At 33.9% G+C, this 144,179-nt stretch overlaps 4 protein-coding genes and 2 non-coding genes across 14 annotated transcripts; 4 read left to right on the forward strand and 2 right to left on the reverse strand.

The window, feature by feature from the left end:
- Positions 1-35,151: 35,151 nt before the first annotated feature.
- LOC128040751 (small nucleolar RNA R71) lies at positions 35,152-35,258 on the forward strand. Its single transcript, XR_008195557.1, has one exon. It is a non-coding gene; the product is annotated as a small nucleolar RNA R71 (small nucleolar RNA).
- Positions 35,259-52,176: 16,918 nt separating this feature from the next.
- LOC128040878 (small nucleolar RNA R71) lies at positions 52,177-52,283 on the forward strand. The gene has a single exon (XR_008195684.1). It is a non-coding gene; the product is annotated as a small nucleolar RNA R71 (small nucleolar RNA).
- Positions 52,284-67,499: 15,216 nt separating this feature from the next.
- Positions 67,500-68,501, forward strand: LOC105780750 (peter Pan-like protein; the record flags this gene model as incomplete). Its single annotated transcript, XM_052629238.1, is given in 9 exon segments — positions 67,500-67,601; positions 67,695-67,710; positions 67,713-67,781; positions 67,784-67,840; positions 67,843-67,873; positions 67,972-68,064; positions 68,066-68,130; positions 68,133-68,163; positions 68,355-68,501. Coding segments are annotated over 9 exon segments (576 nt in total), but the record flags the coding sequence as incomplete, so codon positions are not given.
- Positions 68,502-69,428: 927 nt separating this feature from the next.
- LOC105780470 (CDP-diacylglycerol--glycerol-3-phosphate 3-phosphatidyltransferase 2) lies at positions 69,429-72,948 on the forward strand. 2 transcript variants are annotated; one of them, XM_052629541.1, is made up of 7 exons: positions 69,429-69,959; positions 70,412-70,509; positions 70,625-70,675; positions 70,970-71,083; positions 71,166-71,222; positions 72,277-72,352; positions 72,433-72,948. In XM_052629541.1, the coding sequence occupies exons 1-6, from the start codon at positions 69,521-69,523 to the stop codon at positions 72,322-72,324; spliced, it is 807 nt and encodes a 268-aa protein (XP_052485501.1). In that variant the 5' UTR covers positions 69,429-69,520; the 3' UTR covers positions 72,325-72,352; positions 72,433-72,948. The 2 variants fall into 2 exon arrangements, with proteins under 2 accessions (XP_052485501.1, XP_012460284.1); XM_012604830.2 differs by having other exon boundaries at positions 69,430-69,959; positions 72,267-72,352.
- A 12,764-nt stretch (positions 72,949-85,712) lies between these two features.
- On the reverse strand, positions 85,713-89,971 carry LOC105780400 (probable protein phosphatase 2C 38). Of its 3 annotated transcripts, XM_012604709.2 has the most exons (6): positions 88,976-88,996; positions 88,436-88,503; positions 87,434-87,886; positions 86,802-87,169; positions 86,187-86,423; positions 85,713-86,115 (listed from the first exon to the last, which is right to left on the reverse strand). In XM_012604709.2, exons 3-6 carry the CDS (start codon positions 87,756-87,758, stop codon positions 85,933-85,935), a joined length of 1,113 nt encoding a protein of 370 aa, XP_012460163.1. In that variant the 5' UTR covers positions 87,759-87,886; positions 88,436-88,503; positions 88,976-88,996; the 3' UTR covers positions 85,713-85,932. The 3 variants fall into 3 exon arrangements, with proteins under 3 accessions (XP_012460163.1, XP_052485504.1, XP_012460162.1); XM_052629544.1 differs by lacking the exons at positions 88,436-88,503; positions 88,976-88,996 and adding an exon at positions 89,851-89,971; XM_012604708.2 differs by lacking the exons at positions 88,436-88,503; positions 88,976-88,996 and adding an exon at positions 88,144-88,425.
- On the reverse strand, positions 89,596-95,307 carry LOC105780398 (uncharacterized). Of its 6 annotated transcripts, none has more exons than XM_012604699.2 (6): positions 95,199-95,296; positions 94,245-94,296; positions 93,261-93,639; positions 91,279-93,163; positions 90,757-90,963; positions 89,596-90,076 (listed from the first exon to the last, which is right to left on the reverse strand). In XM_012604699.2, exons 3-6 carry the CDS (start codon positions 93,554-93,556, stop codon positions 89,756-89,758), a joined length of 2,709 nt encoding a protein of 902 aa, XP_012460153.2. In that variant the 5' UTR covers positions 93,557-93,639; positions 94,245-94,296; positions 95,199-95,296; the 3' UTR covers positions 89,596-89,755. The 6 variants fall into 6 exon arrangements, with proteins under 6 accessions (XP_012460153.2, XP_012460160.2, XP_052485502.1 ...); XM_012604706.2 differs by having other exon boundaries at positions 90,757-90,960; positions 94,224-94,296; XM_052629542.1 differs by having other exon boundaries at positions 89,596-89,983; positions 94,224-94,296.
- Between the last annotated feature and the right edge of the window lie 48,872 nt (positions 95,308-144,179).

The following is a 144,179-nucleotide window of genomic DNA, read 5'->3' on the forward strand; positions in this document are numbered from 1 at the left end:
GACTCAATACAATGAGAGGTCTGAATCCCCATCATAATACATATGAGGGGAAGCACACCATATTAGCTCCTTTCCCTCTCCTGGTTGGAATAGAAAGTTTTTTTTCTATTTGAAATAAACTTCTACAATTCAACAAGGGTTCTACATTCTCTCCCTATAAATAGATGGCACCGATAGAGCTATTAACATAACTTGGAGAGATTGTTACTCTACCGAAAAATAGAGAGAATTTATTTTCATTTATTAAATATATTTTCCAGAACAACGATTCTGATGGTTTCTATTAAAGTATAGAGAATTTATCGTTTTCACACCAAAGATAAAAGAAAACTTTTTTCTAGTTATGTGTTTTGATTCAACTAATTCGAGCTTACGCTCGAAACAATTTGTGGTACAAGAATAACGAAGAAGATCATTTGGTTGAAAGTCAAAAAACGTCAAGGATCTACTTATCTGAAAACATATGTATGATTTCAATTCAAGGTTTATTGCAATAAATATCACAAATCGGGTCGAATTTAAAAAATTTAATTTTCCGCTATGCAAGAAAACCTTTTTTAAAGCGTATTCATAAGGCTTTTGGGTTGCTAAATATCACAAATCGGGTCATCTATAAGGCTTTTGGGTTGCTAAATACACATCCCACACACTCAAATATCCCATTAGTCATTCTCATTGCCTAAGTTGGCCTTACAGGTCATCGAGATACTAAAAAGTGCATAAAAACACTTATTTTGCAAATAATTAAATTTAAACTATGAAAGCTGAAAATGTGATAATTAAATATACAACGGCCAAAAAACATGCTCCTTAAGTGCTAAAATGAAAAAAAACATGCAAGGAAATGTACTTAAGCAAGCTTGGTACACAAGATCATATTAGAATATCGACACTAGGAAGATTTGCTTAAACACATAAGTCTATTTAGAAAATTAAACAATTTATAATTATTTATACTCAAACAAATTAGTTCCAAATGGTACAAAGTAAACAAGTTAAAGAGAATTAAACATATAGTTTCATTAAAATGTACATACGAATATAGCATTTATAATTGAAGAATACAATCAGTTTGAAGTTTTCTTACTCAACTTATTTTCATACATACTTTGGACTCTAATACAATATTTATAAGTATAAGCACTTACGAGTTTTTTTTTGCCAATATGAGAGATTTTCTCAATTTCTCATATTTTTATTTCAGTGTGAACACTCAACACTCTCTTGGCTCTTATCACGTTCTATGTTTTTATCACACTCACAATGCTTTTAACCCTCACAATGCTTTTGTTCCCACAATTCGTTTTAATTTAAGCATATGCTTGTGAAGATTATACTGATTATATTGCACCGTTTCAATAAACATGGACTTATTTACTGAGTATTTTTAATTCAAACATCCTATAATTCAACAAACATAAATACCTATTTGTATCTACCTTTATCACTTGGTACATTTAACTCTTTTTCTTATTCACAGTTTAACAAATTGAACTAATCGGTCTAAAAATAAACAACCTAAATTATTTATTTTCAAGTTAAATTTATAGTTTAAAAATCAACCTATGTACATGCTCCTAACCAATCACTTATATTTCTACAAGCTCAAGCAAATAGAAAACACACAATAGAATAAATTTTAACTAATAAAAATATATAAAAACTAATAAAATAAAATAACATAAAATTTTAAAAATTTTCCTATGTCACCCTTATACTATGTTCGACACATTGTCCCTAATGTGCAATAAAAAGATAAAGGAATCAGATTACTTGGTTTGGCGTGTAAAGTCCTCAAAATATTTTGGTTGATCTCCTCCTTGCTGGTTTAGATGCAAAATGTAGTACCGTCCAAAGTGTGAAGTTCCTATATAGAATTAGCACACATTTTTTTATAAAATTAAATTCTAATAGAAGAAAAAAATAATTAAAAATCTATCATAAATTTATTTTTTACTCCCTCAAAGGTTAGCAAAGTTGTCATCCTTAAAATCTTCGATGTGGTTGCCCTCATCTGAATTGACTATCTGCTCCTTTCCCCTAACAGTAGATTGTTTGGCTTGAGCATGTCGAGTGGTGTCGGATGGGGCTTTCAAAAACGGAGGTGGTTGTGGGCACCAAAACGAATCTATGCCGAATTACTCTGTTAGATGGCTTATTACCGTCCCGTATTCATAGTTGCACACAGTGTTGTATAAGAGGTATGCTTCTATACTTGAGTCGTTGCCAAAGTCAATGTCGTTGTCCTTCATTGTACCCTCAGTGGTATGAATTAGGGTTCTTCCATTGACTTTGGCAGCCCCCGGTCTCCCATGTATTCCTAGTTTGCCTCCACCTACTCTTTTCTCTGCTCTACTCAGTCGGTGCATTGATTACAGAACTGTTCATAAATGACATCATTTAATATGCCTTTTGGTGGGAAAATTGGTTCTTCTTGGTCAATCTCCACTCTAGCCCTCCCGTACATCCTTGTAATTAAGTGCGGGTACGAAAGTCCTCGTGTGTGCTCTCCGACACATTATCTCATATTGTAGAGGATCTGGTCCCCCACATTAATCTGTCGCCCTACAAATAGCATACAAAAGGAGAGCACGATCACATGTAACTTCTGTGACGTGCTGTGCAAGAAAATATTTTGCACAGATAAAATATATCCACATTTTTGCTTTCGAGGTCATTATTGATTGCAGGAATTGCAATGGTTCCCAGGTTACTGACTTTTGGACCCAATGGCCTTGACCTTCGATTAAGAAATTAATAATCTCCTTATAATCCACCTCCTCCTCATTTAAATCTTAATAAAAATCAAGGGTATAACATGATTTTTAATGAATAAAATTAATCGTGATTGGAGAGGCATCTACGTACACACCTTTCATAAAGACCTTATTGTCTTGGGCTTCAAGAAAATTTGCGTAAAATTCCTGAATGATCGAGATGACGACCGATTTTAGAGGTTTTTAGAATAAGGTATTCCACTGTAACCAGTCGACCCTCGTGATTATAGGGTTTTGGGATAATTACATGGCAAAATTGAAGCCATGTTTTAGAACTAGTGGTTTATTAAAGTTGCAAAATCGTTTGGCCACTTTGTTGGAGATGAATTGTCTCCTCGAGTCATTTGGAACATTGTGTTCTGCAGATTATCAGGATGCCGTATGCTTTTGAGACAACATTTTAACCAATTTCGGTATAAATTCAACAGCCACATATCTTAACGGATCACAAAAGCTTGAAGTATTTTTCACAGAAAGATCTGAACTTAAGACAGCGTAGATGGCTTGAATTACTGAAAGATTATGATTTTATCATTGATTATCATTTGGGAAAGGCTAATGTCATTGCTGATGCATTGAGTAGAAAATCTCTGTTTGCTTTGTGAGATTTTAACACATAGTTGACATTGATTGATGATGGTTCAATTTTAGCTGAATTGAAAGCTAGATCGACGTTTTTGCAACAAATTTGTGAAGCTCAGAAAAGTGATGCTGAATTGATCGTTAAACAGGAACATGTTTGATCGACACTAGATTCAGACTTTCAAGTTGATTTAGACAAGAGCTTGTACTTCAGAAATAAGATTTGTGTTCCGAGAAATTCTAATCTCTTTCAGGAAATTTTACAGGAAGCTCACAGTAGTAGCTTATCGATTCATCCTTGTAGCAATAAAATGTACAGTGATTTGAAACAAGTGTACTAGTGGCCAAAAGTGAAACGAGAGATTTTGGAGTTCGTATCAAAATTTTTTATCTGTCAGTAAGTTAAAGCCGAGCATCAAGTACCTTTTGGTTTATTACAACATGTGATGATTGCAGAATGGAAATGGGAACATGTCACAATGGATTTTGTATCGAGATTGCCTCTATCTCTGAGAAAGAAAGATGGTCATTGTAGATCATTTGATGAAATCTATACATTTCATTCTAGTGCATACACATTATTCACTCGAGAGATTGGCAGAATTGTATATTTCTGAGATTGTTAAACTGCACGGTGTGACAGTTTCTATTATCTCTGGCAGGGATCCACAGTTTACATCTCGATTCTGGAGCAAGTTACATGAAGCTCTGGGTACTCCACTGCATTTCAGTACAGCATTACATCCATAGATCGATGGTCAGTCTGAGCGAGTAATTTAGTATGTTGTGTTATTGAGCTCGAAGGTAATTGGGAGAAATTTCTATCGTTAGTTGAATTTGTATACAATAACAGATATCAAGCGAGCATTGAAATGGTGTTCTACAAAGCTTTGTATGGTCGAAAATGTCGAACGCCGTTATATTGGACTGAGCTGAGCGAGAAAAAGTTATTCGGTGTTGATTTGATTCAAGAAACTGAAGAAAAGATCAAAATGATACGTGACAGTTTGAAAGCGACTTCTGATCGTTAGAAATCTTACTCAGATTTGAAAATAAAAGATGTAGAGTTTCAAGTTGGTAACAAGGTATTTCTAAAAGTATCGCCTTGGAAGAAAGTTCTGTGATTTGGTCGGAAAGGAAAGCTTAGTTCGCATTTTATTGGGTCATATAAGATCATTGAGAGGATTGGACCAGTAGCTTATCGGTTCGCCTTGCTGTCAGAGTTAGAAAATATTCATAATGTATTTCATGTATCGATGTGACAACGGTATTGATCAGATCCTTCACACGTGATATCACCTATAGATGTTGAGATTTAGCTCGATAAGACGTACAGTGAAGAACCGATCAGAATTTTAGCTTGAGAAGTTAAAGAATTGAGAAATAAACGTATAGCCTTAGTTAAAGTTCTCTGGAAACGTCATGGAATTGAAGAGGCTACTTGGGAATCGGAAGAGGCTATAATGTTTATGGGATTTTATTAAGGTCGTATTAAAATTTCTTTAAGAAATTTTAATGTTTAAATGGTTAATTAAATGAAAATGGCTAAATTGTAAAAAGGGTAAAAGTTGAGTTCTATTAGTTAAAAGGGTTAAATGGCCATGGAATCTTAAATTAAAGGACTTAAATGGTAAATAAACCATTTAATGAATTAGTGGATGTACATGGCATGGTTTTATTGAAATTTTGTTAGTTTTTAAAGGTTAAAACGGTAATTACGTTATTAAGGTTAAAACAAAGAAAAAAGAAAATAGGTATCATCTTTTATTTCCATAACCATAAATTGATTTTGAGGGAACAAAACCTCCATGGGTGAGTGCTTGGTTCGGCTAGCCTCTTTATAGTGCATGGTATGTGTTTTTCATCTCGTTTTTAATGATTTTTATGTTTTTGAGTTCATTATAACTTAATCTAGCTAACCCGGGGGTTAATCTGTAAATCTGTTAAAGGCTGAGGGTTATGCCATGAATTTTTTTGAGTAGGTTTTGACGTTAAATGATAGATTATGCATCTTGATTGAAATATGAACAAGTTTTGTAAAGTGATTTTTGATGAAATTGCATTTAGGGATTAATTTGTGAACATAGTAAAATTTAATGTTAAATTTATGAAATGATGGTTTAATTGAGTTGGTGGGAGACCCTAAAGAATTCGGTTAGCCTATAAGAGGGATTAAAATGATTAGGTCTCAAATTACGAGCTTAAGGACTAAATTGTAAAAATTTAAAATGTTAGGGGAAAATAGTAATTTTGTATAAATATGAAATGTGGATTAAATTGAATACTACAAGTATTATATGGATTGAAATTGTTTATTTAGATCAAGATAAACCATGTACGGACCTAGATCGAGACAAAGCAAAAGCTTTGGATTAGTTCGACCTAATTTCTACGCCCCTAGTCATCGAGGTAAGTTCGTATGAACGGTTATCATATTAATGCTATTTAAGTTGTATGTTTTTATTTTATTTATAATGTTAATTGAACAATGTATAAACAAATCAACATTACCGGTTGAACCTTAGAGATTCGTAGGATACAAATGACATGTCATTAGAGATTTCTGTTTTAGGTGCTAGTCTTGAATGTCCTACTGATAGTTGAGGTCTAGCATTTGTTACGGAATAGAGTTACATAACATTACCGTGAAAATGTAACTTTCAACATTCATTTCCAAACATTTCATTAACCATAGTATAATTCATTCATACACAAGTATATCATCCCTAATTCGAGCCCTTGTGGCCTTAGAAACACTTTAGAAACAATTCGGGACTAAATCAGAATCATTTAGAACTTTATGGAAAAAGATAGAAAATTTCATACTATAGGGGTCACACGGCTGAGACACACGCCTATGTCTCAGGCCTTGTGGACATTTGAAGTAGGGACACACGGCTATGTCTCAGCCTTTGTCCATGCCCATGTAACTCTCTGACTTGGGTCACACGGCCAAGCCACATGCTCGTGTGCTAGGCCTTGTGCTAGGTTGTGTAACTGCCTGACTTGCAACCATTTGAAACCTACAAGGGACACATGGTTGAGACAGACGCCAATGTCTTAGACCATGTGGATAAGAAATAGGCCAAATTCATGCCATCTATTTTACCAATTCAAGCACACACCTACTAGCAATTTTCATATACAATCAAACCTTAAAACATACCTAAAACATGCATAATAGAACCAACTCAAAAGATCATTTATCCTTTCAAACAATATGCCAAAAGGCACCTCATTCACAAATCATCCTAAACATAAACATATTTGTCCATGAATCAACCATACACAACTACCTATTTCCATACCAAGCCATATCACAATTGACCATATACCGAGTCACAATCAAACATACCAAATTGGTCATTCAAAATATACTTTCACTAGACTATTTCAACACCAACCATTTAAGCATCAAAATACCAAAAGTTCACCAACCATAATACCATATATATACATGCCAAACATAACAACTAGATCATTAATACAAGTCCACCTATACATGCTATTATAACCATGACCAAAATATCAAAATCTACCGATATATCCGTGGGATAGTGTGATAGGTATTCGGCGAGCTTCCAAACCGAACAAGCTTCCGGTTATCTATAAAATCATAGGAAAGAAAACTATGTAAGCATATAATGCTTAGCTAGTTCGTATAACATAAAACATAACTTACTATTTCATTACATAACATTAAAATTTTAACATGGTATAATCCAACCAATAGCTTGGCACAAGCCTAAGCACCAACAACAACACATGTTAGTATACTTGAACATAATTCATATGAATTTAACATAGATAACCATTACACTTGAACATAATTCAATTGGATTTATCATCTTCCATAACATAACATATTTTCCATGTATCTCACCTTGGTTCATATAAAAAACTTACCATTTCCTTTCCAATTCGTGCCCGTTGAACCGTTTAGAATATCATCGGACACGCGGGATAGCTCAAACGAAGTGTGCTAAACATATAATCCTAATTTTTCCTTTCCTTTTACATCATTGCCCACATGAGTTGTGAAATGGGCCTACTCACACGATATGTGGGTCAGAATGTAAGCTACACGATGCTGTTCACACGAGCTATGGAGTGTCCGCAACAAATGCAAGACCTCAACCATCGGTAGGACATTCAAGACCAGCACCCGAAATATGAAAACCCTAATGACATGTTATTTGTATCCTACGAATTCGTAAGGTTCAAACGGGGCTCGATAGTCATCGTAACATCGTTGGATTACATTAATTAATTACATAACAATCAACAATTTACATATAGCAAAAAATATAGCATTAAAAAATTACACAATTACACGAACTTACCTCAATAATAAAGGCGTAGAAACGGAGTCGACTAATCCGAAGCTTTATCTTTACCCTGATCTAAATCCATACAAGGTCTAACTTGATTTAAATAGATAAATTCAATCTATTATACTCATTCTATTCAATTCAGTCCAAAATTCATACATTTGCAACATTATGCTTTTGTCCCTATTATTTTGATTTCTTTACAAATTTGTCCTTAATCCTGTAAATTGAAATTCATGCAATTTCATCCACTTACTATGCTAGCCGAATTCAATATAACCCCATAGAAACTCATATAAATCATTATTTTAAAATTTCACCATGTATTTTACACATTCTACAAATAAATCCCTAATTGACATTTTCAACAAAAATCACTTTACAAAAGTTGTTTATTTATCAACAAAGATTCATTTTCTTCCATTAAACATCAATAATCACATGAATACATTCATATCAAAACCCTAAACCTTTAACATTTTTGCAAGTTAATCCCTGGGCTAGCTAGATAAAGCTACAACAACTTCAAAAACATAAAAATCATTAAAAACGGGATGAAATTGTACTTACATGCAATGAAAGAGTTAGCCGAATATCCAAGCTCCTTCAATGGAGTTTTCCTAAACTACTTTTGGTGCTGTTTTAAACTAAAGAAGATGATATCTTCAAATTAGCCCTATTAACCTTATTTATTAATTTTACCTTATTAACCTTTAGTTAAAATAATTAAAACATCAATTCTTTACCCATCTTTTTCCACTAATAATATTTTTGGTCTAATTACCAAATAAATCCCTTAATATTTAGTTTCATAGCTAATAGATGCCTTTAACTAATAGAACTATACTTTTTACCTTTTACGATTTAGTCCTTTTACCAAATTAAACATGCAAACCTTAAAATTTCTTAACAAAATTTTATAAGACCTTACTAATATACTGTAGACATGAAAATAATAAAATAAATATTTTCAAATCAGATTTGTGGTCCCGAAACCACTATTCTTATTTCACTAAAAATGGGTTGTTACAACTCGCTCCCTAAAGAAATACTTTTATATTGTGTCATTGCCAAAGGACTTTCACTAAAGATATACTTTTAGTTCTCAATTCCTTAACCTTTCGTGCTAAAATTTTGATCGGTTCTTCACTGTACGTCATATCAAGCTGAATATCGACATCAACAAGTGAGATAACATGTGAAGGGTCTGATATATACCATCGTAACATAGATACGTGATCCACATTATGGATCTTTTCTAACTCTAACCACAAAGTTAATTTGTAAGCTACTGGCTCGATTCTTTCAATGATCTCATACGACCCAATAAATCCTGGACTTAACTTTCCTTTACGACCAAATCGTAGAACTTTCTTCCAAGGCGAGACTTTCAGGAACACTTTATTACCGACTTAAAATTCAATGTCTTTTCATTTCAAATCTGTGTAATATTTCTATCGATTTGAAGCAGCTTTCAAACTGTCTCGAATCGCTTTAACCTTCTCTTCAGTTTCTCGTATCAAGTTAACCCCGTGAAGCTTTTTCTCACTAAGCTCAACCTAATACAATGGAGTTCGACACTTCCTACCATATAAAGCTTCGTACGGTGCCATTTTTATACTCGTTTGATAACTGTTGTTATACGTAAATTCAACTAACAGTAGAAATTTCTCCCAGTTGCCTTCGAACTCTAAAACACAACATCAAAGCATGTCTTTGAGTATCTGAATCACTTGCTTAGATTGACCATAGGTATGAGGATGAAACATGGTGCTAAAATGAAAATGAGTACCTAGAGCCTCATACAACTTGCTCTAGAATCATGATGTAAACCGGGGATCTCTATTACAAATAATAAAAACTGGTACCCCGTGCAACCTGACAATCTCAGCAACATATAACTCGGCTAATCTATTAAGAGAATAATCTGTGCGTACTGGGATAAAATGTGTGGACTTCGTCAGACGATCAATGATGACCCAAATTGCATCTTTCTTTCTTGGAGAAAAAGGCGGTCCCAATACAAAATCCATCGTGGCGTGCTCCCATTTCCACTCCGGAATCATCACTGGCTATAACAGACCAGAAGGTACCTGATGTTCAGCTTTAACTTTTTGAAACACTAAACATCTCGATACAAATTCAGAAATCTCTCATTTCATACCCGGCCACCAGAACATTTATTTCAAATGACCATACATCTTATTGCTACCAGGATTAATAGACAAGCTACTATTATGAGCTTTTTGCAAAATCTTCTAAATGAGATTTGAATTTCTCGGAATGCAAATTCTACCTTTAAAATGCAAACAATCATCAGAGCCAATCTAAAAATTTGAATCAGGAGTTGACTTTATCTAGTTCCGTTTAGCTAACAACGCGCTATTTTATTTCTGGACTTCATAAATCTATTGTAAAAACATCAGTCTAGGTTTCAATTCAGCAAAGATCGAACCATCATCAGACAACGCCAATCATGTATTCAACGCTCGCAAAGCAAACAGAGATTTTCTACTCAAAGCATCAGCAACTATAATAGCTTTTCCCGGATGATAATCAATGACCAACTTGTAGTCTTTCAATAGCTCGAGCCATCTATACTATCTCAAATTCAAATCTTTCTGCGACATTAAGCACTTCAAGCTTTTATGATCTGTAAAAATCTGACATTTTTTATCGTATAAATGGTGTCACCAAAATTTCAAAGCAAAAACAATCGCTGGAAGCTCTAAATCATACGTCAGATAATTATTTTTGTGCAATTTCAACTGTCTAGAAGTATATGCTATCACTTTGCCTTCCTGCATTAGAACATAGCCTAAACCATTTAAAGATGCATCACTATAAATCACTAATTCTTTACCTGACAATGGTCAAACTAACACCGGTGCCTCGGTTAACAATGCTTTTAATTGATTACTGCTTTGCTAACATTTCTCAGACCACTCGAACTTAACATCTTTCCCCAATAATCTCGTCAATGGTGGAGCAATCATCAAGAATCCCTTGACAAATCTTCTGTAATACCCAGCTAAACCCAGAAAACTTTTAACCTCAGATACATTTCTTAAAGGCTTCCAATCAACAACAGTTGAAATTTTGCTCGGATCAACTCTGATGCCCTCAGCTAATACAACATGTCCCAAAAATTTGACTTTCCGAAGTTAGAATTCACATTTTCTAAACTTAGCGAATAATTTCTTTTAACGCAAAGTTTGCAAAATTTTTTTTCAAATTCTCAAATGCTCGACATGCTCTATCTCATCTCGTGAATAAATCAAGATGTCATCAATGAATACCACGACGAATCTGTCTAAATACAGTCTGAAAATTCTATTCATTAAATCCATAAATACTACAGGTGCATTAGTCAAACCAAACGGCATCACAAGAAATTCATAATGTCCGTACATGGTTCCGAACATGCTTTTCAGCACATCGAGTCTTTAACTTGCAAATGATAATAACCCGAACAAAGATCAATTTTTGAAAACACTGTTAAACCTTTCAACTGATCTAACAGATTGTTAATGTGCGACAATGGATACCCGTTCTTGATCGTAACTTTGTAGAGCTATCAATAATCAATACATAATTGCATTGATACATACTTTTTCTTAACAAATAAAGTAGGTGCACCCCAAGGAGAAAAACTAGGTCGAGCAAAACCCCTATCTGTCAACTCTTGAAACTACACTTTTAATTCTTTCAACTCTGTAGGTGTCATTCTATAAAGGGCTATCGATATCAGAGATGTTCCCAACATTAACTCAAAGTGAACTTGACCTCTCGGATCGGCAGTAACCTAGGTAACTCTTCTGGAAACACATCTGGATACTCACATACCACTAGAACTGATTCTAGCTTCAACTCAGAAACTCTAGAATCAAATATATTGAAAAGATATGCATCACCACCTTTTCTAACATATCTTTGTGCTGACATATTTGAAATAACATTAGACATACTATCTAGTTTATCTGATTCAATCTGAAGCTTTTCACCGTTCTAACATTTTAAAACCATAAGCTTTTATCTATAGTTCACAACGACCTCATGCGGAGTCAACCAATCCATACCCAAAATTATGTCAAACTCATCAAATAGTAATAGCATCAAATCAGCTGAAAAGTTAAAACCTCAAATCATCAAAGGATAGTTTTTACAAACCTTATCAACTAACATGTATTGAATTAGGGGGTTCGTTACTTTAACCACAAATTCAGTGGACTCAACAGGAAATTTCGTACTTAACATTAAATTCATGCATACATACAAATGTGTTGATCTCGGATCAATTAAAGCACTAACATAGTATCAAAGATAGAAAATGTATCGGTGATAGCATCTGGTGTTGAAGCTTCCTCTCGTGCACGGACTGCGTAAGCTCTAGCTGGTGCTCATGCCTCAGATCTCACAGTTGATTCTTTTGTTCCACTATGGCTATTACCCATATCTCCAGGGTTCTGAGGTGGTCTACCTCTCACGATAGTGTTGCTCAGTCGAACAATCTGAGCCTTTTCTTTCTCTGACCTCTCCGGGCAATCTCTGGGACAATGCTCAAACGAACCACATATGAAACATGACCTGTCTTTCAATCTGCATTCACCGAAATGTCATCTAGTACATTTTTGGCATTTAGGCCTGTTGCCCTTGACACTACCCACACTCGCTACAGATGTAGCTTGAAGTTTCGAGCTCGAATGCTGTTTACCACGATCTTTTCCAGAATAACCTATCGAAGCTGATGTACGACTATGATACTCTTTGGATTTCTTCGAATGTAACGAGTATGACTTTTCCAAATGTCATTTTCCCGAATCACAAGCTTCAAAATTGGCTTTTCTCTTTTCTTTACTAAGCTCTTCAGCCTTGTGTGCTCTACCAACTAACACCACGAATTCTTTTAGTTCAAGAATCCCAACAAGTAGCTTTATATCTTCATTTAGTTTATCTTCAAATCGAGTGCATATTGCAACTTCTGCTGGTATGCATTCTTGAGCATATTTGCTAAGTTGTACAAATTTCCTCTCGTACTCAGATACAGACATCTGGCCCTCTTTCAGCTTAAGAAATTCTTTATGTTTCTTATCAAGAAACCTCTTACTCACGTGTTTCTTTCAAAACTCTGCCTGGAAAAATTCCCAATCAATTTGATCTCTCGGCACAACAGAAACTAGAGTGTTCCACCACTGATATGCTAAATCTTTCAATTAGGATAGAACACATTTCACGCACAACAGAAACTAGAGTGTTCCACCACTGATATGCTGAATCTTTCAATTAGGATAGAACACATTTCACGCATTCAATCGGCATACAAGATAATTCATCAAAAACCCTGATAGTATTTTCTAACCTGAACTCGACCCTCTCTGGATCATCTTTAGTTGTACCTCTAAAATCTTCAGCACTATATTTACGTATCTTATCAACTGGAGGCTTGCTTGCTCGTGTTGATTTCAAACCCTGAGTAACTACAGGAACATGTTGGGGAACAGGTGGGGGTGGGGGTCGTTGAGCTATCGAGTTCGTTAGTACAAACTCGGTAAACCATTCGTTCATCAGTTTGAAGAAGGCGTTCTTATCCTCTTCTCCCTGGCCCTCAAATATGGACCTAGTGCCACTCGATGTTGCCCCGTAGACGGAGGCTTATGCATTACTCTAAACTTTATCGGAGTTAGCTCAGTTGGATTACATTTCCATATAAAAGCGTAGTTCAAAACAGGTCAAGAGTTATCACACTATCACAGGTTATATAATGGCATGTATTTCTAGACTTGTACATGCTACGTTCAGTCTGAGAATTGACTAAACTCTGGCTCTGATACCACTAAATGTAACACTCCTAACCCGTATCCATCGTCAGAATAGAGTTACAGAGCATTACTGTGAAAACTTAACTTTAAACATTCATTTCCAAACATTTCATTAACCATAGTATAATTCATTCATACACATGCGCGTCCCTAATTCGAGCCCTCGAGGCCTTAGAAACACTTCAGAAATGATTCAGGAAAAAATCTGAATCATTTTAGAACTTTATGGACAAATATAGAAGATTATCCATTCAAACAATATGCCAAAAGGCACCTCATTAAAAAATTATCAAATCATCTTAAACATTAACATATTTGTCCATGAATCAACCATAAACAACTACCTATTTCCATACCAAGCCATATCACAATTGACCACATACCGAGTCACAATCAAACATACCAAATTGGTCATTCAAAATATACCTTCACTTGACCATTTCAACACCAACCATTTAAGTATCAAAATACCAAAAGTTCACCAACCTTAATACCACATATATACATGCCAAACATAACAACTAGATCATTAATACAAGTCCGCCTATACATGCCATTATAACCATGACCAAAATAGCAAAATCTACCGATATATTTGTGGGATAGTGTGATAGGTCTCCGACGAGCTTCCAAACCGAATGAGCTTCTGATTATCTTTAAAATCATAGGAAAGGAAATCACGTAAGTATATAATGCTTAGTAAGTTCGTATAACATAAAACATAACTTACTATTTCATTACATAATATTAAAATTTTAACATGGTATAATCCAACCAATAGCTTGGGACAAGCATAAGCACCACCAACAACACATGTTAGCATACTTGAACATAATTCATATGAACTTAACATAGATAACCATTACACTTGAACATAATTCAATTGGATCTATCATCTTCCATAACATAACATATTTTTCATGTATTATCACCATTTCAAGCTTTTTCATAATTACATATCTTGGTTCATATTGAACACTTACCATTTCCTTTCCAATTCATGCCTATTGTACCATTTAGAATATTATCGGATTCACGGGATAGCTCACACGAAGTGTGCTAAACATATAATCGTAATCTTTTCCTTTCTTTCACATTGTTGCTCATACGAGCTGTGAAATGGCCCTACTCACACGAGCTGTGGGTCAAAATGTAAGCATGATGTTGCTCACATGAGTTTGGAAGTATCCACAACAAATGCAGGACATCAGTCATCAATAGGATAGTCAAGACCAAAACCTGAAGCATGAAAACCTTAATTACTTGTCATTTGTATCCTACGAATTCCTAAGGGTCAAACGGATCTCAATAGTCATCGTAACATCGCTGGATTACATTAATTAATTACATAAAAATCAACAATTTAGATACAACCAAAAAGATAGCATTAAAACATTACACAATTACACGAACTTACCTCAATGATAAAGGCGTAGAAACAGAGTAGACTAATCCAAGCTTTATCTTTACCCCGGTCTAAATCCGTACAAGTTTTAACTTGATCTAAATAGATAAATTCATTCTATTCAATTCAGTCCAAAATTCATACATTTGCAAAATTATGCTTTTGCCCCTATAATTTTGATTTCTTTACAAATTAGTCCTTAAGCCCGTAAATTGAAATTCATGTAATTTCATCCAGTTAATATGCTATCTGAATTCAATATAATCCCATAGCAACTCATAAAAATCATTATTTTACCATTTAACCATGTAGTTTACACATTATACAAATAAATCCCTAATTGATATTTTCAACAAAAATCACTTTACAAAAATTGTTTATTTATCAACAAAGATTCATTTCCTTCCACTAAACATCAAAAATCACATGAATAAATTCATAGAAAAACCCTAAAACTTTAACATTTGTACAAATTAGTCCCTGGGCCAGCAAGGTTAAGCTGCAACGACTTCAAAAACATAAAAATCATTAAAAACGGGATGAAATAGTACTTACATGCAAGGAAAGAGTTAGTTGAATATCCAAGCTCCTTCAATGGAGTTTTCCTAACCTATTTTCGGTGGTGTTTCAAACTAAAGAAAATGATATCTTCAAATCAGCCTTTTTACCTTATTTATTTATTAATTTACCTTATTAGCCTTTTGTTAAAATAATTAAAACATCAATTCTTTACCCATACTTTTCCACTAAGAAATTTTTGGGCTAATTACCAAATAAATCCTCTTACTATTTAATGTCATATCTAATAGACACCTTTAACTAATAGAACTATACTTTTGCGACTTTTACGATTTAGTTCTTTTTACCAAATTAAACATACAAACGTTAAAATTTCTTAACGAATTTTATTACACGACCTTAATAATATATTTTAAACATGAAAATAATAATAAAATAAATATTTTCACATCAAATTTGTGGTCCTGAAACCACTTTTCTGATTTCACTGAAAACGAGTTGTTACATAAAAATTTACTTCTGTTTATCCCTACCTTGAGCCTAGCCCCATTACAACCCTATAAAAGACCTATTGATTTTGATAATTATGCCAACTACATTAGTGGAGAGGAATTGTTAAGTTCAACATACGAGGACTGTTAATTAAATCTTGTGATTGTTCTGTCGAATTGATAATGAAGCTTTTTTTGAATGGTGAATATTATGTATGAACTTGAAAAACACGCACTCTATGACTTAAGTTAGCATTTGTCCGCACTTAGTATAAAATTATGAAATAATATTTGCATGTGAGCAACTAGTCAACAAAATGAGTTTGTGAGCATAACTTTGTTGATGTATGCTTATGTGCAAAATTTTATTCTACTTAATGATTCTATTTAAACCTATTGCGAGATTGTCTTACCTAATTTTTTTGCTGCATTACTCAAGATGAGAAATGGATTAAGTTTGGGTTTTATAAACCCTTTTAACTATCAAATACTCGGGATTAATATTATTTTTAAGTAAAAAGGTGCCATAAACTACTAAAAAAACCTATAATATTATTTTATTATTTTATGTGACATATTCATTTTGATTTAATTCCTTGCAGTTGGACCAAAGAATCATGAATGGTTTATTTGTTAAATCCACATGTACACGAGCCTATTTTTCCCTCTACATGGATGGCAACGTCAAGCAAATTTGGCATATGATGAAATTAATTTGATCTAATAAAAATTGATGCAATTGATGAATAAGTCTGGAAAGCATTTGGGTCATCAACTCGTCCAAATAAGGGAGAATGAAGCCCAATTTGGCAAGGGCATTTGGGCAGCTCAAAATTCACTTTTGGGATATTTATTTGGAGGTCCTCACACTTGCAAAAGATTCAAAAATTAGCCCTCAATAATTACCCTTGAAACCGTCCACCACATTGCTTGATTCAAGCATGAATAAAGCAAACAACAACCACTCCCTTCCACAATATATGGTCGACCAATCATGAGAGAATATCATGGGATTCAAAATTATATTTTTAGGAAACCTATTAGCCATCCCTCTAGTATAAATAAACCCTTTCATTCCACTATTCAATAATCTCTCAATCATTCTTCATTTCATCCTTTAATACACATTCATCTATCCTCCCATTTCTCTCTAACTTTCATTCTTTTACACCCATCTCATTTCCTTATTTAGCTAAGTAATTCCTAGAGAAAAACTTTCTCATGGTCGACCACCTTGAGGAGCATTTTATGGAGGAGCAACTGTGAGAATTGGAGGAAGCTTCCACGATTAGTGATCACACTATCAAACAATTTTTTCTTCCTTTTTGCTCTTCTTTAGTTATTCATTATGTTTGCAAATTGCTTTGTTGTTTTTTCATTAATGATGATAGCTTAATTTTGTTTAACTAAAATGATTACTTTTATTTAATAAAGTTCATTGAGTTATGTTCATGATGTTCTTTGTCTCAATTGTTTTTCTAAGTAAAATGCATGTTTTTCTAAGTAAAAGATTTTGAAAACACTTAATTTTGGTTTCAAACTTATGAAAAGTTGAGTTGCCTTGGATTATTTTTCTGGAACACTATAAGCATGATAAAAATGAACTAACAGCTTGTTTGGTTTGGTGTATTGGCATAGCCAATACACCCCTAATCAGTGGGCCCCACCTAATCCGGGTGTAATACGTCGTTTGGTTTGATGTATTGGTAATACGTACCTAATCCATTACCTTCTTAATCGGTGAAAACCACCGATTTCTATTCCCCCCTCTTTGCCCAGATTAGCTACCGGTTGAGCATCACCTCCCTGATTTGCCCTCCCCCCATCCCCTTGTTTCTCTTCTGTTCCTTCATCCGATTTCCTTCCTTATTTCTTTGCTTTTGTTTTCTGCCGATTTCCTCCCAGTCCATTACGCCTCTTTGCTGCCGATTTGTTCCTTCCGTTTCCTTTCTTTTCTTTTTCGCTCTGCCACTCTTTCGATTGCCTTCTCAACCAGTCGACCTTCTTCTTCTCAACCAGTCTCCAGGTTACTACAACTGAAAGGTAAAGGAATGGAATCACTGTAATGAGTTTCAACTCTCTCTTTTCTTTTCTTTTCTTTTCTAACTCTCTTTTCCTCTCTGTAATTAGTTTCAATGGCTGCCTTGTAGTGTCTTTAGCTTAATTCTAGGTTAGCGATTGAATCATCATCCTTTGAGAAAGAAATCAACGGTGAAACCAAAAAAGCCGACGATATCCCCACTGTCACCATAGCCATCGCTGGTTCTATCGTCGACAACGCTTTCGATCTCTCGAGCTCGCCACTCGAGTAATGGAAAATCCTCTGCTTTCTCTTCACTCTTTCTACCCTATGTTACAAATTTTCATTTAATTTCTCCTTTTCTTTCGGTTGGAGAGTCAAATTGCTCGTTTGCTACTATTTTTCGGATCAATGAGTTTTTTAACCTAATTTCTTATTTGTTTAATGGTCTAATTATTGTTTTAGGCCATCTATTATCTTGAAATTTGAGATGTTGCCTCCAGTTGATGCTCCACATCATCTGCGTAAGCATGAGTGGGCTCCCTACCAGAAGGTAAAGTTTGGTCTTTGCCTTTTGTGATTGTTATAGGTTTCTTACTAGGTCTATAATTGTTAAAAGGTGAATTGTAGGAAGGATAGATGCGGACAGATAAATTGATATGCTTTTTAAATGTAAAGAGCTTGGATGTAATTTGTATGGGGAATTGATTGGAAACTGAGGTTACAGGATTTTATAAAGAAATGATAAGGTTAGGTTAGGTTCCAGATTGTTAGGAACTTGGGTGCAGTTTCTATGGGGAATCTTAGCAATCTATTGCCTACTAGAAGACATGCTTGATCAATGGTGAGCCTGAATTGAATCTTTGGTTGACTTCATTTGTTGCGATAACTTTATAGGTGTCACACTTGAGGAAAAACACACAAGCTCTGTGGGAACAGTGGTCGATGTAGGTTTAGATAAGGTATGTACATTCTTGTGCGAGTGTGACTCACTTTAACTTGTCATCAGATAATTTCTTTTCTTTTTAATCAAGCGGCAAATTTTAACCTTAATAGGCAAATTTTAATGATAGCTATCAACTTATTTGACCACATACTGGTCCTTAATGGCTATATTATCCTGAAAATCTTCTTGTTTGCCCCTTGAAGTTGTTAATGGCTTACGGTTATTGTCTTTTTTCTTTCGTACTTTTGGCTCAAACTTCTTTTTGAGCATATAAGTTATAAATGGAAAGAAATTAAGTCTGTTGATGAACATTTATTAATTCTTAGTTGCTAATTTCATGCTGTTCAATTATTGGCATTGCCATAATTTTTTTTATAGTATCAAGCACTAAAAAGATTTTCATATAAAGCTGGCAATGGGAAGGATCATATTTGCTCTGAATTATTTTCTTGTACAAAGTTGTAGTTTCCTATTTTGCATTCAGAAAGCTCAAACATGACTTAAAACTTATATATATATATATATATATTCTCTTGTTGATTAAATTTGTATACTAAGGAGTGTGATCTTGATATATTACTTATGAACCTGGTTTGGGCTATTTCATGGTTCTTTATGCGAGAATGTTGTGGTTGATCAAGCACTTGGGCCGGAAAAGAGTTACCGTTGCAATGGGAACTAACCAAAACTTGGATTATGGTAATAAAATTGTTCTTATACTATTTCATGTTTCATGTTTCATTGTCATGTAATTGTTTTTTCGAATTGTTTTTCGAATTTAGTGATTGCATTGATTGTTTTAATTCATAGGATCGATGATGGACATCATTCACTTCATTGTTTAGTTTCGGTATTGGTGCTCATGACATAGGCGAGTAAGTAGAGATTCCTTCTGCTGAAAACGAGGAACAAGTAAGCTTTTGATTTCTTCTGCTGAATGCTTGCTTTATATTGTAGTTGAACTAAGATCTTGAGGCGATCGCAACTTGTCAACAAATATGCCTTCCGGTTTTGGTGCTTTAGAGGAAACATGTGCTCTTGGCAATTTAGCCTTCTGAGAGGTAAATTACTTTTGATTCATTGTGATTTTTAGCAACCTTACCTCATGGCCTTCTATTTCTGATTTATCAATGCATCATATAAATCCAAAATTGGCGAGATTGCTTTTTCCTTAACTTGTGGAATGGACACATGAAGTTGGAGGTTATTTTCAATGGCAACTTTGGATGATTTGTTTTCCTGCTAGATTGGTGAGCTATTTTGTTTGAAGTGAAGAATCGGTTTCATGGAAGGCCAATTGGAGTTGAGAGGTGAAAGAGATATTGTATCGGCTTGAATTTCTTCTATTGAATGCTTGCTTTATATTTTTAGTTGATGTGAGATATTGAGGCAATACTTCCATTTAATTGTAATTGTTGTAAATTCAATCGAGTTCTTGATGATAATTCGATATGGTTATGTTTTTTTATTTTTAGAGTTCAATTCTTACTTATTAAATTTTATTAGTTATAATTATTTTAAATTTTATTAAATCATATATTTTAATTAAAATATATTTAATATTAATTATTTCAAATTATCTTTTATAGTATCATATAATATATTATGATTTAAGTAAATTCATATAAGAATATTAATTATTAAGAATTTTATTAAATTATATATTTTAAGTATAATATATTTAATAATAATTATGTTTAAATATGATTAAATTATTTATTATTCATATTAATAATCTTATCAAAATTTAAATAACAATAACAATAATAATTTACCAAAACAAATTTCGGTAATTATTAAGAATTTTATTAAATTATATATTTTAATTAAAATATGTTTAATAATAATTATGTTTAAATATGATTAAAATATTTATTATTGATAATAATAATCTTATTAAAATTTAAATAACAATAACAATAATCATTTACCAAAACAAATTTATGCTAAGGGTATTCCAGTCATTTTAGTTTTTTCCACTATGCTATTACACCTCTATTCCATTCAACCAAACACAATATTACTATTACGCCTCTATTCCATTACATTCAACCAAACAGTTGATTTGCTATTACACCTCTAATCCAATACACTTCTAATCCAATACACCTCTAATCCAATACAGCGAACCAAACGCACCCTAAGTTAAATAATGTAATTATTTTAGCTTATGCATGTTATTATTGTTAAAATCTTGTGAATTATGTTGTTAAATCCATCTCATCCATTTTAACCATTCATTTCATTTGCATTTAGGTTAACTTGCACTAGGGATCACTTTGCATCTAGTCATTTATTTTTTCCAACACTTAAAATTATTGTGTTTTTCTTAACAAATTGTTAATATTAATTTTGCAAATATTGATTAGCATATGCAGTCCTTGTGGAGACAATAACTCGTATACTTACTTATTACTTGATAATGATTATGTACACTTGCACAAACCATGCGTTACACATCTCCCCAACTGGACTTGATAGACAACATATTGGTCTTTTAGACTAAAGACAAATTTAGGTTCGTCTATTAATACAAGATGTCTTTCTATATTACGATCCGACCACGTGATATTGCTTAGTATTAGATAAACATTAGAAAACCAATGAACAACATTTGCTTCCATTTTGATTTACGTGCAAAAACTATTTGAGGATAATAATACAAAGTATTAATGTAATTCATGAATAAATTTATTAACCAATTTGTTTGAAAAATTACAAGTGTACTTAGATGAAAATATTACACTTAGGGTACCAGATCCAACAGTCTCTTACTTACCCTAGTGAAGTAGATGAGCCATATTACGCATTCTCATGCTCTACATGTCTTTCTCAAAACTCCTAGCTAGTAGAGTCTTAATGAATGGGCCGGCAAGGTTGTTTTCAGATGCAAACTTAATTACATCCACGATTTCGTCTGCAACTTCCTCCCTTATGATAGAAGGCTTTCGATCGATATGTTTCGTCCTTTTGTGGTTTCTCGTCTCCTTGTATTAGCTATTGTTGTAATGTTGTCACAATACAGTGTGATAGATTTTTCCATACAATGAACGACTTTGAGATCCATGAGGAACTTTCAAAGCCGAATTACTTCTTTAGTAGCTCATAAGCAGTCACATATTCGACCTCTATAGTGGATTCAGCAGTACAAGTGTTCTTTACACTTCTCCATACAATGGACTCACCACCTAGGACAAAAAACACATTTTGATGTCAATTTCCTTTAATTCTGACATGTTTGGAAGTCAAAATTAGTATACCCGATAGGAGTAAGGTCTCCTCTAAAATACACAAGCATATAATTCATCGTTCTCCATAAATAATTGAGTATATGCTTAACTGCTTACAAGTGCCTTGGTACTGGATTCGCCTGATATCGACTTACTAACCCCACTACAAAATAGATATCCAGGCGTGTGCATAACATAGCATACATAAGATTTCCTACTACCAAAACATAAGGAACCTTTCTCATGTTCTCTCTTTCTTCTGTTATCTTAGGACAGTCCTCTTAAGAGAGATGAAATCCTGGTATAGAGGGTTGATTTCACTTGTTCAAATTGGTCATTGCATAAAACTCTAATATCTTGTTTATGTATGAAGCTTGAGACAGTGTTATCTCTTTTGATCCCTTAAGATTCGAATTCCTAGAACAAAATTTGCTCTTCCCTTCATACTAAACTATCGGGTTAACCACAGTTGAATCGATGTTAATGTCCCTACATCATTTCCAATGAGTAGAATGTCATCGACATATACAATGAAAAAGATCATCTTTCCATCCCCTAAATGTTTATAAACACAAGGTTTATCTACATTTTGCTCAAATCCAAAAGTCTTGATCGCTTAATCGAATCTTTGATTCCATGAACAAGATGTTTGCTTAAGTCTATATATAGATCTAACTAGTTTGCAAACTTTATGCTAGTTTTGTAATGACCCGATAGTCAGGGGTGTCGAAAAGTGTATTTTTGGGACTCTGTTTCTTCAAACCGGACTCGTAAATAATTTTATTAAATATTTACGGAGTCATATTGGAGATGAATTAAATTTTGGATAAGTAACTTGTATGAATTAGCAGCTATTAAGGAATAGGGACTAAATCGCGTAAGGGTTAAAAGTTGGATTATAGATTTAAATAAATTAAAGGGACTAAAATAGTAAATATACATTTATTTTATTGAAGTGGAGAGCATTAATGATGAATATATATTTATATATGTTAACTTATTAAATATATGTTATAATAAATAAGATGAAAACTTAATGTATGTATAATAATAATAATAATAATAATAATAATAATAATAATAATAATAATAATAATAATAATAATAATAATAATAATATTAGATAAGGCTTTAAAACAAAAGCCAAAACCATTTTCTTTTATGTTTGACATGCAAAAATTAAAAGAAAGAAAAAGAAAGAAAGAATAAGAAGAGACCGACGATAACTTAGGGGGTTTTAACTTTTCAACTTCAATTAGTTAGTCAATTTAGTCCATTTTCTTGTAACTTTTATGTTTTTGGAATCACAGTACATAGAGCTACGACACATTTCATAATTTTAGTATTGTTTAATATTTTAGATATTGTCGTTGTTGAGTAGTTTAAGTATTAGGGATTAATTTGATAGATTTAAAAGTTAGAAGTGAAAAAAGACTAAATAGTGAAGTTAATTATTCATTTTGAGTAATAAGGACTAAATTGAGAAAAATTGAAATTAAAGGGTAAAATTTGAAAATAGGAAGCTAAATTTAGCTTGGAGTGAAATTAGTATAAAAATAGAGATTTATTGTGGAGATTAAAATTAGTTTTGGTTTGGGACTAAATTAAAAATTTAGCAAAATATAGTAGAAAAATTGAAATTCTTGTGAATTGAGTAGTATGTTATTAATTTATTTTATTTTATTCCGTAGAAAACGTCATTCCGAATCCTTGAGTAAGATGATTTGCTTTCTATAATCCATACTAAATTATAAATTATTGCATTTTATTTTGGTTGACCATGGTAAGTAATTGAGGTGAGATTTCTTGCTCAATTAGGTTGATTTGAATTAATTGAAAATCATGATGATTTGATTGTACATTTGAAAAATATATGTATTTTCATGAATGTTGAATTAAATATATGTATTAAGGAAATGAGGTTGCTATCAAATTGATATATGCTTATATGTGATAATGTACATATATGAACTTGAGACATTGGTTGTATTGAAAAGTGAAATAAAGCCCTATTAACTATTTCAGGCTAAGTTGGATATAGATGGCATGCCATAGGTTAGGAAAAGTTCAGCGATTTCTTCGACCTCGAGTAGATGAAGCATTGAGTGCCAATTTGCTTCGGTTTAACCAATGAGACACTAGATGCCAACTTATATAGCATTGGGTGAAGTTATTACTTCGAATTTATTCGATGAGGCACTAGGTGCCAAACTTGTGTATTGGTTGGATTCACGTATCCATCCGAGTCTGAGTCATCTTAATAAGGAAAATAAATGATAAAATTGATGTGTTCGATTTTGAAATGACATGGTTGAGAAATGGAAATGATATGTGAAATGTAATATGCAATGGTAGACTGATGTGAATATGGATTGAATTATGAGAAATGAAATCATGAATTGGAAGTAGAGATGAAATATGCCATTGAATGAATTGGTTTCTCATATGCCATAAGAAATATTATTGCTATGTACTAAAATTTGTGAACTCTATTGAATGTGAATAAAGAATAAGTAAGTTGGCATTATTGATTTGATACATATGTTTTATAACATTACTTATTGCATCTTTATATCTTATCTATTCATATCAAGTTTAAATTGTTCGGATTATAGAAATACCAATGAGTTATACTCAGCGTACGATTCTTATTTTCCGTGCATAGGCTAGGTACTTTTAGCTTATCGTCGACTCAGCATCCAACAATGAATCCCAAGCTCCAGTGTGGTGATGTTTAAATCTGTAATGACATGTACCTAGGCAGTCTTTTGGAATGATATTGTTTTGTTAATATGATAATGTTTTGAATTCCGTATGTAATGATCTTTATATGTGCATATGGTTGAGAGTGAAGCTATGTTTTGGTAGATTACTTAATTGATGTTTTGGTATATGTTAGATTTAGCTTTTAGCTAAATAGTTAGAACATTAGTCAATTTATATAATTTGGTATGAATGTGAATGAAATGGTTGATGCCTTCTTATGTGTTGGAAATATGAAATGTGGTACTAATGAGGGTACATTGGGTAGGCACCTAAGATGATTGTTTTAGCACATTTTGAGCATGTTTAATGGTATTTTGAATAGGTTAAATGGTTGGTAATTGAGTTGCTTAGTGTCCAAGTAAGTATGAAATGGTAAACTTTAAGTGCACATAGCCTGAGACATGGTCTATCACACGACCGTGTGACACACACGGGAAACCACACGGGCGTGTTCTTTGAGCGTGTTGTAAAACTATATAAGTGTAGTTTCCACACGGGTTGACACATGGCCTGCGACACAGTCGTGTGACCCAAGTCAGTGAGTTGCACAAGTAGAGACACGGGCTAGGACACAGCCGTGTGTCTCAAGTCAGTAAGTTACATGGGCTGGGACATGGCCGTGTGTCCCAACTTCGAAAGTCACACGGTCTGGGGTGTTTCACAAGGCCGCGTGTCCCCTATTTTTGGTATTTTTGAAATTTGCCCTAAACTTTTAGAATTGTTTCAAATTAGCCCCTATTTGTTCTTAGACAAATTTTACGGTCCCGTAAACTCGTATTAAGGACTGTATGGGTATTTTTTTACTCTAATTTTAAATGAAGTAACGAACCTAAATTAGGTTAAGTAGGTCATTCTACTAATATCACTGAAAGTAGATAGTCAGAGTATAGTCCAATACTCTAATGCTAATAATTGAAATTGTCTTGTTAGGTATCCAACTTCTAACTTTCAAGAGGGGATAAATAGTGATAAGATTGTAAACAGTGGAAGACCAAGTTTAGTATTGCATTGCATATCTCATCACTCAGTTGTTCAAAATAGTAATATGGAAAATATTAAATTAGCATGTTCTACTCTCTGTATAATATGAATGTTAATAGTCAGCTTGCGCCTTTGCTTATGTTGTAATTAAACGTTCTGATTGGTTAGTAATACCCGTGACCCTAATCTGAAGACGAAAGTGGGTTAGGGGTGTTACACATTTCCTTTAGCTATATATTCGGTGGGTTGCATCATGTAGATGTTTTCCTCAAGATAGTCATTCAAAAACGCTTTCTTGACATCCATTTGTCAGATCTTGTAATCTATATTCATCGCTAGGGATAGTAATATGTTGATTGACTTGAGCATTACAACAGAGAAAAGGTTTCTTCGTAATCAATGCCTTCTTTCTGAGTATAAGCTTTCGCTAAGATATTGGCTTTATAAGTTTCCACTTTTTCATCTGCATTTCTTTTTCCCTTGTAGATCCATTTCTTTACAAGTTGCCACACTGAATTGGAATACATAGAGTCCATCTCAGCTTTCATAGCTTTTTCCCAGAGCTTGGAATCAGCACTCTGTATAGCTTTTTCATATATGAGTGGATCATCATTTTCCTATTTGACAGACTCAGTGTTAAAAACACTTTCACCAAATTGGAAGAATTCAGGCTTACGAGAGAGCACCCTACAATGTTGATTGTCTACATGTCTACTATTAAGAGTTGGTTCTAGAACTATTTCGTTAGGGTTTTGTATATTTCCCGAAAATTCCTTAAGTACCTCTTTGCTCTGAGGTTTGAAGTTATTCATGTAACTTTCTTTAAGGAAAGTAGCTTGAGTTGACACTATAACAGTTTACTCTTTCGGGTTATAAAAAAATCACCCTTTATTCCCTTTAGAAATCCTAAAAAATGCACAATTATTTCCATGAGTCCAACTTCCTCGCATCTCTATCCAATACGTGGGCTGGGCATCCCCAAATCCTTAAATTTTTTAGGCTTGGCTTTCTGCCATTCCACAATTCGTATGGAGTTTTTGATGCTATCTTAGTTGGCATATCATTTAGAATATAGGAAATCCTTTGTACTGTATATCCCAAGAAAGAGATTGATAGCTTTGAATAACTTAACATCAAACTTACCATGTCTAACAACATTCGATTTCTTCTCTCTACCACGCTATTCTATTGTGGAGTACCTGAGGCGGTTAACTGGGATAGAATTTCATTCTGTAGAGGTACCCTAAGAATTCATCAAATAAACATTCCCCACCTTGCTCTAACTGAAGTGCCTTTATGGGTAAACCTAGTTGTTTCTCCACTTCGACACAAAACTCTTTGAATTTATCAAAGGTTTCACTCTTGTAATGCATTAGGTATACTTACCCATATCTAGAATAGTCATTAATAAATTTTACATAATACTCGTAACCATCTCTTGCACTAATTCTTATGGGGCCACATACATTAGTGTGCACAAGTTCTAGGGGTTTTTCGACCCTCGTTCCTTTTTCTTTAAAAGATCACTTAGTCATCTTACCTTCCAAGCAAGATGTCGTCTTTCACAAGATGTCATCATTTATTCGATATTTCAGTCTAAAGCAGTGTGTACATCTTAGGCTTGATAGAATAGAGATTATTTGACATCCATCCATTACAGGTAAGATTGTGATTTCTAGATATTAAAATTTCAATATTAAAACTCATGGTCAAGTTATCTTTATATAAACATACAACGAAAACTAAGTTTCTTTTGAAACTTGGTATATAGAAAACATCGTTTAAAATAATCTTCCTAAAATTATCAAAATAAATATGTGCTTCTCCCACTATTTCAACTACCACACTTGATTTGTTCCCAGTCCACAACGATAAGCTCTTATCTTTAAGATCTTTCGCCTCCTTGAACCCTTATAGAGAAACACAAACATGATTAGTGAATTTCAAATTAATGACCTAGAGGTCTATTAAATCCTCCACTAAACAAGCTTCTATCATCAAAAGTTTCATACCTTTGGCTTTAGTGGCCAAATATTTCTTTCACTCTTTACTGCAGAATAAGCATTTAGAATTAGATAAGTCATTAGGCTTTATGGTTCTCTTCCCTTCCACTTGTGGTGGCCTAGAGACCTTAGCCTTGCTTTTCTTAGTGTGTTTTCCCTTCCCTTTTAAGGAAGAAGCGATAGTTATGTTTGCTTTTACTCTTCAGATCAGTTAACCGCCATTCAATATCAACTCATAGGATTGTAGCTCCTTCATGACTTGTGTAAGCGTCAGGTTTTGTTGCCAAGGTTATATGCGACCTGAAAGCAAGAAAAATCCTTGGACAAGCTCTTGAACACTATCTCAATTTGAGTGTTTTGGTCCAAATTGACCTTATTGTTTGAAACCTCGGCAAAGTATCCCATAAGAGTAATCATATGGTCTTTGACCGAAGTGTCGAGCTTTTTCTAGGTATTCATCAAGCTAGTTATAGCAGATGTCGAGCCAAGGTAGCATGGCCTCCGAACATGTCTTCTTGATTATCCAAAATTGGTAGTCTTACAACTCTCCAGTTGCTTATATAGGGTGTTGGTCACGCTTACCAGCATATAACAACAAGCTTTCTCATTTACACCATAAACATAGCACAACCTAGCTCTGGTATCAATTGTTTAAAAAAATCTGGTTTGAAAATGATTTTCTTTCACAATGAAAAATTAAAATTTTGAAAACCAGTCTGGTTTGTGATATTTATAGCAAAAAACATTAACTGAATTCAGACTTGTGTTTTCAGCCTAGCGGACGTTTGATGTTTTTGGCTTTCAACGAAACGATTTTCTCTGCTATTCTCGTACCATGAACTACTTCAAGTGTGGGCTAGAACCAATTGAATCGAAACAGAAAACTAGAAAAAAATTTCACTTTAATTTAGGGTGAAAACGAAAATTCTCTCTTTTTAATAGAAATCGGTAGAATTATTTTTCCGAAAAAATATAGTAAATAGTTAAGAATAAATTCTCTCTATTTTTCAGCATAATAACAATCTCTCAAAGTTGTGTAAATAGCTCTACCGATTCCATCTATTAATAGGGAGAGAAGGTATAACCCTTCTAGAATTGTAAAGGTTTATTTCAAATGGAAAAGCAACTTCCTAGTCCAACTAGGAGAGGGAGAGGGGCTAATAGGGTGTGCTTCCCCTCATATGTATTATAATGGGGATTCGAGCCTCTTATTGTATTGGGCTCAATTATATATGCTTTCTCGACTTTTAACTCTACCCTTTATAATTTAATCCATCACATACATATTTTATATTTTCCAAAATAAACATTAATATTATATATTAAACAATTTTCTCATCCCTTTTTTATCCCTGGTAAAATTTTGATAAAATATGTTTAATATCTCACAACTCAACATGTTCAATATGAACGAATGGTTTATTTACAATTTCATGCTTCAAAGTAGCTCAAAAAAATAAAATCATTCTTTCGATCATTTTTAAGTAATCTATATAGAATTGCAAATGTATCATTTCCATTTCCATTTCCATTTCCATTTCTATTTTTGAAACCTACATTCATTTCCAAATTATTCCATTTCTCCAATTCGAGAAAAACCATAATAATTCCTGAATGTTTCCCATTTCTCTTTTCCTATTCATTCTATTCATTTCTATTCAAACACGCAATTCATTTCATATTTCAACGAGCTAGCGGAGGGACTGATTGGATATATATAATTAGGGCTCAAATGATTTATAATTAAGTTTCAGCTTTTTGCCTATTAATTGAAACAAGTAATAAAGTGACAAGTAAATGTCGAGTTATCATACCCACAGGGACTGTGAAAAGAATTATTTATGAATGCAATTAAAAACACTTTGGTGTAGAAAAATATTTTGATTTGAGGAGGTGATTAAAAACTAGAATTTTAAGTAAGTAAAAAAAATTTCCAATGCACGATTTCAAAAGATGATTTTAACCAAGATGACATAATTGTGCTAGATTAATTTCATTTCTTAACTTAGAATTATTAAACTCATGTTTATGTTGTTACGAATAAATTCATTGAAACTTATGAACATACTCACCTACCAAAATCCATTTATCTCTTGACTATATCTCTATGTCAATTCAACCGATTAAACAAATTTTAATAAGCAAATGTGTTAATACACATACATACTTATGAAATCAAAATAATCTCTTATACATATCTCTATGTCAATTCAAACAATTAATTCAATCTCATAAGCACATAAAATATCATGTGAGGTAACAATGTATTTCTACCTTGAAACAATTTAATCACAATAATCATGAAAGTTATGCAAGACTAATGTATCGTTAGATACCATTGCTAATTTAACCCTCACTACCTTAGATGATTACACATGCATCGATAAAGTATCATGTCAATTAATTAGAATTTCAATCCGTTTAAATAATTAATTCATTAGTTACCTTACAATTGTAATGCAAGAATAACTTAGTCATGGTTTTACTTAATCAAACATCTTACTGAGGCCTATAACAACACAAACAAAATTTTAATAAATTAAGTAGACGAAATGAAATAAACCTAACATGATTTTAATTTAAGCCATATTACTTAAAATAAACATATCAGCATCACAAATTTAATAGACATGTTCATCGTAACAACAACAAAATTAAAGGATAGGGAACAAGAATCAAATCCGGTGTTTCTCCGAGGCTTGACTAGTTTGTTCCACTCCTCCTTCTCCGCTGGGGTTTGAATGCAATTTGAATGAGTCTTCAAGGGCTATTTTGCAAGCCAAATAATCAGCCAAACAAGCTGATTGGGTCAGCATGTGAGACGGTTTTGGGCTGCCCAGTGCTCAGGTGGATCGGTTTTCTCGGTTCAGCTCAACTGGGACCCTTTTCATAATTAATTAACAATAATTTATTTAAACCAAATTAAATTGGATTAAAATTGAAATTAATTATATTATGAATTAATATTCATAATTTGGACCGTCTTAGGCTGAAAAATTAATTTGCCTTGATGCTTTAAAATTGCTTCTCGATTTTGTGCTTCTAGTAGTGTCTGCCAAGCTGTTTTTCGCCATTTGTGCAAATCTGTCAAAAATAATCAAAATTTGATATAAATTTAATTAAAATTCAACATGTTAATAATTTGAGTGCAATTTAATTATTTTATAATAATTATATATTTTTCAACAAGAATTTTATCGGAACTGCATGAATTTGAGCTAAAAAGGGCATGAAAAAATGTGTATATTTTCGTGTTTCCACACCCCCAAACTTAATTCATTGCTCATCCCGGGCAATACAAAAATTTGAAAAGAATTTCTCAGAAACACCTTTGAAAAATTCCTTCATAACAACATTCTTCCTAAAATTATGAATTTAGCATAAGTATGCTCAAAAACAAGAATTTTGACAATTATGCTACTTAAGTATACATATCATTCAAATTAATCTCAATAACTATTATGATAGCAAAAATCGACTAAATTCTTTCTCAATAAAAACATGTAAATCCCTACCAATTTGATTTTATTCCCTTATTTAAGATTAAGCTGCAATCATCAAGTTTAATTTATGCCTTCACATGTTGAACATAGCAATTTCTCTCCACTAATGTAGGTAGCACAGAAACTTGAATCAATAGGTCTTTTAAATAGGTTATAACATGGCTAGGCTAGGGGTAGGTAAAAGATAAATTTAGGCTAAAACCTCTAGACTTAGCTTGAATCGGACCTTTGAAATAATTACCTTCAATATACCAACTTATGTTGCTTCACATGCTCTTTTGTACATCTATATCTTTCGAGTACATATACTCTCTCTTTTTTCTCTTTTCTCTTTTTTTTTTTTGAAGAGCATTTTGTTGTATGTACTACAATTTTTAAGCATTTGATACTTCTTTCCTCTCCCCCGAACTTATTTCAAAGAATAGTCTAAATAGTACTGAGTCTAGTGTTTGGGACAATTTAAAGATAATTAAGAGAAAAGTGATGGCTAAATATTGCAAAGGTTCAAGTAAAATTAGGCCATATAGTCTCAAAGTTGGGTTTCAAGGGATAAAAATAATCAAGGTTGGCTTGAAAGGCTCAAACAGTCAAAACAAAAGTTGCCTAAATCATTTTCAACATTCCATGCTTCTTAAGATTTCACCTCAAGAAATTACTAAGTCAATTCTAGAGACTTAAACTTTCATGCATGCCTAGCTTTCCTAAGGAGCTAAAATTTTATGGTATGATTTACACACTTTATTAAGAGTACATTTGTGTTATACTTCAGCTAACAACAATTATTGGATTAATAGAACTTTATTCATATTGAAGTTTAGCATACTTAACAAAATTTTGAACAAAATATAACCTAATCATAATAAAAAGAAAAAATTATTCTAAGAGGAAATAATTTCAATTTGAAAAGAGGAGGTGAGTCAATTTGACTGCTTAAATTCCATTCTCTCTAAATCCAATCCTAGACATGTATATATCTATTGTCACACTTTATATTTTATACTTTGCAATTTTTCATTTTTATTTATGATTTCCACCTCTTGTTTTATTATGCAAAAAAAAAAAATCCTAATAGAACTTAATCCTAAAATATTAAATAACCTAGGAAAGGAAAGAAAATAAAGTAAAGATCCCTCCTTTTTATTTATTTGCAGATCCCTCAGAATTTAACTCATCTTTTTCCTTCCTCGGCATTAGAGTCCATGGTTCGAGTATAAAGTTTAGAATTCAGGCACAAAAACAAACGGGTTATGAAATATATATTTTAAATGCATCTCTGATTGATTCATCCCGTATTTTTGAGTATTTCTAGTAATCTTGTTGTTGCAACTTCATGTGTTGCAGCATAGCTATTATATCAAACTGTTCACTTCATGGAATGGTGCTAGATGAAGGGACTCTCGACGTCGAACTTAGAAAATCTATTAAGGGTGGTTTCAGTTTTGGGCAGGCGGGTGAGTAGCTGAGGGTAAGGTTTAAAGTTGGAAGGGGTGGCAGTTTTAAGGATAGTTTAGGTGCAATGGTTAGTGGCTTTGAATAAAGGTGTTTAGGGTGGTGATTTAGAGAGTTAAGGGTTGTGAATTTAAGAGTTAAGGGAGATGCAATATGGAGCTACTTGGGAGAGGCGATGGAGCAAGGTAAGGGCTATAGGGTTGTGCGGAAAAAGGGTTGAATATTTCCTTCCTAGTAGTGTCTTAAGCTCAATGGCAGCTCATTTTTGGATCCTAGGCTCCTGTACTAAAAGTAAACTAAAAAAAATTTAATGTTTCGGTTAAAAGTTGACTTTTTATTTAAAAAAACAAATACTTAAATTCTTCGGGCTACTTAGAAAAATATTTTTCAAAAGATTACATTAAATTAAACTTCAATGAAAGACTGGAGGGGTCACAAATGGTCTCGCTTAAGTCTCAATCTCCTAGAAAGAATTTTAATTAATGTAATGACCCCAAAAAATATTTATCTAAGTCTAGCATTTTATTCAAATGAGAAAAAAACTAAAAATATAAAATAACGATAAAGAAAGTGAAAAGAACTCCCTCCATTTTATTCAGGATCATCATTGACCATGGTGGTGTCGAATGATCATTTGTCATAACAACCATAACCATCTAGGCAGTAATCATATTCTTTCCCATCAAATTTGTCCAACATTTTATTAGGGAAAGAAAACCCATAATGATCTTTCCTGGTGGCTTTATTTAACTTCCTATAATTCCTACAAATCTTCCAACCTGTGACTCGAAAATCTACACTAATCCATCCGACACCCTTCTTGTGCTTTTCCAAAAAAAAAACAATTGCCTCTTCTTCTTGATCTTTGGTAAACTCAACTAAAATAATGATAGGTAAAGTTAAAGGCAGACCCAAATAGTCATATTTCAAATGTGGAGACAAAATCTTCAGTTCCAATTCAGTTGGCTCTTCAACCAATGACTTTGGTTGCGTATACTCCTAAGATGACAACTCTAATGATTCGAGTGGAACATTTTGAGCGAATTCCTTCGAATTAGCTTCTAACAAAGCCAAGCATTTCTCATCTTCTTCATCATTTGGTGAATCCTCCATTAGAATATGTTCTAACGGATTGTCTAAAGAATTAAGCTCCAATTCTGTAGAAGCTAGCGATTCCATCTTAGAAATAGTAGAGCAATCCTCAACTATATCTAGGGATTTAGCAGCATCAAAGTCATTAAAAGTCACCTCATCATCAAATATTTCTTTCAGCTGAGTCTCCTTTTGATGCTTCTAGAATCGTTGAGGATATAACAGTGGTGGAATCTTACCTTTAACTAGACAACTCTTTTATGGAAATATTTTTGCATCCGACAAAGGTGTTAGATAATCAGAATTAACTAGTTTATGGTTTACCTTATCAAGGATCACCGAATCTGACTTCTGTAAAATAGGAGTTTCAACACTCGATTGAAATTCCTCTTTGTCTTGAGCTGCAATAGGCTCATCCTGAACCTCAACCACTTTAGGCTCCAATGTCTTTCCATTTGGCAAAATGACTACTTTCCAATGTTCTTTGCCTAAAATTCTTGGATTTTCTGTCTCGCTCGGCCAAACATCTTGGGGCCTGCTTCTGAGCTCATTGGCTAGCTGTCCCACTTGGTTTCCTAAATTCTTCAATGTTGTTGCTTGGATTTGGATTAGGTCATCATTCTTTTCTATGTATGCCTTCAGTAGATTCTCAAGATTACTTAAAGATTCAGTTGGTAGGGGTTGTTGCACTTGTTGAGAATATTCAGGTGGATAATTTGGTCGAGATGGCATAGAGAGTTGCTAGGGTCCTTCCATTGATTACTCCAAGGAAAATTTGGATGATACTACCATGAAGAGTTTTAAGAATTTGATTGTCGACCATTCCAACTTTGATTTCCCATGTAATATTTTGACTCTAGATTCGAAGGGCAATTTTCAATGAAATTGTCATCTCCACAGTATTCACAAAAAATATTCTCAAACTGGTTCAGTATCTAACCTGTCAAATTACCATTGAAACCATTAAAAATTACGTTCTTAATCATAGAATACATAGAGGATACCTGGGTTGCTAAAAGAAGCAAGTGTGTCTGCTTCATGTACTCCTACTACTCGTCTTTTTTAGGCTACTCGGTTGGTTGGTCACTGATAGTTATTACTGGAAGTTCTTTCAATAATCTCATAAGGATCATTATAAGACTTAGAAAGAAGGGTTCCATTTGCCGAAGCATCCACCATCATTCTAGTATGAATATTGAGACCAATATAGAAAGTCTCCATTTGAACTCAGTAAGGAATACCGTGATGAGGGCACTTTTGTAATAACTCCTTGAACCGCTCCCATGCCTCATATAAAGATTCTTCATCAAGTTGTTGAAATGAAGTGATTTCATTTTGGATCTTGGCGGTCAAAAATGCAGGAAAATATTTCACTACGAAACGTTCAACCAACTCTTGCCATGTAGTTATGGAACCGACGGCAAGGAGTTCAACCACGCTCGTGCTCTATCTCTTAAGGAATATTGAAATAATCACAGTCTCAAGGCGTCCTCGGTCACCCCGACTAGTTTAAATGAGTCACTCACTTCCATGAATAGCTGAAGATGAATATGTGTGTCTTCAGTAGGAATCCCACTAAATTGACCCATATTTTGCAACATTTGGAACATGACCGGCTTCAGCTTGAATTGTTGTGCCCCGATTTTGGGTCTCCTAATACTCGGATTGAGTCATTGAATAGAGGAATGACATATTGTTGAATGGCACAGTTTCTATCATCGGCAAAAAAAGATCAAATTGTGAGTACTATAAGCAAATGTTCCTCCTGGATTTTGGTTTTGATTTTCAAAATTCATCTCTTCGGCCCTTCTTTGGTTCGCTTGTCTTTTCATTTTTTTGAAAGTCCTTTCAATTTCAGGGTCTACAGTGGGTAAGTCAATAATTTTGATAAATAATAATAAAAACCTGAAACAAAACATAAAAATAAAAATGGAATTAAAATTTAACATAAAAATAAAACAAAATGCAAAATTAAAAAATTCACCAATAATGACTTTTCAAAACAATCCTCGACAACGGCGCCAAAAACTTGGAACGACGAAAATGTGCAAGTGTACACAATTGAAACAAGTAATAAAGTGACAAGTAAATGTCGAGTTATCATACCCACAGGGACTGTGAAAAGAATTATTTATGAATGCAATTAAAAACACTTAGAATTATTTGAGGAGGTGATTAAAAACGAAGATGTTAACTAGGTAAAAAAAGTTTTCTAATGCACGATTTCAAAAAATGATTTTAACCAAGATGGCATAATTGTGCTAGATTAATTTTATTTCTTAACTTAGAATTATTAAACTCATGTTTATGTTGTTACGAATAAATTCACGGCAACTCGGTAATTTACTAACTTATGAACATACTCACCTACTAAAATCCATTTATCTCTTGACTATATCTCTATGTCAATTCAACCGATTAAACAAATTTTAATAAGCAAATGTGTTAATGCACATACATACTTATGAAATCAAAATAATCTCTTGTACATATCTCTATGCCAATTCAAACAATTAATTCAATCTCATAAGGACATAAAAGATCATATGAGGTAACAATGTATTTCTACCTTGAAACAGTTTAATCACAATAATCTTGCAAGTTATGCAAGGCTAATGTATCGTTAGATACCATTGCTAATTTAACCATCAGCTACCTTAGATAATTATACATGCATTGATTAAGTATCGTGTCAATTAATTACAATTTCAATCCATTTAAATAATTAATTCATTATTTACCTTACAATTGTAATGCAAGAATAACTTAGTCATGGTTTTACTTAATCAAACATCTTACCGATGCCTATAACAACACAAACAAAATTTTAATAAACTAAGTAGACGAAATGCAACCAACCTAACACGAATTTAATTTAAGCTATATTAATTAAATTAAACATATCAATATCACAAATATTAATAGACATGTTCATCGTAACAACAACAAAATTAAAAGGATAAGGAACAAGAATCACATCCGGTGTCTCTCCGAGGCTTGACTAGTTTGCTCCACTCCTCCTTTTGCGCTTGTTCTTGTCGAACTGAGGCTTCTACAAACACTTGAATGCTGCTCCAAATGGTAGTTGATTGACTCTTTTTCAAGAGATGAAACCGGTAAGGGAATGGAGAATAATAGAAGGGAAATGAAGAGAGAAAAATGAGAGAGAAGTGAATAGATGAGAAAGGTTGAGATGTGTTTAAAGTGAGCAGCCAATGGGGTATTTATAGGTTGAGATGGCTTCTAAAATCAGTAAAAATCAGCAGCCACAGAGCCCCCCCACGACCGGCCACACATGTGACAAGTTTGAAGGTTTCAAACTTGCTATTTTAAGGTAGGGACATATCTAGAAAGACATAAATAGTGGAGGGGTTTGAATGCAATTTGAAGGAGTCTTCAAGGGCTATTTTACAAGCCAAATAATCAGCCAAACAAGCTGATTGGGTCTGCATGTGGGACGGTTTGGGCTGCCCAATGCTCTATTGGATCAGTTTTCTCGGTTCAGCTCAACTGGGCCCCTTTTAAAAATTAATAAACAATAATTTATTTAACCCAAATTAAATTGGATTAAAATTAAAATTAATTTTATTATGAATTAATATGCATAATTTGGAATGTCTTAGGCTGAAAAGTTAGTTCTCCTTGATGCTTCAAAATCGCTTCTCGATTTTGTGCTTCTAGTAGTGTCTGCCGAGTTGTTTTTCGCCATTTGTGTAAATCTGTCGAAAATAATCAAAATTAATCAAAATTTAATATAAAATTAATTAAAATTCAACATGTTAATAATTTGAGTGCAATTTAATTATTTTAAAATAATTATATATTTTTCAACAAGAATTTTACCGAAACTGCATGATGTTGAGTTAAAAAGGGCATGAAAAAGTGTGTATATTTTCGTGTTTCCACGTATCGTGACTGAGCTCTCCCTAACGAAATACTATTACAAAAGTAACGATTCAGTGCTCGTCCAATGACCTTGTCATAAGTGTGTTTGGAACGACGGAAATGTGCAAGTGTACACAATCGCAACAAGTAATAAAGTGACAAGTAAATTTCAATTTATCGTACCATAGGGACTGTGAAAAGAATTATTTATGAATGCAATTTAAAAACACTTTGGTGAAGAAAAATATTTTGGTTTGAGAAGGTGCTTAAAAACTAAGTTTTTAACTAAGTAAAATAAATAAAAATAAAATAAAAGTTCCAATGCACGATTTCAGAAGATGAATTTAATCAAGATGACCTAATTGTGCTAGATTAATTCCAATTCTTAACTTAGAATTTTTCAACTCATGTTCATGTTGTTACGAATAAACTCACGGAAACTCGGTAATATGCTAACTTATGAACATATTTACCTACCAAAATTCGTTTATCTCTTGACTATACCTCAATGTCAATTCAAACGATTAAACAAATCTTAATAGGCAAATATGTTAACGCACATACATACTTATGAAATTAAAATAATCTCTTGTACATATCTCTATGCCAATTCAAAAAATTAATTCAATCTCATAAGCACATAAAAGATTACGTGAGGTAACAATGTATTTCTACCTTAAAACAGTTTAATCACAATAATCTTGCAAGTTATGTAAGGCTAATGTATCGTTAGATACCATTGCTAATTTAATCCTCAGCTACCTTAGATTATTAAACATGCACTGATTAAGTACAGTGTCAATTAATTACAATTTCAATCCGTTTAAATAATTAATTCATTAGTTACCTTACAATTGTAATGCAAGAATAACTTAGTCATGGTTTTACTTAATCAAACATCCTACCGAGGCGTATAACAACACTAGCACAATTTTAATAAATTAAGTAGACGAAATGCAACCAACCTAACACGAATTAAATTTAAGCCAGATTAATTAAATTAAACATTTCAACATCAAAAATATTCATAGACATGTTCATCATAGCAACAACAAAATTAAAAGGATAGGGAACAAGAATAAAATACGGTGTTCTCTCATGGCTTGACTAGTTTGCTCCACTCCTTCTCCGCTTGCTCTTGTCGAACCAAGGCTTCTAAAAATACTTGAATACTGCTCCAAATGATGGATGAATGAATCTTTTTCAAGAGGTGAGATCGGAAAGCGAATGAAGAATAATGGAAGGGAAATGAAGAGAGAAAAATAAAAGAGAAGTGAAGAGATGAGAAGAGTTAAGATGTGTTTGAAGTGAGCAGGCAAGGGGCTATTTATAGGTTGAGATGGCTGCCAAAATTAGAAAAAATTAGCAGTCATAAAGTCCCCCTATGGCTGGCCACACATGTGGCAAGTTTGAAGTTTTCAAACTTGCTATATTAAGGTAGGGGCAAATCCAGAAAGGCACAAATAGTGGAGGGGTTTGAATGCAATTTGAAGAAGTCTTCAAGGGCCATTTTGCAAGCCCAATAATCAGACAAGCAAGCTTATTGGGTCAGCATGTGGGATGGTTTTGGGCTACCGAATGCTCGATTGGTTCGATTTTCTCGGTTCAGCTCAACTGGAGCCCTTTTCATAATTAATTAATTAATAATAATTTATTTAACCAAAATTAAATTGGATTAAAATTAAAATTAATTATATTATGAATTAATAAACATAATTTGGACCGTCTTATGCTGAAAATTTATTTCTCCTTGATGCTTCAAAATTGCTACTTGCTTTTGTGCTTCTAGTAGTGTCTGTCAGGTCGTTTTTCGCCATTTGTGCAAATCTATCAAAAATAATAAAAAATAATTATAAAATTAATTAAAATTAAAAATTTTAATAATTTAAGTATAAAATAATTATTTTATAATAATTATATATTTTTCAACAAGAATCTTATGGAAAATCCATGAATTTGAGTTAAAAAGGGCATAAAAAGTGTGTATATTTTCATGTTTCCACACCCCCAAACTTAATTCATTGCTCATCCCAAGAAATGCACAAATTGAAAAGAATTTCTTGGAAACACCTTTGAACAATTCCTTCAGAACAACATTCTTCCCAAAAGTATGAATTTGGTATACTTATGCTCAAGAATAAGAAATTTGATATTTATGCTACTTATGGATACATATCATTCAAATTAATCTAAATTATTCTTATGATAGCAAAAATAGACTAAATGCTTCCTAATAAAGACATGTTAAATCCCTACCAATTTGATTTTATTCCCTTATTCAAGATTAAGTTGCAATCATTAAGTTTAACTTATGCCTTCTTATGTTTAACATAGCAATTTCTCTCTACTAATGTAGGTAGCGTAGAAACTTGAATCAATAGGTCTTTAACAAGGTTGTACTGTGGCTAGGCTAGGGGTATGTAAAAGATAGATAAAATTAGGCTAAAAACCCTAAACTCAGCTTAAATCGGAGCTTCAAAATAATTACCTTCAATATACCAACTTATTTTGCTTTCACATGCTCTTTTGTACATCTATATTCTTTCAAGTACATATGCTCTCTGTTTTTTTCACAAGCATTTTACTGTATGTACTACAATTTTTTTGAGCATTTGATACTTATTTTCAACTCCCCAAAACTTTCTTTCAAATAATATTCTGAATAGCACTAAGTCTAGTGTTTGAGACAATTTAAAGATAATTAAGAGAGAAGTGATGGCAAAATATTGCAAGGGTTCAAATAAAATTAGGCCATATAGTCTCAAAGTTGGGTTTCAAGGGATAAAATTTCATCAAGGTTGGCTTGAAAGGCTCAAACGATGTAAACAAAAGTTGCCTAAATCATTTTCAACATTCCATGCTTCCTAGGATTTTGCCTCAAGAAACTACTAATTCAATTCTAGAAACTTAAACTTTCATGCATGCCTAGCTTTCCTAAGGAACTAAAATTTTATGGTATGATTTGCATACTTTATTAAAAATACATTTTATGTCATAACAATTACTAAAATAATCAAACTTTATTTATACTGAATTTTAGCATACTTAACAAAATTTCAAATTTTTGAGCAAAATATATCATAATCATAATCAAAAGAAAAATTTATTCTGAGTGGAAATAATTTCAACTTTTCGGTCCCTCCTACGTAAGATGAACAATGTCCTCATTGTTAAAAGTGAATAAATACTATACACTAGGTAGGATTCTAGCAAAGAGGAGGTGAGTCAATTTGACTACTTAAGTACCAAGCTCTCTCTAGATCCAATTTTAGACATGTATATATCTATTGCCACACTTTATACTTTGCAACTTGTTCATTTTTATTAATGATTTCCACCTCTTGTTTTATTATGTGAAGATAAAAATTCCTAATAAAACCTAATCCTACTAAATAACCTAAGAACGGAAATAAAATAAGGTCAAGATCCCCCCTTTTTTTATTTATATGCAGATCCCTCTGAATTCGACTCATCTTTTGCTCCATCGTCTTTGTTTTTGCATGAATCGCTTTTACCCCTCTTCGATAGTGGACTCCATGGTTCAAATATGAAATCTGGAAACTTAGGCACAACAATAAATGGGTCATTGAATATTTTCGTAAGACCACTTCTCATTGAGTCATCCCGTATTTTTGAATATCTCCAGTAAGCCTATTTCTGCTGCTACATATGTTGCATGATGTCGATCAACTTTGACAGCTCATCTCGAAGATCTGGGCGAGGCGATTGAGTCCTGAACATTAAAGTTGCGATGTCAAGTTTGGTTACTGGTTCCATTGGTTTTGCCTTATCAGGGATTTTAGTTGACTGCATTGGTTCGATCTATTTAGGATATTCTTCTTCTGCTGCTTCAGGATCCTCGCTCTCTTCAACTCATTGCTGTAGAATAGAGTCTCTGACTATTCGATAGAGGTCCCAATCTGTGATTGTGCCCTGGTTATAACTTGTCTTCTTTACGTTTGCAAGAATTTTAGCTTTCAAGCACAAAATTGTTATCGTAAAAGGAAAGTAAGCTGGACCAAAACGTCTAGCAGCACAATTCTGTATTTCTCTTAGAATGATTTTTCCCACATCAATGGTCTTTCTAGTTAAAATCGAGTATAGTAAGACCATTTGCTCTAATGAAATTGTAGTCCCATGTGAAATAGGCATAAGGCTAAATCGAATGAAGTAGAACCATACCTTCACTAGTGGTGTCAATTATTCTCTACGACAAGTGTGAATTCCTTGCTTTTACATAGTCCACTTAGAACCTGGAACTATAAGTTCCTTGAGAATTTCTTGCAGATTTTTAGACTCAATATTTCTCACAAAGGAAGAATATTTGTCGTTTTCAAAATCAAGTAATTCAAAGAATTCATTAATAGCGTTTAAGGTTATTGGTACCTTGATTCCGTGAACAGAAACTTCCGTCAACTCGCTTGAGATTAAATTCAAAAAAAAATCATGAACTAACTCCTCATCCACACTAGGTCTTTTCTCATAAAACAACTCCCAATTGAGAGCTTCATCAACCTGACGAATGAGAGCCATGAAATCAATATAATTACTTTCTTTCAATGTAAAGCCTTTCTCTAGATGCATCTGTTGATTCTTAAAAAAGCTTTCGTATCTTGCTTTGGCTTCCTCACAATGGAATTTATTTTGTGATTCGTCAATTTGAGCAGAGGCACGAGTTCTTTTGCAAGGCATGATTAACCTGATCATAAGATAAAAACAAATATTTTTCAAAAATTTAATTAGTATAAAATATTAATAATTCAATAATTTGAAGAATTAAATAATTAAATAAAATTGAAATTTTAGGGGGAAAATGTGGCTTACCACCTTTTTATAATAGTTAAAAACTCAAAGAAAATAAATCTAGAGCAAAAGAGGTTGGTTTAAGGATGGTTGTAATGTGTCTTGATGGTGTGGTGTGAGTAGCAAGGCGGCAGAGGCATGCTAAGGAACAGTAAGGCATGCATGTGCTGCGCAAATGCAGGGAAGTGGTCAGCAAGCAGGTGCGTCGAGCAGGCCTAGTGAGCAACTGGAGCTGGACGGGCGGCAGGTGCAGTGAGATGGAGCGGTTGCTGGTGTGCACATTGCTCGTGGGGGCTGTTGGGTGCGTGCGTAGGCTGCTAGGTGAATGGGTGAGGGTGCCAAATGGAGCTGGGCGGTGTTGCGGCTAGAGAGTTCGGCACTAGGTGATTTGGTGCTTGGTGGGTTGTAGATGCTAGGATTTAATTGAGGGGTGAGTGAAAAAAATGGAAAAGGTAGGTGAAATTTATAGTGGATGAAGTAGGAGTTTAATTTGAATTCTTAGAACAAATTAATAATTAAAATATTCTAGGTTCTAATTCTACATAAAGTTAACAACAACTAATATTTAATATAATGTATATTAAATTATTATTTGTTCTTAATTTATTAAAAACTTATTAAATAAAATATGATAAAATTTAAACTAATCCTAATTCTATGCAAAGTTGATAATAATTAATATATATTATAATGGATATAATTATATATTAATGATTATCATCTTATTTATTAAATTAAAACATTTATTCTAGATGCCTTTTGAAAATATTTACAAAAAAGACATCTAAATTTTTAATATTTACAAAAGAGCAACCAAATTTTGAAAATAATTCAATTAAGTACCTAGACTTAAGGAAAATTTGAAATTGAGTTCAAATTTAAAACTTGGATCAAAATTGACCCTTTTATTTGAAAATTAAAAGTTTATTTTGCCATTTAGGGAATAATTTCTTGGAAGATTATGTTAAAATCAATTCCCAGGAAAGATTGGAGGGGTCACAAATGGTCCTGCTTAAGTTCCAATCTCCTAGACATAATTTATTTAAACATACTAATCCCGAAAATATACCCTAAATCATTTATTTAAAAAGAAAAACAAGAAAAGTTAAATATCTAATAAATAAACGAGATTTGATCCCGTTTAATTTTATCCCCTGGTAATGTTTTAAGCGCTGAGCATTGACTCGAAAATTACCTTCCTTACTTTGAAGTTCGACAACTCCATATGGATAAACTCGGTGAATCTTAAACGGACAGGACCAATGTGATTTTAACTTACCTAGAAAGAACCTTAATCTGGAATTGAAGAAAAAGACTTGCTGACCTGCTTTAAATTCTTGAACCCAAATGTGCTTGTCATGCCATCTCTTAAGTCTTTCCTTGAGTAATTTGGCATTCTAGTATGAGAACATTTGAAATTCTTCTAACTCATTGAGTTCGAGCATCTGTTTCTCTTTAGCAAGCTTAAAATCCAAGTTGAGTTGTTGGAGAGCCCAGTAAGCTTTGTACTCTAACACCAAGGGCAGATGATAGGCTTTCCCAAAGACTAACCTATAGGTTGACATCCCTAAAAGTGTCTGGTATGTTGTCCTATCGGCCCATAAAGCATCACCCAGTCTTTTAGACCAATCTTGTCGGTTCGGGCAAACTACCTTCTCGAGTATGCCTTTGATCTCTTTGTTGCCAATTCAACTTGCCCATTTTTCTGTGGATGGTAAGTTGTGGCAACCTTGTGCTTCACTCAATGTTTGTCTAGTAACCATTTCAACCACTTGTTCACAAAATGGGACCTTTCATCACTGATGATGGCTCTTGGGGTTCCAAACTTTGTGAACACATGCTTCTACAAAAACTTCATCACAACCTTAGCATCGTTTATCGGATATGCCTCAGCCTTAACCCACTTAGACACATACTCTACTGCCACCAATATGTACTTTGACCAAAAGACGAAGGAAAAGGTCCGAGAAATTCAATACCCCAAACATCGAATAATTCTACCTCAATGATGTTGTTCGAGGCATCTTATTTCTGTTGGTGACGTATCCAACCCTTTGACATCGATCACAGCTCCTTACGTAAGCATATGCATCTTTAAATAGTGTTGGCCAAAAGAATCCAGCTTGCAATACCTTGGCCACAATACGTCTACCTCCGAAGTGTCCCCTACTCAGAGCTAAGCGACAATGGTATAGAATATTATGTACTTCATCTTATGCCACGTATCTCCTGATCATTTGATCTGCACACTTTTTAAACAAGTATGGCTCTTCCCAAAAAGAGTACTTCACATCGTGAAGAAACATTTTCCTTTGATGATATGTCTTATCAATCGACATCAAACCACAAGCAAAATAGTTAGCAATATTAGTAAACCAATGGGTATTATGGACATGATTTACCTTCAGTATGTGTTCATCTAGAAATGTCTCCTGAATTGGTATAAGTGGAGAATTCCCTTCTTGCGGCTCCAATCTAGACAAGTGGTCTGCTACTTGGTTTTCTACTCCCTTTCGATCTTGAATTTCTAGATCGAACTTTTTAAGTAGAAGTACCCATCGAATCAGTCTCGGCTTAACGTCTTTCTTGGCAAGTAAATACTTAATTGCTGAATAGTCCGTATAGACAGTCACTTTGGTACCTACAAGATAGGAATGAAACTTGTCAAAAGCAAACACAATAGCAAGTAACTCTTTCTCTGTAACCATGTAGTTCAGTTGAGCTCCTGTCAGAGTCCGACTTGCGTAGTAGATGGGATGAAAAAATTTATTCCTTCGCTGGCCCATGACAGCTCCTATCACAAAGTCACTTGCGTCACACATCAATTCAAATGGCAAATCCCAGTCTGGTGTGACGATTATGGGTGCCGAAACTAATCGACTCTTCAAATCTTTGAAAGCTCTTAAGCACTCTTCATCAATTTTGAACGCCGTGTCCTTCTCCAATAATTTGCGTAAGGGTTTAGCAATTTTGGAGAAGTCCTTGATAAATCTTCGATAGAAACCGGCGTGGCCCAAGAAACTCCTAACACTCTTTAAAGATGTTGGAGGTGGAAGTTTCTCAATAACGTCTACCTTTGCTTTATCTACCTCAATTCCATGTCTCGTTATCCGATGCCCTAGAACAATAGTACTTCACATCATGAACAAACATTTTCTTTTGATGATATGTCTTATCAATCGACATCAAACCACAAGCTAAATAGTTAGCAATATCAGCAAACCAAGGGGTATTATAGACATGATTTACCTTCAGTATGTGTTCATCTGAAATGTCTCCTGAATTGGTATAAGTGGAGAATTCCCTTCTTGCGACTCCAATCTGGACAAGTGGACTGCTACTTGGTTTTCTACTCCCTTTCAATCTTGAATTTCTAGATCGAACTCTTGAAGCAGAAGTACCCATCGAATCAATCTTAGCTTAGTGTCTTTCTTGGCAAGTAAATACTTAATTGCTGAATAGTCCGTATAGATAGTCACTTTGGTACCTACAAGATAGGATCGAAACTTGTTAAAAGCAAACACAATAGTAAGTAACTCTTTCTCTGTAACCATGTAATTCAGTTGAGCTCCTGTCAAAGTCCGACTTGCGTAATAGATGGGATGAATAAATTTATTCCTTTGCTGGCCCATGACAGCTCCTATCACGAAGTCACTTGCGTCACACATCAATTCAAATGGCAAATCCCAATCTGGTGTGACGATTATAGGTGCTGAAACTAATTGAAAGCTTTTAAGCACTCTTCATCAATTTTGAACGCCGTGTCCTTCTCCAATAATTTGCATAAGGGTTTAGCAATTTTGGAGAAGTCCTTGATAAATCTTCAATAGAACCAGCGTGGCCCAAGAAACTCCTAACACTCTTTACAGATGTTGGAGGTGGAAGTTTCTCAATAACGTCTGCCTTTGCTTTATCTACCTCAATTCCATGTCTCATTATCCGATGCCCTAGAACAATACATTCTTGTACCATGAAATGGCACTTTTCCCAGTTGAGTACGAGGTTTGTTTCTTCGCATCGCCTTAGTACCTTGGCTAGATTGGCTAGGCAATCATCATATGCATCTCCAAATACTGAAAAATCATCCATAAAGACTTCCGATTATTTCTCAACCATGTCATTAAAAATAGACATCATAGACTTCCATCATCAAGGAAAATGAGAATAACAAGTTGATAATGACTAGAACGGTTACATGATAGAGAATTTGCATCGATTATCAGAAGCTAAACAAGTTGATAATGTCTATCCATCCATCGAGAAAACAATAATAGAACGACAAAGGAAAGTGATCTATCCTAGTCGCCTTGTTTAGCTTCCGGTAATCGATACAAATTCTCTATCACATAACCGTTCTAGTCATTATCAACTTGTTATTCTCATTTTCAATGACTGCAATACATCCTTTCTTTGGCACGTACTAGATCGGACTCACCCACGAACTGTCTAAGATGGGGTAAATTATACCCGTATCTAACCACTTGATGATTTCCTTTTTCACCATGTCCTTTATTATGGGGTTCAATCTTCGTTGTCCATCAATCTTTCCTTTTTTCCCATCTTCTAGGATGATCTTATGCATGTATACAGACGGACTAATATCGCAAATATCGACTATGGTCCATTTGATGGCCTTCTTAAATTGTTTTAATACTAGGATGAGTTTTTCTTCTTCTCAACGGTTAATTTCTCTTAAACAATAACAGGCAAAGTAGAAGCGTTACCTAAATAAACATATTTTAAATGTGAGAGAAGTACCTTTAGTTCTAATTTAGGTGGCCCCTCAATTGACGCTTTTGGTTAGGCATAATCGCTATTCTCTAACTCCAAAGATTCAAAACGGGATTGCGGATTAAATCCCCTTTGATTAGCTTCTAGCAAAGCTAATTATTCATCCTCCTTTTCATCATTTGGAGGGTCTGATGTCAAAATTTGTTCCAATGGTTCCTCAACATAGTTAGGTTCCTTTTTCATGATTAATTTCTCTAAATCGGACACTGCAGAACAATCATCAATTGTGTCAGGAAATCGTATAGACTTAAAAACATTAAATGTTACCTGATCATCCTAAACATGCATAGTACGTTTGCCCTTCTGCACATCAATAAGGGTCATTCTGATTGCTAGGAAAGGCTTTCCTAAGATGATTGGCACTTCTTTATCTACTTCAAAGTCTAGAACCACAAAGCCAGCAGGAAAAAAATTTGTCTACACGTACCAATACGTCCTTAATTTTTTCTTCTGGATCTGCTAAGGATCGATCTGCTTAGTGAAGTGTAACCGTAGTAGGTCTAACTTCACCTATCCCCAACTTCCTAAATATTGACATAGGCATCAAGTTTATACTCGCACCCAAGTCACATAGTGCCTAACCATAATATGTTGCTCCAATGTTGCAAGGTATGGTAAAACATCCAAGATCCTTCAACTTTGGGGGTAGTTTGTCTTGAAGATATGCACTGTATTCCTTTGTCAGGGCTACCGTCTCAAATTCTCCAAGTCTTCATTTTTTTTAACAGGATATCCTTCATGAATTTGACGTAGTTTAGCATTTGTTTAATTACTTCGACAAACAGAATGTTGATATAAAGTTGCCTGAGTATGTTTAAGAACTTCTTGAAATAAATTTCCTGCTTTTGTTTCTAAAGTCTTTGAAGGTAGGGTGGTGGAGGCTTCTTTACTGGAACTGATTGATTTGTCTTCTATGGCAATTCTGCATCTAACAGAGTTGTTATTTTATCAGAATTAGCTGGTTCAGAAGTTACCTTGTCAGATTTCGCAAATTATGGTTCCGATGAAATCAAAATTTCAACACTCGGTTGAACTTCCTCTGATTCTTGAGCATCGGCTGGCTCCTTGTAACACCCCAAACCCGCCTAAGAGTTATGGTCGAATCTGGCAGTGTCACATTGAGGTGTTTAGCATAAAACTTGTTGTTGTTAAAATCTTTAAAATCAATTAATCATTTTGTTATTAAACGGTGATTCCAAAACGGGTTGTTCATTTCCAAGCGTGCATCATTAAAAACTAATCACTTTTAAAACGTTATAAATTTTCCAAAATCTCATTTATTGCGAAAACGTGGTGTCTTTGAAAACGGTTACATTTTGAAAACCTGTCTTATTCTACAACTATTAGTTTATATCAAACTAAATAAAAAAACTCCAATTTAAAGTTTATAACTTTAAAGAGGCCTTTTTACATAAAAATACCCAAATTCAGTTACTTATAAATCAAAAACTAAAAATGAAAGCTGATGCGGTTGTGTGGCCACCTCAGAGTCCCTCGCAGCACCGAATCAACTATGGCTGATGATTACATGCACAATTAAAAGGAGAGGGTGAGTTTATGAAAATTCAGTGTGTAATCCCTTATCAAACAGTCGGCATACCGAACAGAATCAGTCTAGGCCAAAGCCCTTTAATAAGATAAGACAAGATATGGGCATTAGCCCGTCTGAAATAGTGTGGGCCTAAGCCCGATCTGATGTCGATATGGTACAAGTATGCAAACCCATCCCAATCTAGCCAACACACCACCCGTACCAACCCAACACACCATGTGGGAACAGAGTCGACCCACCCAACCCTCACACCAATATCGCAGCATAGCTGCCGGTAGTAATAATGCGATGAGAGTTGCCGTGAGTCGAATAGCTAAGAGTCAGAAGCAGGATAGCTATAAGCTATAAATGTAATGGCTACAAGCCATAAATACGAGAATGTGATTGGCACAAAGCCATCGAGAGCGATGATATGACCGCACGACCATCGATGCGGTAACATGATTGGCACAAAGCTATCAGTAGTAGTGATATGATCGGCACATAGTCATCAGTAACGGTAACATGATCGGCACAAAGCCATCAGTAGCAGTGATATGATCGGCACACAACCATCAATAACAGTGAAATGATCAGCACACAACCATCGATAACGGTAATATGATCGGCACAAAGCCATCAGTAACGGTACTATGATTTGCACAAAGCCATCAGTAGCATCGTAACAAAGCTACCAGTAATAGTATCGCAGCAAAGCTGCCAGTAATAGTATATGTGGCCAAGCCACCAATAACAGTGATTGTGGCAGAGCCACCAGTACAGTACTTCCTCCATAACAGTATCCCAACCCCATGCAGTATTTCGTGTATGTAGAATGCCATACTCAAAATCAGTCATTCAAATCACAGACAAATCAGTCATCCCAAACACAGACAAATCAGTCATTTAACCATAGACAAAACAATCATTTGACCTCAAAGGGCAAAAATAGTCATTTACCCATCAGGGCATTACGGTCATTTTACCCTACAGGGGTATTACGGTCATTTTATCCTACAGGGGCATTACGATCATTTTACCCTATAGGGGCATTACGGTTATTTTACCCTACAGGGGCATTACGGTCATTTTACCTTACAGAGGCATTACGGCCTTTTTACCCTATAAGGGTATTACGATTATTTTACCCTACAAGGGTATTACGGTCATTTTATCCTACTGAGGCATTACGGTTATTTTACCTTACGGGGGCATTATGGTCCTTTTACCCTACAGGGGTATTACGGTCATTTTACCTTATAGGGGTATTACAATCATTTTACCTTATAGGGGCATTAGGGTCATTTTACCCTACAAGGGTATTACGGTTATTTTACCCTACATGGGCATTACGATCATTTTACCTATTTTAAGGTCTCGGTTCAGATATCAACCTCTTAAAAGGTCCGCAGTCGCCTCGTGCGACTTAGGTAACCTAATTGGTCATAACAACATAAATGGCCCCAATGCCCATTACTCGACCTAAATAGGCCCACACGCTCGGGTGGCCCGTTCAGCCCAAATTTTGCCACGGCTATGAGATCTATATAGCCCAGTCCAGTATTTTTCATAATTCGTGGATTTCATCAGTGTGGGACCTACACAGCCCATTCGGCCCAACGTGGCCCATTTTGGCCTAAGCCCATGAAAATGCTCATAGAGACCTCCATAGTTTATCACCCATGATTCGTAGGTTTGGCTTTCAACGCTCGTGTGGTCTCAAATGCCATATTTTAGCTTTTCGGCTTTTGCCATTCTACAGTTATAGTGGGGAGTTTACACACCTGATGCGATTTGCAGATTCCCTTCAATCCAAACACTCCTATTCCGGCCTCGCCGATCTCCCCCATTTAGAACAAGGAACCTGGAACAACCTCCCCAAATCTCAATATTCTCTCCTCAAATCTCTCCAAATATATCCCTCATTGATATCCTCCATAACAACCTCCAAGACCCATTCAAACTCTCACCCAACTGAGTTCGAAACCACCTCAAACTCCTACCGCCTCATGCTAGCAAAATAAATATCCTTTTTGCTTGCAATAGGATTCAAACCCAAGCCCCCCTCAATAGCTCAACACGCCCCTTGTCTCCTTGTCACAAGCTCTTTTGTGTCACATTTTGTCTTCAATTAACTAAAAGGTCTAAAGGCCAAAGTCCAGGTTCCTTTAAAATAAAAACCAAAATAAATTGCAAGAGCCAAGACTTGAACCCAAGCTCCCTTGCAACCTTAATGACGCCACAACCACTAGACCACATGCTTCCTTATGACATTTTTTAACACAATAATTTAAAAGGCCTACATCCAAGCATCCAGGGTTTTATCCACTTTTCCAACTCCTCTCAGGACCCTTAACCACTAAAGCAGACATACTTTTGTACACAGTTTCGAAACCGTTCCCTTGGTCAAAACCCAACACTTCTAGGCCCAAATTCTGGGGCGTTACACTCCTTTTCAACTTTGTCGGTGTTGGACTCTAATATGTTTCTGCTCCTCAATGTCAACACTTTACAATGCTCATTCCCAAGATTCCTCGGATTCTCTGTATCACTAGGTAAAGAACCTTGTGGTTGATTTTTTAGTACAGTTGCAACCTGGCCCATTTGATTCTCCAAATTCCTTAAAGTGGTGTCATTTTTTGCCATGTATGCCTTCAATAGGTTCTTTAAGCTATTGGACAGTTCAGCTTGGGTTTGTTTCTGAACTTGTTAGGGAAACTGGGTGGCTGGATCGGTCTAGGTTGGGCGTAAGTGTTATTGGTTTCAGCCCCTTAGTTACTCCAGGAAAATTTTGGGAGGTTTCGCCACTATGGTTATAGAAATTAGATTGCAGTCCTTACCTTCCTCGATTTTGGTTCTGGTTACCCATCTAATACATGAATTCTAGGTTCGATGGACATTCTTTGAACAAATGTCCTTCCCCACAATAGACATAGGCTACATTTTCAAATTGATTCAGTTGCAAAACTATTAAACCCATTAGTGGTAAAATTTTTAAGCATTGAGGATCTTTAGGATACCTGAGATGCGAGTGAAGTAAGAGCGTTTACTTCATGTATTCTAGTTACTTGTCTACCTGACACTGCTCTATTGGTTGGCCATTGATAATTGTTGCTAGCAATCCTCTCAATGATTTCATAAGCCTCATTATAAGACTTAGAAAAGATAGCACCATTAGTAGAAGCATCCACTACCATCCTTGTGTGTGCGTTGAGACCATTATAAAACGTTTCAAGTTGGATGCAATGTGGGATTCCGTGATGAGGGCACTTCCGTAATAATCCTTTGTACCTTTCCCATGCCTCATACAAGGACTCATCATCCATTTGTTGGAAAGCAGTGATCTCGTTCCTCAACTTAGCATTCTTGCTAGGCGGGAAATACTTCATAAGGAATCTTTCTACTAACTATTTCCAAGTGGTAATTGAATTTGGTGGCAATGACTTCAACCAGGCTCGAGCTTTGTCCCTTAGTGAATATGGGAATAGCTTCAATCGTAATGCATCTTCGGGTACTCCGTCTAACTTGAAAGAATCGCTCACCTCCATAAACAGTCTTAAGTGAATATGAGGATCTTTGGTAGGCGTTCCACTGAATTGGCCCAATATCTGAAGCATTTGGAACATGACTGGCTTCAGTTCGAACTATTGTGCCTCAATTTCGGGTCACCTAATACCAGGATTAAGATCATAAAACACTGGCATGACATACTGTCTTAGAGCTCTATCCTTATCATCAGTAATAAGGATAGGATTTTGAGCAGGGTTTGATCCATTTTCTTAATTCAGATTTTCGAAGTTCATCTCTTTGATCCTTCTCTTACTTGCTTGTCTTCTTCGTTGTTGAAAAGTTCTTTCAATCTCAGGGCCTAAAAGGATTAAATCGTTAATTCGGTCAATACTCATAAACACCTTAAATAAACACAGAAAAAATAATTAAGTTAAAAAGTAAACAGAAAAATAAACTAAAATGCAAAATTAACAAATTCACAAATAATGACTTTTTAAAACAGTCACCGACAGCGGCGCCAAAAACTTGGAACGATAGAAATGTGCAAGTGTACACAATCGCAACAAGTAATAAAGTGACAAGTAAATGTCGAGTTATCATACCCACAGGAACTGTGAAAAGAATTATTTATGAATGCAATTTAAAAACACTTTGGTGAAGAAAAATATTTTGATTTGAGAAGGTGCTTAAAAACTAAGTTTTTAACTAAGTAAAATAAATAAAAATAAAATAAAAGCTCCAATGCACGATTTCAAAAGATGATTTTAATCAAGATGGCCTAATTGTGCTAGATTAATTACATTTCTTAACTTAAAATTATTAAACTCATGTTCATGTTGTTACGAATAAATTCATGGCAACTCAGTAACTTGCTAACTTATGAACATATTTACCTACCAAAATCCATTTATCTTTTGACTATATCTCTATGTCAATTCAAACAATTAAACAAGTCTTAATAGGCAAATGTGTTAACGCACATACATACTAATGAAATTAAAATAATCTCTTTTACATATCTCTATGCCAATTCAAATAATTAATTCAATCTCATAAGCACATAAAAGATTACGTGAGGTAACAATGTATTTCTACCTTAAAACAGTTTAATCACAATAATCTTGCAAGTTATACAAGGCTAATGTATCGTTAGATACCATTGCTAATTTAATGCTCAGCTACCTTAGATGATTAAGCATGCATCGATTAAGTATTGTATCAATTAATTACAATTTCAATCCGTTTAAATAATTAATTCATTAGTTACCTTACAATTGTAATGCAAGAATAACTTAGTCATGGTTTTACTTAATCAAACATCTTACCGAGGCCTATAACAACACAAACACAATTTTAATAAATTAAGTAGATGAAATGCAATCAACCTAACACAAATTAAATTTAAGCCATATTAAATAAATTAAACATTTCAACATCATAAATATTCATATACATGTTCATCATAACATCAAAATTAAAAGGATAGGGAACAAGAATCAAATCAGGTGTTCTCCCCGTATCTTAACTAGTTTGCTCCACTCCTCCTTCTCCGCTTGCTCTTGTCAAACTGAGGCTTCTATGAAAACTTGAATGCTGCTCCAAATGGTGGATGAATGACTCTTTTTCCAGAGGTGAAATCGGCAAGGGAATGAAGAATAATGGAAGGGAAATGAAGAGAGAAAAACGAAAGAGAAGTGAAGAGATGAGAAGAGTTGAGATGTGTTTGAAGTGAGCAGCCAAGGGGGATATTTATAAGTTGAGATGGCTGCCAAATTTAGCAAAAATCAGCAGCCATAGAGTCCCCCTATGGCCTGCCACACATACGGCAAGTTTGAAGTTTTCAAACTTGCTATATTAAGGTAAGGGCAAATCTAGAAATGCACAAATAGTAGAGGGGTTTGAATGCAATTTGAAGAAGTCTTCAAGGGTCATTTTGCAAGCCAAATAATCGTCCAAGCAAGCTGATTGGGTCAGCATGTGGGATGGTTTTGAGGTGCCTAGTGCTCGGTTGGTTCGGTTTTCTCATTTCAGCTCAACTGGACCCCTTTCCATAATTAATTAATAATAATTTATTTAACCAAATTAAATTGGATTAAGATTAAAATTAATTATATTATGAATTAGTACACATAATTTGGACCGTCTTATGCTGAAAAATTATTTCACCTTGATGCTTCAAAATTGCTACTCGATTTTGTGCTTCTAGTAGTGTCTGTCAGGCCGTTTTTTGCCCTTAGTGCAAATCTGTCGAAAATAATCAAAATTAATCAAAATTAATTAAAATTCAACATGTTAAGAATTTAAGTACAAAATAATTATTTTATAATAATTATATATTTTTCGACAAGAATTTTGCCGAAACTGCATGAATTTGAGTTAAAAAGGGCATAAAAAGGTGTGTATATTTTCGTGTTTCCAATGTTACCCTCATAAGATGTTATTGATCTCTTTGGAATAATATTCGTTCTCTCAATATGATCCTAGTTTATCTCATGGTAATCATTGTATCTTCCTTCATGAAAAGTCAATTACTATTGAATAGTAATCAAGTCATCCGTCATAAAGACGAACGACCCGTGGCCACGTTTACTTTTCATCAACCACGTAATGCTAATGAGACGATATCATTTACCCTTGTCTTAGGCTATGAATTTCTCTGTTGTGAAAGAAGCTACATACTGTAACACCCTAAACTTAGCCTAAATGTTATGGCTGAATCTGGAAATATTACGAAGAAAATTTAAAAACAACTTTTTTACACGCAAATCATCGTAACCGTTGTTACTTAGTATATCTGATTTGTTTGGAAAACTTATTGATATACTTATTTGATTTAAAATCCTTTCTCGTTTATGCCTTTCTATTAAACCAAATGTTTTGCAACGGAATTTCTGTAAAATGTCATATTTTGGCAAATCAAATTGTTTCTTGAAAACTGTTATTCAGAAAAGTTGTCATTTTAAAAAAAATCGTTTTATTAGATGTTACACTTAGAAAACCAAAATAAAATCAAAAACCAAAAACAGTCCAAAAAAGTCCGGAGAGTCCCAAAATTACAAAACTCTCAAAAACCAGAAAAGTTTAAACTAATTTTAAAAGAATGAAATTTTACAAAAATGTGGTCATCATTAAGCTTCCGTCGCACCAACCCACCTAAATATAAGGGTTACCTGAACATAACAAGCAAATAGAGAGTGAGTTTTGAAACTTATTCTGTAACACAAAAATAAACAGAAATTCAGATTCAATCTCATACAGAACAGATGCAGATGTAAACCTTTTACAGAATCAGAATTATACAGATACAAATATGCAAAATCCTACCCCCATACTCTACACACCAACTCCGACCATCCCATCACACAACATGGGGTATAAAACACCCACCTAATCCTACACACCGCATAGTGTCTATACAACACTTTTCAGAATAATCGCAGCAACGTTGCTAGCATAATGGCGAGGTATCGCCTCATACAGAACATCATGCATACTCGTATAATAGATATAACACACGCTTTTACATAGCATAACAAATCATGCACATCGCAATTCATAATACTCATTAATGTTATTTACTTCAATTTCAATCTAATAGGGTAGCAGATTTAAAGCTTTAAGGCCTATACTGCACATACCAACGCTACGGAAGGCCCTCAGTCATTCGAGACGACAAGTATGACCCTAGGGAAAAATTCTAAAATTTAGGCCCACATGCTCGTGTGGCTTGCCCGTACGCCCACATGGCCCACACGACTAGAAATGGCCTAGGTCGTATGTCACACACAACCCCACACACACCAGTCACATGATCGTCTGTCACACACGGCCTATGAGATGGCCAGGCACACGACCGTGTGGCATCGACAGGCCCAATTTTTGGCTTTCGCCGATCACCCTTTTTTGAGTTTCTCGTTACACACCTGGCTCAATTTTGATGTGAAAACAACCCTGCAACCTTCGAAACTTAAAACAGTATTCCAACGCGCAATTTCAATAAAAATTTATGAAACTCACACAAAAATTATCCAAGAACATAGTCTCACAATAGCATCCAACACATTCGCACACTTACCGTCAATGAACAGTAATCACCCCACTCAAACAGTTGGAGAAGCACTAATAGCTTATTGACTTCCCCCTAAACAAAAATTAAATCAAAGCATCATCAACAAATTCCGTCAAAAACATAACTAGCACCCTCCCTCCACCACACACAAATAAGAAACTTCCCAATAACTTACCCATTCTGAACGAGTTACAGAATCCGGATGCACAACGATTAGAACGAACGATTGATAAAAAGAGTTGAAGGAAAAAGAAACGAAAATTTGCAGAAGAAGGAAAAAAAGTCAGAAAGAAAGGATTTTGGGAAAAATTATAAGAATTAAAAAAATAAAAATTGAATCAAATAAAATCCCAACACCCTACTATCGCATTAACCAACAAATCCCACCAAAACTGACCCACTAACTCTAATCTACTACCACAAACTTTCAATTCCACCAAACCTCTACTACACCACCGATACACACAATCGGAAGCAAAAATTATCATCCTTCACTCACATAGGGGTTCGAACACAAGACCTTAAGGCAAGCTAACACCTTACCACTTGAACCAGCAGGCTCATTCTAATATGAGTTTACTTCGAATATGATATAAGTCAAGCCATTAAAGACAAGGCTAGGAACAAAAATAACTAAATTTCTAAAAGTGGGACTTGAAATCAAGACCTCAAACACACACCCATATCACTTAACCACTGAAACAGATACTTATTTATGACAAACTTTATTAAATAGAGTTAAATAAATCAAGGCATTACATCTCTACCCCCTAAAAGAAATTTTGACCTAGAAATTTACCTAATTCAAACAAATACGGATACTGTTGACGAATCGAGTCCTCAAGTTCCCACGTGGCTTCCTCAGTGCCATGATTCTGCCACAGAACCTTAACTAACGGAATAGACTTTCTCTTCAAAATTTTCACATCTTGATCCAGAATCTGAACTGGCTCCTCCTCAAAAGTCAAATCTGGTCTAAACTCGACCACCTCAACATGAACAATATGAAACGGGTCAGACCGTTACCTCAAAATAGAGACGTAAAACATATCATGAATAGGATTTAACACTGGAGCTAACTCCAACTGATAAGCAACCGATCCCACGCGCTTTAGAATCTGGTACGACCCAATAAACCTAAGACTCAACTTGCCTTTACGTCCAAAACGCAGAACCTTCTTCCAATACGATACATTAAAGAACACACAATCCCCCACAGAATACTCGACGTCCCTCCTTTTCAAATCCGCATAGGACTTCTGCCTGTCAAAAGCTGCCTTAAGACAATCCCGAATCTATTTGACTTTTTCTTTAGTCTTAGAAACCAACTCAGGACCCAAAACTCATCGTTCGCCCAACTCAGTCCAACATAGCGGGGTACGACATTTACGACCACACAAAGTCTCGTAAGGTGCCATCTGAATGCTAAACTGAAAACCGTTATTGTAGGCAAACTAGATTAATGGTAAAAATTCCTTCCAACTACCTTGAAAATCAATTACACAACTCCAAAGCATATCCTCCAATATCTGAATCACCCTCTCAGATTGACCATCTATCTAAGGATGGAACGCAGTACTGAAATCCAACCTCGAACCCTAAGCCTTATGAAGCTTCTTTCAAAATCGAGAAGTGAAATGAGGATCTCTATTTGAAATCATCAAAACCGAAACCCCATGAAGTCTCACAATATTAGAAATGTATAACTTGGCCAACCTATGAAAAGAATAATCTGTCTGAACATGTATGAAATGGGCAGACTTGGTCAACCGATCCACGATGACCCATACAGAATTCTTCTTAGTAGAAGTTAAGGGCAACCCACTAATGAAGTCCATAGTCACACGTTCTCATTTCCATAAGGGAATCTTCACGGGTTGGAGCAAACCCGAAGGCAACTGATGCTCCGCCTTAACTTGCTGGCACGTTAGACAACGAGAAACAAAACCTGTTACTTCTCGTTTCAAACTCGGCCACCAATACAGTTCCGAAATATCTCGATACGTCTTATTTCCACTAAGACGCATAACATAAGGGCTACTATGCGCCTCCCTCAGAATAGGCTGTCTCAAATCAGAGTCATTCGATACACAAACCCGTCATCGAAAACACAGAACCCCACCATTATTCAACCCAAAGTCAGACGTACTACCATCCTCTACTTGACAGAAACGTAGAACTAGAGATTCATCCCCTAACTATTTATCCCGAATCTGATCAATCCAAGTCAGCTTAACTTGCAACTTGGCTAGCAGACTCCCATCATCAAACAAACTTAGGCGAGCAAACATCGCCCTCAAATCAGTCATTGCTCTATGACTAAGAGTGTCGGCCACCACATTGTCTTACCAAGATAATACTCTATAATGCAGTCGTAATCTTTGAGCAGTTCAAACCATCTACACTGCCTAAGGTTCAACTCCTTTTGGGTAAAGAGGTACTTATGGTTCTTGTGATCGGTGTAGATGATACACCTCTCACCATACAGATAATGCCTCCAAATCTTTAAGGCAAAAGCCATAATAGCCAACTCGAGATCATGCATTAGGTAATTCCCCTCGTGTGACTTAAGTTGTCGGGACGCATAAGCCATAACCTTACCATCTTGCATCAGAACACATCCCAAACTGACATGTGACGCATCATTATATATCACAAACTCTTTACCAGATTCAGGTTGTATCATTACAGGAGCCTGAGTTAAAACGGAAGCTTCTCAAATCATGATTTTTGCTCATCAGTCAAGACAAAATAAGCGTTCTTACACAAACGCTTAGTCAGAGGAGCTACAATTAATGATAACCCCTCAACAAACCTCTAATAATAGCCCGCAAGACCTAGAAAACTGCGGATCTCTAAAACATTATTAGGTTGTTTCCAATCAAGTACAGCCTCAATCTTTTTAAGACCAACTTGGATCCTCTCTGCAAAACCACATGCTTTAAAAATGAGATTTTTATTAACCAAAATTCACACTTGCTCAACTTAGCATAGAGCTGTTTCTCCCGAAATATCTGAAGAACTACTCTAAGATGCTCATCAAGGTCATCTTCAGTCTCAGAGTATACCAAAATGTCGTCGATGAATACTACGATGAACTGAACTAAATATGACTAGAAAACTTGGTTCTTCAAATCCATGAATGTAGCTGCAGCATTCGTCAAACCAAAGGGCATGACTAAAAACACGTAATGCCTATAACGAGTCTTAAAAGCGATCTTATGGACATCAACTTCCTTAACCTTAAGCTGATGATACCCAGAACGGAGGTCTATCTTGGAAAATACCGAAGTCCCTCGAAACTGATCAAACAAGTCATCGATCCTCGAAAGTGGGTACTTATTTTTCACAGTTAGCTTATTCAACTGTCGGTAGTCGATACATATTCTCATGGTATCATTCTTTTTCTTTACGAACAAAACAGGTGCCCCTTACAGAGACACACTAGGAATAATGAATCCACAATCCAAGAGCTCCTGAAGTTGAGCCTTTAGTTCCATAAGCTCTTTTGGTGCCATATGATAAGGAGCAATACACACCAGAGCTGTACCCGGTAGAAGCTCAATACTGAACTCAACTTCCCAATTCAGAGGTAAACCCGATAACTCCTCAGGAAAAACATCCAAAAATTCCTTAACTATTTGAATGTTCCTAAAAAAGGAGTCCACAGAAACTGAATCACTTATAAAAGCCAGATACACTTCACACCCTTTGTGAACCAGTTTTTCAGCCACAAGAGCGGAGATCACATTGGGTAAGTAATCTCGACGTCGTCGATCATAATCACCTCCACATTATTCTCAAATATCAAAACTACCCTCTTAGTAGCACAATCCAAACTGACTCGATGCTCTACAAGCTAGTCCATACCCAAAATCAAATCAAATTCCTCGAACGGCAACTCCATCAGATTAGCTGAAAATACAACCATTTGTACTTCCAACTGTACATTCCTATACAGTCTATTTACCCAAATTGATTGACCCAATAGACTCAGTACAGAAATCTCAGTAGAAGTACTCTCAACTGGATTCCCCAAGTTAACCGAAACAGAACTAGCTACATAGGAATGTGTTGACCCTATGTCTTTCAGTGCAAAATAAATGGTATAAAAAATAAGAAAAGTACCCGTAATCACATCAGTGACATCTCTATCCTCACGACGTCGAGCAGCATATACCAGTGTAGGTTGCTTCACTTCAATTTGATTAGCACCTTTACCCGGTGCTCTCTGTCCTCTACCCATACAATTACCACCCCTAGCCGCACCACGGCCCCTAGGCGGCTGCTGAATTGCCTTCTACGGTTGAACAAAATCCGAAACTAGAGCTTGCATCTAATCAGAATATTGTGGGCAATCTCTAATATGATGCTCCATTAACCCACATCGTAGACACGCTCCTAACCTCCTCCAACACTCACCCGGATGACGTCTACCACAGTCACGCACGGCTGAGCCAGAGTAGGAGCAACTGGAACTCTAACTCTAGAAGGCCCGTCAGGTCTGGCAAGTTTCTTAGGCCTCTGAATAGAACTAGAGAGTTCTGAATCCCTTTTATTCTTACCCTCTATCGGTCCTTGTTATGGCGCTCAACACGCTTAACCTCTTCGACGATCTTCGCATTGTCTACCAAAATGGTAAACTCATGTTCCCTCTGCAAAGCTATCATAACTCGGCCTCATACTCATACTCAGACGAATGCATTTCTCATACTCAGATGCCACCATCCCACGAACATACCGGCTCAATCTCCAAAATTCGGTCTCATACTCAACCGCAGTCCTATCCCACTGATTGAAGTTCATGAACTCGCGCCTGCGAGCATCCACATAACTCGCCCCCACATATTTCCTCTGGAAGGTAGTCTTAAAATACTCCCAATTAATCCGATCCAGCTAAGTACCCTCCTCAACCGATAACCACCACTAGTACGCCTCATCGCAAAGCAAAGATACTGCACCCTTCAATTTCTACTCAGGGGTGCAGTCGATGTCATTCATTATCCTCTCGGTGGCCTCCAATCAGTATTTGGCCACAGTCGGGGCGACTCTAGTGACGCCCTTAAATAGCTAAGCACCATTAGACCGGATTCGTTCAGTTACCGATCCATGGCTCCTAGAACTAAAATGGGGCCCAGTGACCCTCTCCAATACTCTAAGCATGGTTTAGGACAATGCGTTGTCCCTAGCCGAGTGACTTTAAGACCCAGTCTCAACTGTAGATGTTGACGGTGTCTCGCTCATATCCAAATTAGGCATACTGCCCACCGAGGATGACTTAGCTCGAGTCTCTCTACGACGCCCGTCACGCCCACGAGTACCACGACCATGCATTCCACGAGCACTCATCATATTCAAAGTTTTATCTACATTACAAAGTTTTATGAATCAATTTTAGTATTTATTACCAATATTTTATGCTACAAATAATTATCAGAAGTAGTTTTAAAAAGTTCAGACATTTCAGTCTCTAACTAACTATTTGCAGTTCTAGACATTTCAAAGTTTTCTAACTATAGTATTTCTAAGTTAGAACTACTTACAGGGTTGGCGCCGGAGACTCGATGTACCACATACATACTTTTATATATAAAAAAAAAACTTTATTCAGAAAACGATTACAATAAAATTTTGAACCCAAAATTTCACAGCTTAAGTTTTGCAACCTGACTCTCATACCACTAAATGTAACACCCCAAACTCGGTCTAAACATTATGACCGAATCTAGAAATGTTACGAAGAAAATTTAAAAACAACTTCTTCATTACTCACAAGTCATCATAACCGTTGTTATTTAGTATATCCGATTTGTTGGAAAAACTTATTGATATACTTATTTAATTTAAAATCGTTGCTCGTTTACGCCTTTCTAATTGTTTGGAAAACTTATCCAATTAATTTGCAGCTGAGTTTCTTTAAAATGTCATATTTTGGCAAATCAAATTGTTTCTTGAAAATTGTTATTTCAGAAAAGTTATCATTTTCAGAAAAAAAAATTTTATCAGTTGTTATGCTTAGAAAACCAAAATAAAATCCAAAACCAAAAATAGTCCCAAAAAGTCCGGAGAGTCCCAAAATTATAAAACTCCTAAAAACCATAAAAGTTTAAACTAATTCTAAAGGAATGAAATTTTACGGAAATGTGGTCACCACTGAGCTTCCGACGCACCGACCCGCATAAATCTGAAGGTTACCTGAACAGAACAAACAAACAAAGAGTGAGTTTTGAAACTCAGTGTGTAACGCGTAAATAAAATATATATTGTAAATATTTTTAATTAATAAATATTAATTATTTATAAAATTTAATTAGAATATATAAACTATATTTTAAATATTTAAATATAGCCATTAAATATTTGTAATTAATATTTTAAAAAAATATTTTTTTTATTTTTAATTAATGATTTTAACACAATTGTAATTTAGCACCAAGAAAAAAAAAGAAAAATACTATGTTATTGGAGGGGTGAAAAAGTAATTAAGCACCAAAAGTGCTTTTGGGAGAGGAAAAGCTAAAATTTTTAGCTTCTTCTTTTCAGCTCCTTTTCAGAAGTGTTTTTTAAAAGCACTTCTGAAAAGCTAAAATTTCATTTAAAGCGACTTGTTCTTCATGCTTTTTTTTCAAAAGTGCTTTTGGAGTCAGAAGTGCTTTTTTTAAGCTATGAAGAACTGGCCCTAACTCATCACCTCCCTCTCTAAGATCGACAACAAAAAGAAATGAATAAGAAAATGAAAATTGTATTTTATATATCTTAATTTTAGGAAAGGATTTAGTAGACTTTAGACTTTCATAATTAAAATTAATGAAATGAAATTTAGATTTAGATTTAGATTTAGAAAGAAAATGGAAGGAAATTTGAGAGAAAATGGAGAGAAATGATGAAAGCCTGTGAAAATGGTTTGTTAGTAACCGTTCCCTTTAGGGGCTATTTTTCAGACGGGAAATTTGCCACGATAACCTTGGAAAAAATGACCCCATTTCTAAATCTAGTTCTATTTCTGACCCCTCACATTTTATCTCTCTTACAAATTAGTCTAAAGGCTAAATTTCTAAATTCTAAATGCTAACTAAATTATTACAACCAACTAATTAACAAACCAAAGATCCAACACTATGTTCAGTTTAATTTCTTGGAATGATTCGGTTTTCAAAACCCAACACTTTTCCACATCAGAATAATAAACAAAGTTTTAAAACTCCAAATAAAACAATTATTATGTTAAATTGAAAAATAAAACTAAAAGAAACTGAATATTTAAAATACAAAACAAATTCCATACCATCTTTTAAGACATTGATTATTTTTAGGGTAAATTTCTAATTAGTACCTAACTTTTAAGGTGCTTTCATTTTGGTCACCCAAAATAAAATCCTTATAATTTTGTTACCCAACTTTTACGACACTTTCATTTTAGTTACTCGAGTGTTAATGGTGGTTAACTGTACACAGCACATTATATTTATACTTTCATTTTGGTCACCTAACTTCTAGGTCGCTTTCATTTTAGTCACCCAAAAAATATTTTTTTTTAAGTATTGAGCTAGGTAAAAAACATTAAGGATTAAAGTGAAAAAAAAGTAGAAACTAAATAATGCATTAAAAAAATTGTCAAATTGTACTTATTTACTCCCTTGCCAAAAGTTCAATTTCTTTTAAAATATTTAAAATTTAAATTTCAAAACATTAAAATGAAATAAATAAATTGTTAAAAAAATTATCCTTTGATAGTATCGGCTAATTTGTTACTATAATATTGAAATTAATTAATTTAATCTCCTTCTAAAATTTTAAATTTTATGTTTCTAAATTCAAATTAAAATCAACTCAAATAACTCATAGTTAATAGTTGTTTATGAAACACAAAAGTCTTTTGATTATATGATCCTGAATCTTTCATGCTAAGTTAAAATTAAAGAAAAATCATTGCAATCAATTAATTAATTAATTTTATCTTCCATGGAAAATAAAACTCATAATTTTTTTATCACTTCTTGGCCTAAATGAAGAAAAATTTTAATTTAATTAATTGTAAGGATTTTTATTTTGCTTTTAATATAGTAGAAGATTCAAAATTATATAATTAAAAGAAATTTGAGTTTTGTAGGCAATTATTAAATATGAGTTATTTAAGTTGATTTCGTTAAGAAGAATCTGGAAACATAAATTGAAATTTTAAAATTTAGAAAGAGATTAAATTAATTAATTTCAATATTATAGTAAAAACCATTGACATATTATCAAGGGATAAATTTTTTAACAATTTATTTAATTTATTTTGATGTTTTGAAATTTAAAATTCCAATATTAAAAAAAGTAATTTAGAATTTTTATAACAGGATAAAACAATACAATTTGACAATTTTTGTGTATTGTTTTAGTTTCTACCGTTTTTTCACTTTGAACCTTGATTTTTTTTTACCTCAATCAATACTTTAGAAAAGATATTTTTTGGGTGACCAAAATGAAAGCGACCTAGAAGTTAGGTGATCAAAATGAAAGTGTAAACATGATATGACATGTATAATTAACTATTATTAGAGATTTAATGCTTGGGTGACTAAAATAAAAATATCCTAAAAGTTGTGTGACGAAATTGTAAAGATTTCAAATTAGTTGACCAAAATAAAAGCACCCTAAAAGTTGGGTGAGCGACTAGATAATTTACCTTTATTTTTATTACCTTATATAAAATTTCATTGTTAGAATATTGAAATAATTTGTATAACATTTGACAATAAAAGAAAAGAATGTTAAAAAGGAAAAGAAAACTAAACTAATAACATAAATTAAAATGAAGTTTATTTGAAATTTTTGAATTCAAAATTTTACTTAAATTTAAAAAATCGAAAAATGAATTTGAATTGATTCGTTAATTCAATTTAAATAATTTAATTTTGTTTAATTTTTCAAGTGAAATAAGTTGTGCTCACCTTTCACTACTTTAAAAAAAAGTGTGAATTGGAACAGATTGATCAAGGTCAACTGGGAGAAGATTTAGTTAATCCTTTTTTGGAATGTAAGGGGTTTTAACAATCCCCTCAAATACATTAGGGTTATGAATAGAATGAAGGAGCTGAGAGTTGATATAGTTTGTTTGATTGAAACTAGAGTGAAGGAAAATAATGTGACAGCTATTGGAAAAGTGGTTTCAGGGTTGGAGGGCCATTAACAACTACAATGATGCTGAGAATGGAAGATTATGGTTTTTATGGATGGACTTTTTTGGAGGTTACAGAGGTTGTTAACACAGATCAGACTATCACATGCTTGATTAAAAGCTCTAATCAATTCTGGTATGTTTCTGAGGTTTATGGAAGTACTGATGGTTGTGAAAGGAGGAGGTTATGGACTCATTTGGAGACTAAGCACAATGTTGGTGCTTCTCCTTGGTTAGTAGCTGGGCATTTCAACGTGATTGCCAATCCTCGGGAGAGCTCGGATTTTTCAGGAGTTTATAATTAGAGTACTGACATTAAAGAGTTAGAAGTTGCTTGGAAGAGCTTGAGTTAGATGATTATAAGTTTAGAAGTTGCTGTTGATTTTTATAAAAAGCTTATTGGCTCTCCTGATAAGATTGTTTTTGATTGTTCGCTTGATCTTCTAAAAGAAGTAATGCCTAAAACATTTTCTACTGATGCTCAAATTGATCTGGCAAAGCCTATTCCTATAGAAGAGATTAAGGTAGCTATTTTTTAGCAAAATGGTGAAAAGGCTCCTGGTCCGGATGGGTGCACTGCCTTTTTTTACTAGAAAAGTATAAAGAACATTTATTAGAAATGAAAATAAAAATCTAAATTCTAAATATACAAAAGAATATGAATTAGAAACATATTTTAATTCATGAAAAACTTTCAATGGCTGACCCAAATTTTGGTAACTTGCAAGTATCAAACAACAATTTATTTAAGATTAATGCATATAAGAATTTCACTCAGTGCACTATAAATGATGAAAAAATGGTCAATTATTATAATTTAAAACAAATATTAAATACTGTAAATAATATTCTTTTGTGATTAACTTGTCATAAATTTGAAGTGAGACAAAATAACTTGTCCTTTAGTGCAGCAAATGACCATTGCTTAAATTATTAGTTTAGAAATGCTATTTTTTGCTCTCTAATTATGAACTATGTGCCAATTTAGAGATCTGAAAACCCTTTTTTTGTTATAATCATTTGGTGTGTATGAAAGGAACCTGAGCCAGGAACTTCACACCTTTGGTATCTTGAAAATTGACTCTCTTCTATGGCTTGGTTGCTAGGAACCTGAGCCAGATGAGGAAGTAGAAAATGAAGCAGATGAAAGGTTTAGCTTTTTTTACCTTTTTTGTATTGTATTTACATCTCCATTTCATTGCCCTTATTTTTATATTTAATCACCCTAGCAGGGTTCGCACAAAGAAGCGTCTGATATTTCCTGGAAAGCCTTCTATGAAGAAAAGAAAGTTCTTTCAAATTTAGATGGTGATTCCAATTATGAAAATCTTACTCAAAAGACTTCAGACACAAAGATCATGATGCCCCGATGATGCGAAGGTGAAAGAATTATAAGGAAATCTACAAGAACTTCAGTCATTGTTAGGCAAGTCGAGCGAGATGCGATACGTACGCTCTGCAGCAACAATGAAGGCAAGTTTTTGTTTATTTTTTCTTCTTTTATAGGAAAATATTTCTAGTAGACATTGTTATATCAAAATGGGAAAATAAAATGGATCATGGTATTGGTTATCTGCATATATCTTTTCTAACTCGATATTTATATGTCTAAACAATCACCGTCTTTTACCGCAACTTCAGAATCCTTTGGTTGAAACTCATGAACTATTCGAGATGTGAAACCGCAAGTTGTATACTATCGTAATTTGATGCATGTCTGTGTGTGTATGTATTGTTTGATTGTATAATTTGGAAAGAGAGATTGAAACCTCGTGCTTTCTTTGAGTTTATGCCTTAACTTGTATGGAACCTTCATGGTAGTAATTTTGAATATATCTTTGGGCGATTGTTCATCGGTTTTATGGCGGTGATGAACAATTAAGGCTCACGACTATGGTGTTCAAGAACATCTTTCCGGATATTGATATCAACACCGTGAGTTCACTTAGACAGTTAAATTATAGTATCCAAAGTGTCTCATTTCTTTTCTTCTTCCTCTTTAACATTGTTTGGACATGAATGTTTTAGGTTAAACTTTCTTCTTGCCGAGGATTGTGTTGCTTAACTACAATAAAGACACGAAGCTTATTGATTTTCGACATTATTCTATCGACTCTGACTGTTGGTGTCTCACGAGAATTCGAAAATTGCAAGTAACCATCAAGTGCCCGATCTTCTAATCTTCAAGATGTGAGCGACTTCGTATTGTTATGAGCTATACGTATTTATAGTAATCGTCCTTTTGAATGGTATACTCTTTGTGATTCGCTTAGTTCTCCTCACTCCTTTGATCTATTATATGAAGAGCGGGTTATGGATCGAAGCGAAGTCGATGAGGAAGTGCAATAGTTACTTTGACTAGTGATCTTAGTCGAGTTAATCGTGCCTCTACAAAAGCGCGTTAAGCTTCAAGAAATTGGACCTAGAATGACTCTCCAACTCACCAAAATTGAGGGTGGACTATGTTCGGTGAAGTTATGTTCAATGAATATGGTATGTTCATCTATCCATGTGAAAACAAGAGAAGAATAAGAATTTATCTCGAAAAGAAAGAAGTCTCTTAACCTTATCATTTACATGCTAGATTATTTTGTTGAGACTGTTCTATAATGTGCCTTTATTCAACTAGCATATTTATACAACTATTTTGTTATTTATCGTGCAATGGTGGCAATAAGAAAGAGCCAGCAATAAGGGTAATGAAAAGGAAGACAAGGAGAATGATGGCCAAATGGAGGATAGCGATGAAGATGATGAAGCGGATAACAAGAAAGATATGGAAGAAAGTGAAGAAGATTAGTGCTTTAGCAAAGTGGAAGGTGCAATACAACTTCCATTTTCGATTAAATGACATGGCACTTGACATTAGCCATGTTCTTTACATGGGGAAGATGCTTATCCGAGTGAGGATCGATAAGCTTTTGTGCCGCTTAGCCTCTTGTTTTTGCCTTTTACTTCCCACTTTGTCTGCTTCCTCCCGAATTTTGGCTTAAGTTTGTTGTAGAAGATCCATAGATTTTGATATAAGAAAGAAAAAGGCCATATTTTCAACTTTTTTTCTCAAAATATTTGTACTAGTAAATCAATTCACGTTCCTTATGTGGTAATAATATTTTAATAGCATGAACATTGGCATGGTATCTAGCATGTCGAGAAACTCCATGCAAGCGAGAGAAGACACAATGAGAGGTTAAAATATATCAGAGGCTTATATTTGGGAGCATACCAAATACAATAAGGTAATACATATTAAGTTGATTCTGAACTTATTCTATTGAGAAATTTAAACAACATAGATTATAAATTATATTTAATAATAATTATTTTAAATTATATTTTATAGTATTATATATTATGATTTTAGTAAATTCATATATTTTATTAAATTATATATTTTATTAAATTATATTTAATAATAATTATGTTAAAATATGATTAAATTATTTATTATTTATATTAATAATCTTATTAAAATTTAATAACAATAATAATAATCATCTACCTAACAAAAATTCTACAAAGGGTATTCTAGTCATTTTAATTTTTTTCCTTATGCTATTACAACTCTATTACATTCAACCAAACACAAGAATACTATTACGCCTCTATTCCATTCCATTCAATCAAACAAAAAATTTACCTATTACGCCTCTATTTCATTACACATCTATTCTATTAGTCCATTAGAGCGAACCAAAGGTGGTGTAAGTAGCATCTAAGGTTGTATTAAGCTTTTTTATATTTATATTTTGATTCGCCCACAGCGAATTTGACATAATTTAGGGAGAGCTCAACACTCGGAGGACATCTCAGAGATGCGAAGCTCTTTAACTCCATAAATTAAACGCCCCAAAATGTCAGGACTGAAACTGAGCCTGGTAGCTTCAATCTACGTCAAGCCCCGCCAATGGGTCCGAACAATAACCACCACCCGCCCTCCACCTCCACCTCCACTCCGCCTAACTCGGCGCATGACTGCCCTTTTCTCACCCTCCACCCATTTTAGCAATTCCCTTCTTCCCAAAAAAAACCTACTTCCTCTTGTGAGATTTGCCTTTCCCAACTGCTTCTCTTCCTCAGCAAACAATAAAGGAGCTATCAACGGATCGGGTCCCGGATCGGACCGCATTCTTGCAGATATGGATCCCGATTCCAAACCCTCGCCGTTGATTGAACCCCAACCACAAATGCGCGACCCTAACTTCCCTTCTGACAATTCTTCTTCCAAAATTTTAACTTTGCCCACTGTTTTAACACTCGGTCGCGTCGCCGCCGTGCCGCTTCTGATTTTCAGTTAAGTTTATCTCTCTCTTTGTTCTTTTTAAATTTTATATAACTATATTTAAATTGAATAATTTTATGTTATCATTTGTTTTCCTTTTGGAAATTTTTGTTGGTAAGTTACAATTTTCAATGAATCGACAATAATCAATTGATCATCAACTGTTGTATTCCAATTATATTCCAGTTCTTCCTCCGTTTATGCTTTGTAGTAGTTCAATTATACTTTTTAATTGCTCGGACGAGTGTTTATAATTGTATTGTAATTGTGTTTGTGTTTGTAAACTCTTAAAAATATATATCGACTATTGTATTACTTTAAATAGTAACTTAAGTAACTCGTTAGCAAAATCCTTTGATGTATGGGCGGTGTACTTTTGATCTCCAATTGCAATTGCTAACTATATTGCTAATGTGAAAATTTTGTATTCCATGAGACTAATCGAATGGTTTTCTGTCTTTAGCCTTTTATGTGGATAGTTGGTGGGGAAGGACTGCTACTACCAGTATATTTGTTGCGGCTGCCATAACTGATTGGCTTGATGGGTACATTGCTAGGAAGGTATGGCTTCGACCAACCCCCTATTCAAATATGAAGGAAGCCTTGCTGTTCCCCTCATTTTGTAAGATTTAGTTACTTTTGTTGATCGGAGTATAACCTTTGTTATTTCTTTCAGATGAAGTTACATTCTGTCTTTGGTGCGTTTTTGGATCCAGTCGCGGACAAGGTTTGTTTTTTCCTTCCCTTTTTTATATGCTGAAATTTGTGGATTTCTTCAGTACAGTTTAATTGCTATAGTTGCTGTATTAACTTGTTTGAATGTTGAACCATTTAGCTATGAGGCTCCGACTCTTCTTTTTTTTTTTTTCCTTGAAATACTCATGTCCTGTGATTGATACATATCCAGGCATGGGTATTGGGATAGGACCCTTTAAAGACCATCCAAATACATGGAAAAGCTTAGAGAAAAATTAGCATAGCCATTTGATATTTCATCTGACCCCATGCCTGTTGAATGTAGCTTATGGTTGCTGCTACATTGGTTTTACTATGTTCAAGACCTTTGAATGTTGCCAACTTTGGGCAAGTGCCATGGCTACTGATAGTTCCATCGATAGCCATTATTGGAAGAGAGGTAATATATACTATAGCCAATCTTTTCTATATTTTATGAATCATTTATAGATATTTACAAGTAGCTGGCAACTTATTTGTAGATAACGATGTCTGCCGTTAGGGAATGGGCTGCTTCTCAGAATAGTATGCTTTTAGAGGTATGTTTTTTACTTATAAATTAGGGTAGTGTTTGGAAACTTAGATTTTAAACTTTGGATTTTGGATTTCAAAAATATTGCAAATTAAGTGATAATACACGTACAAATGCAGCATTCATCATTATTTCTCAAATCTATGGATTTCTAAAGGCCTATTTAGAATTCATGAATTTAAAATTCTTTATTTGGGAAATAAACTATTTAAAATTCAAGATTTCATTGTTTGAATAATTAAAATTTGGATTTGGATTTGAATTTCAATTAATTTGAGCTTAAAATTCATCTTTGTTACTGTTCATAATGAACAATGCGAGAGCAGGAACTATAGATCCTTTGGCTGTTTCTTAATTTGGTTACTTTGTTTTGAAATAGCATATGGTCTATTCTAACATAATTTACGAATGTATTAATTAAAATCTTGATTTTGGTTACTGTTCATAATCAACAATGCTGGAGCAGGAACCATTAGTATTCATAACTGTTACTATTTTTTTTGTTACTTTGTTTTGCTCGACAACAATAAAATACTTATTTGATAGAATAAGCTTGATTACAAATGATCAGATCACCAAAAAGGCACACTGCACTTTGCTTGGCACTGTCAATTAAAAAACACTCTGAAACATGAGATTTGAGTTTTCTAAATTCTAAGTATTAAAATGGATTTCAAAATCCAGATTCTTTTCTCTTTTGAAATTGAGGATGAATTTGCTTAAATCCAACTCCATTTTTTTATTACACATCCAAACAAAAGAATTTGATTTAAAAAATCCAAATCCAAATTTTATGCCCAAATCAAGTTTGCAAACATATCGTAAGGAATTTATGAATTTGACAAATTCATACCTTTTGTACTGAAACTCAACTAATTTACTCGTAATGTATGCATTTCATTCTACAATTAATTTAGCAAATGAAATCCAAATTTTCAAAATCATATTCCCTTGCGCACCATAAAAGGTTTTTAGATCATTTTGGTTTTCTGATGAGGAAATGCTCGAGTTTTGGTTGGAGTTTATTTATTAAGTTTGATATATTTATCAGGCTGTTGCAGTTAATAATTTGGGAAAGTGGAAAACTGCCACACAAATGGCTGCACTAACCATCCTTCTAGCTACGCGGGATAGCAGGTTTATAAACTGCCCTAACAATCCTGGTTGAATCATTCTTTTAGTGTTAACTATTTTTCTTTATTTTTACCTTTGTGCAGCCTTGGAGAAGCTGGGATTTTAGTAGCTTCAGGTGTTATTTTGCTTTATATTTCAGCTGGACTTTCGGTCATGTCATTAGCTGTCTATATGGGGAAGATATGGCAAGTATTACTAAAGTAGTTATCTTCATTGTGTATATTTAAGTCCAGTTCTTTATTTAGCCGGATTAAGGATAAAGCCCTTGCTTTTGGAAGTTCCTTTCGAATTGAACTGTTTGAATGAGCGTAGTATGAATATAGATTTGTGGGCTATTCCAAGGTCTTATAAATTTCTAGATTCTTTTCATGTCAATATAAGCAATGATGGTTTAGATGTCGAAACTAGGCATCTTTCATTTTTGTCGCTACAGTGAGGGCTGACCGATAATTTGCAAGTGCAACTAGAGATGAACAAAATCTCAGTGAACTTTTGTACTGTAAATGACTGTTAGTACTGGAGTTGCTGGTGATATCATATGCACAAGTGATCATATTAGAGGCAGATCACATCATCTATAGCAATGTTGAGTTTTTAAATTTGGAGTTCCAACAGCATCTAAAATACCATTCCTATACTTAGACTCTGGTCTCATTGTATATATACATGCATACATGTATAGTTAAGTTGAATACCTTATTATATGTTGCTCTATAATGATGAATTTATTGCGAAAATGATATTAGATAATTATCAAGTTCTAACTAACATTTATAGATAATTCTATTTTTCTTAGGTAAGGTTTTTGGTAAGTAGAAATTTAGTTTTTCTTCTTTTTCCCTAAATAATCAGAGTAATATAGATTAATTATTTCAGTCGATACATGACACGAACAATGGTTGGTTTTTAAAAGAAATTGAAAATTTTGAAAATAAATCAATCATATTAAAGAAAGTAAAAAAATACTAAATATAAAAATTTCTAAAGGAAAGTTATTTTATGACCTGTTTTTTCGTAAATGGTATCTCTATCATTTCTAAATTTTAATAATTTGAAAAGAAAATTCGTCAAAAGTTATTTTGCAGTTTTTTTTTACAAATTAGAATATATATATTTCTCTTAATTTTGCTGAACATTTTGTTAAAACTATTAAAATTTAAAGTGATACATATTCTATTTAAATACGAAGGAAATTTGTCAAAAAATATTTTATTTTTAAACTTTTCTGATTTTTAATTGTATATTAAAATTATTAATTTTTTAATAAATTACTCAGAAATCACGTTGTCTACAATACTCACAGGACACTTTCATATTAATACAAAACTCTGGTGAGGAAAAATCTCGAATAGACAAACGGAATTCGAACAAAAAATGAAAAAAATAGGATAAGACTCCAATACGTGTATCAAACCACTATCTTTAAGGTTATATTTGTCTCCACTTATATTCAGTGTGCAAAAGTTTTTCAAGTAAATTAACCTCAATGATACAATGAAGCTAATGACCATTACGTTTTGCACTGACAAGAATAGTCCACTAAGCATTGAGCAATTTATACTAGAAACTCAATTTCTATAAAGAATATTCTTTATAGAATAATCTAATAATATTAAAAGAATGGAGGAAGGATAGAAAGAATATTAGAACTCGTTATTGTGATTTCCAAATGAAATCTCATTCATATTTATAGGAATTTTCATATCTCTTCATAGAGACATCTTTCAATAGGTATCTTTTTAAATAATAATGTCTTTAAATGACACATAATTATTTATTTAATATTATAACTATTCAAATAATATTGTTTGAATAGTTATAATTTTGTCAAAAATCAAGTGATATGACTCTTGGCCAATTATCAAAAGATTTAACTTTTGATTAATTACAGCATTTCATTTATAGTTATTGGAACACTATAAATATTTGAACCTGTTCCAACAATCTCTCATCATTTTCAAAATATTTTAGATTTTGATATTCTTGAAAATTAATTTGCATAAATGAAAGTGTCTTAAGATTGAACCTTCACTTAGTGAAAATATGTTAAAGTTAATCGAAATTGCACTGTAGACTAAGCTTTGAACCAGCTATTTCATTTGATTAACCAAATGCATCTCACACAATGATTTCAACATCAGTCAATGCATAGTATCCAGGGACACTATTATGTCCATGTGTCTGTGTCCTCTTTTAATGAGTGCTGTCAGAGCCAAGCCTTTGAGCTCTTAGAAGAAGCCACACTTCCACTCACATAAGTAGATCCCATCAAGAGTGTTCCCGTAATTATAAAACTAACATATTTATGTTATGGGTCCATTAAGAATACATTACTCATCCTTCCCTTATCATTACGGGTACCTAGCACTTTAATATTAGGATGAATTTATTTATAGTGCTAAAAGTCACATACTAATGATGTACTTTGTCTCATTGAACTCAAGACTTGACGTTATACCAAGATTTGAGTTGAGTTTCCATCATAGGTGACTCTAATTAATGGGCTTGAGTCTCATCCCTTTTGAGGTCTTGCTGACTATATCTCTAGCAAGACTTTTTGTCAAAGGATCTGCCAAAATTTCACTTGACCTCACATTATTAATAGCGATCACTCCATTAGAGATTAATTGTCGAACGTTGCTATGACTTAATCCAATGTGTCTAGACTTTTCATTATATACTTGGTTATATGCCTTTGCTAGAGTAGTCTCACTATCACAACGGATAGATATAGGTGAAATTGGCTTAGGCCATAAAGGTACATCACAAAGAAAATTTCTTAACCATTTTACTTCATTAGATGCAGCGGCTAATGCAATAAAATTTTTTTGCCATGGTGGAATTAGTAATACATGTTTGTTTCTTGGAACCCTAATAAATGACTCATCCACCAAGAATAAAGATCCATCCACTAGTAGATGTATGATCTTCCAAACTTGTAATCCAACTAACATCTGAATACCCTTCTAAAACTGAAGAATATACATTATAACACAATACATAGTTAATAGTTTTCTTTAAGTACCTAAGTACTTTATTCAAACATTGCCAATGCAAACTACTTGGATTACTTGTGTACCTATTCAATTTCCCAACAGTATATGCAATATATGGTATTGTACAAGTCATTATGTACATAAGGCAACCAATTAGACTTGCATATTTCAATTAATCAATTCTCCTACCAGCATTATATACTAATTTTATTTAAGGATCCATAGGTGTAAATGCTGGTATACAATTGAAAAGATCAAACTTTTTAAGCACATTTTCAGTGTAATGTGATTGTGATAAAGCTATAGTACTTTCCTCTTGAGTTATTTTAATCCTAAGAATAACATCTACTACACCCATATCTTTCATAACAAAATTATTTGACAAGAATTACTTTGTGTTTTCTATTTGTTCCAAATCTGTGCAAAAAATGAACTTGTCATCTACATATAAGCAAATTATGACACCTTTTCAATTTTCAAATTTGCTATATATGTTGTAACACCCTAAATTATTTAATCTTATTTTTGTGAAATCTGTCATAAATGAATAAAAGAGTATCAACTTCAGTGGTTAAGTGATATGGGTGTGTGTTTAAGGTATTGAGTTGAAGTCCCACTTTTTGGATAATTCTGTTATTTTGATCCTAGCCTTATCCCTGTTATATTTTTGGTGAACTTATATCAGAATAAGCCTACTAGTTCAAGTGGTAAGGTGTTAGCTTGTCTCAGGGTCTTGTGTTCGAACCCCCGTGTGATTAAAGGATGTTATTTTTGCTTCGGTTGTGTGATAGAGGTTTGGTGGAAGTGAAATTATAAGGTAGTTAGATATGGTTAGCGGGTAGGATTTTGTGGGATAATGTTGGTTAGTGGGTTAGTGGGGAGTTGAGGAATTTAGTGGTTTTTGTTTTTTTAATTTTTTTCCCCCAAAACTCCTTTCCACACTTGACTTTTTTCTTTTCTCTTTTCCCAAACTCTTTTTCTTCCAATTGTTTTTGTTTTTCTGTCTTTCTTTGTAAACTTTTTGTTTCTTCTTTTCTTTGAATTCTGTTCGCAAAAGATTCGTTCAAATCGTTGCGTTTTGGTTCCGTGTTCCTTGTTCAAATTGTGGTAGGTAAGTGTTCTTTAATTTCGTGCAATAGTCGGATGTGTTAATGTTGTGAATTCTTGTGGTAGGTGTTAATCAAGGGGATCAAATTTCGTCTGCGATCGTGTAGTGTGTTAGACTGTCGTAACTGTTTTGGTAAGTGATCGAGCCTTTTAATTAGGTAAAACTTTCAAGTATGACAATTGGGGTTTTGGTAATTTGGTGTTTAGGTACTTAGAATTAATAGTTTGAATGATGTTTTTAGGTTTCGGAGGTCTCGAGATTGTTATAACATAAAAAATTAGCCAGGTGTGTAACGAAAACACAAAAGAATGATGTTTGGCGAAAGTCAAAAAATTGGCCTGTCGACGCCACACGGGCGTGTGTCCGACCATGTGGTCGGCCGTGTGCGACAGATGGTAGTGTGACCGTGTGGATCACACGGCCTAGGCCGATTTGGGTGTGTAGGCCTACACAGGTATGCATACACAAACGTGTGGGTCATACAGGCGAGGCCAATTTGGGCATGTGGACCCAAAATTCAGTATTTTTCCCTAAGGTCACACATGTCATTCTGATTGACTGTGGGCCTTCTATAGGGTCGATAAGGGCACAACAAACCCTAATGCATGAAATCTGATTCTGAAATACTGGTTTAAGTAGTATGAAGTACAATATGTATGATATGTTTGTTCTATATAAACGTATGTAATATTTGTATTTGAGCATGCGGGACATGTTGTCTCTAATATATCTGTTTATCTATTATCTGTATCTGTGTATAGGGTGAGATTTGTATATGTAGAGAAAGTATTCTGTGAGGTGACATTTCGTCGATATACTGGCATCATAGTTGCAACCTATTCTGATAAGTGTCGTATAGAGACTACGTTGTGTGTAGGGATGAGTGAGTGTTTTATACCCCCACGTAGTGTGATGGGATGGTCGGAGTTGGTGTGTAGAGGATGGGGGATAGGACCTTGCATATTTGCATGATTCTGATATGATCTAACTCTGTTAAGGACTTATGTCTGCTTCTGTTCTATTATGTTGGAAACCTGACTTATATGCATGTATGTTTCCATTGAGTTACACACTGAATTTTTGAAAACTCACTTCTATTTTCTGTTCTGTTCAGGTAATCCTCAAGCACTGGTGGGTCGGTGCGACAGAGGCTCAATAGTGACCACTAGTTCGTAAACTGCTTTTAAATTACGATTTTATTTTTTTTTGGTTTTTCTTGAGAGTTTTGTAATTTTGGGACTTTCTGAACTTTTGGATTTTTTTTGGATTTTGCTGTTGGTTTTGGTTTTGATTAAGTTTTTTGCGATGCACAACAAATAATTTTACAGAAATAACAATTTCACGTAAATAAACGTTTTAGAAAATACAACTTGGTTTTCAAAATATAGCGACTCTTAAGATTTCTGCTGCAAAATATGTTTTTCTAAAAGGACAAACTATCGATGGCTTCAGTAATGAATATGATAATAAATGTGTTTTATAAACTGTGGATTCCTTTTTAGCAATAAACTACACGAGATTCTTAACACGATAAGATTAGATTCGAAACCCTTCTTTGCAACAGTTCTAGATTTGGCCATAATATCTAGGCCGAGTTTGGGGTGTTACATTTAGTGGTATCAGAGCCAAGTTACAAAACTCGGAATGTGAATTTTGGGTTCAAAATTGTATTGTAAAAAAACTGATTTTCAAAAAAAGTTTGTTTCTTTTTTAGTTAAGTATGTGGTATACCGAGTCTCTGGCATCGATCTTGTAAGTAATTCTGGACTTAAAAATAATGTAGTTAGAACTATGTGAAACTATATTGTGTTAGTTAGAGACTAAAACTTCTGATAAATGTCTGAGCATAAAACAATTGTTAATAAATACTGAAATTGATGCTTAAAATTTTGTAATGTAGATAAAACAATAATTACGATGAGTGCTCGTGGAATGCGTGACCGTGGTACTCGTGGGCGCGGTAGGTACCATAGAGGAACTCGAGCTGAGTCTTTCTAACTGTGCAGTATGCCAAATCTAGATTCGAGCAAGACTCCGACTACATCTACTGCTAAGACCGGTCTAAAAGTCGCTCGACTGGGGATGACGCACCGTCTCAAGCCATATTTATAGTATTGAAGAGGGTCACTGGATCGTATTTTGGATCTGGGGACCGGGGGTCAGTAACTAAACGAATCGGGTCTATTGAAGTTGAACTATTTAGGGGCGTCACTGAAGTTACCCCTACTATGGCCGAATACTGGTTGGAGGCCACCGAGAGAATAATGAATGATATTGACTGTACTCTTGAGCAAAAACTGAAGGGTGTAGTTTCTTTGCTTCGCAACAAGACATATTAGTGGTGGTTATCAGTTGAGGAGGGTACTCAATCGAATCGTCTTACTTAGGATTACTTTAAGACCGTCTTTCAGGGGAAATATGTGGGTGCGAGCTATGTAGATGCTCGTAGGCGTGAGTTCATGAATCTCACGCAAGGAGATAGGTCTGTGGCTGAGTATGAGGCTGAATTTCTGAGACTGAGCTGCTACGCTCGAGGGATTGTGGCATCTGAGTATGAAAAGTGTGTTCGTTTCGAGGATGGTTTAAGGGACAGTCTGAGGGTTTTGATCTCTCCAGAGAGAGAGCGAGAGTTCACCGTTCTGGTAGACAAGATGAAGATCGCCGAGGAGGTTAAGCTCGTAGAGCACCAAAATGGGATTGAGAGATGGGTAAGAATAAGAGGGATTCAAAGCCTTTTAATTCTGCTCAGAGGCCTAAAAAACGAGCCAGACCTGATGGGCTTTCTAGAGTGAGAGTTCCAATTGCTTCTACTGGGGTTCAACCATGCAACGATTGTGGTAGGCACTTTCCAGAAGACGTTGGAGGAGATTGGGGGCATGTTTGCATTGTGGGTCGATGGATCATCAGATTAGAGAGTGTCCACAACGTTCTGATCAGATACAAGCTACGGTTCTAGGTTTTGTTCAGCCTCAGAGAGCAGTACAGCAACCGCCTAAGGGTCGTGGTTCTACTAGAGGTGGTAATGGTTTGGCCAGAGGACAGAGAGCACCAGACAGGGGTGCTAATCAGACTGAGGTGAGGCAACCTACGCTAGTATATGCTACTCGGTGCCAAGAGGACAGAGACGCCCCTAATGTGATTACAGGTACGTTCTTTATTTTTGATGCCTCGTATACTGCTTTGATAGATATAGGGTCAACACACTTCTATATAGCTAGTTCTGTCTCTGGTAATTTAGGGATTCCTGTTGAAAGTACTTTGGATGAGATTTCTGTATGGAGTCCACTGGGTTACTCAGTTCAGGTAAACAGACTGTATAGGAATGTTTAGCTGGAAGTACAAGAGGTTGTGTTTTCGAAAAATCTGATGGAGTTACTATTTGGGGAATTTGATTTAATTCTGGGTATGGACTAGCTAATAGAACACTGAGTCAGTTTGGATTGCGCGACTAAGAGGGTCGTTCTGAGAATCGAGAGTGATGTAGAAGTTGTGGTGATCAACGAGTGTAGGGATTACTTATCTAACATAATCTTCATTCTAGTGGCCAAAAAATTGGTTCGAAAAGGGTGTGAAGCATACCGGGATTACCTCTGAATCAGAAAGTTAAGTTTGGCATTAAGCTTCTATTGGCACAGTTCTAGTGTCCATCGCTCCTTATCGAATGGCATCGAAAGAGCTTACGGAGCTTAAGGCTCAGCTTTAAGAGCTTCTAGATCTTGGGTTCATCCATCCTAGTGTGTGCATCGAGGTACCATGAGGACGGTACCATGGGGGCACTGATTTTGTTCGTAAAGAAAATAGACGGTACCATGAGGATGTGCATCGATTACCGACAGTTAAACAAGTTAACTGTGAAGAACAAGTACCCTCTTTCGAGGATTGACGATCTGTTTGATTAGTTTCATAGGGCTTTAGTATTCTCGAAGATAGATCTTCGCTCTGGGTATCACCAACTTAGGGTTAAGAAAGTTGATGTTCATAAGACGACTTTTAAGACTTGTTGTGGGCATTACGAGTTCTTAATCATGCTCTTTGGTTTGATGAATGCTCTTTGGTTTGGATCAGTTCATCATAGTCTTTATCAATGATATCCTGGTGTACTCTAAGATCGAAGATGAACATGATGAGCATCTCAGAGTAGTTCTTCAGATTTGTAACTGTTTTGGTAAGTGATCGAGCCTTTCAATTAGGTAAAAATTTTAAGTATGACGATTGGGTTTTGGTAATTTGGTGTTTCGGTACTTAGAATTAATCGTTTGAATGATGTTTTAGGTTTCAGAGGTCTCATGATTGTTGTAACATAAAAAATAAACAAGGTGTGTAATGAAAACACGAGAAAATGACGTTCGGCGAAAGTAAAAAAACTGGACTGTCGACACCACACGGTCGTGTACGATACACGACCATGTGAGTGTGTAGCCGTGTGGGTCACGCGGGCTAAGCCAATTTAGCCGTGTGGGCCACACGGGTGAAACCGTGTGGGCCTCACAGGCATGTGGGCCCAAAATTCAGTATTTTCTCTAGGGTCGCACACATCATTTCGATCAACTATGGGTCTTTCGTCAGCTCGGTAAGGGCAAAACAAACCCTAATGCATGAAATCTGATTCTGAAAGACTGGTTTGAGTACTATGAAGTGCAATATGTATGATATGTTTGTTCTGTATAAACGTATGTAATATTTGTATTTGAGCATGTGGGACATGTTGTTTCTGATATATCTGTTTATCTATTATTTGTATCTGTGTATGGGGTGAGATTTGTATATGTGGGGGAAGTATCCTGTGAGATAATATTTCACCGATATACTAAAAACATAGCTGCAACCTATTCTGATAAGTGTCGTATAGACACTATATGGTGTGTAGGGATGGGTGAGTGTTTTATACAGCACGTAGTGTGATGGGATGATCAGAGTTGGTGTATAGAGGTTAGGGGATAGAACCTTGCATATCTGCATGATTCGGATATGATCTGACTCTGTTTAGGACTTATGTCCGCTTTGTTCTGTTATGTTGGAAATTTGAATTATATGCATGTATGTTTCCGTTGAGTTACACTTTGAGTTTTTGAAAACTCACTTTTGTTGTCTGTTATGTTCAGGTAATCCTCAAGCATAGGCGGGTTGGTACGACGGAGGCTCAATAGTGACCACTAGTTCGCGAACTACTTTTAAATTACGATTTCATTTAGATTTTTGGTTTTTCTTGAGAGTTTTGTAATTTTGGATTTCTTTTGGGTTTTGCTGTTGGTTTTGGTTTTGATTAAGTTTTCTGCGATGCACAATAAACAATTTTACGGAAATAACGATTTCACGCAAATAAACGTTTTGGAAAGTACAACTTGGTTTTCAAAATATAGCGACTCTTAAGATTTTTGCTGTAAATCATGTTTTTCTAAAAGGATAAACTATCGACGGTTTCAGTAATGAATATGATAATAAATGTGTTTTATAAAATGTGGATTTCTTTTTAGCAATAAACTACATGAGATTTTTAACACGATAAGATTAGATTCAAAACTCTTCTTTGTAACATTTTCAGATTTGGCCATAATGTCTAGGCTGGGTTTGGGGTGTTACATATGCACTTATTAGATTCATTTATTTTATGGTCATTAGCTAAAACAACCTTGTCAAACTTCTGGTGCCATTGTTTTGGTGCTTGTTTAAGTCTATATAGAGATTTAACAACCTTACATACCTTATGCTCTTGTCCTGGAACAACAAATCTTTCTAGTTGTTCCATGTACACTTCCTCTTCCAATTCATCATTTAAAAATGCAGTTTTAGCATCCATTTGGTGAACAACCAAATTATAAATTGAGGTAAGTGATATTAAAAGTCTAATCGTAGCAATTCTTGCTACTAGAGCATAGATACCAAAGTAATCAATACCTCGTTTTTGTGTAAAACCTTTGGCTACCAACCTTGCTTTAAATTTATCAATGGTTCCATCAACTTTCATTTTCTTTTTGAAGATCCATTTATAACCATTGGTTTGGAACTCGGTGGAAGATCAATTGATATCCAAGTTTGATTTCCTATTATTGAATCCATCTCATCATTTATTGATTCTTTCCAAAAAGCAAAGTCTTGAGATTTCATTGCCTCTTCAAATGTAATAGAATCAGATTCTGCATTATAACAATAAAGCATCTTATTGCATATACATTTATCTTTTCCTTCTACAAGAAATATAATGAACTAGTCCAAAATCTTTGACATTTTTAATCATTTTACTTCTTCTTAATTCTTGACAAGATTCATCATTATTATCAACTTGTTCTAGTAGAATCTCTTTCTTATTTAAAGAATGAATCAATTGTTGTGGTTGTAATTGTCTTGAAATAGAATTAAATTTATTTTCATCAAAATAGCATCTCTTGATTCAATAATAGTATTAATTGAAATAGAATCATTTGGTTCAATTACCATAAACCTATATGCTTTGCTATTATGCGCAAATCCTATAAATATGCATTTAATTCATCTTTCACCTAACTTTTTACGTTTAAGTGTTGGAACTTTGACAATAGCTATACAGCCCCAAACCTTCAAATAATTAAGGTTTGGTTTCCTTTTCTTCCATTGTTCATATGAGATTATTTTAGTTTCCTTATTAGGAACTCTATTCAATATATGAAAAGCTGTTAGAACAACTTCTCCCCAAAAACCTTGTCTAAGACCTAAATATGATAATATTGAATTTACTATTTTAGTCAAGACTCTATTTATCCTTTTAGCTATATCGTTTTGTTATGGTGTGTAAGAGGCTAAAACTTGATGGATAATTCCAATGGATTCAAAATAACTTGGATTATAGTATTCTCTGCCTCTATTTGATTTTAAGCACTTGATAAATAATTCACATCAAGTTCAACTTGATTTAAAATTATAAATTTATCAAGCATTTCATCTTTGAATGCAATAAATATACATAGCAATATCTAGAACAATCATCAATAAAAGTAACAAAATATTTCTTTCCACCTAATGTAGGTGTATTATGCATGTCACATAAATCACTATGTATCAAATCAAGCAACTTTGTTTTCCTTTTAACCTTAGGGAAATGGTTTCTTGTAATTTTAGTCAATATACATGTATTGCATTTTTCAATATTATTATTAAAAACAGAATTAAATCTTATTTATGCATGTCGTTCAATTTCCTATAATTCAAATGACCTAATCTATAATGCCATAAGAAGATTCAACCATATAAACAAAAATATTATGTTTATTCTTATTAATAACATTGAGTTTAAACATGCTCGATGCATATACCATTTCCTACAAAAATTCCTCCCTTAGACAAAATAAACTTATCTACCTCAAAAACAAATTTGAAACCGAATTTATTCAACAAAGTTTTAGACACTAAATTCTTCCTAAATTTTGGTACATAAAGTACATCATTCAATATTAAAACCTTTCCAGAAGTGAATTGTAGTTCAATAGAGCATTTGTTTTTGATTGTTGCAGTGGAAGAATTTTCTATGTACAAGACATTATCATTTTCACATTGTGTGAACATTGTGAACATGCTTTTGTCTTTGCACACATGTTTGGTTGCTCTAGTATCAATCCACCATGCATTATCATCTTACGCCATATTAATTTTAGATATCATTGCAATGAATTTTTCGTTATTATCAGCCTCAAAAGATTATTTCTTCTTTAAAAATCGACATTCATTCTTGAAATGTCCCAGCTTACCACCATGATAGCATAAGCCCTTTTGTTTCTTTTTGAACTTAGGTGCTCTATCAATCTGTTTGAACTTTCTCTTGGATGGTTTAGTAGTTTGTACTTCCTCCGTAACATGCACTTTGACATTTTCAGAATCTAGGTTCTGATATTGCTTTCGATATTTTTCTTCAATATGGAGATGATTTGTCAAAACCTTAATAGATATTTCCTCTTTCTCATGTTTTAGACTTCTTTTAAAGTCTTTCCAAGATGGTGAAAGTTTGTCTATAATGGAGGATACAACAATCATGTCATTCATTTTCATATCATATTGCTTAACTTGATTTAACATTTTTTTCAATATCACGAAATTGTTCCATAACAGAATGACCATCAACCATTTGATAATTATTGAAACGATTAACAAGAATTTCTTACTTGTAGCATCTTCGGTCATGCATCTTGTCTCCAAATTTTCCCTTAATTCTTTAGTGGTGACCTCGTTCTGGTAGGTGTCGAACAAACCATTAAAAGTGGCCTATGCACATGTAATCATCATTGTCCCATTTTTTCCTTTCTCGGTTTGTAACAACAGATTCGTTTTCATTCTCTTCCGGTCTTAAAGTATCCAAAAATATAGACAATATTCAAAGTTGATAATAAGAAGTGCATCTTTTTTTTGCCATCGTTGAAAATTGCCGCCTTCAAACTGATCAAATTTGGCAAAGTTGGAAACCAACTCCCTTAGTGTTTCACTTTCATGTGTTGTAATAGTCATAATAAAATATAACCTTAAAATTATTAGTACAAAACTTCGGTGAGGAAAAATCTCGAACACACGAACGGTACTCGAACAAAAAATAAAGAAATAGGATAAGGCTCCAAGCCCTGTATCAAGTCACTATCTTTAAAGTTATATTCGCCTCCACCTATATTCGGTGTGCAAAAGTGTTTCAAGCAAATTAACCTCGATGATACAATGAAGCCAATGACTATTTACGTTTTGCACTGATAAGAACAGTCTATTAAGCACTGAGCAATTTATAATAAGAAACTCAATTTCTACAAAGAATATTCTTTATAGAATAATCTAATAATATTAAAAGAATGGAGGAAGGATAGAAAGAATATTAGAACTTGTTGATGTGATTTCCAAATGAAATCTCATTCTTATTTATAGGAATTTTCATGTTTCTTTATAGAGATATTTCAATAGGTGTCTTTTATGAATAATAATGTATTTAAAAGGACACATAATTATTCATTTAATATTATAATTATTCAAATAATATTATTCGAATAGTTATAATTTTGTCAAAAATCAAGTGATATGACTCTTGACCAATAATTTAAATTACAACATTTCATTTATAGTTATTGGAACACTATAAATATTTGAAAATATTCCAACATGAAAACTCAAAATATGATCAGAACAAATGAATTTATTGATATCATCAAACATTGTAATTGAATGTATAGATATCATGGATTAATATAAATTTAATTTGATTAGATTAAAAATAGAATAATAAACAAATGTAATTAAAATTGCTACAAATGAATAATTGTAGAAAATATTTTATTTATATAATATCAAATGAAAAGTATGATATTTTTTATTTATTTATATGAGATATTTTTACATAAAAAATTTGTAAAAAGAAATTATTAAAGATTAGTGTTACTTTGATGATATGTATGTATATATATATGTATGTATGTGTGTGTGTGTATTAGGAGGCATTAATTGGTACGTAGTTGTGGACGGAAGGCGTAGAGAAGAGATTAGAATCGGCGGCAGGAGGCGCGGCTAAGGAGATGGGAATCAAGAAACAAAACAATAACAGTAATGTCGTCATGGAAATGTCTGCGCACCCCGCGATCCACCTTTTTCAAATCCGAATATCTCATTTCTCTCTTCTTTGCTGCTTCTCGAAGTGCTGCTTTCACTAGTTTTCGAGCAATACCCTGCGTGTATCATCATCCTTTCATTTTTACGCCAAAATAAACCAACTCAAAAATCAAACATGATATCTTACCGTACGGGGACAGGCGTTGACTATGTTAACTGCGTCCTGATTGCTAAGAAGTTCCCACAGACCATCCGATGCAAATATAAGAAACCGATCTTTAGGACTCAGTTTTTGTACTAATATCGATGGCTTCGCTTGTAGGATCGGCTTCTCGAATGGTTCCGAAACTCTAAACCTCGGCAATAGAGGTTCTTTGTTGAATTCATCCTTCTTTAAATACGCATCCCCTATGGATCTTGCAATCTATCACATCATAAAACTATCATTTTATACAACATGCTAATTCTCTCATACCGACATGGTTAGATTTCTGTATGTTATGGAAAATGTCATATCCCAATTCAAGAAAATTGAAATAGTAATTCAAATCACGATTCTCATTAAAAGTTCATTTGGAACTCATTAAAAATACATATAGCAACAATCCCATTTAAAATATCGTTATAGAAGATAATGTTGCTCCGACATTTCAAGTCCTTCTCATGTGTTAGACACATTTTCGAATTATAGATATGAAGAATTGACTGTATATGTATTTGACACTCACTGGTGTTCAAATAACATAAATCGAAGAAACAATGGGAACAACAAACTACCAACAAGGAGGGACAATAATTTTACCTGTATTATACCCTTTACACGCCATACTTTGTGCCGAAGGACCACGATCTTTGGATCATCGGGATGCAATGATTGCAACTCCTCCCGAACAGATTCGCAACGTACATTATGCTCGGTCGACAATTGAATTGCTTTCACCTCTTTAAAGGCTTTCTCAAGTCTACCTAAGACCACACGAGAATCTCCAACATTGGCAACGTATAGCAGTCCGCTACAAACTATTCCGACCAAACAACACGAACCAACAGATGCAATTAGCGGCTTACTTAGCCATTGCTTCTTGACGAGAGTAAGAAAATCTTCTTCGGTAGCTAAAAATGCTTTGTTTATAACATCGGCTGACATTCCATGATTCTCGGTTGTAAACTCTGCATCGTTAATAGCTTTTGAGTTAGTAACGAGATCCATTAGCAATAAAAACTCAGAAACTAGAGCCAGAGAAGGGGGGAAAGAAATTAGATGCACGGGAAGAGGATTAGAGTTGAGTCCAATTTTGACATTTGTCATCCATGTTACGATTATCAAAAAATGAAGTTTCCGAAACAAGCCGAGGCATCATGACCTATCCAAATTAAAGTGAAAAAGTAATAAATGATGATTATATTCAACAAAGTAGAGAAGGAATAACATACTCTTGATATAGTCGAAAAGGTGTTCATTTATAAACCTAGCAGCTTCAGGACCTCCATGACCATCGTAAATTCCGACAAATGTCCCATAAGGGCCTGATTGAAATGAGCTCAAAGGACCTGATTCAAGTTGGCTATGGTCTTCCAATAGATTGTTGGCTTGAATTACTGCCATTGAAAACTTGCCGGTATAATGTTCTCCAGAATCTTTGTACCACAACAATCCATCAACCCTACCATTAGCATCGCCGGCCTTACAAGAATTCTCACCGTCAAAGGATGGCCTCCAGCAACGAGACGCAATTCGTTTTAACGATCTTGATACCATAACTTACATATTCTCACCCAAATGACCCAGCAGCAATCAAAATTGTTCACAGAAATCAATACCAGGAATTCTATTGACCCTAAGTATTCGTTTGCAACAGATGATCCAGATATAAATCACACATTGATCTGCACAGGTGCAATACAAACAACTTATAAAACCTTCATTTAAATCATATGAACTTCTTTATCAAAAAAAAATCACATGAACTTCATTTTAATCCTAAAAATCAATACTGGGAACTCTTCTGGTAACCTTAAGTATTTGCTCCACTTTCTGCTATATATCCAAACCCGAAACCAATTTTATCGTATAAAACACACATTAATCTTCACAGTTGCAACTTTTTTTTTTCAAGAAAAAGAAAAGAATATATGTATAGAACCTTCATTTTAATCCCAAGTATTTGCTCCAATTTCTGCAAAGTTGCAATGAAATGAACCTATAAAACTCTCATTCGAATCCTAAATATTAATCTGCACAGTTATAATAAGAAAAAATGCAATCAAATCAATCTATATATGCTTTTGGAGATCCAATGAACCAACTATATTGCTTTGACTATAATTTTCTAGAAGTATTCGTGTTCGACACATATCCGTATATTGGTATGAAGATATGACCCTTCAAAAATCTTCTAAATACATGAAAATTTTCAAAAAAGAAACTGAATATACCTGTGTCCAAATACACATATCCGACACTCAAACTCGAGTTAAAGTAACATAAGCCAATTCACATGCCTCTGAAATGCATGAAATGAAGAAATAAACTCCAAGACGAATTTTCAGATTATGAACATCTACATGCTTAAATTGGAAACAAATTTATGAACATGCCTACAACAAGAGAAATATCAATTTGGGACAATATAAACAAATAAATAATTCGGATACTCATCAATTGATACCTTAAAAAAACAACAAAAAAAAATTCTAAATACAAGACCCGAAACCGTGATCAAAATTCCATATTGCCAAACTATACAGCCATAGAAATGGATTATATTGATGAGCTTGAGCCTTAAGGATTGACAACAAAATTTGTTGTTTCTTTAAAGAAAGTCTAGAAATACAAAACATGAAATTTGAAAAATTAAAAAAATCAGACACCTATCAAATTTTACAAAAAAAAAAAAACCCATCAATTAGAAACATCGAAATATAATTATTAGGCAAAAAAGCCGAAGATCAAACATACATTTTCTTCTTACATACCTTGAGAAACAATTAAGAATTTTGTATGATCTTTTCAGTTATAAGCCTGTACAAGAAGATTCAGAAAACCCATTATTTTAAAGGTTTAGATAAACAGAAGAATCAAATGAAAAAGACAAAAAGAGGGAAGATTTTTGAAGAATGTATTGAGACAAAAGAAAACAGAGGAAAGAGTAAGAAAGTTTGGAAGGTAGTTTTGGAGAAATATTTTAACAGAAGGAAACCTTGAATTGATGGTTTTGATTTAGAATTTTCTTTTCCATTTTATTTCAATTTTGTTTTTCTAATTTGTTTTCTGTATAATGGGGGAGTTTTGACTAACATTTAGGCTTTCAACAAACCAACATTTTAGCAACTTTTACTCTTTATCTTTCTCCTTTTTTTAGCAAACTATTTACCTTATTTTCTCTCCTTGTAGAGAATTATTTTGATTTTGATTTTCATGATTTGCTTCACCAATCACCATATAGCTGTTTTGGTAATAAATATTTATGGATAATTTTTCCTAATAATTTTGTTGCATTAACTTACCTCCAAAAGTTAATTACATAATTAAACATCTAGTTAGATTTCGATGTTGTACAATACTTTACGGTTTTATTAACCCAAAAAGAAAACTATTTGCTATTAAAAGCCAATTCATTATCTCCCAAAACACAATCTGATTCGAAACATGATAATAAAATATAAATAAACATACATAAATGCCTTAAACACAAAAATAAAATATAAAGATACAAAAATACAACATAAATATGTGCATTCCTCGATCATTGACAATCATTCCAGCAAGAATTCAGGCATAGAAGTGGGACTACCAAGAAGATCACAACTTTTATGATTGCTTAAAGTGTCTTTCAAAATTGTAATCTGACCTTCTTTTAGATGTATGTCTTCTTCCAAACCTTCTATTCTCTTTTTCAATGCATTAATCTCTGAATTCAAAACCATGTTCTTCTCATTATATTGCTTCACTTCTTCCCACATCAAATCTCTCTCTTGTGAAACCTTAACCAATATACCCTTCAATATGGTTAGTTCCTTTGTTGATTCTTGTAACTCGCTCTCGAGTCGACTTACATTTTCATCTTTTTTCGGTATCTGTTTAGGATTTTGACACATTTGACTAATCAAAATGTTTAGGAAACAATATCTTGTGAGAGGAAATGCAATGGTAACAGCAAAAAAAGTGAGTGACATAAAACTGAATCAAAGGTCAAACTAGTTGGACCTTCAAATTTTGATCCAATCAGTTAGACAGGCTAGTTAAAAAGTATAAATATCATCATCCGCAATATATCTAACCCTTTGTAACATTTATCTCTCATTATCTCCCTTTCCCTACGCAAAACATACATGCATAACACAATATGTTATCCCAAGAATTAGTGTACAATAGGAGCATTTATTGGTAATGAATATGCTCAATTTTTGAAAAAATATATAATCATATCCCTATTCTCATGTTCAGTAAGTGTCCAACACAAGAATCGAATAGGCATATTTTAGAAAAAAGATTGCAGAGTCCAAGTAACATATAGGATTTCTTAATGTGCAAACAAGTCAAAAGCACATGTGGACGTGCCTAACACCAATATCCGACACATATTCAGGAAAGAGGTATGGAAAACATAGGAAAAGGTTTTAAATATATCCCATCAGACACATACCTATATTCAACATTAACACTTAGTCCAAGTCCATGTAACATTGATAGCAACTATTCATAAGCAAAGAAGAAAGCATTTTGTTGATACACAGAATTAAACATCAAAGGTTACCTGAAGTTGAAGATCCTTCAACCTATGAGTGAGGCATGAAATGTTGTCAGTTGAATTTTGTAATTCACATCTTAGTATTTCATTGCCTCTCAAAGCTGCCGCAACCTCAGCTTGCAACTCTTCTATTTCAACCTCTTTTGAATAAAGCTTTTCCTTCAACAAACTTGTCATCATAGTTTCTGCTTTAAGCTCACTTCTTATAATCTTCTGGAAAAGTGTGCAAGTGTTATTATAAGCTCTAGGGCTGACAAAACAACCCAAAAAACCATAGTTTTTAATTCAGTTATTAAGCATTTGATTTGATTTTTGAAAAACCAAAATACTACACATTAACCACAGTTTTAAGGGAAAAAAAACCAAACCAGATTAAAAGACCACATTAAATCTTTACTTGAAAACAAAAAAAACACAAGTTCAATAATGAGCATGATTGAAGAACAATGAGCAATGAAAAGCCCTTTATTCAATGTGTTTAGCTTCTTCAACCGCAGATTTCAACAACAACAACAAAAAAACCCTTACCTCTGAAGATTGATTGTTGCGTTTTGTTGACATGGTTGGATCCACGGATGCTGAGTGAGAGTCCGAGGCAACCAAACCGGATTTCTCATGCAACAAACCAGATATTGTCTGCAGACTTCTCCTTAGGCTTTCAATTCCACGTTTAAAGCCTTCGATTTTAAGATCAGATTCAACAATAAATAGACTATCTAAACCTGGTTGCATTCCTTGAAGATGACTAGGTTTTCCTTTGATGAACTCAATTAACTTTGAAGACAGATTGATAATCTCATTAAGCATAGACAGTCCGCGATTCTGTAGACAGCATACATGATCCTGCAGTTCGTTGTCAAACTTGGAGGTTAATCCGATAATTTCATTTCCATTACCCTTTAATTGATTCAACAAATAGATATTCTCGCGTCGAAGAGAGTAAGCTTCAAGCCTATAAGACTCTACTTCCTTTCTTAATGCCAATTCTACTCCAGTTAACCTCATTTGCTCCCTTTGTAATTTTTGCACTTGCTTTTCATTCTTTTCCATAGATTGCTTCTGGTCGATCTCCTTACCGTATCCATCTCTCAACCCTTCAATCATTTTCTCTTGCTCGGTGCATGTTCGGAGTAGTCTGGTAACGGACTTTTGCAATTCCTTGCACTCCTTCTCTTTCTCTTCGAGATTTCTTCTAACGCAAGCTACATCTTCCATTGCTGCTCTATGCTTCTCTTGTGACTCGGAGAGATTTTGACTTAGATCTTGATTCTCATCGTTCATCTTTTCAACCCTTCTCATCAACTCTTTAAGTTGTTGTTCTGAGTACTTCGTAAGGCTTCTGTTTTCAGTTTCCCTGTCATTGAAGGAAGAGACTTCTCTCTGAAGTGAAACGTTTTGCTCTGCTAACTCTTGAACTCGATCACGAAGCCTTTGCTCTTCTAAGCTATACTTCTCAAGCTTAACCGACCAATCACTTGACCTTCTATCGAACTCCTTTTCGAATCGCAACTGTGTCTCATGCTTTGCCTTCTCTAGTTTTTCAATCTGTGACTCCATTTCTTCCCTCGCCATTCTCAGTTCCTCCCTAGCACTCGCTCTCTCGTCAATTCTAGACTGTTGAAGATCCAAAACCTCGAGGGCTAGCTTTTTTTTCTCCTCTTTTAGGTGCTGAACAGACCGAATGAGCGATGAAACATCAAACCCACCATTACAAATAAAGCTTTCCTGCTCATGAGCTTCAGAAAGAAGCAAGGCTCTTTCCTTGGCATGTTTAGATCGTCTTTCTAACTCGACTACTGAATCATCTTCAGAAGAATTTAAACCGTCAGGGTTTCCCTCAATGAAACAATTTTTGTAAGGCTCATCCATTTCCAATTTGGACTCAGGACGCATATTCAAGTATCCACCATATACATCTTCCTTTGTGATCGGAATATGACGGTTGAATCCCTTTGAACTTGATTTTGGGACAACATGAGTCTGTGAAAGCCTCTCAATCACATTCTTTGCAACCATTCGTGGCGACTCATGCCCGAATCCATTTTCCACCCTATCTCTAGATGAAAAGTGAAGACGAGTGCTGTCACCATCCCTAAATGAATGAGACTTGTTTTTCTCTTTGACACTATGTGTCGGAGATGAAGGTGCAGTATATCGAGCTCCCGGTGGATGCCTCCGACCACCATTTCCTGGAGTTGAACTGTTCCTTAACTTGCTAATTTCCGGAAGCTGTTCTCCGTCAATATAGCGATCGATAACTTGGGCCGACACATTGCTAGAGCAAGAGGAAGAGCTGCCAGATGAATCATGGTGCAGCCTCAAAGAACCAGAAGAACACGGCCTCTCGAAACTGATAATTTCTGTTTCACATCGTTTTGCCTTAGATTTCTTCTCAGGCATATGAGCCCTGCATCTGGAACAAACCGCAAGAACATCAATGCTACTCCTTATGATTTATAGAAGTGAAAAAAAAATACTAATGTCATATCCAAGCACACCAAATGCCTTACCGCGATTGGTGATCATACTGCTGTTGTGAGGAAGAACAATTTTGTTGTCCAAGCTCGTTGCCTGATGACAAAGAACGACTCCGAACAAGACTAGAAGCATTACTGAAGCTGGGGCTATCAGACATTAGCTTCCAACTGTAGTCAGCCATGTCAACAAGTTGATCATTCAACCAACTTTCTGATGTTTTCCCCTGGTAAACTTGTTTATCCATTGATGCCGAAAGAACCTTGTTGTTACCACTGCTAGAAGAGGAAGATTTGAAGAAAAACAGTTTCTTCATCTCTATATATATCATCAATTAGAGCAGCTTATGAAAATGGAATGAGTCCCAATCCCTTTTATAACATAACAATCCTCAAAGAATGGACCTCAATAAACCTGTAAACAATTATATAAACCATAAAAGTGAGTTGTAAAAAGGGTAAAGGGCATTATTAACACACAAAAAACATCATCAAGATCACTAGAAATACAACTGAAAAAATTCAGATATTTATATTGTTTTCGTGTTATCTTTTTCATGTCATAATCATATCTAAAATGTTATTATATATAACAACTTGTTATACATATATTGACATCTTCATGTAATTGTGTCGTGTGTTTTTCATGGCATCTCATGTTTTAATTTTTTTTCTGGTATCACGTTCATGGTAATGGAATATCAAATAGAAGAAAAAGAATGCATATGCAACATTGAGATGTCAATCATGAAAAAGAACATGATATAGAGAAATCATACACTGGTTATGTATTGACAATATTAAAATGCGAAAATCATAAAAGTAAAACTCAGATCTTATGATTCATTTAGTTGGCAGACTCTTCAGTTCTAATTAAGGATTAGGATTTAACTTCAGTGTTTTACTCGTATTAAAATATGAGAATGATATATTATCCTCTAAATACTGAATACATGAAAAACTATAAGAAAATTAATATATTCATTTCAAGATACACACTTGTATCTGACATTTGCTTACATCCGAATCCAACTCAGCTGGGACAAAGCTATGAGAAACCTAAACGCCAAAACTAGGGTACCAAGATAAAAAAAAGAATCATTAGTAATTAAGATTCGGCAAAAGACAGAAAAATAAAAAATAGAAGTTCAAAAGGAAAATAAGAACCTGAATACAGTACAATAACTTTAATTTATGTCTAATATTTATACCTACGAAAAGATTACAAAAAATTCTAATGTCTCGGTATCAAACAGTATTTATATCCTACACCCACTTGAAGCTGGCTCACATCACATGTACCTTTTTATTAGGAAAATATAAATATAAATGTTTTAAAAATAATTTCAGTTGCCTACAAAATGATTTAAAGAAACAAAATTATGTATATGAAACAGATAGGCCAAGAGTAATGCTTAAGATTGAATCTAAATTCACCACCATTTTCGACTCTTTAGAAACCTTTTATTAACCAAAAAAAAAAAGACCTTAAAGAAGAATAAAGAAATAAAATTAATTTCATAAAATTCTGACAAAAACAAGGATCCCAGAGTTGAGTGATCATCAAATAAAAAAATAATAATTCCATTATGAAGGAAAAACGAAAAACCTTAAGTAAATTATAAATACTAAATATAAAACAATACAGTTGAAATCAATCTGTTGATGATTGCCTTAGCTTACCAAGAAAAAATCAGAAGAAAACATTTGAATTTTAGAAACAGAGCTTGAGAAAACACTCGGTGAAAACTTCCTTTTCCACTTCAACTTTCTCAGCAACCAAACAGACCCAGTGAAAAATAGTCACACACACACAAAAAAAACAAAACAAAAAAAGAAACAGACTTCACTCTTCAAACGGTCAAAATTTTCTTTCCTCAAAAGCCCAAAGACGAGTAATTTAACTAAAAATCAATATAGTAAATTCACGAACTCGATACACTGAAAAGAAAATCTTTGCATTTAGTTACTTACCATTAAAGGAGAGAAACTGTATGTCGTTAAGAAAGTTTAAGTTGTCTCAAAATTCGAATTAGAAAATAATAATAATCCCTCGAAATTTAAGGTTCTTAAAACAGAAGTTATTAGAGATCGTTTGCGATTTTGGTTTTAAAGGCGACGGAACGGAGAAAATATGAGAAAAGGTTCAGGGTATTTTCGTCTTTGAACTAACGCTTTTGCGTTGAGTATTATATACTAATTATTTTTTTTTATACAAATGCCTAGATCCTGTGAATTTAATAAGAGGATAAATCCAGTTTAGTACGTTTAAATTTACATCCATTTTATTTACTGATGTTAATTGAATTAGAACTTAATTCATACTCATCGTTAAACTAAATATTTTTATGATGATATAATTCATAGAAAATACAATTCACTATTATAAATTAAATTTACTAAAATATATTACATTTAGATTTTTAAGAATTTGAATTTATTATTGTCTCGTTAAATAAAATTGTAAAATATTTATTATTTTAATAAAATACGAGTTGATTGAAAAATATTATTAGGAGAAATACTAAAATCTTGAATATATAAATTAAAATAAACATAAAAATATTAAAATTTGAATTTAATGTTAATTTAAATTAAATTTGTGCAGCCGTAGGAGTTTTACTTTTATTCTATTAACATGGTTATTATTACCGCAATTTAAAGGTTATAAATTGAATGTTTTCTTCTAATGCTCTGATCGAATAAAATTGAATGCAAATTTGTCTAAGTGGCTATTTGAATATTAATTAAATTTTAATAAAATTATTTGTAGAAAATAAAAATTAGTAGATAAAGATTATTATTTTTTTGTTATTTTACCAAAAAAACCAAACTAGTGGACATAATCTCCAAGCTTTTTTCGAAAAGGAAAAAAAAAAACACACAAGACGAAGACGTGACTTTTTCATTAAACATAATGATGCCAATTCCCTTAATTCATGCAACTTCTTTGGGATTACAAGAATCATTTTCTTTCTCAATGCAAAAGCCAAACGATGATTACACAATAAAAGATATATTTTATGAAATGCATAATAATTAATTTTGTACTCCAATTTTATTTTTTAATATTCATTTAATTTTATCTCTTTTAATTCTTTAATTTACATTGTTTATCAAATCATTTCAAATTTCATGAAAAAGTTAATGCTTGTTAACTTTTCTAACATATCATTTACATGAATGCCATGTCAACAATTAATTAATTTTAAAATTAAAAATATTTTATACTTTTTAATTTTTAAAATATTTATAATTTTTAAATTTTAAAAAAAAATTAATTAATTGCTTATGTGGTATCCACGTGGCAATCCATATGTATTTTATGTCAATAAAGCTAACTTTTGCATCTATTTTGGGGTTTGATTTGGCAAACAACTACCTCCTTAACTAATTAGCCTATTACTACAATGGAGTGTCCCTAAATTAATTTTTTTTCTATAACCACTCTTTTTTGAATTCATTTGTCTGATCAATAATACAATGGAGCAAACAAAGCATTACTGAACTACTCAACAGTTTCAAACATTGGAGTGTAAAACTATTGCTAATGTATTTGTTATAATTTATAATCAAATTATTGAATTTAGGATCAAGAAATTCTAAATGCATTAAAAGAATCCTACTACAGACTTAACTGCATTGATACTTAAGTTGTTTTAGGAATCAATTTTCAAACAACTATCCTAAGCTAAACATGCTTCATCAACTTCCACAATTTTCTAAATTAGTCGAAAAGTTATTATCCTCATCGAACATCACCGATATCAATATACTCATCATAGTTTAGTAGTTATTTGGCATTTGTATGTAATGGCAAAATGAATGACAAAATGCATGAATGTTAAAGCATCTATCTACAGTATAATATATGTACAACACAACACATCCCCAAACCTAAGGGATGTATTGTCCTTAATGCATGAACAATGAAATATGGCAAAATGCAAAAACAACTATCAACTATAAAAATGCCATGACAACTAAATATGAATGCATGAAACATATAGTATAAAATAAAAGAAAGAAAAACAAAAGCTTGGAAAGAATTGACGTTACTCTATTTGGGTTGGGTGGATTTCTTGGTAACTCGTTTGTAGTGCTGCTTCCTTGCTATTTCACCAGTATCATCTTGGACAGATTTTCTAGTAGTTTGCTTGTAGCACTTCCGTTTTAGCTGGTTAATAGGCACATTTTCTTCGTCATCAGTGTCTGACTTTGTGAGATCATCAATCAATTGATGAACTGCACATTCTTATTCTATCATAGGTGCAGTGGTCAGCGTAGTGGTGGTGTCTGTAGGTGTTGTAGCTTGAGTCATGTCTCATCTTCCTTCTTAGATTCAACATGGACATATTCGATTTTCTCTGCTTCTCCTTTTGGTTTTGTGGTCTTCTTCTCCATAATAGTTTCTTCTCCATCGTTATCATTCTCCTTTAGCTCCAACAATAATTCCTTAGGAAAAATAAGGAATGGAGGCATGGGTTGGGTAAAGTTCTTCTGAAGAGATTTCTTCATGGCCTAATCTCTTCGTCGGATATACCCTCAAAAGAGAGCCATTTCCTCTTGAGTGCAGCCAAAATCAATGGCTAGCCTGTGTTGGTGTTTCCCCAGTATGCGAAATTGTTGTTGCAACATCTCAAGCGCATCAATCACTTTCTGCAAAAAATTACTATGAGATGTTGATAGAGTAGTATCAGTAGGCAGAAATGGTGATGATGTAGATGTGGAGCCTAGATGCCTTGTCTTTTCCTCTTCAGAAAATCTTAGGGCGAGTTGCTTTGTGATGGCTCATTTGTTAGGGATTGTATCTTAATTCGTTTGAATAGGAGCCTTCGCTCGCTGACAAAGTGTTGTAATGAAGGATGGAAAATTTAAGGCACTAGCATTCTTTTGAGAGTAGCGGTGGACTTCTCTAAAAATAATGCTTCCAACATTGATCTTTCACCCGTCATAATCGAGTGCAATAATAACATGCGTTCTTTTGAAACAGTTAAGTTGTGAGTAGAAGGGATGAGACAAGTTTTGAGGAAATGATATCAGACTCTACAGTGAGGCTTTAACAATACCCGGTCAATGGTATAACAATCATTTCTAGAAACCGTCCACTTCATCCCCTCGACACATAAATCTGTTAGTACTTGTGAGAGTCCTTCAGTGGTCATAGACTTGACAATTTGGGTGTGTTTGTCTGGGCCGTCAGATAACCCATATTGTGCATTAATGGAGTCTTCATTGAACATCACCGATACACCGCACACATATATAAAGGCATCGTCCGGAAAGGTGAGATAAGCATAAAAATCTTTCACTAACTTGGTGAGAACATCATCGAAGTGGATACAAAAGATTTTCCATCCATGTTTCTCCACTACAGAAGAAATAGCTTCAGAGTAACCCATAAACGGAGCATATTGAAAAAGGAAACCTTTTTCCAAACAAAATGGCCACTTTGATATGTTTTGGGTATACTTCTTTTATGTAGTTTTGCTAAAAAATGTTTGTAGAGGTATAGGGGTGGAAGAGGATGGTGCTTGGCGAGCCATTGTATCAACAATAGTGACTGAAAAAATAAAAAAGGTGAGACCTTTACAGTTTGAATGGAGTAAAAACAAAGAAGGTTGAAGAAAATGAAACAAAAAATAAGTTAGAAAGAAGTAAAATGATTAAGGTAAACGTAAGAGAAAATATAGCGATGACGTGTTGGCTAAGATTAACCTAAGAGTGTACCCTGCCACAAACAAAGGAAAAATTAAGCGAGAAAAACAAAATAGCAGAAAAATCAAGAAATTAAAATTAACTAATGTAATGAATGGGCTGATGTCTACAATCGTAAGCCATAATGTGCCTATAAAAAAATAATAACAAGTAAATAAACTTATTGAAGAAACAAAACACAAAATTAAGAGCAATGAATATAATAGAATAAGAAAGAAATATGAAATGGTTCGAAAATTGATGGAACTTTTAACACGAATTATAAGGGCTCTAAAGTAGTGATTTAATCATTGGCCATTGACTTTGAAATTGGAACCAGACAGTCTTGTTGCCTTTAACTTGTACAGCTCCATAAGGACAAACATGTACTATCTTGAATGGACCAGAGCAATGAGATTTCAATTTGCCAGGAAATAATTTAAGTCTAGAATTGAATAACAGGACTTGTTGTCTAGGTACAAATTACCGTGGCAAAATTTTGTTATCATGCCATTGCTTCATCTTTTCTTTGTACAACTTGACATTCTCATAGGCTTGTGCTCGAAATTCTTCCATCTCACTCAACTCCAATAGGCGGTGGGTACCAGCAGCACTCCAATCCATATTAAACTTCTTAATTGCCCAATATGTCTTATGTTCAAGTTCAACGGGCAAATGACAGGGTTTCCCATAAACAAGCTTGAAGGGCAACATCCCCAATAGCGTCTTGAATGTAGTGCGATATGCCCATAAAGTTTCATCCAATCTGGATGACCAATCTTTTCAATTGGGATTGACTACCTTCTTTAGAAATTGTTTAATCTCTCTATTAGAGACTTCTGCCTGCCCATTTGTCTGAGGATGGTATGCCGTGACAATTTTATGTTTAACTCCATACCTGTTCAAAGTATTAGCAACTAATTTGCAATCAAAGTGTGAACCTTCATCACTAATTAGAGCACGATGAGTACCAAACCTGGTAAAAATATTCTTATGGAGAAATTTCAGTACCGATTTGGCATCATTTGTTGGTAAAGTAACAACCTCAACCCATATGGAGACATAATCAATATCTAAAAGTATGTATGCATTGCCTTAAGAAGGTGGGATTGGTCCCATAAAATCAATTCCCTAAACGTCAAATAGTTCCACTTCTAAAATAGTTTGCAAGGGCATCTCATACCTCCTCGAAAGATTTCCAGTTCTTTGATAGTGATTGCAAGCTTGGAAAAATTCATGAACATCTTTAAACATGGTTCGCCAATAAAAACTTGATTAGAGAATTTTAGCTATAGTTCTCATGCCTCCAAAGTGCCCTCTGGATGGTGCTGGATGACAATAATACTTTAAATCTCGTCATCTGGAACATACTTCTGAATTATCTAGTCTACACACTGTTTGAATAAAAACGACTCATCACAATAATACTGCTTGCCATCATGGAGAAACTTTTTCCATATTTGATTTGTGAGGTCAGGTGGTAGCAGTCTACTAACCAAAAAATTTAAAATATCAGCATACCATTGTAATGCCATGGCAACTAACAGTTGCTAATTTGGAACATCATCCTGAATGCGCTCAATATGACCGTCTTCATTTCCTGCTTCAATTCGAGACAAGTGATCAGTCACTTGATTTTCTATGCCTTTCCTATCTCTAATTTCTAGATCAAATTCCTGTAATAACAATATCCATCAAATCAACCTGAGCTTGGCATCTTTATTTGTCACCAAGTATTTAATAGCAGAGTGGCCCGTATAAATCGTCACTTTAGTGCCTACTAAATAAACCCTGAATTTGTCAAAGGCAAATACCATAGCTAACAGCTCATTTTCAGTGGTGGTATAATTTAGCTGTGAATTAGTCAACGTACGACTTCCATAGTAGATAGCATGAAATACCTTGTTCTTTCTTTGCCCAAGCACTGCCCTTATGGCAAAATCACTTGTATCACACACAAGTTCGAAAGGTAACATCCAATCTGGTGTTATGACTATTGGTGCTGTGAGTAGCCATTTTTTCAACTCCTCAAATGCTTGTAAGCACTGACCATCAAAATTGAAAGATCTATTGTGTTCCAACAATGTACACAGGGGTTTTGATATTTTCAAAAAATCTTTGATGAATCATTTATAGAATCCCACATGGCCAAGAAAACTGTGAATACCTTTAATTATGGAGGGTTGCAACTGCTTATTTTTAGTGGTGTCGAAAATAGTAGTTTCGAGACCACAAATTTGATGAGTAAGTTTGTAAATATTATTATTTAATATTTACGAGTCAAATGTGATTTTAAAAGGATTTTTATATGATAATTTATGCTATTCGAGTGATTAATTAAATTCAAGTGGCAAGACCCTAAAGTTAAGTGGTTTTAGAAAATGAGGTATCGAGACCTCGTTTCTATAAACCGAGCCGTAAATATTTTTATAAATATTTACAGAGTGTCATTAAGGTGGTATTAAATATTTGTTAAGAAATTTTAACGTTTCGATAGTTAATTAATTTAAAAGGACTAAATCGTGAAAGATGTAAAATTTGATCACTAATTGGTTTGAGTGATTAAATGACTTATTAATTAAATTTAAAGGGACTTGAATTGTAATTAAACCATTCAAGTAGTTAGTGGACAATTATGGGCATGAATTTGGTATTTTATTTAATTATTGACTAAGGGTAAAATGGTAATTTGATAACTAAATTAAATAAAGCTAAAATGTTTTATCATCTTTTACATTTCTCCATCACCGAATTAAAAAGGGAGAAGAAGCCATTTTTGAGCATGGAGGTTTCTGCAAGTTCAAATTCTAGATTGGTATGTGATTTTAGCCCTGTTTCTAATAATTTTTATGTTTTTGAGATCGTTACAACTAGGTCTAGCTAGCCTGTACCTTCGATTTTGAAACTGTTAAAGATTTTGAATGTTGTCATTGATGAATCTAGTGATTTTTTTTATGTTAAATGATGAATTTGAGATATTAGTTGTTATTTAAAGGTATTTTGTTAAGTGATTTTTGATAAATTTATCGATTAGGGACTAAATTGTTAAAATAATAAAAGTACAAGGATTTGATGTGGAATTTTTATAAATATGGTATGTATTGGAAGCTATGAACATTCGGCTAAGCTGAAATTTGGGTAAAAGTGGTTAATTTGCATGTTTTAGGCTTAAGGACTAAATTGAATAAAAGTAAAATGTTAGGGGTAATTTTGTAAAAATGTAAAAATACTAAATTGCATAGAATAATTTGGTTTACTATCTAAATTAATAAATTGAATGAAATTATTAATTTAGATCAAGACCGAGTGGAAAAATTGAGGAAAATAAAAAATTACCAAAAAGCCCCTATACTTCGATATTTCTGCAATTTGGCCAGGTAAGTTCGTACAGTTTAGAATTTAATATCAATATGAATTTTTGAGTATATTATCATGGAACAACTTATATATTTATTTTTAATTGTTGGTAAGGAATGGTAAATTGAGATATATTATTAAATTTGATGCTCGGTTTGGATTGAACGCAGGATAGAGTACAATCGTGATTTGGTGTGTTACAGGGGTTTGGAATGGAGATGGTAGTGGAGGGAGATATCTGTATATTACCCGAGTAAACTGAGGTTCAACATTTGTTACGAACTCTTGTGTTATACTCTCTGTCTGGCGTGTTTCGGTTGGATTAGCTTTTATAAGCTTCTATTTGGTGTGTTCGGTTGATCTGATGTTGTACTCTTATCCGTAAGTCGTTCTTCGAATTAAAAATTTGGGAAGGTGATTTTTTTAATGAATTTGATGAATTTTCTATTCAATTGAGTATTCAAATGATTTATATCATGAAACCTATGAAAAAGGAATGAAAAGAAAATGTTAAATGAAGGTATGTCTATGTTCATGAAATTGATGATTTCAAGTGAGGTTATTCATGTTTAATGACTTATACTATGTTAATTCAAGTGAATTTTGAATTAATGCACTAACATGTGTTGTTGATGATGCTTAAGCTTGTACCAAGCTATTGGTTGGATTTTATTATGTTTACTTTTAAAGCCATGCATTGAAATGCTAAGTGTCCAAATGGAAATATGCTTATGTTCATGAAAGGGTGGTAAGAATCAAACCATGTATTTTCTAATAAAATGGTTTATCATGTGGGTGATGTTTATGCTTATGTCTTGTATTATGCAAATGAAATAGGTAAGAAAAGGTAAAGAAATAGTAAGTTTAGAGTTGAGATGTAATATGATGAAAAAGGGATTGATGAGTTGAATGATGTACTTATATGTGAGAAACTTACGATACTATGGATGATTTTACCTAGGTCATAAACAATATATACTAATTAGTGAATTGATGTTGTTATTTAAGATTATGCTAAGTAAATGAAATGGAAAGTAAGTAAATGGAATGGTAAGAAAGTAAATGGAGTGGTTCATAATATTATGAAAAGGTTAATGATTGAGTAATATGTTTTACAAATCCTATTATGTTAGGAATGAAAAATATATGTGATATTAATGAACTTAATCATTTATGAGTTGATGGTTAAAAAAAGTTTGATAAACTTTGTGGAATTGGTTTAGGTTTATAATTACCTATAAAGTTCATTATTAAATGGCATGTTATGTTTAAAGTTTATATGAGCTTACTAAGCAATCATTGCTTACATAGTTATTTTCCTTTACTTTTCAGATTATCGGAAGCTCGACCGGTTTGGCAGCTCATCAGAGACCTATCACACTATCCAGTGATTATATCAGTAGTTTTTGATGTATGGATTAAGGTTATAATGACATGTATAGGTGGAATTGTGTTTGATGAACTAGTTGTTATGTTTGGCTTGTAAATATGGTAATATGGTTGGTGTGTTTTTGCCATTTGATGTCTTGATGGTTGGTGTATTTTTGCTAAATTGATGCATGGTTTAAATGACCAAAGTGGTATGTGTGGACATGGTTGAAATGTGGTCAATAAGGTTATATGTTAATATGGAATTTAGTTAAGGTTGTTTGGATGAAACATGATCATTTTGATGCAAAAGTAAGTATGAATGCTTGGTTATGATTGAGGTGCCTAAATGGAATATTGGTTGAATGAATTTATGGTATATTGAAATAGTCTTATTATGCATATTTTGGCACGTTTTGGTGCCTTGATCACAGGTTCATTTGGCTTGTAAGTACTTGTTGAAATTGGGTGACAAAAAGGATGGATTTTGGCCTATTTCTTGTCCACACGGCCTAATACACGGGCGTGTGTCTTAGCCATGTGTGACACACGGCTAAGGCACGACCATGTGTCCCTTGTAGGTCTTAAAGGTTGTTATTTCGATTGTTACACGGCCTAGCACACGAGCGTGTGGCTTGGCCATGTGACCCAAGTCGGAGAGTTACACGGGCACGAACATGGGCTGGGACACGACTGTGTGTCCCTATGTTGATTGTACACGGCTTGAGACACGAGCGTGTGTCTCAGCCGTGTGAGTCACACGGCCGTGTGACCCCTACAGTCCAAATTTTTTAACTTTTTCCTAAACTTTCTAAATGTTTTCGATTTAGTCCCGGACTGTTTCTATAGTATTTTTGGGGCCTCGAGGGCTCGATTAAGGGACGTTATGAATGTATTTGAATGTAATTAGATTATGTTTGCATGATGTATGAATTGAATGGTTTATTGTTTTGTTTGTTCAGTATTACTCCGTAACCCTGTTCTGGCGACGGATACGGGTTAGGGATGTTATAAGGGTGGTGGCAATTTCTCAATAACTTTAATTTTCTTTGTCAACAACAATTCCTTGCTGTGAAATTTTATGTCCCAGAATGATGCCTTCACAAACCATGAAATGACATTTCTTCCAATTGAGAACAAGGTTGGTTTCTTCACACTGAAAAAGAACTAATTCCAGTTTTTTTAAACAATCTTCAAAAGTATCGCTAAACACCAAGAAGTCGTCCATAAAAACTTCTAAAAATTTCTCCACCATGTCTGAAAAGATTGCCACCATGCAACACTGAAATGTTACAGGGGCATTGCATAATCCAAACGACATTCGTTAGAACACAAAAGTTTGATAAAGACATGTGAATGTGGTCTTCTCTTGATCAGTAGGAGCTATGGCAATCTGGTTATACCCCGAATAACCATCTAGAAAACAATAGAAAGCTTTCTCCGCTCATCGATCTAGCATTTGATCGATAAATGGTAGAAGAAAATGGTCATTTCTTGTTTCTTTTTTGAGCTTCTGGTAGTCCATAAAAACCCTCCATCTCATGATAGTACGAGTAGGAATGAAATTGTTATTATCATTGCTTCCCACGATGACACCCCTTTTTTTAAGTACATATTGAACATGGTTCACCCAAGAACTATCTGAAATTGGGTGTATGATTCCTGCATACAACCAATTGATAATATTCTTTTTGACAACTTCATTCATAATGGGATTGAGTCTTCTCTACTGCTCGATAGATTTGCCATGGCAATCCTCTAGTAATATTTTGTGCATGTAGATTGTTGGACTGATTCCTTTGATATCCACAATCGTCCATCCCAATGCTTTCTTATATTTCTTCAAAACTTTCAATAATTGAGCTTCTTGATCTAATGTCAGTGCTACAGAAATAATTACTGGCAATGTGTTGTTGTCTCCCAGGTAAGCATACTTTAGATGTGCTGGCAAAAGCTTCAATTCCAACATAGGAGGATCTTCTATGGATGGCCGAAGAGGTTTAAAAGAACGGTCCAATAAATTTAATAATTCGAAACTTTTCCTTGCTCCATTCTCGATTTGCTTAACATCCATCAGTTCACCAAGCTCTTCAATCATTTCTGCTTCAATCAACTCAAATAAATTTGCATCATCATTATAGTTATTGTGATAAAAATCTGCCATTTCTTCCTGAACTATTGTGTCAACTATCTCCATAGTGTGACATTCTTCATTTGTATCTACACACTTCATAGCATCGAAAACATTAATACTTATTTGCTGATCATTAACTCTCATAGTTAATTCACCTTTTTGAACATTAATTAATGTTCTGCCATTTTCTAGAAAAGCTCTCCCAAGTATGATTGGTACCTCTTTATCAGCCTCACATTCCACAATAATAAAAGTTGCTGGAAAAATAAATTTGTCAACTCTTACCAACATGTCTTCTATTTTACCTTCTAGATATGCATATGAACTATCAGCTAATTACAAAGTGACAGTTGTTGGTCTTGCCTTCCCTATTCCCAGCTTCTTAAAAATAGACATAAGCATTAGATTTATACTCGTACCTAAATTACATAGTGCTTTGCCTACATAATGGTTTCCAATAGAGCAAGGTATAGTAAAACTCCCTAGATCCTTCAGTTTTGGTGGCAATTTGTTTCTTAGCATTGCTGTACATCCTTCAGTGAGAGCAACAGTTTTGAATTCTCCTAAACTTCTCTTATTTGATAAGATATCTTTCATGAATTTCACATAGATGGGCATTTGTTCCAATGCTTCCACCAGCGGTATGTTGGTATGTAGTTGTTTCAGGACATCCAAGAATTTCTTGAATTAAAAATCTTGCTCAAGTTTTTGGAAACGCTAAGGAAAAGGTGGTAGTGGCCTTCCTTCCATTTGTTGAGGTTATTTTGCCGTGGCATTTTTATTGGAAATGCAAGGTGAATCTACTTCAACATTTTTCTGGTTGCTCTTTTCCTTTATAGCCTGCTCCACTACTGGTTCTAAATTCTTCTTATTTGTGAAATCTAAACTACTTTCTTCAATAGTGGTGTCATTAACAACTCCTGATAGCTGCGTACCACTTCTGAGTGTAATAGCTTTACACTGTTCCTTTCCTTGAGATCGTGAATTTTTAGAATCTCTTGGTAGTGCTCCTTGCGGTCTTAAGCTTAATGCCTTGGCAATTTACCCCACTTGATTCTCTAAAGCTCTTAAAGATGTAGCTTGACTTTGAATGATAGCATCATAGCATCATTCTTAGCCATGTATTCCTTCAATAGATCTTCCATTAATGAGGAAATCGAAAGTGAATTTTGCTGAACATTTCGTCGTGGCATGAGTTGATTATATCCAAGTGATGCACCCATAACATTTTTTTGAAATAGCATTGCTAGAATTTTCCCCTTGAATTACTCCAACTGAAGTTAGGATGTTGCTTCCATCTCGAATTATATGTGTTGGAATATGGGTTGTTGTTGCGATTGAAATTTCTCATATAATAAATTGAGGCTGGATTTGATGGGCATTCATAAAAAACATGACCTTCTTCGCAATAAACACATGCTAACTCGACTGCTTTCATTTCCTACACTGCAGCTGGTCTTTTCAGTGTCTTAATCAGATTCATTAAAGATGATACCTGAGCTGCTAGGGAAGTGATCGCATCAAATTCCATTTCTTTAGAAACTCTTCTGCCAGTCCCTACTCTGGTAATAGGGTATCGATAATCATTGTTTTTTATTCTCTCCAGAATTTCATATGCTTCATTATGTGATTTATCAAACAGATTCCCATTGGCAGATATGTCAACCACCATCGTTGTATGCACATTCAATCCATTGTAAAACATTTTCATTTGTGTCCAATGTTGGAAACCATGCATCAAGTATTTTCTGATTTAACTCCTTGAATCGCTCCTATGCTTTCATCCTCAGATTGCTGAAAGGACGTAATATCGTTCCTCAGTTTGACATTCATGTTCGGAAGATTATATCTCAGCAGGAACCTCTGACAATGTTCATTCCAAGATGCCACAGTACCTGACAGCAATGCATTTAACCATGCTTTGGTACGATCTCACAATAAATAAAGGAATAACTTTAATTTCATGGCATCTTCAAGAACACTCTGTTGCTTGAATCAATTGTAGACTTCCAAAAAGAGTCTTAAGTGCAACCTTGGATCTTCAGTAGGCAATCCACTAAACTGCCCCACTGTTTGTAACATTTAAAACATCACCGAATTTAACTCGAAATGCTGAGCTTGAATATGTGGCCTGAAAATTCCTGGATGCAAATCATCTAAGATCGGCACTACATGTTCTCTGATGGGTTTGTGTCTGTCATCTATTATTCGAGGAATATCAACATCCCTTCCTTCTTGATGTAATGGCTATTCTTTAACCTGATCATTTCTAATTCTTTCCATTTCTCGCAAGTCTTTTCGCCTTATTCTCAAGGTTCTCTCAATTTCTGGATCAAAAGAATACTCTTCAATTTCTAAAATATCTCTACTCATGCACCAAAAAAAATCCTAAAAAACAAAAAAAAAATTCAAAACAATAATTAAGCTAAACTAATAAAATTAAAGAGATAATAACACTACAAATCAAAATTTCTAATCCCTGGCAACGACGTTAAAAACTTGTCGCGTGTGAATATGTAATGCGAATGTACAAGTATACACTTCGAAACAAGTAATAAAGTGATGAGTGAGTATCATCTCCACAGATATTGAAATTGAATAAAATAATTGGTTATGCCATTACTAAGAAATTAACTAATTAAATTGTGAAAAAGAAACATGATGTAATTGGGAAAAATTTTGTAATAAAGGATTAATAAAATGAAATATGACTAAAAATATGCTAGGGCAATTAGAATGCTATGGCAGTTCTCAAAGAATAATTGGGAAAGAGTTTGTACTATTGAATGATAAAGGTTGGAATTACTTGGGTTTATTTCTATAACATAATAATGCCATGAAGAAATCTTGACCATTCTATTGCTCAGGGAATCACTACTGTAGTCTGCTTCTTTTGAAGGCCAGACTTTGAGCTATCATTCTAAGTTTTTGTATGCCAACAGAACTCAAGAATGATATCCAGATTTTTCTCTCTTTCCCTGTACAGATTGCAACTTATATGTCTAGAGTGCTACAAATATTCTTTCGAATACTTGCTTGTATCAACCGATTATAATCCAATCTAATTAATCTTTTCAGAATTAAATCAGATCTAATAATATGCTACACAATTATCTATGTCTAGAGCTTGCATGCATGCATTAAAAATAATAAAAAATCAAATGAAATAGTATTCAACTTAAAATCTAACCATGGTCATTACAAATAATAAAAATTCACCCAAAATAATTCCAACCCAAAGAAAATTAGCTCATGGGTTGAACATTCGAATCCATAATAAAACCATTCAACATCATTGTTTAAATTGACGAATCGCAAGTTCAAATTAGGAAATAAAGGTAGAGCTGCAAGAAGCTTTCGCTACTCTAGCTTTCAATCTAATAATGAGATTTGATGCAAAACACATGGCAGATTACTTTTCCCTTTCCTTGCATCTGTAATTCTTCGGCTCTGTAAGTTGTTACCCTTTCCGCTCTTTTTTTGAGAATTCACAAGAGTCTGATGCAGAGAGGTAGAAACTATTTTTCTCTCTTTTTCTCTCTCTTCCCCCAATTCTCCTTTTCTCTTTCCTTCTTAATAGGGTAGGTCCCTCCCTCTCAGTACACACCTTTTGCTTCCTCCTTTTTAAAGTGGTTTATCTAGTACAAGTACAGCTGACTGGGAGTGATGTGGACTGATTGTTGCGTCATCTTCCTGGAATTTCCATGGCATTCGTGTTGGCAATCTAACCAATATTTTTTTCATGGAAATTTTTCACTTCTTTCATTTTCCTACTCTTTTTCTCTTCTATTCTTTATCATGCACCTGCTGCCAACCACAAACAACACCTTTTTTCCCTAATAATAGAAGTAACAAATAATAACATGTTTAGCACAATCCAAGCATTATTATGTAATGTTCTAAAAATATCTAAAAATACAAACATATTTACTTAATTACAAACAATTAATTCAATCTAGAGGCTTGAAATATAACTCTTTTCAAGAGTTATCAGTTATCTCGTATTTCTTTTCCATCCCCATAAATAGTTATACAAAGAGAAAAACTATTTTCTTGGAAAAAATCTAGTTTGAAAACCGTTTTCTTGCACTGCGAAAAGTTAAAATTTTGAAAACTGACCCGGTTTGTGATATTTATAGCAATAAACTCTCGACCAAAATTGTACCTATGTTTCTGAATAAGTGGATCCTTGACATTTTTTTGGCTTTCTATAACACACTACACCTAGTCTGGTCGTCGAACCCGAGCTACGGGACGCTACAGTAAATAATAGAATCAAAACATGTAATTAATTCAAGTATTTTATTCAAAACAACCTTAAATCATCAATTCAAAAAACAAATCATGTCTTGCATACAAAATTCGAAGTTAATTTGAGCTTACGAAAGCTAAAATTAATTTTGAAACAAACATGGACAAATTTAAAACATTTCAGAAAAGGTTGGACAAAAGTGTAAAGCAGGGTCACACGCCCGTGTAAAATAGGGTCACACGACCGTGTAAACCAGGGTCACATGGTCGTGTGGACCTAAATGTAAAATCCCACAAACATTCACATGGCAGTGTTTCCAGGCCGTGTGAGAGAGATTGTATCTGTGTTCAACCAAAACCACCCTAATAATAGAGAGCACATAATCGTGTCACTTACCTGTGTGCGACACACATATGCAACATCCATTCTTTTGAACTATCCAAAAATGTACAAAATCATGCAATAACATGTCATAAACCAACATCTTGCATCTACCCAATATACCTTAAAGGCACTATTTTATAGCAAGTCATATAAGCATTATATGTCATCCAAATGGATTTGTACCATTCATGCAATTCAAGCATGTTGTTTAGCATGTTATAACATCATTCAATTGAGCATCTTTTACCATATGTATCAACCTACAATTGCACTTTACTTGTTATCTTATTAACATTCACATGTATTCACTTCATACCATTAATCATAATGCAAGCATCATTCAAATACTAGTCATAATTTAAAACCATAAAATCACCCTTCAAGTAAGCACAACCACTTAGCATGACTTATAAACATTTTATATCATGATTAAACACAAGCATTTGGCACACATATCATAATCATTGTCATCCTAGATGACATTATACATATCAAGCCTATATACATTCCACAAAAGTGATTCTTGAACCATAAAAGATATATCGAGTCAGAAATTGGATAGTGTGAGCTCCTAGTTGATTCGATCTTCACATTCTGCAAAATATCTACAAGACAGGAAAACATAACTGAATAAGCATTAAATGTGCTTAGTAAGCTCATAAGTATTAAAACCGTAAACTTACCTCATAACAGAACTAACATAACAAAATAGCAAGTTTAACTATGTTTCTTGTCATCATATGTCACAACTGAAAGGTGAGTATTTGATATAAAATCATATAATTTATCCATTCATTCATATAAAATCAATTTAGTAACATTTCATCAAGCTCATAAAAAAATGTACCATTTTACTCAATTAAAGGATAAGAGTACACATAATCAAGTGATCACATTCATTTCCAATTAGTATACAAAAGCACATAATACATTCTCTTTTAACATTTAGCTCAATGAACTAAATGAATAGATAGGAATACATGGGTAAATACACCACAACAGTAGGCACCGAAGTGCTTTAACAGTAGGCACCGGAGTGCGAATCAATAGATACCGGAGTGCAAATCAATGGGCACCGTAGTGCGAATCAATAGGCACCGTAGTGAAAATCTCGTAAAAGTGTGTGAATAACCCTATTGGCATGCCAATTGTATCCTATCATATTGTTCATCCGGGCACAATTTACATATCTATGCAAGTTAATACAATACAGTTCGTTTCTCATCTTCGTACAAATTTGCACACAATTCACAATATAATTCGTACACATAAATATTCAATAAAACCACCAAAATCACAATTATATATAAAATTTTATCCTATGAACTTACTAGGTACCAATAACAATAGTAGAAATGTTAGGGACTAGTAAAAAAAATTACCTTTTTCTCGGTTATCTATCAGTTGGTTTAAATCTTGATCTATATGATAATTCAATTTGAATTATCAGTGGTAATTACCTTAAATCACCATATTCAATGCATTTATCAACTTAATTTTAGTTTTCATCATTTCCCCAATATTTCACAATTTATTCAATTTAGTCCCTAGAACCAAAACTATTATATCTTTCAAAATCAAGCTTTGATTTTGAATCCAATTACAATTTCATCATTATACAACCCTATAAAAATTTTAGAAATTTCATGATAAATTTTACATTATTACAATTTGGTCCTTATACACAAAACTAACAAAATTCACTTAACAAATTAGTCCTCATCCACAACTAAACTCACAACCATACCATTAAACATCAAAAACTTCAATTTTCATTAATGAAAACATTTTAAAACTTTAACGTTTTGAATGAAAGCACGAGTTAACTAGATTAAGCTGCAACGATCTCAAAAACATAAAATTTATGAAAAACAAGCTTAGTTTGCTTACCATGGAAGAGCACCGATTGAGCTCAAAGAAAAAAATCTATGGATACTTATGGTTACTTAGTGTTTTCGGTCGATGGAAGAAGAAATTGAAAGTATATGATACCTTCTCTTTATTTTAATTTATAACATATAATTTAATTTAATTATAAAATAACATACAAATCAATTTAATCAAATGCACTAACTATTGAAGCTATCATATTATGGTCTAAATAACATATAAGTCCTCCCACATTTACTACTTAAGCCACTTAACTAATAAAAATCAATAATGAATACTTTTTTTTTATTTTTACGATTTAGTCTGTAACCCACTAAACTCGGCCTAGACATTATGGTCGAATCTCGAATATCACATTTGCCATATTGATGGCGCAGAAAATGATTTAACTATTTTCTTTTAAAAATCGTTGTTGCTAAAAACATCCTTGTAACTTGTTTGAGAAAACTAATTTTTTTTAAATTGTTTATCTTTAGAAAACTCAAGTTTTGATATTTTTCAGAAAATATCGTACTTCAATTAAAACATCACAGCGGATAATTTGCACATCTAAAACTCGTTTATCATTTTTAAAATATAGATTTAGTATATCTCTCATAAAATATCAAATTTATGTGTAGATAGTGCTGGGTTTCGAAAACAAAGTATTGAATTTTGAAAACACCCTTGTTGGGCCTTGGTTGACTTAGTTATGAAAAATTCATCGTAAATTTTCAATTTCACAATCTTTTAAATGATAATTTTTAAACCTAAATCATGCAAAAAAATCCAAAACCAAAATAATCCAAAGTCCAAAAGAAAATCCCAAGCAAATGTCCACAGTAATAAAAATACATCCCCAAAATATCAAGTACCAAAATAATATATTTTTCTGAAAATGACCGAGAGCACCTTCGTAAGCCGAGCCCATCCTAACCTCTATTATTATCTGAAAAATGATAATTAAAAATGGGTGAGGTTTAAAAACCCTCTGTGAGTTACAAACCATAATAAAAAAAATTAACACATAAAGCATTAGATTAAACAAATCATATACATATAGATATTCAGTCACAATTTCACATTTATCAGAATGCATAATGGCAATGTCAATGCAACACTTTTTCAAAAATTAGTGTAGATTTTTTAGAAAATAGATCCTACCCATCTCCGCTACACACCATAATGAGTTCCCTAGAACTTGTCCATCCAATAACACACCAATATTATGGACAAGCCACCAGATAATGCAGATATATTGCCAGATATAGAACATTGGGAGTATACCGCCAGTTAAGGCATCGTGGGCTGCTCTGCAACAATGACCCGCCACCCCGGGCTGCCCAACAACGATGTCTTACTCATATCAATATGCAATTAAAGTGCCAGATACTTCCTCCAAACATATTATCCCAACCCCATGCATGTGATATGGCATACCAAATAGATTTTACGGTAGGCATGTTTTACATGCAAATCAAATTTATTTTCGGTTTCACACAGTGACATGCTTAACATGCGAATCAGAATCAGAAATAATGGCATGCTTAACATGCGAGTCAAAATCAGATTAATAGCATGATTAACATGCGAATCAGAATATCAGAATATTAGCATGTTTAACATGCGAACTAGAACATCAATAATTCAATATCATGTTTATTGTACATACATATTCAAATCGTCATATATCACATATCATAAGTTTTAGGAAATCACACAAAAACATTTTTAACAGAAATCACACAATCACATATTTCATCACAGATATGAAGTTTCAGAACACTTACTTGAAATCCTCTTTTATTGGATTTTTTCAATCCTTATGAATACTAACATATTCGCCCAATATCTTATTTTTCAAAGAATTAATTAAACGATAATTAAATATTATTCATATTATTAATATCTTGATAAAAAATAATATCAATCATTATTAATAAAATAAATCCCCACACCTTTGCAAATTGTTCACAGTGATCCAAATTCCAACTTCTAAAGAAAGAGTTTGATTCTCAAGCTTGAAATTCTTCGACTTAATCTCACAATTCTACAATTTGGGTTACGAAACCAAGATTTTTTTATTAGCACTTCTATAAAACCCATAAATTAAAATGGTTAGCATTGTCTTAGTCGAGTATGTATGTATAAAATATACAAGAGTGAATCAATGACAAAAGATTGACTCTACTTACATAGTAACGGAGGAAAGAGGGCTCAATGATTTCCCACAATATGATGAATAGAGAGGAGGATTCGGCACTAGCAGAAAATAATATGACGTAAAACAAAAAGTTAGAAAATAGGATGGGAAGTAACGTTTTAATGAAAAAAATCAAAATTGAGGGATTATATAGATGAATTTCAGGAAAAAGGAGGAGTAAAGAAAAAATAAAAAATTGTCAAGTAGTGGTTGACGGCGATGGTGTGATGGCGCGACAATGGCGACAATGGTGAGGTGAAGGCACGATGACCTATGTAGTGGTGGAGTGGGGGAGAAATGAAAAGAAATGGTGATTTAGATGGTGAAATGGAAGAACAAAGAGAGAAAAGGGGGAAGAGCAAGGTGGTGGATGAGAAAGAGAGGGGAGGAGAAAATTTAAAAAAATAAAAAGTGAATTGAACATATCTAGGTACATGAACGACCAATGTAAGGTAAGGGAGGAAATTTTGTAAGTTGAGGGGACAAAGGCATGGAAAGGGGATCATGGGAGTGAAAAAGGGAGAAAAAGGTGAATGTTGACCTTATAATCAAGAAAAGAATCATCCCTAATATGACAACATGGTTTGGATGGCAAGAGTGTTCACACTTTGCTAAAGTTGTAAAAAATTTAATTAAAAAAGGTAATCTTACGAGGGCTTGAACTTGGTACCTCTAGGAATTAATTCACATACTTAACCACTAGTCTATTTTACTCATTGTATCATAAACTAGCGCGGACAATAAATAATTATTACGGCGTGACATAGTTATTTTTCCTTAATTAACTATAAAATCCCCAAAATTACCAAACCAAGCTTCAATCCACTTATACAAAAACTCCATAAATATTTAAGAAAAATATTTATGAGCTCGATTTATGAAAATGAGGTCTTGATACCTCATTTTTCAAAACCATTGACTTTCGGTACGCACCACTTGTACCTTGACTAACTAACCAATTAATAAAATCTATCCATACTATATTTAACTCATAAATATTAATTACTAATGTTTATGGAATCACTCGTCGAAATTGTAGTCCTGAAACCACTATTTTCGACACCACTAAAAAAATGGGCTACTACACTTTCAACCAAATGATCTTCTCCGCTATTCTTGTACCACCAATTACTTCGAGTGTGGGCTTGAATCAATTGAATTAAAACATATAACTAGAAAAAGAATTCTTTTCTTGTGGGGTGAAAAGAGAAAATCTCTCTTCAAAATAAAAACTAACAGACTTGTTATTCCGAAAAAATATATTTAAAAGTTGAGAATAAATTCTCTCTATTTTTCACAGAGTAACAATATCTTAAAGTTCTATTAATAGTCATACTGGTGCTATCTATTTATAGGAAAAGAAAGTAAAACCCTTGTTGAATTAGATAAATTTATTTTAAATAGAAAAACAACTTCCTACTTATGGTAGGATTAGGGTGGACAGCATCCCCTAGTATTCCTACTAGGGTGCCACCCCCTACAAGTTTCATGAGGGGTTTTCAGGCCTCTCTTACATCGGGTCCAATTACAAGTGCTTCTCGGGCTTTTCGACCCAGAATTTTGTAATTTGATCCAACTCGATTCTATTTTTCTATTTTCCAAAATAAACTTCAATATTTATATTAAATAATTTTCTCATCCCAATTTTACCCCAATAAAATTATGAAGATTTTACCCTTGGTAAAATTTACAAGAAAATATATTTAATATTTCACAATTCAACTTATTCACTATGACCGAAAGATTTATTTTCATTTTTGGCTATGAAATAGCTAAAAAACATAAACTCATTATTCGATCATTTTTAGTAATCCATTTCATTTACAAATGAAGCATTTCTCGTTTTCATTTTCTATTTCCATTTTGAGAAAACCACATTCATTTTCAAATGATTCTATTTCTCCATTTCAGAGAAAACCATAATTATTTCTACATGTTTTTCCATTTCTCTTTTTTCTATTGATTCCATTTATTTTGATTCAAACACGCAATTCATTTTTGGTTTCAACAAGCTAGCGGAGGGATCGATTAAACATATGTAATTATGGCTCAAATGATTTATAATTAAGTTTAAGATTTTTTTTCCTATTAATTATAAACTCATTTAGTTACGAAGTCATTCCACTATAGTATCCTAATTGAGCTCTCCCTAACAACATCCCATTATGAAAGCAACTACTCAGTATTCGTCCAATGACATTGTCATAAGTGTGTTACCCTCATAGGATATCCTTGATCTCTTTTGGATAATATATGTTCTCCCAATACGACCATATTTTATCTCATGGTAACCATTACATCTTCCTTAATGAAAAGTCAATTACTATCAAATAGTAATCAAGTCATTAATCACAAAGACGGATGACCCGTGACCATGTTTACCTTTCATCAACCATGTAATGCCAATGAGAGGATATCATTTACCCATGTCTTAGGCTATGAATTCCTCTATATGAATGACACATACATAGTCCTTCATCCACTCAGGATTTAGGTTCCTTATCTATTCGAACTTAGGCTTTTACTTACATCGCAGTGTGCGAGTCACACATACATAGTCTGTCATCCACTCAGGATTTAAGTATGTGACTGCCTCCAGACATACTAACGTCTAGAGTGTGAATACTTGATAGCACTAGAACGAACATAGGTTTTCCTCCTACTTATTGGTTAAATTATTCCCATTTAGTTATCTTTAGCATACATTTTAGCATTTTCAGTTTAGTAAATTGCATTTTATAACTCAATGAATCCTAGCCTATTTTATCATTAATTTTGCTATCTTATTGCACTAATGTCGCTACAAGAGTTAATTCCAAATTGCGTCCAGAATTGTCGCCACACCTGACAAATGTCCGCAATGTCGCTGCATGGGTTAGTTTCAGATTGCATTCAGAATTGTCACCGCACCTGACAGTTGTTCGGATAAGAACCAAAATTGCATGAGCTATCTTGGTATAACCAACCTGTACGAACAAAGACAAAATAATTTTAGGGAAAGGACACCTGTACTGTGGGGGAGGACATAAAAGATGGACATGAGAAGAAAAAGATGTAGCATTGAGTTTTTTTCTCTCCATCATCATCTTCATCATCCGACCTTAGAGCTTGCGGCCATGGCAACTTAAACCTCTCATGGGTGAGCCAACGTGAAAACCAGATGCAGACTAGCTCCTGACGAGAAGATCTAAGTGTGCGACAAGAGGGAATAGAACGATTCAGTCGAGTTGTCTAGGGATAGTATTCTCCATTTGATTCTTTCTTATTTCTTTCTAAATGCTGGTGATTACTCTCGGATTTCTGATTGTATGGAAGTGCTGGTGAATTCTTGGTGAAATGTTATCTTATTTAATCTTGCTTTTATTTTTTAATCTTGCTTTTATTGTTTAATCTTAGGGTTTGAATGTTTTTTAACACGGAAGTGTTATTGCAATCACTGACACTAGAAAGTGCAGTGACAGTTTGAGCCAACAAGCATTACAACGGAAGTTGAGTGAGGATTAGAGAAATTTAGTCCACTTGTTCTTAATAGTGTCATACTTCATGGTTAAGTCTGAGGTTAAATAGAGGAGTAACGTTGAGTAAGATATACATTGAATTTTATTGCATCAACAATCACCTATACTTTTATAGCTTGTGAACACCTAGTATTCTACTGAAGATTCATGTTGGGGATCCCAATTTATCATTATATTTTATTTTATTGTTTTTAAAGTTATTGCATCGACAACTATCCTCACAATTCATCTTGTTTATATCCAGTTATTGTATCGACATTAATAGGCAAAAGACACCCATCCCTATGGGATCGATATCCGACAGACTCACATCTGTCTACTATACTTGCATTGACTGTGTACGCTTGCACATTATTGTTTTGACGTTAAACAACCGATCAAGTTTTTGGTGCCGTTGTCGGGGATGGTGTTTGTTTGATGTTTATTGTTTTGTGTGTTTTTGCACTTTATTTTCCTTATATAACATTTAGTATTCACTAACTATTTCTTTTTCTTTGTTTCTATTTCTTTAACTTCATTTTTTGGTGTTTTATGACCCGAAGAAATTCATACTTTCTTGCCACTTTTGATCCAAAAATTGAAAGGACTATTTGAAATAGACTTTGAGAACAAAGAAATATGGCTCTACCAAGGAACAATGCAACCATACCCCCGATGAAGTAGCAAAATGTTAATAACCCATTGTTGCCGCAAGATGATCGCATTCAAAATAGGACTATACGAGATTTTGTAGTACCTGTCTTAGATGATTTGCAACCAAGAGTTGTTAGGCCAGCAATCTAAGCTAGGAATTTCAAACTCAAGCCAGTAATGTTTCAAATGTTGAATTCTAATGGACAATATGTTGGACTACCACATGAAGATGCGAGAGAACATCTTAAATCCTTTCTATTGATCTGTGCTTTCTTTAGTCAACAAGGCATTCCTGATGATGCCTTGAAGATGCAATTATTTCCTTATTCCTTACAGGAAAGAGCACGAATTTGGTTTTTTGGACTACCTGCCGGATCAATTACTTCTTGAGATGCACTAGTAACACAATTTATTTTGCGGTTTAAACCGTTGAAAATAAATGTTCATCTTCGAAATGATATTACTGCTTATCATCAGCTATATGATGAAAATCTTTACTCCGACGTTTTCCCATACACAATATTCAACCAGAAACGCAAATTGAGATTTTTTATAATGGGACACATCAGCCAATAAACCTCTGCTGGATTGTACTTATAATGATGCTGTGAGAATTCTTGAGAGAATTGCTCAAAATGATTATCAATACCCTGTCTCCAGGGCTGCACAAGTAAAAACTACTCTAGGAGTTATTGAATTGGATGCAATAATCTCATTTAGTACTCAAGTTTCTTCTCTTATAAACATGATTAAAAATATGCAAGGGATGAGTAGCGTTGCACCAAGTCGCTCAGCAAGTTAATGTTCCTACTTTTTCTTGTGAGATTTGTAGTGAAAACCATAGCTTTGAAGACTGTCCACAATATGTAAAGAATGCATGTTATAGTAGTAACATCTGCAACAATTCTTATGGAAATTCTTACAAAAACTTTGTACGCAACCAACCATTTTGGGGAACTCAGAATGCTGGACAAAATTCTACGACATTTAGATATCAGAATACATCTACTTAGAGCAATTATAATCCCAGACAAGGAAATTACAATCATCAGCAACAGAACTATAATCACCACGCTCATATGAATCCATAACAAGGCCAAACACATCCACATCAAAATCTAATGCAACCACAACACTCTTTAATACCAAATCAACATGTTCAAGGACATCGACGACAACCGTACACTCAAGCTTCAACTTCTGACCCGTTAGCAATTCTTGAGACGTTAATTCGGGAGCATATTACTCACACGGGAGCTATCGTGCAAGGAAATTTTTTCATTTAAGCATTAGAGGCACAGTTAGGACAACTTGCTTCAAATCTAAATACTCGACCATCAGGTTCATTACCTAGTGACACAAAAAATCCTAGTCCAAGGGGGAAAGAAAATTGTAAGGTTATCACTCTTAGGAGTGGTAAACAAACTAGTGAATCATTTATCGACTCTACTATAGCACTTCAAGATGCAGATGAAGTGATCACTGGTGAGAAGGTTGAATCTGAAGAATTTGTCAATACATCAGACAAAGAAGTTTCACGAATTGTAACTCATATGCCTACTATCCGACCTTCGAAACTGTCGATGCAATCAAATGTGTCGGCGCAAGAAGATATAATCCAACCTTTACCCTTCCCACAAAGATTCAAGAAGAATGAGCATGACAAGCAATATCAGTAGTTCGTGGACACACTGAAGCAACTGCAGATCAACATTCCTTTAGTAGATGTTATTGTACAAATTTTGAGTTATGGGAAATTTATGAAAGGCCTCTTGTCCAAGAAGAAAAAGCTCACTGATATTAAAACTATTGCACTCACAGATGGTTGTAGTGTTGTTTTGACGAATAAGTTGCCCCCTAAATTGAAAGATCCTGGGAGCTTTACCATCCCATGTTCAATTGACAATCATTATTTGGGTAAGGCTTTATGCGACTTGGGAGCTAGCATTAACCTAATGCCACTATCTACTTTTAGAAAGTTGCGAATTGGTCACATGAAATCTATTGCAGTGACATTACAACTTACCGATCAATCCTTGGCTCAACCTAAAGGGCAAGTAAAAAGCGTCTTAATTCGTTTGGATAAATTCATTTTTTCGACTGATTTTATCATACTTGACTGTGAGGCAGACAAGGAGGTTCCCATGATCTTGGGATGACCATTTTTAGTCACCAGTCGAACTCTGATTGATGTGTATAAAGGTGAGCTAACCATGTGACTTAATGATGAGCAAGTCACGTTTAGTGTTTTTGAATCTATTCAATACAAGGACAAAGAAGAATGCCATACAGTTGATGTGCTAGATGATCTAATTGAGGAAGAATTCAATGGCCAAAGCAAAACACTCTTTGAAGAGTTTGCAGTGACATTACTCTCCCAGTTATTGTCTTCACAACACTGGACGTAAGTCAATAAGAGAAATTGGTCCATATTCTCAAGCAACATAAACAAGCTATTGTTTCAGTATTGCCAATATTTAAGGTATTATTCCTTTTTGCATGCACAAGATCAAGTTGGAAGATGAAGGCAAGCAATCAATTGAACAATAAAGATGATTAAATGAGAAGATGAAGGAATTTGTCAAGAAGGAAATCATAAAATGGCTTGATGTTAGAATTGTTTACCCGATTTCTGATAGCAATTGGGTAAGTCCAGTGCAATGTGTGCCTAAAAAGAGTGGCATCACTGTGGTTCACAATGATAATGACAAATTAATTCCTACACACATTCTCATGGGATGGCGAGTTTGTATGGATTATCGCAAATTGAATGCGGCCACAAAGAAGGATCACATCCCACTTCCTTTCATCGACCAAATGCTGGATCAGCTTGCTGGAAAAGCCTATTATTGCTTTTTAGACGGTTATTCTGGGTACAATCAAATTGCTATTGCACCAGAGGATGAAGAGAAAACAACCTTCACTTGCCTTTTTGGTACTTTCGCTTTTCGTCATATGCCTTTTGGTCTTTGCAACGCACCAGCCATATTTCAAAGGTGCATGATGGCAATATTCTCAGATTGTGATCGAAGACTCTTTAGAGGTGTTTATGGATTATTTTTTAGTCTATGAGAATGATTTTGATCATTACGCTGACAATTTGGATAAAGTACTGAAGTGATGTGAGGACACACATCTTGTCCTGAATTGGGAAAAATGTCATTTCATCGCAACTGAAGGCATTGTATTATGACACCGCATCTCTAGTCAAGGCATTCAAGTAGACAAAGATAAGGTGGAAATCATTGAGAAATTTCCTTCACCAACAAACATGAAAGGTATTCGCAGTTTTTTGGGACATGCGGGGTTTATTAGAATTTTTCAAAAATTGCAAAGGCCTTATGCTCATTGTTGGAACAGAATCAAAAATTTTTCTTTGACGATGCATGTCTGGATGCCTTTATTTAGTTAAAAAAGAAGCTAGTGAATGCACCCATTGCCGTTGCACCCGTTTGGTCTCAACCTTTTAAAGTTATGTGCGATGCAAACGACTTTGTTGTAGGTGCAGTGCTAGGACAATGACAAGGAAAAATATTTCATGTCATCTATTATTGTAGCGAAACTCTTATAGAGGCTTAACTCAATTATACCACCACAGAGAAAGAATTTCTGGCTGTAGTCTTTACTTTCGACAAGTTTCGTTCCTATCTTGTCGGTGTAAAGGTTACTGTATTCACTGATCATTCGGCGTTGAGATATCTCTTTGCAAAAAAGGATGCCAACCCAAGACTGATATATTGGATATTACTGTTGCAAGAATTTGACATCGAGATAAAAGACCGTAAGGGTTTAGAGAATCAAGTTATAGACCATCTATCCTGATTGGAAGTTGGAAGTAAAGACAGAAACATAATTCAAATTGTTGACGCATTCCCAGATGAGAAGTTATTTGTTGTAGATGCAACTCCTTAGTATGCAGATTTTGTTAATTATCTAATGTGTGAAGAACTCCCTTTAGGTGTCACAGGCCATAAAAAAGAAAGATTTCTTCTTGACCTAATGAAGTATCATTGGAACAAGTTGTATTTATTCAAAGTATGCAATGACAACATTAATCGATGTTGTGTTCTGGAAGAAGAGATGTTTTCAATCCTGAAGTATTGTCATGATACTCCTTGTGGAGGTTATTTCGGTGATACGAGAACTGTTGCTAAATTTCTCCAATCAAGACTTTATTGGTTGACATTATTCAAAGATGCCCACAATTTTGTGAATCAATGTGATAGGTGTCAGCGTACCGGTTCTATATCTCGATGCAATAAAATGTTACAATAGCCAATTATGGAGGTTGAATTATTCGATGTTTGGGTATGGATTTTATGGGACCATTTTCAAGTTCATTTGTAAATTTGTATATATTAGTAGTTGTTGACTAGGTCTCGAAGTGGGTGGAAGCTATTCCAGTCCCAAAGGATGATGCAAAGACAGTGCTGAAATTTTTTCACAAGCATATACTCAGTCGATTTGGCACACCAAAGGCATTGATTAGTGATCAGGGTACATACTTTCATTGTGACCAAGTGGCGACCGCACTGAAGAGATATGAAGTTAACCATAGAATGGATGCTACTTATCATCCGCAAACCAATGGACAAGCCGAAGTATCGAATCGACAAATTAAGAACATTCTTGAGAAGGTTGTAAACCTTTCGAGGAAATATTGGTCTTTCCGATTGGATGACGCTTTATGGGCATTGCGGACAGCATACAAAACTCTATTAGGGATGTCGTTGTATCAATTAGGTTTTGGGAAAGCATGTCACTTTCTAGTCAAACTAGAACACAAAGCAATGTGGGCAATTAAGCAAGTGAACATGGATTATGAAGCGGCTGGAAAGAACAGATTATTGGATTCACTGAACTAGAGGAGATTAGGAGAAATTCATATGAAAATGCTACAATTTACAAGGAAAATACCAAACAATGGCATGACAAGATTATTTTACAGCGACAATTTATCGCGGGTCAACAAGTTTTATTATTCTATTCTTGACTCAAATTGCACCCAGGTAAATTACGTTCACGTTGGTTTGGACCTTTTGAAGTTGCTATCGTATTTCCTCATGGTGCAGTCACAATTCGAGATTTATGTGATGGGCACCAGTTCAAAGTAAATGGACAGAGGCTGAAACATTATTTTGGCAACAATGATCAAAATGAGACAGATACCATTAAATTGGTCAAAAAGTTTTAATTTTTAATCAGTAATCCGTGATTTTATTTTATTTTTGTTTTGTTAAAGTTTATTTTCCTTTTTTTTACAGAATAATTAAGTATCATTGTCAACGCATTGAAGCTTTACTGTCAAGCATTCTATATGTCTGAACCACTATTTATAGCTCCTTAGAATTCAGAGAAAGTCAGATTCCACTGTTGGATCAAAGCTCACTCAACTGTTTGATCCTTATAAGCGAGCACAATTTCTATTGGACACAACTCTTCTCACTAGCCCTATATCTCTCTACAAAAATACACGCTTCTTAATCTTTCTCTTTCACTCACTATAAATTCTCCCTTACTCTACCGACTGTAACGGATTCAAGCAAGCATTTTTATTTTTTTTCTCTTCTAAAAATCCTATCTTTTTACCTTTAAACCATTTTTCCTCAAAAAAAGATGGAAAAAACAAGAGGCTCAGTCAAGAAAGCCACCAAATCTACTGGGGACCACGCAACCTTTGCTACCATAGTCCGTGAATGGGGATCGGGGATCCCCCAGTCCAGTGCAGATAAATGAGCCAGTAGTCTTTTTAAATAAAGTGACAAAGAAACGATTTCACAACAACATATTGAAGGGCAAATTTTATCCTGAGCAGGGCATTTCTCTTTCGCCACAACAAGATTTGGGTAAACAAGTCTCCAAAACCAACTCGAAGTTAAAGTGGGAAACTTTTTGCAACCATCGTAGAAGCTACTCATCTTCACTGGTACGTGAGTTCTATGCCAATCTCTACGATCATGAGTTAGAGTTTATTTTCATTCAAGAAATTTTAATACCATGGGACGCTGCAAACATCAACGAGCTGTACAACACCAAGGTCGATGTCGACGAACACTCTGAGTTTATGGATGACATCACAGATGAAAAACAAGACACGTTGGTGAGAGACTTCCGTGTCGAGGGAGCAGTTTAGACGAGTTTCCATCAAAAGAACTATACGATGCATCATCACTTCCTGACGCTACAAGATAAAATTTGGTTTCACTTTGTCAACTACAGGCTAAAGCCCTCCACTCACAGTACCACAGTCACCCTAGATAGAATGTGTCTAATATATTCTATCGTCAAGGGCCAAAAAATTAAAGTGGGTGCAATACTTCACCAAGAAATAGCTGACTGGGCTACAAGGCAGACTGGGCTGCAAGGCAGACTGGAATCTTAGTTTTCCCATCACGGGTGATGTTATTGTGCCAGCAAAGAATAATCATGCCCCGTGCTGGTGAAGAAATCTTGGAAAAAAAGGGCCTAATCAATGAAGCTTCTGTAGAAAGAATGACTTGAGGTAAAGACACGTCGATACTGAAGGAGGCAGAGACTAGCAAGAAAAGAAAGGGCAAAGCCAAAGCCAAAGCCGACAGCAAAAGAACTAACCTGAATGCAGAGACATCTTTATGGCACAAATTGAAAGATGTCAAAAAAATGGTAAATTCCATCAACAACAGGCAGATCAAGCTTGTCGCTGTAGAAGAAGATATGGAGAGATCCCAGAATTTGTTTTATGCCTATACCAGAGCCTAGAACAGTTCTATTGTAGCCACATTAGGCCAATTGATCCCATCCCCACTACCAAAATTCTCCGTGTTTCCACCAATTTCACAATTATAACCTCTCTTCCTTGGATGATGACTTAGAAGACCAAGATAGACCGGTGGCATCCCCACACATTGTGCAGGTCTCTGATAATAAGAAAGAAGAGAAATCCAGAGACATTGAAGAATGCTTGCGAAAGATTGATAGCTTGTTTGAGGATGATATTTTTGTTGGTGCTGCAAAAGCAGAAGTTGTTGTAGAAGAGGAAGTAGTTTCTAAAGAAGAGGAAGTTTCTAAAAATGAGAAAGAAAATGAAAATGAAGATTTTGTTGAGAAGGTTATCACCGCACCCGAGTCTATGGGTGAAAATATTGATAATTTAGAGCGAACTGGAGCGAGACTAGTGGAAGTTGCTGAGGTCACCAATGAGGAGCAATGTAATTCATGGGCAATAGTGGTCTACACTGGACCACTCCAAGTGGCCTCTCCTAAACAAACAACAGCCGGTGATGCCGGGGCTGAGCTAGGAACTGAAGAGCAATCCGACAACCGCGTAAAGTCCAAAGAAAAGAAAAGGAAGCACTCCAAGGATAAAAAAACGAAAAAAGGAGGAAAAGAAAAGTATGAGAAAGAAACACCATGCAGCCACATCGATGGCTGAAGATAACTGAGTTAGTTTATTTTAAGCTTTAGTTATAGTATTCATGCATTGCAAGTAGTTGTAGGTTTTATTTTGATAAGTATACATTGCCATTGCATTTTCATTATCATTACATTTTCATGTCAGTGCATTGGGGACAATGCAAACTTTAAGTTTAGGAGAATGCACATGGGGCTTGGAAATGCACCCACATTTCAAAATTTTTATTTTCGAAAATAAAGCATGCAAGGTTTAATTTTAGTTAATGAAAATTGTTCAAAATTTTTTTGTTACATTTGATGCTTAATTCTTGAATCATGTAAATTAGCAATGAATGAGTTGGATAAATTTGACAGAAGGTTGTAGCTTCAATTCTTTGATGAAAGGATTAGGTTGCATTAGTAATGGATGACTGCTATCATTCTTTAAATCTTGCATGAATCTGCTTTGTATAGCTGCTTATATATGTATATATAGTTATAAAGTAGAGACACTCCAAAGTGGGTGTAGTATGGGATGTTAAAAAAGGAACACTCCAATACAAGCTTTAGAAAGATCAATCTGGCCAAAGGCTGTCTCTGCATGAGTGTGTGTCAGCGCAATTACATACTCCCTAGGGGTTTGTTATACCCTATCGTTACTTCTCAGGAACAAGGGTACAATAATGCAATGATATCCCTTATTCCAAAATATATATACTTAGTATTATAAAATAAATGCTATAATGATAGATAGAACTTAGAGTTTAAAGCATAATGCTAGCATTGATGAAGTTGCAACCTTATTCATTCATGCTTATGAATTTTCGACGCAATATTCTTTCATCTGAATGTGATTCATCCATTGGAAATTAACGGGTTCAAGTTGCTAGAATGATCATTTGCCTTAGTAAAATTTTTTGTAGCCTTGCTAGTTTCTGTTTTACTTGAAGACAAGTAAAAACTCAAGTTTGGGGGTGTGATAGCACTAGAAAGAACATAGGTTTTGCCCCTACTTATTGGTTAAATTGTTCTCATTTAGTTATCCTTAGCATACATTTTAACATTTTCAATTTAGTAAATTGCATTTTATAACTCAGTGAATCCTAGTCTATTTTATCCTTAATTTTGCTATCTTATTGTATTAATGTAGCTGCATTAGTTAATTTCAGATTGCGTCTAGAATTGTCGCTGTACCTGACAGATGTCTGTAATGTCGCTGCATGGGTTAATTCCAAATTTCATTCAGAATTGTCGCTGCACCTGACAGCTATTCGGATATGAACCAAAATTGCATGAGCTGTTCAGTCTACTATAACCAACCTGTACGAACAATGATAGAATAATTTTAGGGAAAGGACACCTGTACTATAGGGGAGGACATAAAAGGCGGACATGAGAAGAAAAGGGGCCCGCCTTGAGTTTTTTTTCTCTCCATCATCATCTTTATCATCGGACCTTGGAGCTTGCGGCCATGGTAGCTTAATCCTCTCATGGGTAAGCCAAAATGAAAACCAGATGCAGACTAGCTCCTAACGAGGAGACCTAAGTGTGCGACAAGAGGGAATAGAGATATTCAGTCGAGTTGTCTATGGATAGTATTCTCTATTTGATTATTTCTTATTTCATACATGCTGGTGATTACTCTTTGATTTCTGATTGTATGAAAGTACTGATGAATTCTTGGTGAAATGTTATCTTATTTAATCTTGCTTTTATTGTTTAATCTTGGGGTTTGAATGTTTTTTAACATGAAAGTGTTATTGCAATCACTGACACTAGAAAGTGCAATGACAGTTTGAGCCAACAAGCATTACAACAGAATTTGAGTGAGGATTAGAGGAATTTAGTCCACTTGTTCTTAATAGTGCCACACTACCATCATCTGAAGGTGAGGTTAATATGCATGGTTAAGTCTAAGGTTAAATAAAGGAGTAACACTGAGTAAGATATACATTGAATTTTATTGCATCGACAATCACCTATACTTTTATACCTTGTGAACACTTAGTATTCTGTTGAAGATTCATGTTGGGGATCCTAGTTTCATCATCATATTTTATTTTATTATTTTTAAAGTTATTGCATCGACAACTATCCTCACAATTCATCTCGTTTATATCCAATTATTGTGCCGACATTAATAGACAAAAGACACCCTTCCCTATGGGATCGATATCCCACAGATTCACATCTGTCTACTATACTTGCATTGACAATGTACGCTTGCACATTATTGATATGATGTTAAACAACAGACCAATACTGCTACAAAATATATATGGAATTGAGGTGGTGTTCGCAAATATACGAGTTAGGTTGTCATATAGTTTGTTTACAATGAAACACTTGGTAAGTATTTCGAGGATCTTCCCAAAAGATTGCAGTTTGGGGAAAATTGCTATTGAGCCAATTACAAAAAATAGCTACTAGTCTACTTGAGTCACAAATTATTAGTGTTAATTGAAAAGTAGGATGATAGCAATAACCAAATAAATTGAACTAAACCTAAATCTAGTCCTAAGTTCATGTATCAGCTTCTCATATTCTTTATTTTGACTACGCAAGTTCCTTTACCTTAGATCCAATTATTTTACTTAATTAATTATTGATGTAGGGTTCTAAATAGTTGGCTACTAATTAACCTAGCAGGGCTTCCTAGCCTTCTACTAACCTAACTAGACGGCAAGTATCACACCCCATATTTTTATTTATTATTTCGTCAAATTATGAAACAATGAAGTAAGTAGTCAAGTGGTTGAGAGCCTAATTTAATTCCTAGAGATATTAGGTTCAATTTCCATCATCCACATATTTTTTTTCCTAAAATTTTTGGCATCAAAATTGATGGTCAACACCCCATTGCCGTCCACCTCACTTGCCTTACATAACCCTTTTTCCCACTTTTGGTGCCTTTGTCCCTCCTATTGCCTTTTTCTCTCCCTTACCATACTTGGCCATCCATTGCACATAAACACTAGTTCATTTTATTTTATTTTCCTCATCTTTGCTCTCATTTTACCTCTTTGTCGCCTCTCCTCATTGCTCCCCCCTTTCTCTTATTTTCTTCTATTTTCACCCTTAAATAACCTTTTCTCTTCAATTCTCCTCCACCGAACCACCACTGCCGCTATCAACCACCACCAAAATTTTTCAGCCTTCTTCTTTTCTCCTCTTCTACTCATAATTGATTTTTCTAAACATTAAATTCTGATATTTTGATCTTAAAGGGGATTTAATCACATCCTATTTCTAATTTTTTATATACTTTGTTATTTTCTTCCTAGTTGCGAATCCTTCTCCATAATTGATTTATCATGGAAAGTTGTTGAGCCCCTATTCTTTCGATATTGCGTAAGTATAGAACATCCTCCCTTCACAATTTTCTCTCGTACTTTTATATTTGATTAGGACGATCTAATAGTTCGGTTTATTGTGTATTATGAAGTGATATTCATAAACCCTAGATCCATATCGCACTTTTGAAAGGGTATGATTGGACAACCGATTAAGTATTTCACTTAATCACAAAAATGAGAGTTATTCACTACAATAACTTCGTTCTAATATGATATGAAATTTTTTTAAACCTAAGGGCTCAAGATTCGATCTCTTCCCTTAGAGTCAGAAATGAAGTCGTTATCATCGAAATTGTGAAATCATGTGTGGGGATTTGTCTTGTTAAAATATATGATATTGTGGATAATTGTAAAAATTTGAAAGTATTAAATAATTGTGTAAGAAATATTCTAAAAAGTGAAAATGGTTGAATACACTAAGTATTCAAATGAATTGTAAATTTCGATAAAAAAGGAGGATTCTGAAACTTCAAACCTGTGATATTTTTATGTTATGATACAATATTCTGCTATATGTGATGATGTATGTTTTTCTGATGCTCATGTAATGTGATATATAGAAATTTTGGATATGCATGTAATACAAACATGACTCTAGTTTATTGTTATTTTGATTCGCATGTTAAACATGTTATTATTCTAATTATGATTCGCATGTTAAGCATGCTATTTTTCTGATTATGATTTGCATGTTAAGCATGCCATTATACTTATTTTGATTTGCATGTAAAGCATGTCACTATGTTGATTCTAATTCGAATGTAAAGCATGCCTACTGAAAATTTTGTTTTATATGCCATATCACATGCATGGGGGTTGGGATATGAATGTATGCAGGAAGTTCTGGCAATTTAATTGCATATTGATATTAGTAAGTCATCATTGTCGGGCAACTCGAGGTGGCAGGTCATTGTTGCCGAACAACCCGAGGTGGCGGGTCATTATTGTCGGGCAACCTAGGATGACTTAATTGGCAGTATACCTACAATATTCTGTATCTAGCAGCTTGACTTCATTATCTAGTGGCTCGACCACAATATTCTGTTTCTAGCAGCTTGACTGCAATATCTATTGGCTTGTCCACATTATTGGTGTGTTATTGGATGGACGAGTTCTTGAGAACTCATTATGGTGTGTAGCGGAGGTGAGTAGGAAATGTTTTCTTAAAATTATGCAATGTTTCTGAAAAAGCATTGCATCGACATTATCGATATGTATACTCATAAATAAGGTTTAGTGATTGTATATTTGCATATGGATCTGTTAAACTGTTTAGATTATGTCTTAATTTCTGTTGCTATGATATATGATCCACACTGAGCTTTAAAATGCTCACCCCTTTAATTTTCTAATTTTACAGATGATAATAAAGGTTAGGACATGGGCTCAGCTTATGGAGGCTGATCTACCGTAATTTGGTGTCGCAGATTAAACTAATTTTCACACTTTAGGAGCTTGAAAATAAACATTATCATTATGTTTTAATTATGTTTTATTCAAGTTTAATTAAATTCAATAAAATGTGCAAATTGAATCTTTTATTGACCTTAGGGGACAAATGAGGCCTAAAGGTGAGCTAATGAACTTTAAGTGTGCAGGAGACCATTAAAAGGTGTACAAAACCAATATTGGTCACTATGTCGCAACACAAAGCATTCGATGTCGCAACATAGGGAGTAGAATGGAGAAATTTTGAGACTGCCTTCGATGTTGTGACACAACCTAACAGTGTCTCGACATACACTTGAAGACATCCTAAAGAAGAGCATATTGACTTTTATGTCACAACATAGGTCCTGATGTGTCACAACATCGACTTCGGATGGGAATTAATATGTGAGCAAGGGGCGTTTTGGTCCGCACAATCCAACTTAAAGCTTGGGAACATCAGCTAACCTAGGGTTAAGGATGACAACCACCTCAAATCTATAAATAAGCTCATTTGGCACATGTTATGGACACCAATTACTTAACTTAGAAACTCTCTTTCAATTTTAGTTTAGTTTTTCTCTTTTCTTAGGCTTTAGATTTTATTTCAGTTTGTTCTTTATTTTATCTCTGGAAATCTGGTTTGTGGATGTCATCAGACGTTGTGGATTCACTCTTGTCTTAATACAAATCAAGCTTTTTTTCTAAAATTTATACTTCTGATTCATTTATCATGTTTACATTTTATTTCAGCTTTATATTGTTTACGAAAACCATGAGGAACTAATCCCTCTAAGGGGGATTAGCGAGTGGAGGTATGATGGATTGATTGTTTTGTAGGGTTACTCAATGGAGCCTAAACCCTAGGCCTGAAAACCCTAAGAAGTTATCAAGTTGGGAATTAACCCAAAATTGGTATGACCTATCCATGAACACCTTAACCGTCGGAAAATAAGTAGCCACTGCTGACTCATTATTCTAGTGGACGTATCAGAAGATCTTGCTAGGGTATTGACTAATTGATTGACGAGGATGATTAAAATTACTGAAGCAAGCTAATCACCCATAATTAGATCTGATCAATTTTACTTTTCAAATTATTGATTTTATCTGCTTTGCTTATTATTATATTCATTATTATAAAAACATAAAAAATCCCTATTATTTATATTTTCATAATATAACTTATTTCAAGTACTAATTAGATCTTTTGGTGTTTAGATTGAAATTAATCTAGTACTACCCTCCTTTGGGTTCGATCCTCGAAGGACTCACCTACTCTCTTGTAACTATATTACAACATAACCCGCATACTTGCAGATACCGCCACATTAATATATATCTTTTGCTGAAGTATTCACACTCTAGACATAGTACGTCTAGAGGCGATCAAGTTGTTGACTCCGTTTCCGGGGAGGCAACGTCATTAGTTCAATTTTAATTTTTTTTCACTTAATTAGAATAATTAGGAATTTTTTTAGGTTAAAGATACGATTCATTTAGCAAAAAATAGTTACTAAAAATATTTATAGGTCTTGGGGACATTCTTTGATATGGACTGGCTAAGGTGTAGCATTACTTATCTCGTCATTCATAGTTCACATTTTGAGCTGAACCCTTCTTTACTAACATGGATTTCTAATAATCATATTCACCAATCATAAAACTAAGGACCCCATAGCATTCCTATGGAGATTTGATCATATATGCAGTACCGTCACTTATGCAGGTGTTCCACCAAATACTATCAAGTTATTACCAATTCCATTTACATTGGATAGGAAGGAAAAAATGTGGTTAGATGCACTTCGCCTAGACACCATTAATACTTGGATTGAGTTTGTGCAGCTATTTCTTTGCTGAGTATTGCCTATGAGCAAGGTATTGAGCATTTACACACAATTATTTTATTTCAAGCAAAGTACCACATTAACATTAGGGCAGGCATGGATGAGGTTTAAGACAATCCTCCAATCCATATTAGGTAGGGGTATACACTTCCTAGTTTAGATTTAGCATTTTTACCATGTATTATCTCGAACTCAACAAAAATGGTGCCATCTATTATCAAACCTCTTGAGTTAGAATTGAAGCCGCTACCTAATGGGTATCTAGGGGAACAAAATACTCAACCGGTGATTATTGATGTGGGCTTAAATGCGAATCAAGAGGAGGCTGTATTGAGTGTCCTGAAAATGCAGAAAAAAAAGTTATAGGATGGACGATTGCTGTCATCAAAGGAATTAATCCTAAATTTTGTCAACATAAAATCAGATTAGAAGAAGGAAGAAAGCTATAGTTGATGCTCAATGTAGACTTAATCCAGCTACAAAAGAGGTGGTAAGGAAGGAATTGCTTAAATGGCTAGACATAGGTATTGATTACCTTATTTCTGATAGTGAATGGGTTATCCCTACACAATGTGTTCCAAACAAGGGAGGCCTAACAGTAGTCGAGAATGATAAAAATGAGTTAATTTCAACAAGAACAGTTACTGGTTGGAGACCATTTTTCACTACCCGTTATTGACCAAATGCTTGATAGATTAGCAGGAGAAGATTACTATTGTTTTCTTGATGGGTAATTAGGGTAGCATCAAACCCCATTACACCCAAATGTGTAACACCCCTAACCCGTATCCATCGCCAGAATAGGGTTATAGAGCATTACCAGAGTTTACAAATTAATTTGCAAATATTTCATTTCATCAAGCATTTATATTTATAACCAATCAAAATCAACACATTAATGAGCTAACGTTGGCCAATTTAACTTATACATGCCATTATAACCAGAATTAAATCATCCAAAATTACTGATAAAACCAATGGATAGTGTGATATATCTCCGATAAGCTTCCAACCCAATCGAGGTTCCGATAATCATTTCAATGCATCTAATAATTATACATATTACCAATAATAATTCAATTATCATATTTGCACAATTTCACATTTACACATATATAATCATAATATATATATTCCAATTTAATTCAACCAATATAATTTCATCACATACCAAAACAATCCATTTCAATTGTAAAACACAATAATTCTAACCTCAATCACTTACTATAAAATTTAATCAAAATACAACAATTAATAATTAGATTCGGATTATAAAAATACAAACCAAGAATTCCGAGCTATTCCTCGTCGACTATATTTTTTCTCTTTTTGTCGAGAATTTCGGTACGACGCTAGCTACGGAATTAAAATAATTAAAAATCATCAATACAACACCATTCAATCTCACATTAAATATTTTAATTTTTACTCAATATTTGCCTAAATTCCAATTTAGTCCCTAAACCGAGACTAATTTTTATCCTCAAAACTAATTTCATATTTTCATTCCATTCCTACTTTAAACTAATTTAACTCTCTAATTTCACCATAAATCCTTAATTTCGAAATTCTCTCAATTTAGTCCCCATTAATTCAAAACCTATAATTTATTTTACAAATCAACCCTTTACTAACTTCTAACTTGAAATTCAATCAATTTAACCCTAATTCTTTCATTTATTCAACATAATCAATGTCTAGAAATATAATAACTTCCAAAATTTCAACATAAACCACGAAATATTTTGTTCTAGAACTCCAAAACTCAAAATTACAAGAAAATGGATTAAATTAACTTACCATATTAACTTTCAACCTTGAAACCCCAAATTTTTCTTTTTCTTTTTCTTTTTCTTTTCTTTCTTTCTTTCTCCCTGTTTCTTCTTTGTTTTCGTTTCAATTTCCATTATGTTTCCTTTCTTTTATTATATAATATAATATAATATAATATATATAATATATAACTTAACTTTTAAGTAATATTATTATAATATTATAATATATTTTAACTTTAAATTTTAAATAAAAATATCTACTTGTGCCGCCTCAACTTTAGAAAAAGACATCATTCCTATTCGGTCCTTTTAACTTTTCTTTAATCTATAATTAAACTTTTATCTCTATTGCAATTTAATCTTTTTCAAAATTAACCTCAATTTAGACAAATTCACTTAATTAAAACCTAATTAACTACACAACTAACTTCGTAAATATTGATGAAAATATTTACGAGTCTAATTTACCGAAATGGAGTCTCGAGAATATCAATTAACCATCAAAACATTAAAATTTCTTAACGAAACTTTAATACTACCCTAATGACAGTCCGTAAATTTTATAAAAATATTTACGGCTCAGTTTATAATATCGAGGTCTCGATACCTCATTTTCGACCCAATTTACCTAATAATTCTATTAAATCACAAAATTCACTAATTCAAAAATATTTCTAAAATCACGCTTAACTTATAATTATTAATTAATAATTTTTTATAAATTTTTCATCGAATTTAGTGATCTCAAATCACTGTTCTGACACTACTGAAAATTGGGCTGTTACAAGATGACCAAGAGGAAACTACTTTCACATGTCCTTTTGGCACTTATGCCTTTAAAAGAATACCATTTGGCTTATGCAATGCTCTGACAACCTTTATTGGATGCATGACAGCTATCTTTGCTGATATGTTAGAGGAGGGGTTGGACATGTTCATGGATGACTTTTCAGTCTACAGAGACTCTTTTCAAGAATGCATGGGTAACCTTGAAAAGGTTTTAAAAAGGTGAGAAGAGACCAATCTAATACTTAATTGGAAAAAGTGTCACTTCATAGTGAAAGAATGATTGATATTGGGATATCAAATCTCAATGAGAGGTATGGAAGTCGACACAGCCAAAATTGAGGTTATAAAAACCTTTCCCAATCCAACAATCGTCTGGGGTGTTCAAAATTTCTTGGGCCACACTAGATTCTACTGGAGATTATAAAATATTTTGCTCACATCTCTAAACCATTGAATCAAATTCTTCAAAAGGAGGTACCTTTCATATTTGACCAAAATTGCATCAAAGCCTTTGAGGTAATAAAAAAGAAACTCATATCTTCACCAATAATCGTTACCCTGAATTGGTTAGAACCTTTTATTGTTATGTGTGATGCTAAAGACTATGCAGTAGGCACAATTTTGGGACAAAATAAGAATAACATATTTGAGGCTATTCATTACGCAAGCAAAACACTCAATCTAGCATAATGCAATTACACTACAACTAAAAAAAGAAATGCTAGAGGTGGTGTTTGCTTGCGTAAAATTTTGACCTTATTTAATGGAAAATAAAGTATATGTTTATATTGATCATTCTGCCTTAAAATACGCTATGAAGAAAAAGAGACAAATACTAGGCTGATGAGATGGGTGTTACTGCTTCAGGAATTTGATTTATGGATAATGGACAGAAAAGGGACTAAGAATCAAATTGTAGATCATTTATCTAGAATCCAGAATAACTTAAAAGTAGAAAATATAGAAGAAATTAAAGAGACTTTAACAGATAAGCAATTATTCAGGGTAGACATCTATCAGACAAGGTCTATGAAACACATAACATTCTGGTATGAAGATTATGTCAAGTATATTGCAAGATATGTCATTCCACCACAAGTATCCTGGCAACAGAAGAAGAGGATAGTTCATGAATCAAAAAATTACATTTGGGAAGATCCGTATGTGTTTCGACAATGTGCATGTCAATTGGCCCGAAGGTGTGTAGTGGAGGAAGAGATACACAACATTTTACAATGATTCCATACATCTCCATGTAGGGGGCATTTTGGCGGAAAAAGGACAGCTCAAAAAGTGCTACAATCAGGATTTTATTGGCCAACCATGAACATAGACACCTACGAATTTGTACAAAGATGTGATAGATGCTAGCAAAGGAAAATACAATCAAAATATATCAGGAGACATCACACTATCATAGGTTATAAGATGGAAAGTATTTCTAGACTCGATACGTGCTACATTCAATGTGATAATCGACTAAATCGTAACTTTGATACCACTAAATGTAACACCCCCTCACCTAGTCTCATCGCTTGACCTGAGCTACAGGATGCTACAATAGTTAAAAAATTAATCATATACATTTAGCATCAATAACATTCAATAATTTAACAAATACAAGTCACGATTCATTGTTATGATGAATTACAAACAAATCCAAGTCTTAATCGAGCTTACAAAAGCTCTTAAGTTGACCTAAGTACAAATAAGGACTAAATTACTAACTTTTAAATAACCAGGGAAAAATTATAAAACAGGGTCACACGACCTTGTGACCAGGCCATGTAGAATAGAGTCACATGACTGTATTGCTAGGTCGTGTAACAAACTAAAAGCTGTGTGATCCTAAATGTAAAATTTTACAAACATTCACACAACTGTGTAGCCAAGCCGTGTGAGAGACAGTGATTGTGTTTAATCAAAACCACCAAGATCATACAAAGCACACGATCGTGTCACTTGCCCGTGTGTAACACATGGCTGTATGTTAACCCATGTGTGCCAAAATGTGTCTTATAAATCAAGTCACACAATCGATTACTTGTTTATGCCATAAACAAGATATTAACCATTCATTAGACCTATACAAAATGCACCAAAAGCATACTTAAACATGTCAATTTCCTATTTCTAACCAATATGTAAGGCACTGTCACAAACAATAAACGAAAATTTTCAATCAACTCATCTAAACTTGGTACCAACACATAGCATTCAAACTACTTTCATTAGCCTTACAACATTGACCAATAATACCTAATAACCAATTCAAACATCCATTTCATCCAAAACAATGCACTTAGGTTCATACAGACAACAACATCAAATGTATTGTAACATCTTGAAATTGGGCCTGAAAGTTTTAGCCTCGTGAAGTGAGGGTTTACCAGTGTTCTAACGAATAAGGTGTTCGCTAGAATAATAGTATATGCTAAAAAACGCGATACGAGCTTTGCCAGATTCATCACGAGTTAGGGTTAGCCAAAATGTTTGGGAGCTATAGTTCATTAGTGTGTTTGGCGAGCTGGGGGTTCACCAGGTAAGTTAGGAGTTCTCCAGTCAAAGATTTTGTTAGACACAAATTAGGAAATAAAAGATATAGTGTCTCTAGGAATACTTTACGCGCAAGTAATGTCCTTCCTAATTCAAGTAGGGTATCCTAAGATTTCTAAGACTCTTAGGTTTATAAATACGACCCTTAATTCCTGAGAATTCTCTCATCGAATATTTTGTCGTCAAGTTTTTATTCTAATTTCAGTTTGTAGCACTCAGTGTAAATCTCTGTTCTGTTAGGTGTGATGGTCCCGATAGCTAGGTTCACTTGTATGTGTGAATTTTGTAAGTTTTGTCTTTTAAGTAATCTGTGTATTATGTATGTGCAAACCAGTCGGACCGCTTACCAGCAAGGATAAAGGCAAAGCCAAGCTTGTTTAAGTTTCTCAGTTTCCGATGAGTGATCTGGATTTGTCATAAGTATGTTCACTTCCATATTTTTTAGTATGAATTAGCTAACTGTTATGTTTTCCAAAGAACTTGTTTTCAAACTAAGTTTCAAAGGTAAGTTTTTGAAAAAACCCTATTTTCAAGCCCCCGAGGCTCTATTTTTATATTATGATTTTAAAATATAATTTTAAAGCTAAGTTTTAAGCAAGCTCTTACATGAGCCTATGTTTTCAGGAAACATTTTTAAAAGTATTGGTTTATAAACTATGTTTTCTTGACCTTTTGTGTGAGCTCTTTACAAGTGTTTTTAAGCAAGCTCTCTATGGGAGCTCTCTTTGATAAGTAATCTTCATATTTGAGCTCTCTATGATATGTGTCTATGTGTGCTCCTTTGCGAGCCATGTTGGTTATATTGGTATACCAAAGGATTGTGAGTACTCACTTCTATGTTTCTATGATTTTGGGCATTGAGGCCATGGGACATGTGGAGTGATAAGGGAATGTCGAGCTATGCTCCATTCACTAGGACATGTTGGTGTACAGAAGAGTGTATTGCTTCACTTTAAACTTATAGGACATGTTATAAGGACTTTTTGAGTCATTTTAAGGTGTTATACGAAGATCCGCACATCCAATGAGACAAAATTCTGATTAGTATGTTAAATGTGTTAAGGGTAAGAACATATTTTATGTTTCTCATCCATTCTGATAAGACAAGTTTGTGAGCGTGTTTCACGCTATATAAGATATGTTTTTCAAGCAAGCACAAGATAAGTTTTTAAGTATGATTTCCAGTAAGCACATGCGAATTACTTTTACAAACTTATGTTTTTTGACAAGATCCACGAATTGGGTCTCGCAACCTCACCCACGAACTTAGCACGTGAAATGATTTTTAGACTAAGTCTTATCTCTGTTTTAAGCTCTGTTTTTAAGCGTACTCTGTTGATTCCTGATTATTGACTGAGTTCGCAAAGAACTCATCCACTCCTTTCTTACTTCGTAGGGAAGTAGGTCGCAGATAGCAGCAGCAAGGTAGATGACTTGGTGAGGCTCCTCCCTAAATAGATATTGGTGAACCTGGGATAAAGGTGACAGGGTTTATTTTTATCATGGGGGGTTTTAGACTTATTATATTTTTTATTTTTTTATTGAAATAATTTTCATAAAGTTTAAGTTTTGCAAACCATATCTTAAAGTAATTACTTATAACTTTACTATGAATAAAGTTGATGTCTTTAATGCATAAATGTTACGTTGTATTGCTTTAACCCTTATCAAAATATATGTCAGATTTATTACTAAGTATTGGTTTCTGTGATCTCTATATGCATAAGACCTCAAAAATTACATATGTACCCCTATTCGTGATAGTTCTATTACTTGTGAACCTATATATGTATGCGAAACCATGTTTTTATGTGAACCCTATTAAAGTATGGAAACCCTTGGATGTACTATTCCTTTGCTTGTGAAGTTTGTTTATTTGTGAAACCATATGTTGCGAACTTAAGTACTATGTGAACTATTGTTATTTAAGAGAACCTATACAAATGTATGTGAACTTATGCTTTTGTGCAAACTCATACTTTGTGTGTTGCAAACTCATGTTGAATGCTATCATGTGAATTTTATGCTATTTGATGGTTGCGAACATTTAAGTCTTGCTACTATTTGACATGAGAACCTTTCATTTATTTGTTTTGTAAGCACGCATGTTTTCCTTTGTATATATTTTGTTGTTGTGTTATAACTTAGCCTGTTGCATGCTATAATTCTGTGGTGTTTTGGAAGGTAGGTTGGGAATTAATGAAGAGTCACTTCGGTGGCTAATTTGGCACGTCGGATTCGAGACGAACCTACTGGTCGGGTTTGGGGTGTTACATGCATACTTATCGATCATACCTTTGTCATAATAACATATAGACTTAACTATTGGAACATGTTCAAACATCACATATATAAATATACATACTCATACATAAGGTTATCAATTTAACCTAATTCCAACTTCAACAAGTAGCCATTTAATTACACACCAAAGTAACTACTCAAATCTCAAATTTGCATATACACATGACTAAAATACCTATTTATATACCACTTATAACCAAGCCCAAAATGATCAAAAGTCTACCGAGTTGTTAAATGGATAGTGTGAGCTCAGACTTGATTCCAATCGACCGTGCAGTTTCTGATGATCTACAAGAAATTAGACAACACGGATGTAAGCAATACAGTGCTTATTAAGTTCGTATGGAATTTAACACAACTTACCCATCATTAATATATCTTAAGCATTGAACACACAATTATATAAATAGGAAACATGGTATGCCTATGCAAACCACAAACCGAACAAGGTTAGTTTCTTCAAAATTGAAACATAAAACATTTTCTATGCTTTTCTATCATATACAAGCAAACATACTTGGTACACATATTACCATTCACATATAAATCAAATCCTACTATCATTTCCATTCCATAATCCTACTTTTACCTGATGAACTATACCGAAATAACATTGGATACTCGTGATAGAAATGCTCACATGAGCTGTGAATATAAATGCTCACACAAACTGTGAATATGGCCCTACTCACACGAGCTATGGGTTGGGATGGTAACATTACACGATGTTGCTCACATAAGCTGTGAAGAATCCGTAATAAATACAGAACCTTAACCATCGGTAAAACATCCAAGACTAGTACTCGAGACGGTAATAACCCTAATGGCATGTCATTTGTATCCTAGTTATTCACTAAGTTCATACGGGCCTCAATTTATATCCATAACTTCCAGTCATTTAATCATCAACATTATCACATGAACTCAACTGTATCCATTTTCTTTTTCAATCATCAAAATCAATTATACCATTCTTCACAGTTTAGACCTTCAATATTCAAGATTATTACATTATAGATATGTCCATCACAAATTATACATATACATACTAAATCCCAAAGATAATGAATAAATCAACTTAAACATTATGCAAACCTACCTAAACCAAAGCAAAAACAAACACGATACCAAGGACTATTTAGTAAGTTTTTCTTTTCGCATTTATCTATATAATAATTTAATTCAATTATCAACTTCAAATACTTATAAAGTATAATTATATGCATATGACTCTTTATTTAACATTTTATTGTATTTACCTAAACTTTTACATTTTATTTAATTTAGTCTTTAAAACTGAAACTATTACAACTTTCACATTTAAGCTCTTTTATGATTCATTTCTAAATAGACCCTTCTATAGCCCTCTACAACTCAAATTTAACAAAATTCATAACAACTTCATCAACTTTTGTTTGATTCCCTAAATGCAAAATTATCAACAATCACTTTACATAATAGTCCTTAAACATTTCTAAGCTTACAAATCTACCATTTACTATTAAGAACATGTAATAATCATTAATGGTAGCTTTTAAAATCTTTAAAAGTATTACGAAATAATCCTTGGGTTAGCTAGATTAGGCTACATCAATCTCAAAAATATAAAATTTACTAAAAATGGGCTTTGAATTTCATACCATGCAATGGTTGAATACTTCTTCAAGCTCAATAATGTCTTCCCATTCGTCTACCTAGTGTTTTTGGTGGTCAAAACAAAATGAAAAGATGATGGGGTTTCATTATTTTTATTATATTATTAACATATTTTTTCAACTTATATATTAATAAAATTAACATAAACCGTCCAACCACTAAAGAAAACGGTTCAATTACCATATAAACCCCTGAACCATTCCTATTTAAACCTTATGGCTTTTAAAATTCGATAACGATTAAATTTTACAATTTTTATGATTTAATCCTTATACCCTAATTAAACATTCAACCAACCAAATTACCAAACCAAAATTTAATATAATACTATAATAGACTAATAAATATTAATTATTAATATTTATTGACTCGATCATTGAACAACGGGGTTTCGAAACCACCATTTTCGATGCCACTAAAAACGGGTTGTTACAGTATGCTTGAGTGAACTAGTGGAGAGTTGATTCAATACCATAAGTAGAAAACCTTATTTTTAATGTGCTGAATGAAAAATCTTGATTAAATAAAAGCATGGAAAGGGATAAAAGCATAGTGAGTGATAAAAAGAGCATAGAATGAATAAAAACATTAAGAGTGAAAAAGATAGATTTAGTTGAAAAATGTTAAGATTTTCCCTAAGTTGAAAATAATCTTATTTCTCTTGTTAATGCACAATTTTGCTAGGATTTTATGCTTATGGCAATTTAATTGAGTCTCTCTAGAATTTTGGAGAAATGAGTTAGGCGGGAGAAGGAGACATAAGTTGGTTAGGATATTGGTTACATTTTGGGGTGATTAGGGAATAATGTCATGTGTTAAACTGATTCTAGTGCTTGAACCGTTTTGACTCTATCCTTTCTTTGAAACTGAATCGTCTTTAAGCCTCAGAACATTACAAGCTCAGAAGTCCTATATGACCTTGACTTTTAAATTTTTGGATTCTTAATTTGTTGTTTTTTGTGAGAAATGAATGACTAGAGTTCCCTACATTATATCTATTTAGATTTTTTTTGATGGATTTAAATAAAGGACGGTAATGATGGGAAATGTGTCCATATTGTAGTAAACATGTAATTATTTTCTATATATTTGAACGATGAATAAATAAATAAATTTTAATTCCACATTTCACTGTTATATCCTTTGTTTCTTTCTTTCATGTTTTGCATACATAGCAAAATTGTGACAAGAAAATAATAGCTCATTGATTGTCTAAGTTCAAACTGATGATAAGTGGCACTGTAAGAACATTTACATTGCAAGAAAGACAACTTGCATCAATAGATAATCTAAACGAGTTCGTACTCCTGTAAAAGAATCAAAGTGAACATTTGATTCAAATACGTAGAAGGATTATTATGTCGTCTAAAATTCTAATCAGGGAGATGGCTAGTCTTGGCTATCAGAACAGTTGGCTGTACGAGTAGAGACATAGATGTACTCATTGGAAGAATGATACATTGGACTGGCCCCAAGTTGAATTAATTTTGAATTCATTTATGAATTAATTCACTTGTGACATTCATGGTGTGATTTAACTAAATCCCGAGTTAGCCACTAAACATATGTATGTAACTCATGTGCTTTGATATAAGTAAATGCTTATGCTAAAGATGATTGAGCCCACAGCCAGTGTGTTGGGTACATGACTTTGTATGGCTTGGCTTTACTAGAAATAATGGAATTCATAGCTCAATTAAAGAGTTAATGATGGTATTGTGTGGATTGATAAATATGAAACGTGGCCACGGGTTGCTTGTTCTCGAATAAGCAATTTATCACAGTCATTTGTTAACAGTGGTCATATTAATCATTAAGAAGACACAATGGTGAAAATGAGATAAAATAGGATTCTATTGAGTGAATGGATTTGAGTCAAAGGAATCGATGATATCATATGAGAGTAACACACACATGACGAGGTCATTGGACAAAGCAGTTGGGTAAATTGCTTTCTTAAAGAGTATACAATAAGGAGTTTTCAATCATGGTATTTCTTGTGGACTGACTCCATGATTAACTAAATTGCGAATTATCAAAACAATGCTTCTGGATATAATTGTAATTACTAGAGCCTAATTGTATATGTCTGATTGGTCCCTCCGTTAGCTTAACAAAAGCTCGATTGGACTGCATTTGAATCAAAAGAAAATTCTATGACTTTGGAAGTAATTTAATTGATTCGATTTATTCGATGTGGAATTAAATTAGGCAATCATGAGATTTGTTCAACTAAAGAATTTGATTAAAGAATTTTCTTGAAAAATTAATTTGGAAAATCATAGTGATTTTTGAGAAAATTAACTTTGATTAAATAAAATTAAATTAATCAAATTAATTAAAATTAATATAATATTTTTGGAAATTAAATTTCAAATTAGACAATTGGCCCAATGGGTAATTGAATTTGAAAATTAGACCTGAGATCAAAAAGTGGGCTTGAGAACCCAAAATC

This window comes from Gossypium raimondii, chromosome 4 (assembly GCF_025698545.1).
Source record: "Gossypium raimondii isolate GPD5lz chromosome 4, ASM2569854v1, whole genome shotgun sequence".
Taxonomy (NCBI): domain Eukaryota; kingdom Viridiplantae; phylum Streptophyta; class Magnoliopsida; order Malvales; family Malvaceae; genus Gossypium; species Gossypium raimondii.

Coding starts and splice junctions, on each gene's coding strand:
- LOC105780470 (XM_012604830.2), top strand. CDS start 69,521: ATGTCAGGACTGAAACTGAGCCTGGTAGCTTCAATCTACGTCAAGCCC. Junction 69,960..70,411: donor CGTGCCGCTTCTGATTTTCA/GTTAAGTTTATC, acceptor TTCTGTCTTTAG/CCTTTTATGTGGATAGTTGG. Junction 70,510..70,624: donor ATGGGTACATTGCTAGGAAG/GTATGGCTTCGA, acceptor TATTTCTTTCAG/ATGAAGTTACATTCTGTCTT.
- LOC105780400 (XM_052629544.1), bottom strand. CDS start 87,758: ATGGTATCAAGATCGTTAAAACGAATTGCGTCTCGTTGCTGGAGGCCA. Junction 87,170..87,433: donor CCTTTTCGACTATATCAAGA/GTATGTTATTCC, acceptor TTAACGATGCAG/AGTTTACAACCGAGAATCAT. Junction 86,116..86,186: donor TCAACGCCTGTCCCCGTACG/GTAAGATATCAT, acceptor TGATACACGCAG/GGTATTGCTCGAAAACTAGT.
- LOC105780398 (XM_012604703.2), bottom strand. CDS start 93,556: ATGATATATATAGAGATGAAGAAACTGTTTTTCTTCAAATCTTCCTCT. Junction 93,164..93,260: donor CAGTATGATCACCAATCGCG/GTAAGGCATTTG, acceptor GGTTTGTTCCAG/ATGCAGGGCTCATATGCCTG. Junction 90,964..91,278: donor GCAACAATCAATCTTCAGAG/GTAAGGGTTTTT, acceptor ACACTTTTCCAG/AAGATTATAAGAAGTGAGCT.